Source organism: Ambystoma mexicanum, chromosome 9 (assembly GCF_040938575.1).
Source record: "Ambystoma mexicanum isolate Mex_15411 chromosome 9, UKY_AmexF1_1, whole genome shotgun sequence".
Classification (NCBI taxonomy): Eukaryota; Metazoa; Chordata; class Amphibia; order Caudata; family Ambystomatidae; genus Ambystoma; species Ambystoma mexicanum.
In genome coordinates this window covers 136,457,110-136,601,288 of record NC_090931.1, presented here as the reverse complement: position 1 = coordinate 136,601,288, position 144,179 = coordinate 136,457,110, and the positions used below count along the sequence as shown (strand labels likewise).

At 45.3% G+C, this 144,179-nt stretch overlaps 1 protein-coding gene across 1 annotated transcript; it reads right to left on the bottom strand.

Moving 5' to 3' along the window:
• Positions 1 to 35,530: 35,530 nt before the first annotated feature.
• On the bottom strand, positions 35,531 to 114,844 carry LOC138487282 (zona pellucida-like domain-containing protein 1). The gene is made up of 14 exons (XM_069613899.1): positions 114,746 to 114,844; positions 113,125 to 113,201; positions 107,175 to 107,226; positions 107,030 to 107,106; positions 106,803 to 106,882; positions 105,239 to 105,430; positions 103,140 to 103,366; positions 101,236 to 101,423; positions 96,324 to 96,396; positions 89,819 to 89,916; positions 88,674 to 88,757; positions 81,521 to 81,692; positions 70,831 to 70,945; positions 35,531 to 35,724 (listed from the first exon to the last, which is right to left on the bottom strand). Exons 1-14 carry the CDS (start codon positions 114,842 to 114,844, stop codon positions 35,531 to 35,533), a joined length of 1,728 nt encoding a protein of 575 aa, XP_069470000.1.
• Between the last annotated feature and the right edge of the window lie 29,335 nt (positions 114,845 to 144,179).

Genomic DNA, 144,179 nt, shown 5'->3' with positions numbered 1-144,179 from the left:
GAGGTGGACCAATGTGGGAGGATCACCTGAATGGGGGGTCTTCAGGGAGTGGGAGTGAGGCAACCAATGGTGAGACGCTGTATTCCCCCCTTTCCTGTACCCATACCCCATCCTATTTTACAGTATTCTCCAACATCCCAATTCCACCTATCCCTTTTATACACAAACAATGGGCCGACGAAGAGGGCGGCTGAGGGTAAAACGGCTAACACTTACATATCTCATTGGACATGTTCCGCTAATCAGGTCAGGCAAAGTCAAGCACTTGACTTTAATCACCTACATCTGATACCCATTATCTCTCCCCACATGGGTAAAAGGCGGAACATAGACACACACTCTGAACAAGGTGGAATACGAGAAGGAGAAAATTCTCCAGGGTGAAGGCAAGCCCACTGGAGCAGGATGACCAATCGAGGGACTAGAGCAAAGGGTAGAGAAATCCTGAAGTTCCATGCAGGAGGTCATTGCCACTGGGAAGTCATGAAGGAGATGCAGAGAAAGCCAAATCCCAGACAAGAAGAAGCCTGCATTGTGTTTCGGGGATGAAAGAGGGAGGTGAGGCCAAGCCTGTGGTATTAACCTTGACTCATGAATCAAAGCTGCAGAAACAAGAAGGGAATGCACACAACCAGTGAGTCAGTGAAAGCCATGAATGGCAGGTTTATGTCAAGGAAAGATTGAAGCTGCAACAGTGTATCTCACAATTGAAGTTTGCACACATACTGATGAGATGCTAAAGAAGGCAAACCAGTGATGAACTTTTAAGTTGCTGATATCTGTGAAGCCAGTGATGAGTAGCGGAGGGGTCCGGCGAAAGGAAGCCTCAGTGAAATGTTTGATGTCTTGTTAATATTTCTTTGAACCTTTGTGCTTGGCGTATGGAACTACCAAGACCAAGAGACACTGGCAAATGACATAAAGGGAGAGCCGGAGTGAAAGTCGAAGTGGTCCTGCAGAGGTATGTAATAAAAGCCTGCACATCCGAAAGTCTTCAACGTCATTGAAAGGTCTGAGCCCAACTGAGGGAAACCTGGAATATAAAATAAGTTAGGGGAAGGGAATCCCTAGAATGTGAATAAAGCTTGGGGAAGGGATCCCCTGCAAGTGCTGTGATTGGGAGGTCTGAGCCCGGCTAAGGGGGATCTACATTGAAGCAGATACTTTTTGGTTGAAAGGTTATAGCCCAACTGTGGGAGACCTATGTGAACTATTGATGCCTTGAAAGGTCTGAGCCCGACAAAGGGAGAATTATTTGAGCTTTTGTTGAACTGCGAAAGAACTTGTGGAAAGCTAGACTAAGCGACTGTAATGTGGAAGGCCAAGCGGGCCTCGACCCACATTTTGAACTGCCTTTTTTTGTTAACCTGAGCCCAACATGGGGAGGAGAGCTGACTAAGTCACCTTGATCCTTTACAGTACAACACTGATTTTCCTTTGCATACATATTCACCTTTACACACTTTTTGCATAAGATATAGGGCAGACATTAGGTTTTGTTAGTATAGGGCATTTTAATTTGACAAAGACTGACTAGGACTGTGCTTTCTTTATTATTTGATGGTAGAGCCTTCTCCCATCATAGCTATAGGGCAAAGTTTGAGTTTTTCCAAACCCCAAGAAATTAATAAAGGTTTTGAAACTTGTAACTCTTGTGTCAGTGCCATACTTGTGATTGTTAAGACGTGGTCTCCCGAGTGGACTATACCTCCGTCCCCAAGCACGAGTCAGAGAAGATAAAACAACTCCCTCACCAGTTAGTGGGGCCACAGTTGGACTGGAACTGCAGCACCAGATCCCCAAGTAGCTGGAAAGGAAAGGCCACTGTTAGGACACCAACAATCTACAGAAGCACTAACATTATAGAAACAGAGATTGTAACCTACCTAATGGGGCACCAGCTGTAGATCAAAGGAGGCAAAGGAAAAATCCAGGAGGTGGAAAACCTTTCCTCAGGAGGTGAGAGCGCAGATTAAGGAAATGTTCACAGTCAATGTTCCAATGGCAAGTTCCAGGGAAGCAATCCAAAAGGGAAAACCAGAATCCAAAGTACCTTCTATGTCCAGAACGAAGTCCAGGTCAGCAGAGCACAAGGAAAATCAAAAATAGCAGTCCAGGAGAAAATACCAGGGTCAAAAACCAGGAGAAAAATCACAGGGCAGCCAAATCTAGAGGAAAATCCAAGAGACAAATCCAGAAAAACAAAGCCAAGGTCAAGAGTAACAAAAATCAGGAATCAAGGAAGAAGAAACCAAAACACCACTCACAGGAACGCTAAGAAGCAATAAGGAAAGTTTGGCTGGGTCTTTCAGGGGCTGTTTCTTGGTTGTATAATCGCGTGACTGGTGCAAGTCATGTGAGTGGGAGGATGGCGTACTTGCCGAGTGTCCAGGAGGCACCATGGCACCCTCCAATCATGCTGCACCGAACGCTATGCAGGTTCAACCCCAGACAGATGGCAGGTAAGCCCAAAACACTGAGGAAGCTGAGCGGGAGACCCGGGGTGCCCCGGCGACCCCAGTGGGCAAAGCAGAGAGAAGGCAGGATGGCCCTGGAACCGGCGTGGAAGAGTGAGCCGAGGAGGAGCCTGAACCTTGGTCCGCGGTGATGCTAAGTGCATGACAGTGATACCATGCCTCCCTTACAGAGTCCTGAGACTTGATAAGATTTGAATCAATTTGTTACAGACAAACCTCATACGCTACTCACTAGAGCTCAAAGTGGGGGCAATGTCATCAGTCCAAGCTTTCTGAAAAAATACTATGATCCACAAATTATGACATGGCTGCCACCTGCCTTAGGCTTTCATACATGTGACACATGTAACTTTTGCAAATATGCACTGAGCATTATTAGGCGCTATGTTACATACAATGGCCGTAACAACGCTATACAAGGATTTATCAACTTTAGATCCAAATATGTTGTTGACTGCATTGTGTGTGCCTGTCAGACGTTGCATATAGGCAGTATCAAATGGGAACTGAGGGTACAAATATAAGAACATTTATACGCAATAAGGACCCAAAATGGTCTGAACACATTAGCGAACCATTGGAATCTAGAACATAGGGGTAATGATGCCAGCTTTATCAGATTCTTTGGCATCAATCAGTTCAAACCCAATATTAGATGTGACAATAAACTGCAGGCCAGGAGGCAAAAAGAAGCCAGATTAATTTTCGAATTGAAGGCCACCAGAGATGGTTTAAACATGGATCATGAACTCCACGTGTTTATTAACCCTTGACGTGCCTGTTAGTGGCTGAGGCTACTTGCCACTATAAACACTGTTACCCGAGGCGTGGGAATTCACAATGCAGCACAGCAGGTCAGAATACATCATTGTTGATCCACATGCCATTGGCTAACATACCAAGCTCCCCCAGGATCAGAGACACAATCACAGTAAGAGCATACCATTAATAATAGGCACACTCGCAATGCAACCAGTACGTGCACCTTAATTATTGCTTGGGCAGCTGCTCATGTTACACAGTGAATCTGCCTAGTGCACATGTTTTTAACCATGTGAGCGTGCATGGCTAGGTGCATACCAGGAAGAAAGATTCATCGCGGTACATGGGCCACAGTGCCCATGTGTCCCAGTTATCTGGCTGACAAGCTTATCAGTCCACCCCAAAAAAGAATGTTTGGCAATGATTTGTTAACATAACCATGCTATGTTATGCTCATGATTGCAACAATGACTGTGACATTCACAGCCCTAAAGAATAGTGTCTGCTCAAAACATGTGCACTGGGCACACATGCTTTATGACGTTAATAAGGCTTAATACATGCCACCTATGTCCATACTAGACTCACATGTCTTATAAATCCAATAAGGTTCACACTTCTTTCTTAGGCAAAGTAAGATTGCATGGTTGTAAGGTACAACTCACTGGCACCAGCATTCAATAATCCTGGAGCTTCAGGGGTCTAACCTCTCTCCCTGGCTTTTCAACCACTAACTGGCACCTCTTGGCCACCTCAGCGCTACTTTCTGCTCCAATTTTCAGTGTTATGCGGATTACACCGAGCTCTCTTTCAGGCTCCCCTCAGCCACCTCTGCTCCTTCTCTCATACCAGAGGGTCTGGCCGCAATTCAGGAATGGTGTGCCGGCAATGACCTCTGACTTAATGCCAGTAATACTGAGATCCTCCTCAGTGGGACACCTGCTCCCTCCTTTCCTCTCTCTTTCTGGATGCCCACTTTGGGCCCTCTTCCTTCTCCTTCCTGTGAAGCTAACAACCTTCGTATCATCTTCGACTCCACAGACCGTAAGGCCCTTTGGGTAGCGTGTCATGTAGTGGATGGGAAGCAGAGTAACTCTTACACCAACTCAGGAAGATGGCAAAGGTTTTCTGTTTTAATATCAATTGTCTAAAACAGGGAGTTACAATGGACATCAACGGACGTAGCACAAGCTCTCGGTGCATCATACAAAAAATCTGTTTTATAGTAAAAATTGTCATACGTGATGTCATACTACGTGGCAAATAAGAGAAACCTACGAGGGGTTTTGATACATTCAAGGGGAATATCTAAGTATACTTTCTATAAGGGGTCGGGTTGTGATTGGTTCTCTACTGTCAGGTGGACAGCTTGTGCCCTCCTGTAGTGCAAGTCATCCTCATCATTATTAAATACACTGTATATAATTGGCTCTCAAACTATAAGGCCCTTCGTTATATGGCCCTCTACAATTGGTTGGCACACTTGTGCCAGGCTGGAACATTCGGCTCACTAGCAGCACGCAAGCTCATACCCCAGGTGCCAGGAGGTGGACTTGACTGTACCTCCCCACCCAATTAGCTCAATGTCTCTCATCACCCATGCCTTCTGTCATGAAGATTGTCTTTGAACTTGACCTTACATAGTATACTTGACTCTGGGAATATAAGGGAGTGCGGGCATGCACTATCGCTTGCTCTAGAACTCCTCCCCCAACTCTATTTCCATACTTGGCTCACGTGACAAGAGACCACAATTGAAATCATTTTGCGGCATTTAATTGTCTTAAATGAATACAATACATATACAGGCACAGATACATTCACACTGCGCATGTGTCCGAAATTTTAAATGCGAGGTCGCAAAATAATTTATTGCGTTCCAAGTCAACCTGACACGTGTTTCGAGCCAATGCTCTTCTTCTGAGGCTGAATTAAAACATCACATGTGATTGACAATAACATATATAAGTGTACATGAAACACCAGCAACACAAACCCGTGTTTGGGGGTATATATGATATGGCATATATCTTGACTGTATAAGCGCTTGGGTCTCTAGTCTTTTCTGATACAGTTATGATGAAATGAATACAACTTGGCAATCATGGTGTTCTTTCTCTGTACGTTGCAGCGTAACAAGGGATGATTCAGCATCTCAAGTCCACCGCCTTCATGAATAGATAACGAGTCTTGGCTGCTACAGCCTTGACACCAGGCCAGACAGCCCTTCCAGACTCATCCATGATCTCAGTTAATTCTTTGCTGCAACACAGCTCTTCTCTTCATGGGTTTAAACTTACTAAAGTTATGACACTGATGTCCAGTTTCTATACAATGGTGGCTTCGCTGCAGACTATTCACTACTCATAGCCAGCTTCTAAGATTACTTCATCTACTTGCGTTGCTGCATCTATACAATTATTAAACGGCTTGCATTTTCTGCAGCGCTCTTCACACGTGCAATCTTTTTTTCGGATATGAATGTTTACTTGATTCTTTATCTCGTCATCAGTTATTACAAGGGCCATACAATTCTTCAGCCAGTCTTCTCTATGCATCACACTTCACTTCTTGTGATGTCACCAGCTCCTTTTCTTGCTCTTTTTCACATTCCTTTGGGGACTTCCTCCATTAGATTGTCATCTCTTCGGGAGTACATTTGATAGGGTTTTCTTAATGGGTACAATCTCAGGCCTCCAACATACAGGTGTGAGGGGCAGGACTTCCTGCAGAGGCATTTGGCTGCTCCTCTACACTCCCCCCTCTGGTCGAGCCATTGATCACACCTTCACCGGTCTCCACATCTTAATACTTCCTCTCGGAGAAATGCTTCTTTGGAGTCTAACTCTTCATTACTACCTTCAGGGACCCGGCTGACTTGTCATGTTCATCCACACTCCAGGTCATGTAACTGCACTGTCCATTTGGAATCCAATAGACACATCGTCCTATGTACTTCTTGTGATTATTTGGGTACAAATACTTTGTTCCCTCAGGTGCTATGATGCTGGCCTCTTCGTATTTTCGGATATCTTATTCTGTCAATTCCTTGGGTCCAAACCCTGATTCGACATCGATCATGATCTTCATTCCTTCAGATTTCTTTGCAGTCTTCTTACACTGGGTAATTATTATCCTGATCACACAAAATCCAAACATCATCATCACTAATACTGCTCCAAGAAACTTGAAAATGTTTCCCATCCATTGTGGAATCCATGAGAATATAGATGCGAACCAACTGTCAATTGCAATTTCCTCTGTCTCATCTTCCATTTTGGTGTGCATATTTGTCAACAGCGTTATGACCTCTTTCAAGGTTCCATTCTCGTCATTGTGAGAAGGCATGAATGTGCAACATGATGGCCCAAGTTTGGCGCAAATCCCTCATTCCATCACAGTGATCATGTCAAGGACATATCTGTTCTGCATGGTCATCAATCGTATGGCCCTTAGCTCTTCCTTGATAGCATTGAATTCCTTTATGGTGGTGTTGATTATCTGCAGAGGCTCCATCTGGTAATCTGCAACCTTTTGGCATTAGCCATCGTCTGACTCTCAGGCATGAAGAAAGTAGTGAACATTGAAGCAGTCTTACTAAACAACCTGTGCTCATACGGAATGGCCTCATATGTGTCTTTTGATTTTGCTGAGAAGTAATTCTCCCTTTTGGTTCGATTGAGAAATTCAAGTGATCTATCCACCTTCAGAAATTCTCCAATGTTCAAGTCACTCTGAGGAATCACTAATGCTGGAACATGAATGAGCACCAAGGAACACATTCCTTCCCAATTCTTTGTCAGCTTCATTTTGGCCCAAGGCCCACAAGCCCAATATCGATCCATCAGGGCTGCTGTCTATGCTCCCATTCGGGTAACGTCAACCGTAGTTCTGCAGCCTATGTTATCTCCCACATGCTCCCTTCCTTCTCTTTGGAAACACAATGTCACATTCGCCAATGGAACCACAATCATTGGACCGGATTCATCTTCTACCCATGTCAGCAGTTTGGCATACTTGGCCCAAGACTTCAAACACCCATCGTTTACTCTCTGGACCTCTTGCACATATTCTGGCCTCAGTAGATGAGCTGCACAGGACATCAGTCCTCCTTCCCATCCCTTCTTGGATTTCACTTGTCCATAGACTAAGAGTTGAGTTTGTTCCCAACATCCAGGCGATCCAGATATTTCTGTTATATCAGGGCATTCCATACTATTCATGTGTTTCATAACTACATCTTCCTGTCCACTTGTAGGAGACACAAACATCTTGCTCTCCCATCCAGGTTGTCTTTTCCATCTGTGAAGTCTTAATATAATCATCCTGGAATGGAAACAACCATTTTGATCTCCACTGCAGAGTGGCCCAACTTCCCTGAAATTGTCCTCTGGTGATGTGTGCTGCAAGATGAAGCAGCTATCTGGCATCGTGTTCTGGAACCTCTCTTGAGATGAAAGTTTGTACTGTATTCATGGCAAAGGGTATGAGAGCACAGACGTAATAACTCTCCTTGGAAGTTCTCTCTCCCACCTTTCTCATGTGCTGATACCACATGTTATTACCCACGTGCACTACATTGTCTGGATATGTATTTATCCCCTCACTATCTTCCTCTGCATTTCTCCTATATCTCCCATATGCAAAGTTTGTATACTGCCCACAAAGTGAGTCAAAAGCAGTTTTCATAGTGGGGAGAACCATAGGGGCCTTTGTCTCAGCATAAGTATCAGTATAATAGAGAGTGTGAAAGAGGAGGAATAGAAAGACAAAAAGAGTAATCGTACAGGCATACACTATGCACAAGACCATCAATATCCACCTATCACACCAATCCTGGTGCTGGTTGCACACATTCATTCTCAAGAATCGTGCCAACTTCTATCTTTCTCATTTTTAATACACTTTACCAAATTATTTTACTCCTGTAGTTGCAGTATCTGCTCAATGATTGCAATCAGCAGCCTTCAAATCACAGGGCCATTTTTAGGATCCTGTAGAAATGTGTGAATAACAACGTTTCTTCTGACAAGAGCAGGATAAGCTTAAAGGATGCATACAAAAACAGCAAGCACAGGCCTATGTACATCACTGTCTGTGAGAACCATGTTTTGGACGAAACAGATATTCAGTGAGAAATTAATCTGGATATTGAGCTTGTTTCCAATTTCCAATCAAGAACTGACGTTTAGGCATAACTTTGATACGTCAATGTAATTCTAAAGTAAATTTTTCAAGAGTCCTAAGACTCTCACCAAGGGTTCGCACTCCAGCTATAATATCTATAAGGTGTGTCCTTCTGAGTCTTGGTCCAAATTCAAAATCTGCATCAGAAGCTGGTTGTCTTATCATCCTTCTTCTTTGCCATTGATCGAGTCTGCACACACTGAATTTCTTCTTCTTGCCTTGTTTCTGGATCAGCATCGGTGGAAGGGTAGGTGTCGCCTTTATATATGTTCACATCACTTAAATGAATCTAAACTCGCCTGCCTTGCACTTTTACTGCTAAGGGGCTTATATCTTCAATGCAAAAGGAGCCATGGAAACCTGGCTCAAGCCACTTTCTGGTGACATTCTTAATTAGGATAGAATAAACAACAAACAACTTGGGTGCCGATAAACGTTTGAGTGATCCGGTTGCTGAATTGTCTTCATCTGTGTTCTGAGACTGACCCCTCTCATGCCTGAGTTGATCTGAAATGAGAGAGATGCTAGTGGTCATACATGTCAAATATTCTTTTAATTAATCACCTAACATTTGGCTACGGTCTGGGTAGCACTTCTACTTCTAGATGGAGTTGTAAACAGCATTCTCATCCACCTCCTTGTCACTAGTTTATGGGGGGTGAGGTGATGGTCTGAGCGAAGCTGATTCCAAAGGGCATATAAAGCTAATGGTAGGCAATATAGCCATCCCTTTTTTAATTTGATTTTGGCAATCCTTTCTTTAAGGAGGCTGTTGAGTCTCTCTCATATTCTGTTTCGTGCGGGTGGTAAGCAGAAGAAAATGTGTGCTTAATATTCAGTAAAAGTCCTACCTGCTCAAATACCTCACTTACAAAATGTGTCCCATTATCGGAACTCAGCACTTCACACACACCCCTTCTTGGAAAGACTTCACACACTAAAGACTTTGCTGTGCAAGTGGCATCAGGGTGTGTACACAGACCTACCTTGGTCCACTTAGAGAAGGGACACACCACCACTATCAGATACCTATATCCATTACATACCTGCAGCATATCAACATAGTCAATATTTAAATGCTGAAATGGACCATTCGGCGGTCAAGGTATTATGCCCCTAATTGTTCTCAGTGTATGCCCAGCAGTAAACTTTTGACACACAATGCAATTTAGTATAAATAGTGCAACGTGCTCCAATAAATTCAGAATAGACCAGTCTTCTGCAATTGTTTCAGCAAGACTCTCCCTTGTTATATGCACAGGGTAATGCAGCTGCTCAAGCGCAATCTTTCATAATGCTACTGGGATCACCTGCTTTACAGTGCTATCCTGCACCATAATGCTTCTGTGGGGGATAAAAAAACACCCCCTGCATTTCCATAATTCCTGCTCTTCCTGTGATGCACTTCCTTGAATCTCCATTAGTTGGGTCATCAGTAATTTATTAAACCCTTCTTGCATCATCATAGCTGTGACAACTTTCTCTTTAATGCTCCGAGTATCGAAACTCAAAATATCTGGAGAATATGCAACCCTCTTGGCTTATACATCGGCAGCTTCATTTCCGCAAGAAATAAAATCTGTTTGCTTCCTATGAGCTGCGCACTTAACGACCGCTATGGCTACTGGCAGTTGTAGTGCCTCAATGAGCCTGTCCAATAAGGATGTGTGCTGCACTGGAATGCCATCTGCACAGAGGTAGCCCCTCCTCTTCCAATGTTCTAGCCCTGCATGTACGGTTGACGTCACATAGGCGGAGTCACTGTACACCATCACTTCCTGCCCTTCGTGTTTCTCAAGCGCAACAATAAGTGCTACCAATTATGCTGCTTGTGCTCAAAAGTGAGGCAGTAGCCTGGCAAATGCTACAACTTCAAATTCTCCATTTAATCTATGCCTCACTACAGCTGCACCCGAATGCCTTTCCCCACTAGTCTGATCAATTTTCGAACAACCATCAATAAAGAGAATTTCCCCTACTGACAAAGCATTTCTGTTACTCGGGCTATATCATCATAAAATTCAACAATATGTGCACAGTCATGCACATGATCACTGTCAGCTATTGGCTCAGCTACAAACGTGGCAGGATTCACTATTTTGCATCTGACAATTTTGATTGATGGGTTCGAAATTATTACTTCATAGGCAGAAGCTGTTACGCTCACCTGGTATCCACGGGGGCGCCACAAAATACTGGATGGAGGTCTAAGCGCTATCCCGGACCCCTCTCTGCTTGGTTATGTGCCAGACATTGGGTAGCGCCTATAACAGGAGAATGGAGGGTTAAGATACTGGTTCTGTGATGGGTGGACTCCCACCTCCCTCTGGTCCAAATACCCTCCCTTGGGGTTATTGCTCACCTTAGGTTTTCGTGCGTTGAACTCTCCATCCTGCGTCTCTGTGCAAGGGCGCGTGTTTGGTGAGGGCGTTCCATGGACCTAGTTGCTTCACTTGTCCGTGTGCCCTTATGTTGGGTCCAGACCAGCTGTAACTCTGACTCAGCTTGCTGTCTTCCAGGTGAGTTATAATGTATTTTCTGTCTTTATTCTGTCTCTTTCTTTCCCTCCATTTTCTTGTCTTCTCAGTGTCTTGCTCCACTACGCTGTTCCCTAACAATGTCTCTTTTTGTTTTCACAGCGATGGTTGCAATCTTAGAGTTGCTGCGCCAATGGCGCAGACCACAGTGAGTTATTGATGCGCGGAGCGCTGCGCTGTTTATTGGAGTTAATTTCTAACATGTGTTCTCTTCTCTTCTTGGTACAGGTTGCGGTGATGTTCTGGAGTGATGAGCGATCGAAGCGCTGCTTGCCCAGGTAAGTGCTTTGTTAATGCTGACCTTGTTCCTTCTCCCTTGCAGGTTGCGGTGAAACCCGGAGATGGGCGAGGCAAGCGAAGCGCAGGATGGATTGAAGGCCGATTACTTCACAGGTAAGTGTTCTTGCTTGCTAATGCTCTTCTTGTTCTTCCAGGTTATTAGTGGAATCTGGATGTAGGGCTTCAGGATTGGGCCGCCGGAGAAGCAGATGAGCAGGTGCTGGACACTGTGAGCGTTACGCTGCAGGAGTGCAGAATAACGCGAAGCATGTTCTGCTGTTTGGGTGTGGTTTAAATAGCCCCGGTAAAGTAGTTCGAGGCCAAGTAGTTCCAGGCCCAGCCACACTCAAAACACTAGACCGCATGGCTTGGTTCTAAAGAACTGAGCTGTGTAATAGGCCTCATTGTTGGATTAAGGTCCAAAACTGGTATTGCTTTATTCCTGACGATGAGCCTGGCGCCAAAGGCGCCAGTACTGACTCCATGTATGTTTCTGATGGAGTTTTAAGGCTCTTGGGGCCAGTGTGAAGGGCTTTAGCCCTACTGCTGCCAGGGGGCTGGTATACCTGAGGGGGTCAGGGGCATGTATCGTGACAGAAGCTCTCTGGGATGTCAATGTACCTTTGGGCTTCTCTAAAATGGAAAACACAGAATGTTCCACGAAGAGAGTCATAGAGCAGTCCATAACAATACTTGTAGACCTCTCAATTGCGAATGCGGTGGCTGCCAATGACTGTTCTCAAGGACAGTGTGCTTTGATAATTGGGTCTAAAATCCCACTGTAATATGCTAAAGGCTTGTACCGCAATGTAGTCCTTGTTTGAGTACTGCTGTCATAACTGTCCAATTTGTCTGTGAAAATAAATAAAACTGCTCAGAATAATTGGGAATTCCTAAAACTGGGGCTGTAGAAATTGCTTTTTTTAATTCCTCAAACCATTCCTCCATCTCTTCAGTCCACTCTATTTTCACTTTATCCACCTGTGCTTTCTTTAAAGCTTGCAAAATGGGTCTCATACATGAACTGTAATCAAACCACCAGACTCTAACATAGTTGCAGAGCCGCAGAAACTGCTGCATTTGTCTCACTGTAACTGGCTTTGAGGTTTTCATAATCGCCTCAGCTCTTTGAGGTGTCACCTTTTTTCCTTCATGTGAAATCAACTGCCCTATGTATAACACCTCTTCTTGACAGAACTGTAACTTCTCTTTGTCTACCTTGTATGCTTTGTCTTCTAGGAAAGTTCTGTTGAATAGAATCTTCTCTGCACTCATCTTCGGCCATGCTACAAATTAAAATGTCACCTACGTACTGTATCACTGCACTCTTAAGATCAATATTGCCTAAGTCCATCTGTAAGACTCTATTAAAGATTGATGGAGACTCAAAGTACCCCTGGTGCAAACGAGTATGTTTCAGTCGAGTTTGGTGAAACGTAAAGGAAGTCAAGTCATGCGAATATGTGTGCAAACGGGATTGAGAAAAATGCATTCTTCAAATCTATCACCATGAAATATCGAGCTTCTTCTGGGATACTGCATAGTATTGTCGTCGGATTATAAACTAAAGGAAATTCTGCCTCTACAATCTGGTTAATTGGTCTCATATCTTGTATAAATCTACATGACCCTCCTTTCGATTATTTTATAGTATACACTGCGGTATTGCACGATGATTCCGATGCCACCAGAATACCTTGTTTCATCAGTGCTGGAATGGTCATAAATAGACTCTCATAAGCCTCTCAACACATGGGGTACTGACTTGCTCAAGGTAAAATTGCTCCTGGCTTCAGTTTTATTTTGACTTCCCCTATTACCTTTAACAACCCTATGTCATAATGTAGTCCATAGGACGCTGGGCACCTTCTCCAAGTCTTCCTGAAAAAATTCTGGATGCTGCAGCATTATTGCCATTCGCTGTGGGACTTCCCTCTTCTCTATTCTTATCCATTATGTGATGCACAAAAGAACACCACTTCATCTGTTCGGTCTTCCCTGAACATGGCATCATCAGTTATTTCAGTCAAGCTATACCTCTCTTCGAGAGCTATTACTGTCCTCCATGGTCTACCCTCATCATTGGTTCCTTCAAGCATCGCCATTTCCCTTGGTACTATGGCTGCTTCCAATTCTATAGGAATAGTCTGTCCCCCCTCTTCATCCATGGGTATTTGTAGTCTAAACAGCAACTCATCAGGTATTTTCACAATTGTTCCCACTAAACCATGTAGCCATTTCAATAGAATGCTCACCCCATATAGGAAAACCTCTGCCTCTACTGGAACGCCTCACAGAGCAACTTGCCCTGTGAACGTCAGCATCATTTCTCCCACTTTTAGATAGTGTATTCCTGGAGTGGAACACACTCTCCCTTGATCAGTAAATGAAATTGTCATGTTTACTTTTGTCATCAAATCTCTTTCCAAAATGTTAACTGGTGTCTGTCATGAATACAACAAAGGAACATACATGTCACACTCTCCTATAGAGACTGGTAATTCATCAATAAAAGGAACTTGACTCGTAGCGTCAGAGAACCCTTGAGCATTCACGGCAGTTCCAGACATTGGATATTTTCCCTCTCATATACATGAACAAGTAGCCCCAGTGTCTACTAAAAAAATGCAATGATTTGCCTCCTATCGTCACATCGACCCTTGGTTCCTCTTGGGGTTATGGTGTCACTGATAGTACTGAACACATCAAGTCACCCTGTGAGCTGACCTATTGTGGGTACAGGCTCATCCCTGTTCCAGTGAAAAGATTTCCTCCTAACACAGTGACAACTCCTATTCTGGGTGTTTGCGTTCTTCCCGTGTTTGCATACTGTTGTGTTTGCATAGGGGCTTGCTATGACTGTCCTTGTGGTGAGTTTATTTGTACTTGCTCTGGTTGCTGTACCTGCTGCACTCGCAGCGCTTGTATCTGATATACAGTATGATCTTGGGCATACCCTTTCTGCATCTGTGTGCTATATGGTGGAGGAGCAGCTGTCCCCCCCTCTTGTGAATTTACCATTCTGTACATTCACTTGGCTCCCACATACACATGCAATGTGTCCTGTCATCCCACAAGTCCAACATACAGGGGGAGCCCGCTTAACTAGTCCCCCTTGGTAAATCCTCCCTGGATATTCTGACTCCCATTCTGTGCATTCTGAAACCGACCTTGATGATTTTGGAATCCACCCCTTCCTGTATAGCCCATACCTCTGCCTCGTGGCATGAACCCATAAACACCATGGCCCATCGGTGCTTATTATTTGCTTGTGATGTACCCACTGCTTCCTGCATTCCCAGTCCTTCTCTGCTTGTCAATACTGCCCCTTCCATGGCAAACTTTGACAATTATTTCGGAACCAACTTGGCTTCCTCGATTTTCCTATTCTCATCTTTCTTCTTATTCTTCTCTTACAACAATCAACAGTGATGCACCATTTCAGTTGTATCTCAGCCAATGGTTTTGCTTCCATTCCCACTTGTTTCTTAATTTGCCTTTGTGCTGGCTGGGGCAACCCTGACATAAAAATGTGGTAAAGTAAGGCTAGGTTTTTTTCTCACGGCTCACACGTTTCAAGTTTCCATCTCTCTTGAATATCCTGAATGTAAGCAATATGGTCTTCATCTTCCTTCATTTTACGTGTCATGATTGCACCCATACCCCGATGTATTAGGATACTGTACTCTAAGAGCCCTGCACACATCTGCTCTGCAATTACTAAATGGTGTGCCATCATGTGCTGTGTTTTGTTCTGTCACACTTGAATACCCTGCTCTCCTCCAAATGTCATCCGCCCTTTCTCCAAGGGTAGCTGCCAAGAGACCCTTAATGTCCCCTATGGCCAATGTGTTTCCTCCTGTCATTTTCTCTAACTCGTATATCCATTTCTTAGCTCCTGAAGTGAAGCTTGGGAGCTTGCACCTTAGTTTATGCTTATCCATCGGCAGCCATGGGATATACTGTGATCTTGCTCCCCTTTTCCCAATAAGGGAAACTGTGTAAACCCTTAACCCATCTTAGTCTGCTCACATATGGCGGTGATACTCCCTTCTCACTGTATGATCATCCTCGGGACACTCTGGAGCATCCTATCCTTAGGTTGTTCTAAATCTGACCATCTTACTTCCTTGTCCATCTGCAGGCTTCCCACGGGGGGGGTGGGGTGATTCCTCTCTCTTCCCCAATGAAGGATTCTCTTTCCTCTTCAGACATGTCTCATCCCCAAGAAGTGTGACTATCATCCCCTTCCTCGCTTCGTGATTGGAATCCTGGGGATTGCTCCCTCCTCCATCGACTTGCATAGTTGCTACCTTCCTTCAATTCTTGGTAGGCCTTATCGATCCTATCTCGGATGCTTCCTATATCAAAGTTTTCTTCTTCCAATACTATTCTAGATGCCTCTGATGTTGCTTCCTTTATCGGAAGGAACTCTTCTGTTCTATCCCATCGTATTGCTGGGCTGGGCCCTACTGTCTCCTTATGAATAAGGCTAACATCAATATCCTGCTGTCTCCTTCTTCCTTCTAGCTCTTCATCTAATTGCCTTTGTTTTCTTGCCTCCCTTCTAATTCTGTCTTCCTCTTGTCTTTGTTCTTCTCTCCTTACTCCTGACCTCCTATCCTCCTCCTCTCTTTGCCTCTGTATTCATTTGTCCTTTATTTTCTTCCTTTTCCTTTTATCTGTTTCTTCTATTGCATATTGTCATACTTTCTTTGCTCTTCTGCCTGCTCATCCTTTTTCTCTTGCTCCTCCTTATACATCTGTTCTCATTGCTCCCTGCTCTTTCTCTTATGCTTGTTTTCCTTCAATCTCTTTTCTTGCTCCAAGCCTTTTCTATCCTGTTCATCCTTGTCTTCTCTTTGCCTAACTTCCTCGATGCTTTTCCCATCTAGCTTGAGTAATGTCTGTCCTCCCATCCATTCATTCTGCACGAACGTTGCCTTGTCAACTTTATCCTTCTCTCCCTTCCATCTCTTAATCTCTCTTTCTATTTCTGTCAATACATTTGATTGCTCACTCTTCTCTTGTTTGTCTTGTATGATCTTAAAGATCTTATCTTTTCTTTTATTCTCCTCTGGACTATTGTCACTGCTATAAGCGGGTGGTTTGTATATTGGATTACAATACCCCATCTCTGCTTTCAGTTCCTTTAAAGGATACAACCGTGCTTCTTCTGCACTAGCGCCTTTCACTGCAGGCGAGGCAAGGGGAGCTGAAGGCTCAACATTCCCCCTTACAGTCGCTAAGCATCAACTCCTCAGGTGGCGGGTCTTCCCTTTCTTCCTGGCAAATTTTTCATAGCTCTAGGATCGCTAATCTTTTCTCTAATTTCTTCCCTGTGTACGCCACGTGCAAGTATGTGGTCATGTGCTGCAGTACCACTTTTGACAGTGATTCCCCCTTGTGGCCACGGCATGAACATCTTATCTGCTGTGCCTTTTACCTACTCCGCTCTATACGGTTTGAGCTTGGGCATGTGTTTTGGCAGTGTCTTGCATAGGTGCATCAGAGAAGTATGTTCTATTGTGACAAGTCTCAATCGACTGTCAATACATACCAGACTTTATAAAATACTTTCACCACTTTTTCAATACTTTAAAAACAACAAATATAAGTGCACACCAACACTCGCCGCTCAAGCCTCTACTTTTTCACTTTGCTATGTCTACCTCTGGATTGGTACGAACCACTTCACTAGGTAGTTACTTATAGCTCCGGAATTCTTTTCTCAATGACTTCACAACGTCTTTCATTTTTCAATATATCTACTCAACAAACAACAAACACAAAGACTAGTTGACTTTACACATTTAAATAAACATTGTGATCACACGTTTTCCTTCCACTCGCCATTTCTTATACCCTGTACAGGGTTTGAGATGTCACCTTATGCAAACCTGTTTGCATGTTACATATTTCACTCTACTCCGACTGGAGTTTGAAATGTCTCCTTATGAAATGCCCTTGAGCCAGGACTCTCTAGGCGCTATCTCTATCTTCACACACTATTTCCCGTTACTCAAAATTTACTACAACTCTGTCCCCTTAATTTGCCATTCCCCTTAGTCTACTCGCCATTAGTTTGTTAATCGACTCAAGTCCTTCGGTATCGTCTCCTCCTCCAACCAACCACTTCACCTTTTGTCTGCAGAGCACCGTGGGGGTTTTCGTCAAAGGGGAACCTGCCCACCATCTTGGTTCTTCTTGCAAGATTTCTATTTGGCTGCTCTCCAAAGGAAACCCTGCGATCTTCCGGCACAATGGCGGAGGATGCCTGATCATCTGAAACTCTGGAGCTGAACTTATTTGGATCTTTAAACCATCCGACATGGCTACCACATGAACGTGAGGCCCTTTGGGTAGCCTGTCATAGATAGGAAGCAGAGAAACTCTTACATCAAGTAACGGAACCAACTCAGGAAGATGGTAAAGGTTTTCTCTTTTAATATCAATTGTCTAAAACAGGGAGTTACAACGGACATCAACGGACGTCACACAAGAGCTCGGCACATCATACAAAAAATCTGTTTTATAGTATAAATGTGCCATATGTGATGTCATACTATATGGCAAATAAGAGAAACCTACGAGGGGTTGTGATACATTCAAGGGGAACCTCTAAGAATACTTTCTGTAAGGGGTTGGGTTGTGATTGGGCCTCTACTGTCGGGTGGACAGCTTGTGCCCACCTCTAGTGCAAGTCATCTCCATCATTATTAAGTAGACAGTATATCATTGGCTCTCAAACTATAAGGCTCTACAATTGATTGGTACGCTCGTGCCAGGCTGGAACATTTGGCTCACTAGCAGCACATAAGATCATACCCCAGGTGCCAGGATTCACTGTACATCTCCACCAAATTAGCTCAACGTCTCTCATCACCCATGCCTTCTGCCATGAACATTGTCTTTGAACTTGCCCTTGCATAGTATCCCTGTCTCTGAGAATATAAGGGAGTGCAGGCACACACTATCCCTTGTTCTAGAACTCCTCGCCCAACTCTTTTTCCATCCTTGGCTCACGTGACAAAAGACCACGATCGGATCCATTTTGCTGCAGTTAATTGTCTTAAATGAATTAACCTTGGCACTCATGGTGTTCTTTCTTTGCACCTTAACAAGGGATGATTCAGCATCTCACATTCACCGCCTTCAAGAATAGATAACCAGTCTTGGCTTCTTCAGCCTTGACACCAGGCCAGACAGCGCTTCCAGACTAATCCATGATCTTGGTTAATTCTTTCCTGTGATACAGCTCTCAGCTCTTCTCTTCATGGGTTTAAACTTACTAAAGTTATGACACTGACGTCCAGTTTCTATACAGTGGTGGCTTTGCCTTTAGTCTATTCACTACTCATAGCCAGCTTCTAAGATTACTTGATCTACTTGCGTTTCTGCATCTGTACGATTATTAAATTACTTGAATTTTCTGCAGTGCTATTGAAACGTGCAATCTTCTTTTCGCATATGAACATTTACTCAATTCTTTATCTCGTCATCAGTTTCTACAAAGGTCATACGTTTTCTTCAGCCCGTCTTCTATGTGCATCACACTTCACTTCTTCTGAAGTCACCATGTCATTTTCTTGCTCTTTTTCATATTTCTTATGGGACTTCCTCCATTAGATTGTCATCTCTTCGGGATTACACTTGATCTGGTTTTCTTAATAGGTACCTTTTCTCAAAGACTCGCTGCGGAATAGTCACAACTTCTGGAGCTGAGCCTGGCACAATCTCAGGCCTCCAACATACAGGTGGGAAGGGGGTGGAACTCCCTGCAGAGGCATTAGGCTGCTCCTCTACACCACCCTCTCCCTCTCTCCTCACATCTCTAACATCTCTAAGAAGTCAAACTATCAGCCCCACCTCCTCAGAGGTATTCTTCCTTTTCTCACTTTCCCCCAGAAGCTGTTTCCAGAGCTATGGTCCTCTCTAGGTTGGACTACTGCAACAGCCTCTTTCTAAATCTGCCTGCCTCTACTCTTTGACCTTTACAACTTCTCCAGCACAGGACTACAAGACTTGTCCTTGGCCTCAGCCCAGGGATCGTATCTCTCCAGCTCTGAAATCACTTTGCTGACTCCCTGTGGCTGCAAGGATCTAGTTGAAGACCTTCTGCATAGTCCACAAGGCTCTCTGGGGCCTGGGACGGCTCTACCTCCAACTTTCTCTTCCAATACATCTTCGTTCTCGAGTTCTCTGCTCATCCACCTCCAATACTCTGAAGGTCAGATGTTTCCCCAAGCAGAGAGTTGGGGGCAGTTCTCTCTCCTCAGCTGGCTGCAATTAATAGAGTTACATGTACCTGTACTTCTCCCTTTCCCTTCCCTGCTGGCACTTCTCCCCTTCACTCTTCCCTGCACTTGCATGATCTGAATGACACAAGGCCTAGTAAAATCGTTGTTTTGTCCTCCCTTTGTTTCCCCCTCCTTGTCTTGTCGCGCCTAGAAACACTTGTGTACAGGCACGATATAAATGCCATATCATATCTTTACTGTCATGCTTTGTACAAATCCATGTTACCAACTGTATCAACTTATTGTACTAACCTCTTATACTTGCGGCAAAATGCAGATGCACAATACATCCAGGACGTTTTTAACCTCAATTTTCTCAATCATCTACATTTCGAGTGAGGCATCTGGTGAGATATTGTGCTTGTACCACGTAGTTTGTGTTAACAGGTGTGCCAGGGAGACACACCCTTGTTTGTCTCTAGTGCGACTTACGTTCTTTCTGTTTAAATTCCCGCTAGAAGCGCAGTTTACTGGGCCACTCCCAACCCTTAGCTCAACTCTATAATCAAACAGGACAACACTGTATGCGTATAGTAACCTTTGGATGCCTGTCTCGGCCAACTTTGGCGGATATGCCCTAACCTTATTTAAGGCTTCCTCAATATCCAAAATATACAATGTGAATTCATTTTGAAAACAGGAATGAACACATCAAGAAATGGTTAGCTGTACTGTTTTCCATACTACACTTTCAAATGAAAGGAAAGGAATGCAGTGAATAACTATCTGGGAAGTTGGGCAATATTATTGTAATAAATCATACTTTTATATGTTAATAGATGTGATACAATTGACCTTAGCAAAACAACGTGGCATCTTATTCAAAGAATCTGCTTTTCTGTTACAGTGGTGCAGCCTCCTTCATGTAATGCATCAACATGACATGCCAAAGTGCCACGATGTTGTACAAAAGCAGGGAGATGTGCTATAAAAGATCACCCAGCATAACATTGCACAGCCCCAGTGGTGTGAGGTTGACATGGTGAGAAGAGCTTAACAAGAGAGCCCATGGTATGGTCCAATCAGCTGCCGAACAATCAATTCTATAGATGATACAGTCTAGACATAAATGCTTCATATTGATGAGTTGAAATTATCACCTAAGCCATTAGAAAAAACATGTCCATCTATCCGAGAATATGGTTATATAAAGATAAAGATCTCTTATCCTTACTGGAGATACCTGATCAAATAAAAGCACCACCTGATCAATGTGAGATTGAATCGATTTTTTTGTGCAAAATAATTGCTTATTTGCATCAATAAACCAATGGCTAATTGGAACTTTGAAATGGATGCAAAAGTGATGCAAGAGTGATTGATAGCTTTATATCCTGTAAGGCAACAGGTAATTATAGCAAGATTTTACAGGTCATTCAATGATTTGGAGAGAATGGAATCAAAATCATCTGTGCATGTTATCCAAAATCATATGGACAAAAAGAGAGAATAAACCAAAACATGTGGAATGTTTAAGGTGTTTCATATGTGGTGATGAAGATAATTGGCCAAATGGTATACTATAATATAATACATTTCTTCCTTCATATGCTGTTTCCCCATGTTCTGAAAGGCACATCTAAATTTGAGGTACAAGACATTTTAAAGTGTGTTAAATATATTGTTTGATTTAGTATAGAGGAAAGGGTAAAAGAAAATCTCCCTTGTGAACTCGCAAGGCACCATGACTTGAGGGTGGTAAGTAGTATGTGGGTAGAAATTAAATGGGGACAAGGCCATTCCGTGCCATTAGAAATTCCTGACTGGCTAGTTGGCGGTTGTGGTGAAAAATGAGGCTATTGCTTGTTGCACTTGCATTTGCTCAGATATAGTATTTAAAGTATGATGCAGTTGTGTATCAAACCTGCTTGCAGACTTGTTTTGAATTGAAGATGCAATTGAGTATTGTCAGTGACTTGCACAGAATATGTAAAAACTAATTTATGGTAAGGATTGAGAGACAATGAAAGAAATATAGTGATGGGTGGCTATGCCTGGGAAGGAAGCAGGTGCAGTAACATTTGAAGACTAACACTCTGAGAATTCTCCTGTGTGGTATAGCAGGCGTTTGGTAGCAGCAATACTATTTTGCATATAGCAATTTATAAATGGATGGATTTTAGCATATTCAGAAAAACAGAATTATGAGCAGAAGGCAGACTTGGTGCTATGGGTAGCGCATTACAAACACTTAGCAATGTAGCAGTGGATTATGAGGACCTTTCTTCATCCCTAAAATAGGGGGTAAGGCTATAAATTATATATTAGATTTCTACATAGAAGTACCTGGTCTTGTTCACCTGGTGGAACCCTGTTGAAGTCTGCATTGCTCCTCATATGGACTTCAGGAATTTCACAGATTAAGACTGAACATAGGAAGTGAGTCCTTAAAGGTACCTTAATTAAGGTACAGCCTGTTCATGGTTGTAAATGACTAATGGTGGTGGTAGCCCCAATCTCACCCATGAAAGCGTTAAGGTTAACAGCAGATTCCTAACAGACCACAGATACTCTCAGAGGTCATTGTTACATTTTTATGTACAGTTAATATGTATTTGTTTATCAGACATAAGATAATACAGCCACTTGGGGGAGGGTAGAGTGTGAAGAGAGAGCGAGAGAGAGATGTACAATTACTGGGCAAATATCAAACGATGATGGTCTTATGGAATAATATTTGGATATGTAATTGTTGTTGTTCTGAGTACTCCATGCATGGAAGGCTGATCCAAAGAGGAGGAGTAAGGATGAAAAGGACGAAGAAGCACATCGACCAACCCAAACCTAGTTCTTCTGTGGAGTCTGCAGTAGTCATGATGAGGAAGTGCCAAGAGGTCTTGTTAGTGTGTACAGATTGAATTTCTGAATGAGGAACAGGGTCCGTCTATAATGGAAGGTACAGTAAAGGAGCTATCAGAATCCACAAATTAGATGCCAGAGCAAGGCACATGTGGTTATGTCTCCTGAGACCCATTAGAAGGGGCGCCATGAAAGTCTGAATTTTATGCAGCCAGTATAAGGGGAAAATGAATGGGTGACGTTACTCGAAACAAAAGAGATGATGGCTGGAAGGTTTGGAATTAATCCTAACCTCTGGCATGGCTTTGGGCAATCCTCCAAAGCATCAGCCGCTAGCCTGTTAAGCCATTATAAAGGGGAAAGACCATATGAAAATCAGGCTTGATCCCACTCCAAAAGGGGCAGATAAGTCCAAACTGCTTGGTCACATCCCTTCTGCACGAGACCACAAGCATACCCAAACTTGTTTCGGCCTTGTTGGGCCTCATCAGTGAGTAGTAACTTGGGTCTCAAAGCCTAGCAGACACGGGCCCCACATTTGGGCATACCCTTCCGACTCGGGGTGACATATGCAAAACTAAGAAGTGATGGCTGGAAGGTTTGGAATTATTCCTAACCTCTGGCATTGCTCTGGGCAACCCTCCAAAGCATCAGTCGCTAGCTTGCCAAGCCATTACAAAGGGGAAAGACCATATGCAAATCAGGCTTGATCCCACCCCAAAAGGTGCAGTCCTTCCCAAACTGCTTGGTCACACCTTTCTGTACAATTTGCATCACATTTTATCAAACAACTCCCCCGTTGGTGCTATTCAAACAGCCTGTCACAAAAGGAATGAATTGCCATTTGCAATTTTGGGCCACTTTTTGATTGGTGCATGAGACAATTGTATGCCTCAGTACGACCCTGGACCCATCATTCCCAAGCTTTGCCCTCTAAGAACTTTTAAATCTTTCTACCCACCGTTGTTGCTGAGTTTGATGCTCAACTCTCAATACAGTGGGCTTTTTAAGTTTAGTTTCCACTAGAAGTGGGTTCCACTAGAAGTGGGCAGTGATTTCTTCCCAGCAGTTGAACTGTGTGCAGTTCACAAATGCAGAGCTATGCTAAGTAGTGAAGATTCGATTTGTTTTCAGTTTCACTGCCAGGGTAGACGTTTGACTGTAACACATTTTCGGTGGTTTACATCTCACGCATCACTGAAACCTGAAAATGTGTAACTTTGGACCCCAAGAACTTCATCTTTGCCTCTGCTTTATCTCTGCTGAACTCCTGGCTGAAACTGATACGGAAACTGCACTGGTCACATGACTACCCTTTGTTCTTGGGGCCAGGTCCCCTCCCTGCCAGTTGCACACTCACCTGCACTGCCCCCCTGGCAACCCTTGCACTCTGGGGCTGTTCTGTATCCCACAGCCCCTACTAGCACTTGATGTCTGCACTTACCCTTGCACATGCCACCAACTGGCTGCACTTCTTATTATCGTTCCTACTTATTGTTCTAGTTATTTCTGATATCCTATGTGCTGCGCTTCCTCTCCCCCTTCCCCCTCGCACTTCTCCCCTTCCCCACCTCCCCTGCACTTGCGCAATCTTAATTTCACCTGGCCTAGTAAGATTGTTGTCTCTGCTTCCCTCTGTTCCCCCCCCTTGCTTCATTGTGCCTTGAAACACTTGTGTATGGGCGCGTTATAAATGCCATATCATATCATATGGATGTGCTGAGTATGAAATACTCAACCTCATTTGCGGACATGTAGCGGAAATAAAGTACTGGTAATCCCATTTACAAAGGTTTACTTGCATTTAGTGAGCACAAATGACTGGCAATAAAGGAAATATGCAAACTATTACAGAGTGCACACCTTAATATGTGTATTTCAAGAGAAAAATGTATTGAGAAATGTTATAAATTGTATGAATTCAAAGTGCGGGGAGAGAAATCAGTACTGGCACATGAACTGAACGATAATAGAAAATAGGATAAGATCCCAGAAGCAGCGAACTCACATCCCCTGCACACTGTCACAAGCCAAAAATTGTGCCAAACTCTTAATGAAAAGTCTCAAAAACTTGTATGCGTCTAATTATCTGATTGGTACAGAATCATTTTGTGAACATGCAACATTTCCATGAAAATTCATACACCATGTTTTTCAAAATAAGGATTTGTATTCAATAAAATGTATGTATTGTGATCCAACGTGTTTTGAGAATTCATCTCTTCATCAGGGGTCTTCACAAGTTATTATCTCTACAACAAATGATAATCTTATATAGGTGTACTTCTTAGTATTTTCACAGACAATCAACAAGTGTTACTTAATGTCAGTACACTCCACAAAAATCGCTGAATTAATAGTTATAATTCCAACTCTTGAAACATGCATTTGCCTATAAACATCTACCTTAGGATCTCCATGGTCCAAACAGCACCAATGCTATAAGAGGTTGAATTCAAGGGGTTGAATTATGCATGTGCAGGACATTCTGTCTCTGGTAACCTAAACATCATAGAGTATTTTGGTCTCCAAAAGCATGTCATTTCAATAATGAAAGGAACAAGTTGGCAAAAGCCTCACCTCTCCGTTTGCAAATAGATGCACTTGAATTCTTCTGGTGTAGAGATAGAATAGTAAGAGTCATCTCCATTCAGTTTTGTAAGTGCACAGAATGTCTTACTCCTGTAAACAGGATTTATACCAAAATACCGAAGGTGATTGTAAGAACTTCCGAGTGAAGTGAAAAATGTACCTATAAAAATGATCCATTAAAGCACTCACCATAGCTGTGATACCACGAGCTGAGTAAGGATGGCTGAACTCTGCGTGAAATGTGTCGAGAATAAGTTTAGACCCAAGGTCTGTCTGTGAAGTAAAAGTGTGTTGGTATCTTATAAATATGTGGGCTGCAATTTAGATCTTAATAATATTTCCCAACACATGCACACAGTGTTATGGTTTAACCACTCACCTCCTCAGAGGCATTCAGGGTTTGAAGATATAGTTGCATGTATTAATTACTGACTCAAGGTGGAGACTACAATCATTGTCCCCTAGAGTACCAAGATACAAGTAAACAGTGAACATGGCGGTCTTTACCTTTTAAACAGAATAAAAAATACAAAATAATCTCAGATCCTCATTCCCGCGTCTATTCGTGATAGCCCGACAAGTGGAATGGACAAAATGGCCGCTATAAGTAGTGGTGTGTAAAAATGCTGTAATGACAGCAATGACTTCATTGGGATGAACAAAACGGGGCACATTAAGTCCATCGCGGATCCCGGTCGGGCCTCAAAAATGATATGCTCCATGTATAGATATCATTATCTCTAGCTCTAGGTTTCCTTAATGTTTAAAGGTGTAAAACGATCTCTAAGCATGGATCAAGATCATCCTCTGATGATAAATCATCATAATACCATTCTGATGATTGTATTAATCAAAAGAAACAGAGGAACACAAGCTAAGACCCCCTCTATAGTTCTTGGTGGAATGTGATCATCACGCTAATGATCTGAAAAATCTTTTGTTGATGAAATATGATAATCCCATTCTACTAAAAATAGATTACTATAGTCCTTACCTGGCAAGACATCTATAACGCCAACAGGCAAGCGCCATACAGACAACCTAGACAACCTCCAACATCTGTGAACACAGATAGCAGTGACATCGCAAGTGGGGAGGGCGATAACATCATCAATACGACTAACACCACTGTCACACAAGTGGAGGTAACACCTCAGACACAAACAAGCACCAGTACCTTGATAAACACTCCAGCATCAGCTTCTTTTTTAGATGGGGGAAGACCAGAAGTGGGCAAAAGAAAGCCAAGGACAAGGAACAAGTGACAGAGTCCATAGTCATGAGCATCTCATCCAAACGCCTAATCACGACACACATGGACACACTTAATTTATGCTGAACATTTATACTGATAACAAATAGCTCTAGCTTTGAAGAAGAGATTAATCAGTTAAAACTGATTAGAACAATTGAGCTTAAAGTGTTCTTTTAGTCATTACCCAAAGTACAAGAAAGATCAACATCTTTTGACTTCTTAGAAATTAAATCAAAAAGTTCTTTCCATTCTCAAATCAATCAATCAGTGATAGATATGTTCAAGTTAAAAACCACAAGGGATCTCAAGAAGATTAACTATAGCCCACACCAACGTGGTAATATCAGTAAACACTGGTATCCGGTCATTGCATTGACAACCAAAGCACCGACAGCCAAACCATCTAAAAAAAAGCAGCTAAAATAAAAAGCATCTAATGCATTTTTTTTTAGATGGTTCAGGGTTTACTTTAATAAAAATTGTTTTTTAAGGTAAAAAAGGGGGGTTAATGGGGGACCCCCCATTAAAAAATGAAACATTAAAAAAATTCATTAGATGCTTTTTTTAGATGGTATGGCATTAGATGCTTTGGCTGTCAATGGAATGACTATAAAACCGAAAACACCAGGTACAGCTTATTAAACAACTGCCAGAGGATACTTCTTGTCATGGATACACCTTCTCAGACTCCTTCGGCCATTCATACACAAGATCAGGTATTCTCCCTAGATCACAGACATCACTCAAGTTCAGACATTCTGTTACTCAGCTGCAGCATCTAGGGTCTATTCCACAGGCTTTCCGGCAAAAGGGTATGCAAATAACATGCTGGGCAGGCCATCATCGCCTGTTTCATAAATAGCAACTCCCATGGCGATGGTACACGCGAACAATAAGAAAGCATGTTTCCATGGTAAACCCACGCATGAGAAGTCATCACTTCCTGAATCCACGATCACGTGACATGGTGTCTCGAAGTGCCTCACACCCACCAAACTGTCATGCCTTCCTGGCAACAAACTGCCGGCCCCGACTCGTGATACATGCCTTGCGCTCACGTAACCTGCTTCCCATAGCAACGCCTTAAAACAGCTTCGGGGTTAACACAGCGTTTGGCGTTTTGTATTCGGGACCATTGCTTCTCTGTTTATGTGATCTTGGATAACGTTTTCTTGGATTTTCTTTGCCTTGCCCTTACCTGCTACGTTGCCTCGTTACAAAGACTTCCTCCACTGCTCGACCTTGGACTGAACAACGGTCGTGCCTTTGGATTCTCCTTTTGTACTCAGCCTGGACTTACCTTGAATTCTGTTCTCGGAATCCACGAACTCTGTTGAATTATACTGACCAGTCTTTGCCTTGATATCTCTTCATGATCCTCAGGTGCTTCCAGTGAGTTAACAGAGTGTTTGTCCACACATTCAGGTACACTGCTTGCTTGCAGCTTTAGCCCACTGAGGGAGCGGGTTCCTTACCTTGCACATTCGGTATCACTTCCCAGTTCCTCCCGGTAAGTGACCTGCAGCTTGTGTTCTGGTAGGTGCCCTTCTTGTTGTTCTATTATCAATACACTGCTTCTAGTCCGTTCTATACCTAACCTGCCCCTTCCTTTGCAGCAGCCATTCGGAGGTCATTTTGTTCCTGTTCCTGCCTCCTGTGGCCCTAATCCTCGAACAGGGAGTTATTTGTATCTCGCTGTTGGTTGCTTAGGGACGGAGGTATTCATACTTCACGCGATCCTCGAGTCTTGACAGACTGAGAAGCCCTATATTCGCCTGGAGTATGGATCCCTCCGCCGAGGACCCACTGGCTGCTTTAGTACAAGCTATCAGAGTACTACGCTCTGATATGGCGGCTGCCACAGCAGCAATCCATCAGCGCCTTAATCTCATCCAGAGTGAGCATCACGCATTACCCATAGATCCTGTGTTTGGGGATCCCCCAGCATAACGAGGTGCTCCCCAGGTTCCCCCATCTGTCACTTCACAAGTCATTGTACCCACTCCTTTTCCTCTGGCCACACCCGAAAAGTTTCAGGGAGACCCCCGTTAATTCTGCACCTTCCTAAACCAGTGCAAGTTCCACTTCTTGTGTAGACCTCAGTAGTTTCCGGATGCTACCACCAAAGCAGCCTTTACTTTGTCTAATATGGGTGGCATTGCTGCCACTTGGGCTAATCCATTGCTCGAGAGCAACAGTCCTGTATTGTATGACTTTGATCTTCTGGTAACAGAGATGACCAAGGTCTTTGACATACGACACAAGGCGCAATCCCGGGACCTCAAATTGTTAAATCTCTCACAGGGCAAGTCTTGCCAAATTGAATACATCACTCGTTACAATCAATTGGTGGTAGAAACCGCTTGGACCAAAAATAAGAAGGCCGTGTTTTTTTTACAAAGGATTGAGTGATGCCATGAAGGACGCAGTAGCCGTCGTTCCCTCATTGCCCGTTCAATACCACGAACTCGTAGACCTAGCCGCACTGGTCGATGCCAGAAGGTCTGAACGAAAGCTGGAATCTGGTTTTGGCCCTTTCCGGTCCACCCCGGTTACTGAATCTCAAGGGGAACCCATGCAAAAAAGGGGGTTCCATAGTCCTAGTGAGAGAATGCAGGAAGTTTGCTAATGCTTGCGTCTATTGTGGCCTTAATGGACACTATGTCAAAGAATGTCCCCACAGACCAAAACTCAAGACCCGGGTTTTCCGAAGGCTCGTCCCTAGACACGGGGGCACGGACGAGCCAAGACTTGACCCCCTCACTGACCACACCCACCTATGGAGGTATGCGACCCATATCAGTACAGGCCGATTTGTATTTTACTCCTGACATAAGACACATGGTTCATCTATTTATTGACTCTGGCTCCACAGGTAACTTTATAGACAACTCCCTGGCAGCCATACTGAATTTGCCATTACAAAACAAGAGACGACCAGAGCCGGGACAAGCAGTGGATGAGACGGCCTTAATCTCGGGACCTATTAGGCAACAAACACTGTTGACTCTAGAAATGCAGGATACCCATAAGGAGATGATCTCTTTTGATTTAATGACTACACCTAAATTTGGGCTCATACTTGGGATTCCGTGGTTATGTGTCCATAATCCTGTTGTCGATTGGGCCTTTTGTCAGTCTGCATGTCTTACCCAATCTGACCTCAATAAGTCTCCATCCCAAGTTCTAGGTGCCATGGCTAGCTTACATTGACTGGTCCGTTGCCCATGGATCTTGATCCCCCTCAACATGTAGTGGGCACCATAGCTTCAGTTGTTCCCCCCGAATACCAGGACTTCCTGGAAGTTTTTGATAAGGGTTGTGCAGAGGTCCTCCCTCCACATAGGACCTCGTGATTTGACACTTCTATAGTCATGAAACCGGTACACAAAGGGAGAGCCCTGGTGATAATGGATTTTCTACTTTATCATCAGGGCTGCCTGGGACTATTACAGGATCCCAGGACATATCTGATGTTAGATCATGACCCAACAAACATCATTGAAGCCTTGATTGAAGAGTGTATCGACAAATATAATGAGTCAGAATTGATAACTCCATGGACAGAGGATTTTTTGATAAAAAGATATCTCATTATTCCAGGATTCAATGCACTCCCTGAGGAGCACAACACCTCAACCAATCCCCTGTTCTGCCAAATACTGGCAGGAACAGAGAACGTGTTCGACCCTCTGGTGATTTACTTGGACATGGCCTTACAACCATTAGTCCAACAGAGTACCACATACCTCAAGGATACTTCCCACTTCTTAAAACTGTTGAGTGAATTACACCTCACAGACCCTGACCTTATCTTCTTTTCTTTAGATGTCAGTAGCCTCTACAATTCTATCCCTCATGGTGAAGGAACTGAAGCTATGGAATGGTTTCTGCTAGAACATGAGAATGTTCAGATCCATAAGATCTTTGCTATGGAACTTATTGATCTGATACTCTACAACACATTTTTTAGATATGATGGAAAGTTCTATCTGCAGATATCAGGGACATCAATGGGTTCCTCAGTGACACCCATGTATGCGAACATATTCATGTTCCACTTTGAGAAAACTTACATCTTTGTGATTAAACCTTGGTCATCTAAAATAATGTTCTGGAAAATATATATAGATGATGTGTTCGATATTTGGAAAGGTACTAGGTCAGAAGTGACTGAGATCTTTGAATTCTTCAATGGCTTTCATAAGGATATCAAATTTACCCTGGATATAGGGGAACCGAGTAAACATTTCTTAGATGTTCTTGTCCCTTATACAGGAGGAAAATTGCTTACTAGTATACATAGGAAGCCGACAGATGGCAATAATACACTTCGCTTCAACAATTTTCACCCTAGAGACCTGAAAGACAGTCTGCCCTACAGTCAGATTTTAAGATTGAAAAGGATCATTTCCAACACAGACATCCTAAAGAGAGGTTCAAGGGCTGAGGATTTCCTACTGATATCCTTGAAAAGGCAGTTGCAAGTACAGAGATACACCGATGAGAGGATCTTCTCAAACCAGGTCCTAACAAAGAAAGCACTGGAATGATACACATCTTAAGCTTTTCAGCGCAAAGTTATCAGGTTAGCAGAGGGATCAAAAGAAACTGGAACTTCATAAGGCTAGATCCCACATTACATCACTTGTTCCCAGATCCAGCCATGATGGCATATAAAAGGGGTAGGAATTTGAGGTACTCACTGGTTAGGGCAGAAAGACCAAAACAACCTTTTCAGAGAGTGCTTCAAAAAGGAGAGGAGAGGTGAAGCGTTTGTCAACATTTTCCTTTCATTATTGACATATAGTGGTTTTGGAGACCAAAATACCAGATTATCCTATCATGATTAGGTATCTGGTCATTGCATTGAATGCCATTGCATCTAATGCCATTCCATCTAAATGTTTCCATCTAAACGATTTCCATCTAATGCATATTTTTGGGGGGTAAAGGGTTAATTTTTGTTCAGGTGCATTTTAAAGGGGGTTTGAGGGGGAGCCCCTGCCCACAAAAAAGAAATAAAAAAAATGCATTAGATGGAAATGTTTTAAATGGAAACATTTTGATGGAATGGCATTAGATGCAACGGCATTCGATGCAAAGACTGTAAACCCATTTTTAGGCTACCAAGGACAGAACATCCCACATATGCATCATTCAGCCTCTTGAATTCTACCTCTTAGAGCATTGATGCCATTGGGACCATGGAAATCCTAAGGTCAATGTTTACAGACAGATGCATGTTTCAAGAGTTGGAATTATTAATTGAGCGATTTTGTGGAGTATACCGACATTAAGTAAAGTTTGTTTATTGTACATGAAAATACTAAGATATAGACCTATATAACATTATCTTTCTTGATTATTTGTAGAAATAACAATTTGTCAGGACCCCTGATGCATTCTCGAAGCACGTTAGATCACAACAAAAATTCATTTTATTGAATACAAATCTTTATTTTGAATATATGATGTATAAATTTTGATGGAAATGCTGCATGTTCACAAAATGATTCTGTACCAGTCAGATAATTAGATTCGTAACAATTTTGGAGACTTTTCATTAAGAGTTTGGCTCATTTTTGGGCCTGTAAAAGTGTGCAGGGGATGTGAGTTCCCTACTTTTGGGAACTTATCCTATTTTCATTAAAAGAAATATGGCAAAGAAAGGCTAAATTAAAATAACATATATTTTGCTCTCACTCTCTGATTCTCCATCCACCAAAAAGAAGGTACTATTTTATATGAATGCAAAAGTCTGATGCACACTCAGAAGCTGAAAGGCTGGATTCAAATTCTTCCAGTCATGTGGATGACCTTCCTCAACACTCCTCACCCGTGAGGGGAAAACAGGAAGTGCAAGTGGTGTACTCTTTTGCCTGCCCAGATACCTGCAGTGAAAGCAATTCTTGCATCGATCATCCTTTTGAACTGCAAGTATTTTCTTAGTGATTTAGAAGAAATATGTTCACAAAGTAGGGTCAGCAGAGAAAGTGTAACTATAGTCATTTTTGGTTCAAGCCACTAGAGGAAGAAAACAAACAACTTCTTATCCCCCCACCGCCTACACCATTTATCCTGCTAATATCACATATATTTACTTAAACGCTTGCAAAGTTACATTTTGCAGAGTAAGCTGTAAGTGATTTCAATCCGGCATACACCTAAGTCAACGCCTAGCATGTAGTGCACAACTGAAATCCTTATTTATTTTTGTCTAAAAATTCTTTATTCTGAACGATATACCACTCATATCACGCCCTTCTCCTGGAACCCCCCGGTCACACTGAACCAAGAATCAGGCTGGTTTTCAAAGGTAAAGATTTATTTATGTATTTAAAATGTTATCACAATAGGTTTTAATAGTTACACCACACTCACCAATGGGGTGAGGTAACACAGAATAATCTCTTTAATACACAAGGAGTAACAGTGAGCAAACAATTCAGCACAGAAAATAATACTTGTGTGTGGTTTCAGATCGGAAAGCACTGTGGTTAAAGATTCCCTCTGCACACCCCTCAACCCCCCGAGAGGCAATGTAAAGAGATAGGAGAAGAGAGCAGGTATTCAGGAATGGCAGAATTCAAACAGAATATCATTCCCACTTTACCCCAGCAAACACAAGAGAAGCTGCCATAATGGTTTTTAAAGTTATCTGTAGAATGGACTGGGCAAAAACACCAAATATCGTCAAAATTACTGAAATTGTTATAAATTCTTATGGGAGCCGCTTTGGATAGTTGCACACAAACACAAGCAATGATTTAATACCAAGAAACAATTTAAAATCTTAAAATTCAAGTCGGAAGCAATTAAAAGCTGTTTTACACGTGTAAGAATTTTCCAAAACGAAAATTTGCGGCAAACATTTCACTGCGCGATATTCACGATAACGGGAGAAACGTGCTGATTTGGAATGCGGTTTTAGGTGCGATTTAAAGCTATGGCTATTAGCTACGATGTTGAAATTTTGTTTCTAGCACAAAAACTGAGGGAGTTATGGATGTTTTAGTAGAGGTCGTTTTTTTGAGATAGGCGCAAGAATGGAAAACGGGAATGCACTTTAAAAATGACGAAAGGGTTTCTTACATTAGCGATGACTATGAACAAAACGAATACCACACAATAACACAGCCACTTGATCATGATGACTGCCTGCGGAGGAAATGCGCCTTCTTCAGATGAGAAAAGATCACTGCAAAGATAGTTTTAACAGTACTAGTATAGGAGGAAGATGGGATGGTTTGTATAGAGAATTCAGACAATTCAAAAATACTCCTAGCAACACAGGTTCTGAATATAAGCTAGGACGGGTTTAAGATAGGGATAGACTATGCAAAGTACATTTGCCAGTGACACAATTCTTTCTATAGATACTCACTGGATATGTTTTTAATGGAACCGTCAGGCTTCTGGTCAGTCAAGATTCTGGTCAGTGAATTGGATCTGGTTTATGACAGACGGCTGGGCTCATCAACTGGGCAGCGTCAGCAAGGCGCTCTGGTCACGGCACAGGACTGGACTGGATCTGCAATGCACTCTGGTCACAGCACGGCACAGACTGGACTGGATCTGTCTTTCTTGGTTCTGATGATAATTATTTTCACCAGGCAAGCAGTACAATGCAGCCCGGCTGTATTATGATGTTTCCCCTTTGGTTTGTGGGGTTCTGTTCTAGAATTTTGAGGCCTAGCTGAAAATGGTTCAGCTATGCAATGGGTTTCTGCTTTGCCAAGCTTCAGGAGTCTAGAGCAAGGAAGATGTAGAGTTCAGCAGCAGGGTGCTCCGTCAGCATCGGGATAGTGAGTGAATCTGTCTGCCTTTTTGAGTGGTGAGTTGTGTCTATTTATGCTATAAACAGGCATCATAAAGGGGGTGTGTGGGCTGGTTTATCCTAAGCTTGCCCCTTTTGACAGGTGATTGAGTCAGAGTGTACTCTCTGCCTTGATAGGAGGAGAGAAACAGAGTGTCACCTTTATGGTGTGATTTTATGAGGCTGAGAATCCACCCCTAGAACTCTGGAACGCAAAATCTACTTTTGGCACAATACATATTTACACATGTGCAACCTTTATAATAATCACATATACAGATTACGTATTTTAAATAGCAGCTACTCATCAAGTTTCATAATTCTAGCAGAAATACATTTTGTGTAAAATCACATTTCTTGCCGTTTCTTTCCAGAACATGTCACACAATTTTGCCACATCTTGAAACGTTCAGCCAAAATTTACATTTACAGATCTGTTACTTTTATATTTTTCACAATTTTAACTGACAAGTTATAAGTCTTTTAGAAAATTGTTCTTGTTAATGTTCAGCCACAGATGGTTGTTTGGGTCCGCCTCTTTTTGTCTCCCTGCAGTTTAGGAGCAGTCTCCTCCCTGCTTGCTCTTGGCAGAGGCCATTTACGACTGTCCTCACACCTCGCATTTCCTTAGTTACAGCTGCTCATTGTTCCTCATGCCTCTGTAGACCAGGTTCTTTCCCTACCCCATAATTAACGCTTCTGTGTGATTTCCTGCTGGGGGAAAGACCTTCCTTCTGTGAGAAAACCTGTTATTCCAGTTTGGTAGCTTCAGCCAAGCTTATTTTAATTGTTACTCTGTTGAATTTTTCCTTAGCTTAAAAAAAACTTGGTGTATCAAATCACAGCTAGAATACTCATTGAAGATTTCAAACCATGGGATCAAAACAATTACAACATGGGTTACAATCAGCAAACATTTCATTTCAGTTTATACATGTTAAAGTTTAATCAGGCAGGCTCCTGACAGCTGTCATTTAGGTGGCCGACAGTACTGCACCCAGAGATTTTTGACAGATCCACAGACAGGCCACTTTTGCTGTGGAAATCCCTTTATTCTCTCAGCTTTTCAGGACTTTGGAAGTTCACAATGATTTCTTAAACTAAGTGAATTTTAGCATCCAGCAAGAATTTTGGATGTTTGAGGATGTTCTGTACCAGCATTCTGAAGTTTCAGCCACAAAGAAAAGGGGATTTAAAGCCAGATTCTGGGTTTCATTTAGCAAAGCGCTGCTTTTTTCTTCTGTACTCCATTTTCACTTGTTGTGGAGCCCAGTGACACATTTCAGGAGTGAGAGCTCTGTTCCACCACTGACAACGTGCATGGCAGATTGGGCAGCCATCTTTTTGTGCATTGCAAAGCGCGATTTTCAGAGGTTTTGCGCGCACAAGGGTTTTGCGGCCATTGTGCTGTTTTCTGGCACCATCAAAACACAGTGATGCAGCATAGCAGAGCAAAAGTGGGTCAAAACATCCCACAGAGCCCTCCCTCCCGACTTGAGTTTGACCTCCCGATCAGGGGGAAGTCAGGAAATTGGGATGTTCTTTCTTTCTCCGGTCCAGGTGGAAAAGTAGTCTGCTTCTCCCATCAGTGCTGGATCGGCATGCTCTCCTCGCCGGTTGTGGATGGGAGTATCGAGCGATACTCCAGGCTCCTTGGGTCTTTCCTTCTGGTCCCCGAGTGGTCCTCCTTGGTAATTAGAACTTCTTGGTTCCAATGCTATGAGACAGAACAGAGCATGGTTATGGAGTTTTCCCCATTACTAATCGTGTAGTGGGGCAGATGCATACATTGAATACAATTTACAATATTCCCTGCCTGTATTTACTAATGGTTTTAACAGGTGGATTCTTCTAGGTTGCCAGAATTTGCCCCTCTGGGTTTCCGGTTGATCCTCTATTTGCCGCAAATTATGCCTGGGATGGCAACTCTTTAGCTGGTTTATGTGGACCCACTTATCTTCCCCTTCTGCCAAACTGCCCTTGGGGATGCAGATTCTGTAGGTGACTGGTGAGATTCTGTCTGCAATTTCAAAAGGACCCCAACAAGTTGGGAGGAATTTGCTCTGTTTGGCTTGGTTCCTTTGGAAATTGTACAAGTAGACCCGGTCTCCTACTTGGTATTATTTTTTTAGTTGTCTTAAGGTCATAGTGGGTCTTCATACTGTCTGCAGATATCTCTAGATTCCGCTGAGCATAGGCAAAAGCATGTTAAAGGTGTTTTCTCAGATTCTCAACATACTCATGAGATGTGGAGGCATTTATCAAGGTCTGCTCTTGGGTTCTGTAGAGCAGATGCTGGGGTAGTACCATCCTTCGTCCAGTCAACAGTTCAAATGGAGACATTTTTGTTGCAGAAGAAGAGGTAGATCGGATGGCCATCAGGACAAGAGGTAATCAAATGTCCCAATAGTCTTGTTGTATCTCTCAACAACACCACTAGAGACAGCCGTTAGGCAATGTGTAGTTTCCTTTTGACCCCAAGTATCTCCCACATCTTTGTCATCACTTCGCTAGTGAAGTGACTACCTCGGTCTGACTCAATCTTTTGGGGCAGTCCAAAATGTGAGAAGATGTGATTGATCATCAGGTAGCTGCTGTTTCTGCCTTGCAATTTGGGGCCGGGAGACATTCCCCCCATTTAGTGAACAAGCATGTTACAGTCAACGTGTGCGTGTTTCCCCTAGAGGAGCGAATCACCAGCCCGATAAAATCGACTTGTATATCTGACGAAGGCAGTGTCATCCCCCTCTTTGAAGGGGAGCACGGTGTGTGAGAGATGTTGGCTGAAATTGTGCACACACAAGACACACCTTCAAGTATTGGTCGAGGTCTTGCCCCATGTGTGGCCAGTATGCAACCTCTCGCAAGATTTCTAATGTCGTATGAAACCCCCGATGACCGGCTGTGGCCGCATCATGGACGTGACTTAGCGTCAGGCTTCGGAATGAGGTGGGAACCACCCATTAGTCATGGCCAGCTATGGATCTCCTCACCAACAAACCGTCTTGGATTCGGAACATTTTTGGAAATTTCATCAACACTCTGAGGTCCTCTTTCCCAATTTAATCGGTATCCATCAGGGGAAAGTTCTCAGGGTCCTCAATGTGTTGATAAAACTTACCAATTATTGGATCCCCTTTTTGAGCTGTAATCAAATCAGCATCTTGGGTCTCCGTACTCCATTGTGCAGTGGAGAGTTCATTGTGAACATTTGTCTGGGACCTAGTGATAGCAGTGACCTGGATTTCCCCCAACAGGGACTCAATCGCAGGTAGATCCCCTTGGATGGCTCCAGTTTTGGCCAACTGATCAGCTAGATCATTTCCAGTTTTGTCTGGTTCCTCTACTTTAGAATGACCCTTGATCTTTTTCCCATAGATGGTCAACCCATTCGAGGTGGCCAGATCATCAATATTTTGTATTAATTTTCCATGTTTTAATGGTTTATTATTAGCACATAGCATGCCTCTGGTTTTCCAGTTAACCAGGTGCTCCACAAACCCGTTCCGTACATAATCTGAGTCTGTGATTATTTTTTTTTTGTAAAGTATTTTATTGGTTTTTTCAAGAAAGTGAGAAACGTTACAAACTTACAAGTGTGGTAATAAAGAAGCGATACAACAAAAAAAAAAGTAACGTGAGAACAACCAAAACAACAGCAGTCTACATGTAGCGTTAATTATGAGATGTTTGGTGGCAAGTAAAAATTATAGTTCCGATGTTACAGGAAGCGAGGGGAACAGATTCGGGTAATTCCATCTCTGTATCAGTATGAAAAATCGGGTGTTGTAGGACGCTACAGTCCCTCAGGGAGGCTTATAGTCTGCCTTGAAACGCATGTCACTCAGGAGGGCTTTCCAGGAGTCCAGGGTTCCACTTGTGGCTTCTCCGCTGGTTGTGATCCCGTCTTGCCAGGCCCTGGTTTCGGCAGTCGTCCATCTCGCCAGCTCGCTCAGCCACCGAGCATGGCTGGGGCTCGCTGGAGTCTTCCAGGCCATCGCTATTGTTCTCTTGACCAAAATGCATGAGATGTCCATTAGTTTCACCAAATGTTTAAATTTGCCCGGTCTAGGATATATACCTAGTAGGCACTCTCCGGGCGTCCAGTCGTATCTTACCATGCCAGCTTCTGCGCAGGATTGTTTGGCTTTGAACCAGAGTGATTTCACTTTGATGCAGGACCAGAACATGTGGATCATGTCTGCCTTGTCATTTCCGCACCATGGGCACGTCGGGGGTATTTTCGGGTTGAATGAGGCAATCCTGTGGGGAGTCATATATGTCCGGTAAAGGACATTCAGCTGTATTTGTCCGAATCTGGAATTCCGGGACACTTTCTTGGGGTAGATCAGTGCTCTCTCCCATTCCTTGTCAGTAAGTGGTGATTCAAGATCTGCCTCCCATTTCGCCTTCAGTGCCTGACCTTTGGGGTTAGGCTTGTCTATGAGTCTGTTGTAAAGTCTGGAAACTGGTCTCCACCCATCTGAGAGGTCGTGCATTTCCTGTAGCAGTGGGTCTGGGGTGGGCTCTTCCGGCCAACTGTTCCACTGCTTCTTTGCAATCTGTTTGATCCTGTGGTACCAGAGGAACTGGCCCTTGGATAGTCCTTCAATGTTCTGTAACGACTCGAAGTCCCTGAATTCCCCATCAGTGAACATGTCTCCCCATGTATATATGCCTGCTTCCTCCCATCTCCTGGGAGTGGGAAGTTCCGCCTCCGACTTGCACACATCCACCATTATGGGGTTATCCGGGGAGTACGGATGTTTCATTTGCCTTATGTGACAGGCCCTGGCCCATATCTGCCTGCCCAGCTTGACAATCAGCGGAGTTTCGGGAGGTAGCCGAGGGGGAAACCATAGAGTTTCTTTGGGGATTAAGTTTGTGGAAGATTGCCTGAGTAGTTCCAGCTCGGCCGATGCGTCATCAGACAGCCACTTCGTAATGTGACTGAGCTGGGCCGCCAAGTAGTAAAGGTGAAGGTCTGGGAGTTTTATTCCGCCTTCCTTATGTGGGAGAGACAGCGTGGCCAGTGTGAGCTTGTGTCTGCGCGGACCCCACAAGAAGTCCTTGATGATGGCCTCTAGTGTCTTGAAGAAAGGCGGGCGAACGTAGTGGCAAATAGTGGCAAAGAAGTACAGGAATCGAGGAAGGATTATCATTTTGGCAATCGCCGCTCTACCCACCATTGACAGTGGTAGTTTGGACCAAAATTTGATTGAACGCCGAAGGCCGGTGACTGCTGCTATAGTGTTATGTTCGTGTGTGAGTAGCGGGGTGTGACCCACATTGATTCCCAGGTACCGGAACTTGTCAGGTTGCCACTGTATTCCGATAGGCGGGAGGTCGTCTATTGCAATGCCTCTCAGGCTAGCTAGGGGGAATGCAGTTGATTTGTGTCTGCTGAATCGTATCCCTGAGTACTTTGCATAATTGTCGAGAACTTCTAGCGTTGTGGGTGCGTTGATCTCAGGGTTCCTCAAGTAGAGAAGTACATCATCCGCGTATAATGAAATTATGTTGTAAACGTTGCCCACCTTAATGCCCGCATCAAAAAACTGTTGGCGAAAGTATATGGCTATTGGTTCTAGGCCCAATATATACAGCATGGGCGAGAGAGGGCACCCCTGTCTCGTGCCCCTTTGTATTGCCCAGGATCCCGAGACAATTCTGCCTGTTTTAACCCTTGCCATTGGCGAATTATAAAGTACCTGGATCCATCTGATGAAGCCCGCACCAAAGCCGAAGCCCCTCAAAACCTCCACAAGCCACTCCCAATAGATAGAGTCGAAGGCCTTGATGGCATCAAGTGACAGTATCGCCAGGTCCTCCTCTCGGTCGTGGGTTTCGGCCATGATGTGTTGTAGTCTCCTGAGGTTGGCCGTGGTGTTGCGTCCTGGGACGAATCCATTTTGATCTTCGTGAATTATGGATCCTACCACTCTAGCGAGTCTATTGGCTAATATAGAAGTGAGGATCTTGCTGTCGTAATTCAGCATGGCCAAGGGTCGATAAGAATCACAATCGGTGGGTGACTTGTGCGGCTTGAGCATTGGAATAATTATGGTCTCTTTCATGGTGTTGGGCAGGATGCCATTTGTGTAGGCTTCTTGATAAACTTCATGGAGGATGGGGGTGAGAATGGGTTCGTAGGTCTTGTAGAATTCGGGCGGGAGACCATCACTGCCGGGGGCTTTGCCATTAGCGAGCGATCTGATGGCCGCTGTCACATCTTCGGAAGTGATTTCCGAGTCCAGTTCCTCCCTCTGCTCGCTGGAGATTTGAGGGAGGCCTATCTCCTCCAATGTTTCGATTAATTCTGCGGCGGGCACCTGGGACTCGTGGGCATACAATTTGGAGTAGAACTTAGCAAAAGTCTCGTTGATCTCCATCTGCGTCTTGTGTGTTACTCCTTTTTCGTCCTTTATCTCCGTTGGCAGGTGTTTAGGGTGTTCCCGCTTGCAGAGCCAGGCAGCAATCTGCCGGGTTTGTCAGACTCGCTGTGGGATCTGGCGGTATGTGTTGCGAAGTCAAATTTCTCCAGTCTGACCCATGATTCCTGACATTTTATACGGGCTGTTTTAAGAATCTTCTCGGACTCTGAGGAAATGTCAGGGGCGGACTCTAGTCTTGCGATCTCTAATTCCTGGGCCTCAAGAGAGGACTGTAGTTGTCTGCGGGTTCCGCCCGCTCTTGAAATGATTTCTCCCCTGGTAACCACCTTCATGGCCTCCCACAGTGTGGACCAGGTAGCCACCGATCCCTTATTGATTTCTACATATTCCTCTAGCTTCTCAGCAAGGTCCTCTCTGAACTCCGGATCATCCAACGCTGCCGCAGGCATCCTCCACATGGGAATTGGAGGTTTGGGTCCACGCAGCTGTCAATGCATGGCGAGCGGGGAGTGGTCGGAGATCGATCTCCCCAAATATTCAGTGGATGTGGCCAGTGGAGATTGTTCCTTATCAACAAACAAGTAGTCGATCCTTGTGTAGACGCCATGTGGAGCTGAGTAGTGCGAGTAAATTCTGGCCTCTGGATGTTGCACTCTCCAGATGTCTACCAGGTTGAGCTGGTCGAGTGTTTCCGTCAAGGAGGAGGATGCGGGATTGCTTGGCTGAGGAGGAGGGCGCGATCTGTCCTTGCTTAAGTCCATGACGCAGTTGAAGTCTCCCCCCCACACGAAGGTCCTGCCTCGGTGTTGTGCCAGTCTAGCACTCAACGTGCTTAAGTATGACGGGATTCCATGCTGCGGAAAGTATGTGTTAATGAAGCACACTGGGGTTTGTTCTATGGTGCCCCACATTGATGTATATCTCCCTTCCTTGTCAGAATCCCAGCCTTCTAGCTGGAAAGGCACATTCGGGTTCACCCATATCAGTACGCCTCTCGCATATTTGGAGTAGGGAGACCCCCTCGTGGTCCCATCCCATCGATCTGTTAACTTAGACATGGAGTCCGCTGTAAGGTGGGTCTCTTGTAATAGCGCAATCGAGACCTTCTTCCTCCTGAGGTAGGACTGTACGCGGTTCCTTCTGAGGTATGAAGCCATTCCCCTCACGTTCCATGTCATCACAACGAGTTGCGACGCCATCGGATCGGTGTTCTGAATTCGTCTTGGAGTTCTGGCCCGCTGGCCCGGTGGCACAACGAACCACAGGTGGCGTTCTGCGGGCGGGGGGCCCCTGGTTCATGAAGTCTTGTGTCGTAACTTGCCACCATCTTGTACTTTACCCACATTGATGATTCGTAGACTGCAAAACCAAGTAAACTAATAACATAACATAAACTGGTGCGCCCAGCAACTACAACACTGTCGCGGTGCTCAGGCGCTCTCGAGCCGTCTGAACCCATCCGGGAATCGGGCGTGAGCTGGGTCGGGCGGTGAACTGGCCCAATTGGATTTTCTGCTGGGGGTAGGGTTGGTGCGAGGCGGCAGGGCCGTGCGAGGGCCGTTTCCGTAAGTTAAACTGTTGTTTGGATTACCTGCTGGGGTCCGGTTACTGGTGGTGCGAGGAGACTCGGGACTTAATCCTCATTCCGAGGAGGATCCTTGCCATCGGCTAGGTTATTATCTTCTAGCCACATATTGGCCGCCTCCGGGTTTTCGAGAAATATCGCTCGCCCATTATAAACAACTCTCAGGCGCGCGGGGTACAACAGCCTGTATTTAATGTCCAGTTGGCGGAGCTTCGCCTTGATCGGGACGAATGAGTTCCTTTCCCTCTGCACTTTCTGGGTGTAGTCGGGGTAAATAGTAATTTTTGAGTCCCCCCTTTCAATGGGACCTGCTTCCCTGGAGTGCCGTAGGATGGTTTCTCTATCTTGAAAATTCAATATTTTGGCTATTATTGGCCGTGGATGCGAGCCGGGGGGAGGACGTCTCTGGAGGGATCTATGTGCCCTTTCGACCGCAAAGCCTTGGGTTAGTTTTCCGGCCCCGATCTCTTGTAGCAGAAGGGTTTCGACATAGGATGTGGTGTTTAGGCCCTCTGTTCCCTCCGGGATACCCAGGATCCTGATGTTCCCCCGTCTGGCCCGTCCTTCGGCTTCCTCCGCCCTTTCCTCCAGGAAGGCGACCCTCCTCTTTAGATCGGAGACTTCGGATTACAGGGTTGTGGTGGCCCCGGACAGCTCCGTCGTGGAATTCTCGACGGTCGTTACCCTCTCCGTCAAGTTGCGGGCATCTTGGCGGATGAGTTGTATGTCTATTTTGAACTCATCAATCTTGGAGTCAATGTGGGTTCTCAGTGAGGCAATGGCATCCAATATCTGAGAGCGATTGTCGTTGACCTCCCCTTCGTTCGGATGAGTGTTTTCGGAGAGGCTAGGTCTGGGCTGGGTGGAGGTCTTCGCCTTGGTCGAGACAAAGGAGTCCATGGTGGCGGCCCTGCTCTTGTTCTTGGTGGCCATCTTGAAGCCGCTGGACGCAGGGGCAAGTGCGTGCCCCGGGGCAGCCGAGTCGGGGAGCCAAGTGCAGGCGGCCCAAGGGTGCGGTGGTGGTCAGGGGCCCACCAAAGGGTATTATGTAGGCTCACGCACCTTGAGTTTCAGGGCCCCCGAGTGCTTCGGCTGGAATCAGGTCGTTCGGGTGATGGCCGTGGGGCGGGGTGCTGCTTCTCAGAGGTGGCGAGTTTCTCTTTATGTGATGCCATCCACGTGGTTCTAGTTGTAGTCCGCGTTGCATAAATTGGGCCAGCCCAGGGGTAACGGAGTCAGGGGCCTGGGGGCCTGTGCCGATTCCGAACCAGTGTCAGACAGGGGTCGCCCCCCCCGGCCATGTAGCCGATCCGCAAAGCGCTCTGTCAGGGGACGCTGGTTCAGGGGCTGCGTGAAGCTGTGCCAGGCGCCATCTTGGATCAATGCGCGGCGGAGGGGAGGGTGGGATCCGGAGCCCACTCTTCCTCACGGGGGCTCCGAAGATTCCAGCACTCGAGTAATTCTTAATGGGGAGCACTTCCCCCGCCGATGCGTGCTTTTCCGCTGGCTGCAACCACTCTTGTACCGGAGAAAAAGGATCAGGAAGCGGCGTCTCGGCCGGAGCCCGGCAGATCAGCTTCTAGTCTGTGATTATGACCAGTTCGTGGAGTTGGTGTTGGACAGCAGTGAGGATAGCTTGATGCACAGCCATAAGCTCTTCCACTTTACTACTTCAGGGACTGATTTTGTACCCAGCGGAGGGTTCTGGGGCATCATTCACCCATGCATGCCCTACACCGGCCACAAGTTCCTTTTCCCCGTTGTTGTCAACATGGTAGGAGCACCCATCCACAATGGGCATTCCCTCACACTAGTCTTCTTCATAGACTTTGTGTGGGAAATTAAGGTATGCCTCCATGTTGTCCTTGGTTTTAAGACATTGGTCCTCGAGTTTTCTCTGGCACAATCATGCAAGTCAGCCAGAACTTGCGCGAGGGGACTCTTCTTGTTTTGGCCATATCTGACCTCCACAGGAAAGCCTTGCATTGACAGAATCCAGGAAGTAATTTGGGAATTACTCACATTTCCAGCCCGGATTCTGCCACTTTGAAGATATTGCAGAGGCTGGTGTGGAGTCTCCACTATGATGTGTCCCCCCCCCCTGGATAAACGGGCGGTAATTCTTACAATCGTTCATTTCTTCCTCTACAGAGGATAAAGTCTTACTCGCATGGGAGATTACTTTATTGACCTTGTCATGCTTTTGAAATAATACTGCAGTCAAGCATATATTTGAGAACCCTGTCTTCAAGAAGAACTCCTTGTGTTTGACAGGGTAATCTAGGAAAGGTGCTAGTAAGAGGCTTCTTTTGAGTTGTCTTACTGCCTCGGCTTGTTCTGGACCCCACTCCCACTTGATCCCTCCTTCAAAAGATGGATCAGGGGTCTTGTGATCCCTGCGTAATCCTCAATGAACTTTCTGCTGTAATTAGTTAGTCCAAGGAGGCTCCTTAGTTCCCGCAGAGTTGTGGGGTATTTTATTTTCTGGAGGGGTTCTACTTTCTTTTCCTGGGGACAGAGACCCTGAGGACTTATCTCATGCCCCAAGAAATTGACACGGTTTCTGCACCCCTGTGCCTTTTGGAAAGAGAGTTTTGCTCTGGCAGCCCTCAACTGTGTCAGGACATAACAGATCTCTGCTATGTGTTCCTCCACAGTTGAGCTTTTGACTAGAACAACATCTACATAGGCCAGGTTACCCCTTTCACCCAAGTCAGGCATGTCAGGCTTGTAGAAAGATGTTAAATTCATTGCCATAGCTGATGTATCCGACGGAAGTCCCGGCCCACGTGTATTGCTGCCCCCCCGAAGAAAAAGGCCAGCTGTATTGGTCCTCCCTACTGACAGGTACAGTCCAGTACCTATTGGTCAGGTCAATGGCAGTGAATACCTTCAACCCCTGGATCTGGGCCAGCCCTTGGTCAATGTAGGGAAGAGGCCATTGGGAAGTATGGACAAGTTTGTTGAGCTCCCGCAGGCCAGCACAGAGGCTCCACTGGCTGTTTGGTTTCAAAATCAGGATGAATTACCCCAGAGTACTCAAGGTTCTTAATTATTTCAGTGAGGGACTCCATTGATGCAAGAGGCAAGCGATATTGCTTCACAAACACTGGAGTCATGCCAGGGTCCGTGGGAATTGTTGTTGTGTGGATGTCGGTGCGACCACAGCCATATGAGTCCACCGCAAAGAGATCTTGAAAATCTAAGAAAACTTGTTTCAATATTTGCTTTTGCTCCAGAGTCTCACAGGCATCAGCTAAGTTGACTCTATCTTCAACCATCTGCCTGAAGCCTGGAAAGATTTCTGGTTTGGCTATCTCAGCGGCCTCGTCCAGCTGGGTGGAGAAGTCCCTGGTAAAGTGCTGATTTGGACTAATGGCTTCACGTGGGGAAGGCAGTCCTTGTGGACTTGAAAGATCACCTCATCCCTCCTGACGTCACAGGTCACATCTTCCTTACCATAAGTGCAGGAAGAGTACACCAGGAAATTCCCCCCATGCCAGGTGAAGATCCTGTCTGGTGTTGTGTCATCGTCGCTATCACTGTCAAAACAGTCGTTGGGGATTGGTCCTAACAGTTCATTACCTAAATCCATGGAAAAATGTCGGTCATCAACCGCCATTCCGATAATGGTGCCTGCGCCCAGAGTGATACTCTTTAGGTCGCTGTTATCCACCTCTGTTGGAATGGTGTCGTCTTCTATGTTGACTAGTGGTGTTGGGTTTACCCCCAACCCTTGCTGTTGGAAATGAGCATTAAGATGAACATAGGCGTCAGGATTTTTCAGTTTCTGTCTTCTTTTACTTTTTACTTCCAGTGAGAATTGTCGGGTCCGTTGTGGGATGGTGACTTCCGCTCCAATCTGAATTTCAACTGCATATGGCAGCAGTTGAACTGACCGAAATGCTTTCTCTGGGTCATCAAAGTCCATGGGTTTACGCGCTAACCGGGACCAAACTTTGAAGTTTATTAGGTCCAAACTAATGGCAAAGCGATTGAGAATGTCACTGCCTAAATAAAATGCAGCAGGGACATCTCGCACGACCCAACCATTATGGACTATGCTCTTGTTGCCTATGGAAATGTTGAGCATACACCTGCTAGGCAGGAGATGTTTGGAATTGGGTGTTTCCAGGTCCATTTCCCATTTGTCTAACAGTTTAAATGTGGGAATGGCTGGATCTTTTGGGAGTTTGCGGAACATGGCCTCGCTGATGAAGCTCTTACCGTTGTTCACACACACTCGGGCACGAACAGAGTCCTTCCCCTCATTTAACTGAATAGTGATGAACAACTGCTCTCCAATTTTCTGAATATCAGCCAAGCTTTGAGCTGATTTCTCATCTTTTTGGACTATAGGAGTGGGATTTTCTGATTGTGAATTTGTATGGAATTTCAGAGTGTTTCCTTCCAGTTTGGAATGCCACCTTAAACTGGAAGGAAGGTTGATTTTCAGAAATAGAGAGGACTCCCCATCACCAGTTTGTTGGCCTACTGCAATTACTGTCACTTCTGGAATTTGGTTATTCTGGAAGTGGAACTTAATTTGGTCAGGTTTTTGTTCAACCATGTGGCATGTGACATTTAAACTGACATGGTTGACACTCTGTTCCAATTTTATTGGTCGGTTAGACTGGGTCCATAGGACCTTGTTTACACAATCTATGAGGGGAGACAATCTACGCAGGGTGTCATTCCCTATTAAACAAGGTGTGCCCTCTGGAGTCACAACTATGACCAGGTGCTTCACCTTGTGTCACCCAATTTTAATGTCTAAATCTGCAGTCCCCTCGACAGGAATTTCCTTCCCATCGAAGTTCTGAAGTTTTCCAGGAAGAGTGGTGAGAGGAATTTGGTATTTCTCCCCCCTTCCTGAATTCAGCTGATCAAAGGCCCTTTTTGACAGAAGGGTAGCTTGGGATCCAGTGTCCACTAGTGCCAAAATTGTACATTGCCCCTGTATTTGGACAGGGGCATAAAATCTTCCCTCCTTTTCCTCAAGGGGGCAAAGATAATGCACATTTTTGGCCAACTGGTGGGTTCATTTCCTTGCTTTGGATACCGACAGAGAGGTGATTTGGGCAGGATTTTGTTTGGGGTCTTGGGAACCTGTAAGAAAATGGTGACAGCTAGATATGGGGGATGTTCTGGACTCCCCTGGTTCTGATTCTGGGCTGACCCCCCCCTTTTTGGAGGCTGTCACCAGAATGGGTTTGAACAAGGGGATTTTCGTGCTGGTCATTCTGGGGTTTGATGATGGGCGTTTTTAACTTGGTCCCCAAATCTACCCAGTCTGGATTTGGATCCTTTGGGACCCATTTTTCTTTGGGAGGAGTTCCCCCATCCCTGGAGGAGAAGATCCTTTTCCCAGAATCCTCTGAGGACCCTTCTACTTCAAACTGGAAGATTTGCACCTCCTCCACAAAATGGGCCTTTTTAGGCTCTTTATTTCTCCTCCCCACCCTCTGCTCCTTGGGTTGCAGACTTTCGGGGTCAGAAGATTTTGGTTCCATTTCATGGGATTCCAGGGGCTTTCCAGAAGTGGCGATGGAAGCTTCCTCTAAGGCTTTCCATCCCCCTTCCCCCTGTGCCTCCTCCCTGGGAACTGGTGGGTTGTCGGGGTTCTTCCCCCATCATTGTTCTGGAGCACCAGACCCTGGATTTGAGAGGGTCTGGGCTGCTATGCTCATCTGAGGGGTCTGTTGAGCCCTCAGCATGCGACCCAGATCCTGTGCCATGTTCTGGACCTAGTGCTCTAGTTGCGACACCTGCTGTGGCTGGTACGGGGTCCTCTGGTCTACCCTGGGTTGATCCCGGGATTGGTAACTATGCCTTCTTGCATAATACCCCTGGTTAGGATAGTTTGGGTACCCCTCCAACCTTGGCCTCCCCTCTCCCGGATTGGGCTGTCTGGGCTCAGGAAAGTGGGGAAAGAAAGAAGGGTTGTTTTGGGGGGTGTAGTTTGGCGGGTACCGGGTGAAGAAATTTGGTCTGGCATTTGGAGGATTACTGCCCTCCTGGGGAAAGTGAGGAGGGAAGATTCCTGGGTTTCCAGCTGGGCTGGGGGAGTCCACACATAGCCCAGGATTGGTATTTTGCCCTTGTAGCATGGGCTGATGCAGTCAGGGGAATTAGGGGGCCCATTTGTGGGGTTGCAACCCTGGCCCCCTGTTTTAGATTGGCCCAAGGGCCTTCTGGGTGTCATGAACCGCCATTCGCGTCCCTTCTGGACTTCATGGTCCCTGACCCATAGGGGACTGAACTCAGTAGTACTCCCAACATGGCCTCTGAACGCGGAACGCTGTTTGCCAGTCTCTGCGTTGTACGATCTATGTTCTACAAAGCAGACACACCCCCGCGGCTCTGCGTGTCTCAACGCTACCGCTTGCAGTAGTCGGACGTGTGTTGCCGGAGCTCGTTCAGCACTTACTTTTGATTCCTGGTTCCCGGTCCCCTGAATTCCTCTTTTTTCTTCCTTCCCCTTATCCTCACCTTTGCATATCCTGGATTTCAATCGCATTCTGGTCTCCGAGTGCGAACCTCATTATTTCCTGGTCTTCGTCCTCGACATCTGAGCGGATCCTGGAGCTGGGTCACGAACCACACACTGGAATCCGAGGACCCATGCACGGGGTTATATAAATCCCAAACAGTGCGAAAGAAGACATCTCTGAAGATCACGAGCAAACAATACAGACAGGTGAGAAGGGGGGAGACTTGTGACAGATTGAGATGCCAACAAATTGATACAGTTACAGAAATGGAGGCCGCAGTTCAAGACCTCATGCGAGGCATGCAGGAGTTAACAACAGAAGTCCAAAATCTTAAAGCCGAAAATGCTGCATTGAAACAGCTGGTCTTGTCACGTGACACTGCAACCAAGGAAAGCGTGTTGTTGGGAGGAGTAGTGGATAAATATGATGGCTCTTCAAAGACCCTTCGTGCCTTCCTCGATTCATGTTTAGTGCACTTCACCTTTAAGACCTACTACTTCTCCACTCCCAGGGCAAAGGTGGGCTTTATGATCTCACATCTCACTGGGAATGCCTTGACCTGGGCAACTCCCTTAGTTAATTCAGGCGACGCCCTCCTGGATGACTATGATGGCTTCGTGGAGGCGCTAAAGACCATGTTTGATCGCCCAGAGCAGGTTTACAGTGCTCAAGAACGTTTACTGGACTTTCAACAAGGATCCCAGGATATGCTTACCTATGTGACCCGCTTTAAACAACTTGCCAAGGAAGCGCACTGGTTTCCTGAGGCCTGTTTCACCCTCTTTCGAAGAGGATTGAATGAAGAGATAAAGGACGAGCTAGCCAGGGTAGCTCGCCCAAGTTCCTTCCAGGCTCTCATGGATCTTTCCTTGCAAATCGACTTTCGTATCCAGAAAAGATAGATGGAAAAGAAGAAAATTAAACCACCCTTCCAAAAGGCCTCTACAGACCATCCTTCTAGAACTGAGCCTGCAGCTTCTCCGACCACAGATCCAGAACCCATGCAACTTGGGGCCTTCCACGGACCCATAACCCCGCAAGAAAGGATGCAACGGATTCACACTGGTCTGTGCATATATTGTGCCTCTGATAAACATCTTGTGAGAGAGTGTCCTATTGCCCCTCCACGGCGTTCGGGAAATGCCAGCTCCCGATCCTAGATGGAGCACAGTTTCAGGAGAGATATGTTTGCTCCACATCTATTCCATCCTTGAACTCTCCTGGACAGAACAACCTTGTGATTCTGCAGGTCTTTCTATCGCATTCCAAGAAAGAATCTTACCCCATTCTGGCATTAGTGGATTGCGGGGCCATGGGGATATTCATAGATCATGATTGGGTCACAACCCATAACATTCCATATAAAACTCTAGACATCATGCAACCTGTAGAGGCTATTGATGGAAGACCCTTCTCTTCAGGACCCATAACCCTTCAAACCAAAGAGATCCTGCTTTCTATAAACCACCATCAAGAGAGAACCAAATTTGACATCATAAGATCTGCCATTACCCAATGGTTCTGGGCATGCCCTGGTTACAGAAGCATAACCCCTACATCAACTGGGCAGCAGGATCCTTGTTTCTTGGTTCAAAACATTGTATGTCCCACTGTTTATCCCTAGACTCCTCGTCAGGATCCTCTGAAGGCTTGCAAGCGAACCAGCAAGGTCCACTCACTGTCTCTAATATCATCCAGATTCCCTGGGCCTACCAGGCTTATACAGATGTATTTTCGACCGCCATAGTTCAAGCTCTTCCCCCTCACAGACCTGAAGACTGCGCCATCGATACTGAACCCTCAGCGGTGATTCCTCTTGGGAGGATGTTCATTCTATCAGAACCTGAGAAATGAGCCCTCTGAGAATACTTGGATACTAATTTGGAAAATGGTACCATACGACCATCCAAGTCCCCGGCGGGAGCTTTGTTGTTTTTCATTCCCAAGAAAGATACCAAGGAGCTTAGGCCCTGTCTAGATTACCGTGCCCTTAATCAGTGCACTCTCAAGGACTGCTACCCGTTGCCCCTCATCTCGGATATCTTGGAAGCAGTAAGAGGAGCTGTAGTGTTCACAAAATTAGATCTCAGAGGTGCCTACCATCTCATCCGTATAAAAGAAGGCGACTAATGGAAAACAGCCTTTAGAACACCCTTTGGTCATTTTGACTACTTGGTTATGCCCTTCGGACTTGCCAATGCCCCAGCGGTCTTCCAACGTTTTATGGACCGGGTGTTCTCCGATATGCTGTTCCTCTTCGTCATTGTATATCTGGACGACATACTGATATACTCTAAGGACCATCTGAAGCATGAAGAACATGTTAAGGCAGTTTTACAAAGTCTATGTGAACATAAGCTCCTGGCTAAACCCGAGAAATGCCTTTTCCATGTGTCTACTTTTCACTATCTTGGATTAGTTCTTAGCCCAAAAGGTATTGGAATGGACCCCTCGAAAGTAGATTCCATTCTATCCTGGCCTGTTCCAACTACTGTAAAACAAATTCAATCCTTCCTGGGGCTTGCTAACTTCTACCGGAAATGTATACCCTCTTTCTTGGAGATTGTACATCCGATCATTACATTGTTAAAAAAAGATACTCCCTTTCACTGCCAGCAGCCCAAGATGAGGCATTTCAAAGGTTAAAGTCGGAGTTCACACAAGCCCCCATCTTAGCCCCACCTGACATTGATCGACCCTTTCTTGTGGAAACTGATGCCTCCAACTACGCCATCGGGGCAGTCCTGAAACAGGAGTTTGATGACAAGCTAGAACACCCCATCGCCTTTCTTTCTCGCACCTTGACTCCTAGCGAAACCCACTATTCTGTTTTAGAAAAAGAATTGCTAGCCATCGTCAAGCCTTCACAGATTGGTGTCATCTACTCCTGGGAGCGAAACACCCTGTTCAGGTCTGCACGGACCATCGGAATTTTCAAGCCCTACAATCCCTGGAATGTATGAACAGTTGTCAAGCCCGTTCGGCCTTCTTTTTTGCTCAATACCAGTTTCAAATCCATCATGTTCCTGGAACACACAACATAATAGCCGATGCCTTATCCCGACATCCTGACTATGAAATCCTTGAAGATCGATCCTTCCCAAAGATGTTTCCCCCACAGAATATTTGTTGCCCAAGCAATCAACCTCCTGGAGGATATTCGGATTCAAACTCAGTCCTCTGAAACCTGGAAGGAGTTTAATGGTAATAATCGATGGAATCTCTAAATGAAGGCCGGATATTTATTCAAGGACAATTGCCTGGTCATTCCCACTCAGAGACTACGACAAAAGATGACAAGCCTTTGTCATGATACCCTTCATTCAGGACACCGTGGCATCACCAGCACCCTCCGTCTAATAGAAAGACAGTTTTGGTGGCCAAAGATGAAGGATGATGTCCAGCATTATATCCAAACATGTGCAGTCTGCAATCAAAACAAGCATGATAACAAGAAACCGGCAGGTCTCCTGCTCCAACCAGCGCTGCCAACAAGACCTTGGGAATTCATCGCCACAGACTATCATGGAACTACCGCCTTCCAGGGGCCACACAACTATCATGGTTACCATTGATTTGTTCATTCACATGGCTCATTTTACATCTTTATATAAATTGCCATCTTCATCTGAACTTGCTGGAATCTTCCTGGAACACATATTCCGACTCCACGCGCTACCCTTCAAGATCATTTCTGACAGAGGACCCCAGTACATATCCCAGTTCTGGAAACAATTATGTTGTATACTGGGAATCCAACGTGCCTTATCCTCAGGTTATCACCCACAGAACAATGTAGCTACTGAATGCGTAAACCAATATCTTCGCTGTTTCGCCACCAAGGTCCAGGACGATTGGTCACTCTTAATACCTGTGGCTGAATTTGCCTACAACAATTCGGATCACTCGGCTATCATAACCAGTCCCTTCTTCTGTAGTCAAGGATTCCACCCTTCGGTTCTACCATCCATTCTCCCACATCCTACCCCAGTTCCCACGGTTGACTCCTGGATTGAAACCCTTATCAACGTACACAAAGAAGCAAAAGAACACCTAGAAAAGGCCCTAAGAGACGTTAAACATCATGCTGACTCCAAATGAAGACCAGGACCTTCATACTCAATAGGTGATAAGGTCTGGTTGTATTTGAAACTTCTACCTAGACACCTACGACCAAATAAATTGGCTCCCAGGTATTACAGCACTTTTTCCATAAAAGAAGTCATTAACCCAGTGGCCTTTCGACTCAGACTACCAGAATCTTGGAAAAGGATCCACCCGGTCTTTCACACTTCTCTGTTGAAACCATACGTTCAGTCCTCTCGAACTGCTCCAAGATCTACGCCTGTGATTGTCAATGATCCGCTAGAATATGAGGTTTCCAGAATATGTGACTCCAGGTACAGACGTGGTCAGCTACAGTATCTGGTCGAGTGGAAAGGGTACCCTCCCAGTGAACGCAACTGGGAACCCGTCTCAAACATGAATGCCCCCAGACTGCTCCGAAGATACCACCTTATACATCCGGGTAAACCCAGAGGAGCTGGGTTTCAGAGGAGGCATGCTGTCATGAACCGCCATTCGCGTCCCTCTGGACTTCGTGGTCCCTGACCCATAGGGGACTGAACTCAGTAGTACTCCCAACATGGCCACTGAACGCTGTTTGCCAGTCTCTGCGTTGTACACTCTACGTTCTACAAAGCAGACACGCCCCGCGGCTCTGCGCGCCTCAATGCTACCGCTTGCAGTAGTCGGACATGTGTTGCCGGAGCTCGTTCAGTGCTTATTTTTGATTCCTGGTTCCCGGTCCCCTGAATTCCTCTTCTTTCTTCCTTCCCCTTATCCTCACCTTTGCATATCCTGGATTTCCATCGCATTCGGGTCTCCGAGTGCGAACCTCATTATTTCCTGGTCTTCGTCCTCGACATCTGAGCGTATCCTGGAGATGGGTCACGAACCACACGCTGGAATCCGAGGACCCACGCACGGGGTTATATAAATCCCGAACAGTTCAAAAGAAGGCATCTCCGAAGATCACGAGCAAACAATACAGACAGGTGAGAAGGGGGGAGACTTGTGACACTGGGTTTGGGGTTGGTTGGATTCTGCGCGGGAAGGTTTTTAGGCCCCCCACCTCCAGATCTAAAATGGAGGCAACCTTCACCTCCGCCACCTTAGCGGCAGCAGGGGTGTTGGTTGGTTTGGGGCTTTTGCTAATATTTTTACTTTCCAACGGCTTCTGTACTTCATAGATGTGCATTGCTTGTTCAATGACCCAGTCTAGTGATCTTTTCTCTTGAAAGTCCCTCACTAGCTGGGTCATTATGTATTTAGGGAGAGCATGAAAGAAGATGTTCACAAATTCCTTACTGTCAGTGCGCACCCTTCTAGTGGTCTGAGCAAAGGCGACTTTCAATTCCTGAACAAATTCTTGTGGGGCCTGGTCTTCCCCACATTGCAGGTTGTAGGCTGCCTTGCGGGCCTCTTGAGGGTTCCTATGAATAGAAAATGTTTCAAGATGGCCGCCCTATAGGTGGATCATCTGGAATGGTTCTGATCCTCCAGTCCCGCAAAGAAGCTGGAGTACTCAGTGGAAAATGTCCACTTTACGTACTGAATACAGCTTTGGCTGTCCTTCAGGTGGAAAGTCTCCATCATCTGCTCAAATAACTCAAGGTGCTCCCAAACCGAATATTTGGCATTTATGTGGTAGGGCGTGATGACGCTCCTAATAGCTTTTATTTGCTTTAGGGGATCCTTGAGTAAAGCCCTCTTAACTTTGTTAGCCTTTTTAGTTCTGGTCGCCCTGGTCCACTCATCTTCTGACTAAGAGGCACAGCTACAAAACCATTATATTAAAAAAAGACAGTCACAAGGGGGCCCGGATGAGGTGGCTGTCTGATCTTCTAGACTCTCTCGGATTCTGCGGGCTAGGGAATGGCTGGCAGAATGTGGGGGCCTAGTCTCTTGGGACCTGTGGCACCCAGAAGTCTCTTCTGACTCTTCCTTGCTCCCAGGATTGGTTGAGTACCCCCCCCCCACTGTCCTATCTGGGAAGAGGTTTTTAGTATGCTCTTGGTGGGCCTAGTCTCATGGAATTCCCCACCAAATTTTACCACCTGATCTCTTGGTAGGTTATATTTCTGAGGATACAGTTCTCTGATTCTCCACTCGCTGGAGTCTCCCTGATCAGAGAAGATGGCCCTAGCACTTGGGAACCTGTACATAGACGTCTGCCCATCCACTTCTGAGAGGCGCTACCTATTAGCCCCATATTTCCCATTGGGTTGAAGTCTACCATCCCCATGGCCCTTGGTTCATGTGAGCCAGTGGACATGGGGTTGGCAGAGTCCATGGAATTGAAGGGATTAGTCTCTGAACGAGAACAGGGTTCCCAAGGTTATGCTCAGGGGTATCCCTCTCCCATCTGACCTCATCTCTTTCAGCCCCTACTCCCTGATGGCATGCAAGAATCTGACCCCTTTGTTCTTCTATTAAGGCCTTACTGGTCTCTATTAATTGCTCCTGCATGGCTATCTGTCTATGGAGCCTGTCATTTTTTTTTCGCAGAGAGCCTCATTGTCTCTCTGTGCTTCCTGTCTGCATTGGGAGTATTGGGCCAACTTTTTCTGCAGGAGACTCACCTCCTGAGTTTGGTCCTTACTGGCCTGATTATTCTTTGCCAGACCATCTTCCACCCTCCTGGTATGCTCTAACAGCTTTTCATAGTCCATTTTGAGTTCACCCAGTCCCTGCAGGGCCAGGTGATTTTCTTATAACTTGGTTTCTAAATGGCTGACTTCCTGGCCTAAGGCGTCCCTTTCCTGAGTTAGAGTGCCCCTTTGTGCAGCCAGGTCGTCCCTCTGTTTTTTGAATGCACCAGCTTTCTGGTGCTCGTCATCAAACTCTGTTTGTGATTCTAGGTCTTTGATAATCAATTTATTTTTTTCTTCTTTTAAGGATTCTAGGCGGTTTTGCAGGGTGACTATCTGCTCTGCACATACTCTATTATAGTTCAATTGCTGTTCCAGCAGCTTTTGTTGGCTCGTTTTAAGAGTCCAACCCTTCTTGACACTCTTTTGGCAGTGTCTGTATCTCGGCATCTTGCTCTGCATTTTTTTGCAGTAAGAGCGTTCTTGCAGTTTGGCGGCATACTGCCTAGCCTCTGTTCCAGCTTCTTGGCTACTCTGGAGCCTTTGCTCTGCAGAGTCCAGATTAGTCTGGATTTTCTCTAGGGATGGTACTTGCCTCTTTGCCAGATCTAGGTTTACAGCATATTTTTCCTGTATTTCTCCAATGTGAAGGTACAGGTACGCCGCTATTTTGGCAATTTTACATTGCTCTTCTTTTACTTTTGGGGCCATATACAGTTCACTAAGTGCCTGGTGTAATGGAGCCTGGTCCTGTCATGTATCTAATTCTGTGGCAGTGACTTGTTGTTTGATTTCCTGCAGCCAGACTTTCTCATCCTGCTCAACCCCTTCACCCTTGACAAACAATTTGTGCAGTTTGTGTTCCCTTGCAATATTGATTTCCACTAGGGTCGCCATTCCGGAAATATTAATTTCCTTCTGACGTATATCAGGGTTACTTTACTTTTGCAAAACAGGCCTAACTCCTTTGAGTATTTCCATTGAAGTGTAGCACATTGTGGTAGCCCAACAAGGTGTATGTACCCCGTCAGTTAGCACACTGTATTAGACTGTCAAACGTGGTATGTCTAATTCAGGATCTTGTGACGATCCCCCAGGCTGTAAGTGATTTCAATCCGGCATACACCTAAATCAACGCCTAGCATGTAGTGCACAACTGAAATCCTTATTTATTTTTGTCTAAAAGTTCTTTATTCTGAACGACATATCACTCATATCACGCCCTTCTCCTGGAACCCCCCGGGTCACACAGAACCAGGAATCAGGCTGGTTTGCAAAGGTAAAGATTTATTTATGTATTTAAAATGTTATCACAATTTGTTTTAATAGTTACACCACACTCACCAATGGCGTGAGGTAGCACAGAATAATCTCTTTAATACACAAGGAGTAACAGCGAGCAAACAATTCAGCACAGAAAATAATACTTGTGTGTGGTTTCAGATCGGATAGGACTGTGGTTAAATGTTCCCTCTGCACACCCCTCAACCCCCTGATAAGCAATGTAAAGAGATAGGAGGAGAGAGCAGGTATTCAGGAATGGCAGAATGCAAACAGAATATCAATCCCACTTTCCCCCAGCAAACACAAGAGAAAACGGAATTGACTGTCAAGCTGTCAGAATGGCTTTTAAAGTTACCTTTAGAATGGACTGGGCAAAAACACCAAATATGGTCAAAATTGCTGAAATTGTTATACATTGTTATGGGAGCCGCTTTGGATAGTTGCACACAAACACAACCAATGATTTCATACCAAGAAACAATTTAAAATCTTAAAATTCAAGTCGGAAGCAATTGAAAGCTGTTTTACACGTGTAAGAATTTTCCAAAACTAAAATTTGCAGCAGCAAACTTTTCACTGTGTGATATTAACAGGAGAACCGTGTTGATTTGGGATGCGGATTTAGGTGCGATTTAAAGCTATGGATATTAGCTACAAGCAGACGCAAGTTATGGACGTTTTACCAGAGGTTGTATTTTTAAGATAGGCGCAAGAATGGAAAACGGGAATGCACTTTAAAAATGACTAAAGGGTTTCTTACACTAGAAGTGACTATGAACAAAAAGAATACCACACAGGAACACAGCCACTTGATCAGGATGACTGCCTGCGGAGGAAACTCGCCTTCTTCAGATGAGAAAAGATCAGTGCAAAGATAGTTTTAACAGTACTAGTATAGGAGGAAGATGGGATGGTTTGGATAGAGAGTTCAGACAATTCAAAAATACTCCTAACAACACAGGTTCTGAATATAAGATAGGATGGGTTTAAGATAAGGATAGACTATGCAAAGTACATATGCCAGTGACACAATTCTTTCCATAGATACTCACTGGATATGTTTTTAATGGAACCGTCAGGATTCTGGTCAGTCAAGATTCTGGATTCGGCAATTGGATCTGGTTTATGACAGGTTGCTGGGCTCATCGGACTGGGCAGCATCAGCAAGGTGCTCTGGTCACGGCACGGCATGGCACAGGACTGGACTGGATCTGCAATGCACTCTGGTCACAGCACGGCACAGGAACCCTTCTTGGTTCTGACGATAATTATTTTCGGCAGCAAGCAGTACAGTGCAGCCCGGCTGTATTATGATGTTTCCCCTTTGGTTTGTGGGGTTCTGTTCTAGAATTTTGAGGCCTAGCTGAAAATGGTTCAGCTATGCAATGGGTTTCTGCTTTGCCAAGTTTTTGGAGTCCGGAGCAAGGAAGATGTAGAGTTCAGCAGCAGGGTGCTCCGCCAGCATTGGGATAGTGAGTGAATCTGTCTGTCTTTTTGAGTGGTGAGCTGTGTCTATTTATATTATGAACAGGCATCATAAAAGGGGTGTGTGGGCTGGTTTTTCCTAAACTTGCCCCTTTTGACAGGTGATTGGGTCAGAGTCTACTCTCTGCCTTGATAGGAGGAGAGAAACAGAGTGTCACCTTTATGGTGTCATTTTATGAGGCTGAGAATCCACCCCTAGCCCCTGGAACACAAAATCTACTTTTGGCACAATACATATTTACACATGTGCAACCTTTATAACAATCACATATACAGATTACATATTTTACATAGCAGCTACTCCTCAAAACCCCGTAGCTGTGGGATCTTGTCTCCGCTTTTCACCAAATTTTTTTCCTTTTCACTAGGAACACAATGTTCAATTTTTAAGCAAATTTCTACAAGTGTGCGCATTTACCATGGGCATAAGTGTATAAAGTTTCATAATTCTAGTGGAAATACATTTTGCGTAAAACCACATTTCTTGCCATTTCTTTCCAGAACATGTCACACGATTTTGCCGCCTCTTGAAATGTGCAGCCAAAATTTACATTCACAGATCTGTTACTTTTATATTTTTCACAATTTTAACTGGCAAGTTATAAGTCTTTAAGTAAATTGTTCTTTGTTAATGTTCAGCCACAGATGGTTGTTTGTGTCCGCCTCTTTTTGTCTCCCTGCGGTTCACGAGCAGCCTCCTCCCTGCTTGCTCTTGACATGGCAGAGGCCATTTACGACTGTCCTCACAACTCGCATTTCCTTAGTTGCAGCTTGTCATTGTTCCTCATGTCTCTGTAGACCAGGTTCTTTCCCAACCCCATAATTAACGCTTCTGTGTGATTTCCTGCTGGGGGAAAGACCTTCCTTCTATGATAAAACCTGTTATTCCAGTTTGGTAGCTTCAGCCAAGCCTATTTTAATTGTTACTCTGTTGAATGTTTCCTTAGCTTAAAACAAACTTGTATCAAATCACAGCTAGAATACTCATTCAAGATTTCAAACCATGGGATCAAAATAATTACCATAGGGTTTACTATCAATAAGAGGCCTCTTAGATTGCAAACATTTGATTTCAGTTTATACATGTTAATGTTTAATCAGGCAGGCTCCTGACAGCTGTCATTCAGGTGGCCCAGGGTACTGCACCCAGAGATTTTTGACAGATCCACAGACATGCCACTTTTGCTGTGGAAATCCCTTTATGCTCCCAGCTTTTCAGGACTTAAGTTCACAATGATTTCTTAAACTAAGTGAATTGTAGCATCCAGCAAGAATTTTGGATGTTTGAGGGTGTTCTGTACCAGCATTCTGAAGTTTCAGCCACAAAGAAAAAGGGATTTAAAGCCAGATTCTGGGTTTCATTTAGCAAAGCGCTGCTTTTTCCTTCTGTACTCCATTTTCACTTGTTTTGGAGCCCAGTGACACATTTCAGGAGTGAGAGCTCTGTTCCACCACTGACAACGTGCGTGGCAGATTGGGCAGTCATCTTTTTGTGCATTGCAAAACGCGATTTTCAGACGTTTTGGCCCGTACAAGGGTTTCGCGGCCATTTTGCTGTTTTCCGGTACCATCATAACACAGTGATGCAGCATAGCAGAGCAATAGTGGGTCAAAACATCCCACAAAACGTCTCATTTCAAACTTCCCATTGTGAAGTTTGCAATGTTTTGCACTTATCTTCCCATGCCTTGGACTACCACTGGTATTTAATAATAATATAGATAAAAGAGGAAGACATTTATGTCCTTCTAAAAATCTCATATTTCTGCCGGGTATTCTAGAATACTTGTATATTGATTCTACATGATAAAATTTTATGGAGGAGATAAGAACACACAATGGGTTATTATACCACTAAATGTTCATATCCTTTACCTACTATCAACACTATCAACATTGTGTAGCTCTCTATTAGAAAGTTTATTTTATTTTATTTATTGGACATTCATATGGCACCTATACCCAAGTGTTTCCAGGCGCCACAAGACAAGATTGGGAGGAGAGGGGGATGGGGTAACATGGTAATCACAAAAGTAGAACAACAAAAAAGATACTTATATAGGCCTTGTGACAATCCTACCGTGTAAGTGCATGACAAGGGGTGAGTGTGGGGCAAGAGCGTAGAGGGAGAAGTGCAGGAGTGGTTCTTCAGGACAGAATGTTATTAAATGACTGTGTTCATGCGCAAACCTTTTAATCTCTGATTTTGTAAGCGGGTACTGCAGAATAGAATATACACAAAACATAAGCCTCTCTTTTAGTAGGTTTCCATCTTTTAATTGTAAGGGCTGTGATGAATCCTGGAAAGTCCTCACAAAGTCCCAACCTAAAGTCTCCTCTTAGGTGGCCAGGGAAAGGCAGACGCTTCCTGATCCTGGCCCTGGGGGTGGTATTAGCTGGGAGGGCCACCTTGGAGGGTAAGGGCCACAGGGGAAAAGGAGGACTCAATCAGGTGAGATGCAGTATTTGTCTTCTTTAAAGAAGGAAGTATCAGGGATACCGGAATATGTGATAGCTTGCTGTCAGAAAAAGCTTCTATTGTCCCAAGATAACTATTTCAATGAGGGTGAAAAGCATCATAACCAGTTATGTAGAAAGAGTAAGAAAACTGCTTGTAAAATCACTGATATTCATAAGGATGAAAGCTTCTATGATCCCCAGGGGAATATTAAAAATGAGTCTTCAAAAATTACCAAATTGAACTCTGAAAACCATAATTCCCCAGTAAAATTAAAAACTTCATTAAATCCGTTTAATACTCCTTTAGGAAAAGAAATGAATGTGGTGTTGATCCTTTAATTAGAAAAACTGATTTTTGCATTGTGGACTCCAAGTCCTAGAATTCCCAAAGTACTGGGACAAATAAGAGGACCGCAGAGGTACGAGTATGCATGTTACAGCATATTAGGGATTATGACCCATACCTGAGGGGGACTGGGAGGCATAAAAGTGCCCCTCAGGCACAGGCCATAGAGAAGAGTAGCAGCAGCAGTTGGAGTAGTCGTTGTCTCTCAACGTTGCAGGAGAAGCAGAGGAAGAATCTGGAGGGAAACGGATACCCCAGGACCACTGTCATATGTCAAGCAGTTGCCGGCCCTGTGGGGGTCTTGTCCTCTTTAAATCTTCATTGCAGAGGTCGAGTAGCGGGAAGCATGGCAATCGGAAGCTTTCCCCCTGCAGACCTGAATTGCAGAGGTTGCGTGGGGGGCAGCGTAAACCTTGGAAGCTTTCCATGAAGGGGGGCAGGCTGCGGTGTTAGGCGCATACCTGTGAGCCCCTGGAACAGAGGAAGCTCTTTTTCTGAATGGCTTGGGCCACAGGGCACCAAAGAAAGCAGGTTGCCAGGTTGCGCTAAGAAGTAGAAGACCTGGAGGCAGCAGAGTGAGCGGACACGCACACCAGACCCGGTGAGTTCACTGTTGAGTTGAGACCCCTGAGCACGTTGTAATCGCCCACTGACGAAGCTGGGGAGTTCTAAGCAGAGAACTTTTATAAAGAAAGTGAAATGGACAATTAACCCTTATTTGGAATACCAGACTAATGTGAAACTGACTAAAAATTCATGTGATAACCAAGCTAGTATGAAAAGGAGGTGGTGGCAGGCTAAGAACTTGACCAACAGACCAAAGGGGTGTTGGTGTGATTGTATGGGCAAAAATAAAGGCCAATCACAAGAAAAGGCAATTACCCAAGAAAACATTTCAAACAAATATTGCCAAAGCCAAAAGAGAATAATACCAAGGCAAAAAAAGAAGAAAAAAATAAAACATTGCCAAAGTCAAGAGAGAGCAATAAAGAATTCAAGTGTTTGTAAAGCATACTGCCCATATGCAAAAGAAGGTCCTAAGAGCAACTGAATGTACTGCAATGATGTGCGCTGAGCTTGTGCTACAGCGATGAACGCATGCTAGAGAGACAATAATGCAAGCATATAAACTGGGCAATTATTTAACAATACATTGATAATACAGCAATTCCGCAGAAATGGAAAAATTAAAGTAGTAGGTTACAGATATTTAGAGCACAGCCTTACGTTCCTTTGGAATGCCAGCTGCCTAGGACCCGGTCGGTTTATGAACTGGCCTCACTCCCTTTCAGGCACTGGACTGGCCTCTCGCTCTCTTTAGGGTACTGATCCCCAAGTGAGACGTGGCAACTGAAATGGCCGCTAGGGGCTATCAAGAAACCAGGGTGTCATCACATGCTTGGTGCATAACCCACTGGAGAGTTCCCTCCTTTGCCCATGTGAGTTCCCACTTTTATCAGGTGTGCCTGTCACTCAACACGACGTAAACTTCCAGAACCTTCCTTCGGTGCAAAACATGCTTAGGATGAAATAGTACTGGTAAATACCTGCCTGCGATCCTCTTTCCCCCCCTCCCATCTCAGAGCCCAGCTGTGGTTGGGAAGCGTTTTGCTGAATGTGCCTTATCAGTGCTCGGGTCAACATGTGCTTTGAGCTTGCGATACATGCATTGCGATTAACCCCCAGTGAGCAAGTCCTGCATGGCCTGCATTCTGCACTTAGGAGGTCAGTACGAGTACGGCGGTAGGGGGTTGACGGCACCGGTAATGATGCCGGTGCCGTTAACCCCCTACTGCCGCATTCCGAGGTCCCTTAGTGGGTCCCACTAGGGCCGGCTGGTTTTACCAGCCACCCTTAGTGGGACCCATTAAGGGACCATGGAGCTAATAACGGGCCTGCTATTTGCAGGCCCGTTATTAGCTCCTTCCCCATTCCCATTGAGCCCTGTGAGGGCTCAATGGGAATGGTCGAAATGGGGACTTACTGGGTCTGCATAGGTCGGAATGTCCCGGTAAGTTTCCATTCCGACACCATGGACCCGGACACGGGTTTGGCGGCAGCCATGGTGCTATTTGCACCATGGCTACCTCCAAACTCGTAATGACCCCCTTAGTGTCTAAGCCCTACACTGATAGCTTGCAAGCACTCAATACATGCCTCTATTAACTATTAACCCCATCCTGCCGTAGCAAACTATGCAGTTTTGCACAGTGTAGTTAGCTCTGCAGGTTTTGCACATGCGCATCATTATATTACACTGACTAAAACCCACATTGCCAAAGCCAAAGAAGAGTGAGTGTGAAATAGAATCATTGTCAGCAATTGGTTGATATTGAAGTATGGAACAAGAGTGCAGGAGGGCTGTTCTTCTGATAAGAGGTAGTCAGGAGAAGCAGAGCATAACCTGCATTGTGTATGGCAATCATAAGAGTCTAAGAAACTGCACCGATGTGTTTCTTGTTTCCCATAGAAGAAATACTTAAACTGAAGTTGCAAAGTAAAAGACATTTCTGAATTGATGCAAGCTAATCATTACCATAGAAGTACTTATAGTTAGTAGTTTTATTCTGTCCTGGCAGGAGAGTAAACCAGGGCAGATGACTTTGTAGCTGTAGGCCTGGCAGGTGAGTGGACCAGGTGGGAGTCACTGAAGTACAGCAGTGTGGTTAGAAATCTTGAAGAAGAAGTTGAAGAGCCGCTGAAGTGTTTTTGTAAACTGTTAAAGAATCATCCTGACAAAGCAGCGTTGCAAGTGTCGTGAACTGCTGCAGGAGTCTCACATATTGCTGAAACAAGTATTGGGAACTGTTGCAGAATAATCCTGACCAAGATCATTGTGTTGATCCTAATGACATATTCTTGGTTGATGGGAAGACGTTGCTGTTGAACAATTCTGAACCATTCTGAACCATTGGAACGTTTGCTGTCGAGTTGGAATCAAAAGATCTGCACTGGAGCTTTGTTACAAGACAGCATCTCCTTATCGTTTTGGAACTGTTGAGCAGAGTCCTGCTTGAATCTGGGGAAGGGGAATTCACCCAGATTTTAAGGATTGACAGTTATCGTGATGCGAACGTAACTGTTATATTTGTTGCTTTTGGAACTGCCATATATATTACCTTGCTGAGTTGTTGTATATACACGTGTGAGGGACAGAAACCTTTCGTTAGAGCGCTTCCTTTGGTTTATTTTGATAGGCAGGGAAACCCTTATCAGGGAAGGGATAGTGAGGTGTTTATCCAACCTTTTGAGTTAATAAAATGGAATCTTTTGAATAACCTTCACAAAGTTGTAAGCCACATATTTCTGACCCATTACAGTGCACCTCTGCTTTATATGATTGGCAAAGAAAGGATTTACAATTCATGTGACTGAAACATTCGCCTTTTACTTTTAGTATCATGTTTTTGCAATAAATGCTTTATTGAAAAATACTTAAGATATATTTAGATTTGAAAGGCAAAGTAATATTTGAGAGGTTAATGTGTTAGACTGCACAAGTTGTTTTTCTGTTATATGTCATAAACTTCCAACCAAGCAATCTTAAAAAGAAACAATGTGCTTTCTTTTAACAGACACCTGCCTTGCAGACAATCAGCAGCAGTCTGGCTGCCAAAATATCTCTCTCTCTCCATCTCTCTCCCTCTCTCCCTCCCCTTCTCCCCCTCTCCCCCTCCATCCCTTCCTCCCCCCTTCCTCCCTCCCTCTATCCCTCCCTCCCTCTATCCCTCCCTTCCTCCCTCTCTCTCTCTCTCCCTTTCCCTTCCTCCCTTCTCTATTTCTGGCAACTATTATACTATCAGAGGCAGAAGGCTTGTTTCATGGCCCTTTTCTAGGCCACCATAATATTAAGGGAGAATGTTAAAGAAATGTAGGCATGGTAAATAATGGTATTTTAAAACTTGTTTTTCCCAAAAGGTTAACTGAAGCTCTGCCTGACAGTTCTGAATAAAATAACAAGACTGACATTCATTCGTTTCTGGATGAATGAAGTCTCTCCCAGCAAGATGGATTTTGTTAGCATAATAAGCTCAGTGATACTTCAAAGTGCAGCACAGGCTGTTGAGTGTCAGTCGTGTCTAGGCTGTGCCCTGCCTCTTCTGAAATACCTCTGCCTAGGGCGTAATTCCACGCGAATATGCAAAATAACGGCAACATGTGTGATCTAGGTCTGCTAAGTAGCTGCAGTGTGATAAGGCAGTAAATAAGACTCAACGCCTGACTTTCAAAATATAACATTACAAATGCGGACCTCTTAATATTCATTTTTATGAGCTCCCTCAAATTATTTGTCTTTGCTCTCTTCTGGCAAGTCCGCAATTCACAAAAGCCACCTTCTGTTGAGCGATTTCCCATAATGATATGGTGAGAAGGATATTTCGAGTAACAAAATAATATGCATTTTGAACATGAAGACGTAATAAGGGCAATCATTGGCATGTATTTTATTTATTAGTTTTTATAACACACCTAACACGTACTGGAGCTCGGTTTCTAAGCATGTATCCGGGAATCAAACATCCATTGCTCTGCATGGTCTTGCTTCCAAGACCAGCACGTTGCCCCTGTGCTATCCCCCGTTCTGTCTGTGCTGTCCTTGCGCCATCAGGTGGCGATGGCTGGTATAGCCTGTTAATCAGAATTGGATGCTTTGACATCTGAAGTAGATAGGCGTTTGCCAGCCAGGCTGATATGCGTTTATCTTACTATGTTCGACTCAGCACAAGTACATACACATTTGATTTGAATAAATATAGTAATTAAATAATTACAAATATAGAATTTACATCTATTTTCAAGATAGCTCATTTTATCACTTTAAGAACTAACGCATTGACATAGGTCTACTGATCTGATTTCTAACATGTGATTCTCATGATTGCAGGATTACTTCCACGCTTCTTGGCAAATCCATGGGTTCCATTGTAGGCCGAGTTGCCTCTAGGCCTTGCATTTAGCTTGGGCTGCGCGCAGGAGACATATTTTATATGAGGCCACACAGGCAATAACGAGCCCAGCCCCAAGGATGACAGCAACGACTACGCCAATGATGAGTCCAGTCAGGGTACCTTCCAACTGCTTGACGTCTGAGTGGGCTGCGGAAAGAGAAGAGGGGTTAGGGATGGGCAAACATGGCGGCCTCTCCGAATCAGTCCGTCACCGTTCCGAATAGGCAGTGAGGAGACTCACAAGGATGGACATGTGGAGAGCAATAAACATCGAGAGAGGAAAAGCAATGGTCGCATAGAAAGACAAACAGAGGGATAGGAAGCTACACAAAGAGAAAATGAAGATAGAGATGCAGTGCATAGACATATGGCCACAGAAATAAATAGCCAGACAGCTCGATAGGAGAACAGATGTATGGATTCATTGACTGATGAAAATATATAGATAGGTGAATAATAATAATGTATGTTTGATATAGCACTTCATGCCGTATTCCTCCCACTTCTAAGCACTGCAGTAAAATGTGTTATCATTCCCCATGTGAATGGTAATGAATTGATCTTCCTCAGGAGGATCAAGTGCTGACTCAGCATGGCTGCAGCATTCAAATTTAAGAAGCGAAAGCTGTCTCGTTTTAAAGGCAATCGCTTAAATCATGAGCTATTCACTGGATAATTGCATATGATCAATTATCTTTTGATCAATTGGAATAAAGTGTATTCCTGGAAATGTTCTGTTAAGTACTGTCTTTATTCCTTCTTTCATTATATATGCGGTTCCCTTTCTCAGGCCTCAACCCTTTCCTGTATTCTTACTCTTCCTTCACGGTCCTCCTTGGTTTTTCTTCCATGGCATCCCTTTCACCATGTAGTCCAGGTGCTAATATGCTAACCCAAACCTTAGCCATAGCCAGACTCTCATCCCTAAACACCCCCCTTCCCTAGTAACAGTATTGCTAACCTTAGCCATAGGCCCCCTGCTCTTCCCTTGAACTTTTAGCAATAATCCTTCATCTTGTCATTGGAAATTCATTGTTAAAAATGTGTCATGTTGGGTTTTTTCAAACTCTCCATACACACGTTCTCATAATCGCTGACTACAAGACACTCAGAAGGCACTGAAGAGACTGCGTAAATATGTCATCTGTTAATAAAAATGCAAGATGGCCTCTTTCGCACGGATTAACATGAACACTTCGGATATAATGATCGTCTGCGATTTCGCACCATAAATGTGCTCAATAACTGAATAGATGTTGGTAAACTTCCTGAAACTGGACTCACAAAAAACTGAGACACCAATCTCTCAGTCCAGCACAGATGAAGTTAGACTCAGGAAACCTGTGACACACATCCCTCAGCACAGGGCAGGTTAAGCTACGCTCTGGAAAACATGATTGAGCTATGAATCCCTTAGTCAAGGGCAGTTGAACATAAACTCAGGAACAACTGAGATATTCATTGTTCAGTCCAGAAACCAGGAAGCTAGAGCAGGAACAATTGAAATGTGAATACCTCAGTTCAGGACAGATGCAGCTAGACTCAGGGAAAAACTGAGATGCAAACCCCTCACGCAGGACAGATGAAGCTGGACTCAGGGGAAAATTAAGCTTCAAATTCCTCAGTCCAGGACAGATTGGCTAAACCCAGGAAACAATAACATCCAATCCAGGACAGAGGAAGCTGGAATATGGAAAAATGAAGCTTCTATTTCCTAAGTGCAGGAAAGATTGGCTAAACCCAAGAACATTGACATACTTATCCCTCAGTCCAAGAAATATAAAGATAGAATCATAAAATGCAAATACCTAAGTCCAGGACAGATGAAGTAACACTGAGGAAAAAACGGTGGCACAAATCCCTTGGTGCAGGACAGATGAAGCTAGAATAAGGAAAAGGGAAGTTTCCAATTTCCTAGTCCACGACATATTAACTAAACTCAGGATAATTGAGATACTAATTCCTCAGTACAAGCAGGTTGAAGCTACACTCAAGAGAAACTGAGATGTAAATCCCTCATTACAGGACACATGACACTAGAATTAAGAACAATGAAGCCTCTAATTGCTCAGTCCAGGACAGATTAGCTAAACTCAGGAACATGTAGATTATAATTCCCCAGTCCAGGACAGATGAAGCTAGCCTCGGGAAAACACTAAGATGCAAATCCCTCAGTCCAGGACAGATGGGCTAGCCTCAGGAAAACTGAAATGTAAATACCTCAGTCCAGGACAGATGTATCTAGACTCAGGAACAACTAACATAGCAAACGTTCAGTCCAGGACAGATGAAGATAGAATCAGGAAAACACTAAGATGCAAATCCCTCAGTCCAGGACAGATGAAGCTAGCCTCAGGAAAACACTAAGATGCAAATCCCTCAGTCCAGGGCAGATGAAGCTAGCCTCAGGAAAACACTAAGATGCAAATCCCTCAGTCCAGGACAGATGGGCTAGCCTCAGGAAAACACTAAAATGCAAATCCCTCAGTCCAGGACAGATGGGCTAGCCTCAGGAAAACACTAAGATGCAAATCCCTCAGTCCAGGACAGATGGGCTAGCCTCAGGAAAACACTAACATGCAAATCCCTCAGTCCAGGACAGATGTATCTAGACTCAGGAACAACTAAAATAGCAAACTTTCAGTCCAGGACAGATGAAGACAGACTCAAGAAAGACTGAGATGCAAATCCCTCAGTCCAGCACAGATGAAGATAGAATCAGGAAAAACTGTGATATAAATCCTGAGTTAAGGACAGATGAAGCTAGAATCAGGAAAAATTAAGCTTCTAATTCCTCAGTGCAGGACAGATTAGCTAAACCCAGAGAAATTGACATACTTAATCCTCAGTCCAAGAAAGATGAAGCCACGCAAAGGAAACCATTCAGATACTAATCCCTCTGTCCAGGACAGATGAACATAGACACAGGAAAAGATGACACACTGTTCCCTCAGCCCAAGACCGATGGAAAAGGTGAGACGCTGATCTCTCCCTCCAGTACAGATGAAGGTAGACTCAGGAAAAAGGTATACGAATCAGTCCAGGGCAGATGACGCTATACTTGGGGAATACTGGGATGCCAATCCCTCAATCCAAGACATATTCCTGGAATTCTTCATTTTGGCCATAAATGTAAGACCTTGATCTTCAGACTCTGTAGTTCTTCTCATATCTTACCCAAATGTTTGCCTGCATAAGAGGGCTTTTATTTACGAATTTGCAAGGAAATGCTCAATTCTGCACCGTCATTCTGCTAGAATCTATACCAATGCTGTTTAAATGTTTTCTTTCTTCCTGTGAGTTATGTACATATGGGGGCATGAAACATGAAGACACTTGCCTGCTCTGTCTTCTGACATTTGAGATCCTGCTTGATCATTTGAAAATATGTTAAATGTGCACTTATTTCAAAACTCCTGCCTGATGTGGCGCAGCCCTGAAAAAAAGAACACTTTTGCTAGTCCAGTGTGATACGGATTGTACGTATTTCAAAATTCCATTATTTGTTTACCTCTCTTAATATTTCATGAAAAGGAGAGGTTCCAAAGACGATAGTTCATGTATTTTAATTATTTTAAAACTACATTCTAAATGTTTCCTACTGCCGATTCCTCGCTTATATCCAGAACAACTTACTACATTTTAGAATGTGTAACCCAATGAGAGTAAAGCTAATTCTGACACCTTTCAGACATCCTACCAACCTGTCACACATTTAAACAATCTACAGACATACACACATGTGAAAATGAATAAGTGTACTCACAGTTGTCTGGCCGAATGGAGACTTGACTGGATGTTGCCTCTAAACATAAACAGCAAACAGGTTGGCGCATAGTTAGCACAATTTAGAGATCATTATTATGTCTGCAATATACAGAGAGATGGCAAAAGATATACAGTGCTGTAGCCTAAGGTATAATACTGCTGGGTCCAGCCAACAGTATATTAAATTCTAAAAAATGCAGATTGTTGCATATAATGAAAGAGTATTATTGTATGGATTATTTAATGTATTTGTTTTTATGGCATTCTATTGCTCCCAAACAATCGTGAACATTATTGATGTATAAATCTAATAAAAAATAACTTCCTGTTTAAATGGCTCACAAATCAATAACATCTAATTTATACATTTGAAAATGACATCTAGCAATTAAAAATAATGTGGAATTGGAATTTTCTTCCTATACATTCTTTTGTCCCAGCCTTGAAGAGCCCAGTTTTTGAAAAGCCAATGAAGGGTTTTAGCCAAACTTCCATATTTTTAAGTGACAATGGGCCTCGTTACGGGTCTGGCGGTAACCCTGCCGGTGATACCGGTGGGTTGCCGCCAGACCGGTAAAAAATTACCAGCACCTGACTTCCCGGTGCCACTGGGCTATTCCAAGTCTGGTGGCCGGTAAGTCAGGCGCCTGTAATTTTTTTAGTTCCCATTCCCATGCAGTCCCATTGAACTCCATAGGAACGGAGACGTGGGAGCACCGGCACCGTTAACAACAGTGGTGGTGCTCCTGTGAGAACTCTGCGAGCGGGTGCCATCCCGCCTGGCAGGTCTGACCCCTCATGCATAATCTGAACACATAACAGTTTATTTGACTCTTGGTCCATACATAGTCAATTTAACTACAACCTAGGCGTTGCCTCTTCGCAGAAATGTCCATCTCCTTGCGCACAATCGCTGCCTCCACCTCTGCAATATCTCACCCATCCTCCAGTATATGGTGGCACCATTGCATTGGTATTTTTTTAACACCCAATCTATAGTGGTGCGATATCATGACCCACAGGAGTTCCGATCCCAGCTCTCAACAAATCTTACGTCCCCCAGTAAACCTTTTTGAAGATCTCCCCTTTTACGTTTCAACCCAAAAATTACTATGATTAGAGTTTAGATATTCTGTTGACTCCCACTAAAATATTTCAGGGTCAAAATTAGACTTCTGTTTTTATGTAGTATCTTAGCTCCAGTCTGCTGTAACCCTCGACTCGCAGGTAGATAAAACCACATCATTTGAGAGAAAGACATTCTTCCATGCACTCTGCATATCTTATTTAAAAAAACACACAATGGTTACCTATCGACAGATGTTTAATGTGGTCCACTATAATACATGATTCATACACTGCCATAAACGCAGCATTTTGGAATAGAGATTAATAAAATATTACCAGTATCCTTTATGGAAAGGGGTCCAGAAGAAACCATTACTGGGTCTGTCGTCCCCTGGGCTGAGGTAGAACTTGCTCTCTTCTTCCTTAAAGAAGGTGCACCATTGTTGCATGCCTACATAGAACAAACACCCATCCTTATTTATTTAATTTGTTGACATCTGTTAAGCGCCTCGAACCCGGGAGCATCTGGGTGCTCGTTACATGGAAAACATAGTTACAGCAGGTTACAGGCAAGGAGGTGCAATAGGTACATTGATTACATTGAGTGCATTAGTTAATTACATTGATTACATTGAATGAGTTGGTTACAGGTAATGTTTACAAGAAATAGTGAAGTAACTGGTGCATACATTTTGTCTACAGTGATATATCTAGCTTAGGTTAAGTTAGATTTGGCGGTCTTGTGAGAACAGCCTTGTTTTAAGGCCTTTGCGAAAGGACCAGAAGGAGTCGTCAGACCATAAGGCTAGGTGGAGAGTATTACATAGTTTGGGAGCAAGCACCAGGGAGCTGCTTCCCCCTGCTTTCTGATGCCTGTTTCTGGGGATGACAAGTGAGTAAGAAAAGGCATCTCTTGTAGGTCTGGTTGACTGGGTATTAGTCATTTTCCTGGACAAGTAGTTAGGTGCAGTGTTAGAGATACATTTGTGGGTCAGTGCTAGTGTTTTGAACATGATGCTTTCTCGGACTAGGAGCCAGTGTAAGTTACCTCTGGCTGAAGAGATGTTGTCTTTTTTGGAGATGTTTAGAGCTGCTCTTACGGTGTTATTTTGGATAATCTGCATTTTATTTTTTTATATTGCGGGTATTGGTGCCTGCAAAGAGGGAGTAGCAGTAATCAATCCTGGATAGGATGAGGGCTGTGGCGAAGGTAATGCAACTGTCAATAGACAGGAAGGATCTGCAGGCATTGATTAGTTTTACAGTGTATGCTGCTGCTGCTGAAGCAATAGAGTTAACCTGTCTGGTTAAAGATAGAGTGGAATCGAGATATACTCTCAGTGTTTTTACCTCTTTTGCGATTGTAATGGTGTTATCGTCGATGTTAAAGGTTTTTTAGGAGTTGTTGAGTTTCTTTAGCTGTGATTGTGTTCCAATGAGGAGTAGTTTGGTTTTTTTGTCATTGAGGCATAGGCCATGTTGTGCTATCCAGGCATGGATGGTATGGTAAAGTTTGCTGAGTGTGTTGGAGTTGGTGTTGTAGTTTCCAGAGATCGGTAGGAGGATTTGGGTGTTGTCAATGTAATTTGTGTATGTGACGCCCAGGGCATCAAGAAGTTCAAAGAGGGGTTTGGTGAAAATGTTATACAAGGTCTGTGAGACAGTCTGCAGGTGACTGGTGAGGGTGGGGCTGCCAATGAGGTGGAGAACACTCTCGCAGTGCACTTGGAAAGGAAGAACTCGACTTTGGACGAGAAGTAGGCAGCTGAGGAGAGGTATTGGCAAAAAATCTTATGATCGACCAGATCAAAGGATCCTGAGAGGTCAAGGAGGAGGAGGATGGCTATGTTGCCGTTGTCTCTGATCTCATCCATTTGGATTTTTAGGTCCAGGAGGGCGGATTCCATTCCGTGGCCGGGGCAGAAGCATGATTGGCGAATGCCAAGGAGTTTGTAGGTTTCAAGATGGTTTTGAATTTGCAGATAAGCTGCTCTGTCAAGCATTTTGAGGAGGAAGAGTACGGTTATGATGGGACGAAAGTTGGTGGTTATGTTGGTGTCAAGTGTGGGCTTCTTAAGGAGGGGAACACCCAGGTATCTTTTAGATTCTCTGGGACTTTGCCAGTGGAGAAGGAGGTGTTAATTAGTGACATAATGAAGGGGCAAGCTCTTCGGCGCAATCCTTTATGAGGGTGGCGGGACAGATGTCTCCTTGGACTTTTGATGGTTGCAATCCTATGATGATCTTAGTGGTTTTGGTAGTTGTGATCAGGGTGAATTTGAGCCAGGGGGTGGAGGGCGAGGTGGGGGGGATGTTGGTGAGGGGACTGGATAGGTGTTGGGAGTTTTTTATTTTTGCTGGTGATTTTGTCTTGGAGTGCGTTTTGGATGTGCTCTATTGTACCAGAGTTAGCTTCTTCTATTCTCCTGTTGTAAGTGGAGCTTTTGGTTTGCAAAATGGCTTTTTTGTATTTCTTGGAAAGGCCTGTAAAGTGCTGTTTATTCTCGTCGGAGGGTTTTATTATCCAGATATTCTCTGCTGCTTTTTTAGAGGAGCGTAGGGTTTTGAGGTTCGGGGCATACCAAGAGTTGAGTTGAGGTGGATACTTAGTTTGGGCTTGCGTACCTTCAGAGGCCCTACTTTGTTAATGGCTTTGAGCAGGGTTTGGTTATAAAGGTCGACCATGGAGGTTGGGTCTGTGTTTGTGTGTGTGTGTGCTGTTAGTGGGAGAAGTAGGGGGAGAATGTTGGTCGTCGATATGTTCTGTGAGTTTCTCAAGAGGGAGGCCGGAGCTGGTTGTGTTGGGACATCCGAGCGGGCTGTCTCAGTGACATTGAAGGTAATGACATTGTGGTCTGACCAGAGCGAGGAGTGTTGGTTAGAATGGTGGTGTTGCGGTTAGAGACTTACTATCCAATCTAAGGTGCGGCCTTTATCATGGGTGGGTCTTGAAATCAGATAAGTGAAGCCTAGGGATTCAATGGTGTTGGCTAGTGCAAGAGCATGGGAGTCAGATGGGTCATTGAAACCTAGGTTCAGGACCCGTGAGCTGACCACCCCCTTGCTCAGGGCCCAGCTCCTCAACTGCCAGTGCACATGGTGCCAGTATGGTCTGGCTCACCCACACCCTCCTGTCAAATTTCATTGGCTGCTGTTAGTATACAGACTGTGCTGTTTGCCCAGAGAACAATGCCAACAGGACCTCACCTCTGGCAATTGATCTGCCACCCATTATGAAGGAGTCAAAGGAGGCCCAGTGAAAAACCTATGCACCCTTCGGTTGTATGGATGTCAGGGTTTTGGGATCCTGGCACTCAGGCTGCAGGATCCAGGACTCAGGGACGGGTGTTAGACTGACATATCCCCTTGCTTCTGCATCTCTATTAGGCTGTGGCTGGTGTGAGTCCACAGTTGCGGTGTCCAGCGGAACAGGTAAGTAAAAAACATGTGTTTGGTTGCACACACACATGCATGTGTGTGTGTCATGCATGCAAGGGTTGTGTGTGTTGATGTGTGCACATATGTGTAAATAGGTGTGTGTATGTAGGCCAGTATGTGTGTGTGTAATGGGTGTGCAGATCAAGGGAGATGGGCAGATGATTGCACCAGGGAAGATTTGAAGGGAAAAGAGTGTTGTCAAAGTGCCCGTAGAGGTTCCTAAAACACATGTTACAAGATTATGCTGGCATATTTTGCAATAGCTAGCATGACAATATCTTCTTACATTAGCAGTGCTGGAATCATTGGGAAAAGCCCTCATGAGTGTTTACTTGTGGTGATAGTTCAGGCATGACTGGGCAAATGCCAATGGGAGTGTGTTCCTGCTGTTCCAGTATTGGCTCTATTTGAGAAAGCTCTCATGAACGTGTACTTACAGTGGCAGTACTGCCATTTTTAAGCAAGGCAAACACAGGTATGTTCCACATTGCCAGTGCTGGCCTTAATGGGTAAAGCCATCATGAGTGTTCACTTACAGTGACAGTACTGGCATTATTAGGCAAAGCCCAACACAGGTGTGTTCTTACTGTGGCTGTACTGCCCTTTTTTGGACACCTCCATTGTGTGTGTACTTATATTATCAGTCATCAGGAGTGCGTACTTTTGTACTATTAGCACTGGCATTATTGGGCAAAGTCGGATTCACAGTTCAGAGGTACCGCCCTGGCTGAGCGACCTCGATTCTTTAACTTCTGGACATTTTGAAAACTAATAGTGCTCCCCTGCGCACAGTCAGGGCAGCACACCACTGTGTGGGGATTACCCGTCCCCCCACCTCAAATACCACTTCCAGAGCGAGCTGATTGGGCCTAGTGGCCCATTGAAGAAAAGTAATGTGCATCGCTGCACAGAAGCCCTTCGAATCCAGTTCCAACGTCGGATTCACAGTGAGTGGCTCCTACCGGCTGAGCGACCTTGATATAATAGCGCTCCCCTGCGCACAGCGAGAGCGGCACACCACTTCCTGGTATTTCCCCATCCCCGCCTCAGATCCCACCTCCAGAGAAAGTTCATTGGGCCTACTGACCCATTGCAGAACTCCACTCAGGGCAACCCACTGCCTGTGCAGCCCCCCCTCTGGCTAAGAGCGTTTCTATACTAGTGGACTCATGTAACCTAATAATAAGTTGAAGTAGGCCGGGTGGAATTCCCACATCTACCCAATTTTCCCCAAAGCAGTTCTCTATTAACCATGTTGAATGCTGTGGCGACATTGATAGTCTTATGTCTCCCATCCGGTACCAGTTCTTGCCAAGTTTTTCAAATTAACCCATTTAATTCTGTTCTGTGCATCCTTCTCAAGCTCGTTTTCCACTGCCTCAATCTTCCGGTACTTTTCACTCAATCCTCAACATGTATTAAAAGTAACACAGCAAAACTGTTACTTTCCGCATCCAATAAATATATTGGGTGGTGGTTTCTCGGGTCAGATCTAAGAGCTTTTTTATACATTGGTATTATGTACCTGGTCCTCCTAGTAGTGGGATACAATTCTTTATCTTGAATATCCTTAAATAAGAATGATAAAATAAATGCCCAACATCCCGGATTCTCCTTAAAAAGTTTGTTGGAAAGATTATTAGGTCTGGGAGCTTTCGAATTGCTGGCATATTTGATCATTTCTAATATTGTCAATGATGAGCAATCCATTTTATTCTGTGCCACTTCTTCTCTATTCATACTATTAACAGAATATTCCTCAGCACTTTCTCTACAGTAGAGGGACTTAAAATGATCCAGCCAATCATTTTCCAACACTGCATTTATCTGAACAGCGTTTTTAAATGACGAAAAAGAGTTTACTAATGACCAGAAGTGGCCCATCTTCCTTTGGCTAATAAAATCTAAGATAAATTGTGAATCTAGGCACTGTAACCTACTTCTTTGACCTCTAACCCAATTTTTATAATTCAATAAAATGTAAGCAATCTTTTTTTTCAAACTCCAAGTGATTAAAGGTATTTATTAACTTTACAGCTCTTCTCTTTTCTAGTTTTTTTTTGGCAATCACTTCATCATACCTGTGAGTTTAAATTTTCCCTTTCCAAAGTCGGATGAGAATCGAGCTTGAGGAATCACCAAATTAGAAGTTACGGTTTCATTTAAGCCATATAACGAAAGCAATCCAATTTTGAAGTGTAGCTCTGAGTTATTCATGACATTACAAATGTTAGCATTAAACGTATGAATAGCTTTCTTATTCCATACCACTCTGTCCCCCCCTGAATTGACAGCCAGTCTCTCTACATATCTATCACAGGAGAATAAAGTCATGAAACTCATAGCACAGTGATCACTCCATAATGTATCTATTACATCTAACTGCTGACATATTCCAAACAAATATTTGGCCATGAAAATGTAGTCTAATGTCGATTTTAAAACTCCTCTAAACCATGTATATGTTTTCTCTTAGTCACTCTGGGTAGACCCATTCACTTTCATCAAATCGTGGACCTTCATGAAGTTGAGCCATCTCTGTCCATTTTTCAAGTTCAACTTTACATTAGCATTCATCACCCCGCCTTTTCTCACTTTGACCGGGCCACAAGTACAATTCAAATCCCCACAATAACGACCCATATTCCAAATACTTTTCTGTTTAACTATAATGACACTCAATTTCGATAACAATTTGTCCAAGGAACTGACCTTCTCATGCCAGTAGATATTTATAAGCAGTAACCATCTACATTCCCCTGGGTTTTCCAGTCTAAATTCGATCGCCAAGACTCCTTTAATGGAGGCAAACATTTTTGCAATTTTTATCCCACAATCTGGTTTATTAAGGATATCAGGCCTCCCTTGGGTCTTCCTACTAAACCCTTCATTGCTGCTTGAAAGAAAACGGCATAGCTTTCAATACACGGTGCGCCGATTAGCCAGTGTTCTTGTAGGCACAGAATTTGGTGATTTCTTAGAAAATAAATCAATTCTTTGTTTTTAAATAGAGAACTATGACCTCTTGAATTCCAAGATATTATTCTAAGTACATTATTTACCTTTATAGATGAGACTTCTTCACCCCATCATACCTTTCGTTGTTAATTACTCGGGAACAACCAAGACCAGCCACATCTTTCCATTCTTCAAAATCTCCATTCTTTCAGAAATTCACTCTTTGCTTGTTCCCCACCCCAATCTCCGAGATACAATGACTTCATTGCCCCTTGAACAAGTTACCGGCACCCTTTCCAGATGGGCTTACTTCAAGTATGCCAGAAGGCCTGACCTGCCGGAAGTTCAGGCCCCTACCACAGATTTTACACTGAAGCACCGGCACGTTACTTACGGTGTAGTTCCCATCCCCCTATGAGAATGGACACTTACCGTACCGGCACCACCTATGATATCCTGGTAGCACCGGGATGTCAGGTGGGGGTAACGGTAATACAGGGTTGCCATTAATTTCGTAATGAGGCCCAAAGTGCATAACACACAGGGATTTCCATGAATTTTGACAAAAGAAAATAACAATTTACCAGCCGACCAGAACACTCAGATCCAGCAATGACATGTGCCTGGAACCTAAACTATACACAAGGAAAAAACTCGTCAGATCAGCATTCTCTTGCCTAGCTGCAGAAATGTGGAACTCCCTCCCGAGAGAAATACGAAACATGAAGGACCATCTAAAATTCAGAAAACTCCTAAAAACCTGGCTATTCAACTCAGAACTGGACGAAAACTAATGAGCAACACACACACCCATCGGAATGAACACACAAATGGCAAGACGGAGGATGAGACCGAACTGCGACAAGGTGCAGGGAGGTGGAAAGACATCAGAGTGGGAGGGAGACCCGGAGGAGGGCCCTACCAGAGGCTAGGGAGAGAGATGGGTGCGTCCTAGTTTGAACCAAAGCAAAGGGCATTAGAGTTGAAGGGTAAAGTGTAGTGACCGAACAGATAAACCACAGGTCCCAGGGAGCTCAAGGGCACAGGGCAGAGGCCCCGCCCCTCAAGGGACCTACGGAGGCTATTGGTGCTGCACACCAGAATATGCCAGGGGACTAAGTGGTGTAGACATCCATTAGTCTGAACATGGGGGGGGTGGAGGAGGCATCGCCACTAAAAAGCCCTGCAGGCAAGCCACAATCCTGCACAGAATACAAGTGGTAGGCCCTCTAGCACTCCACAATGCATGGCGCTGGCAGGGACACATGCCACAGGTGGCCAAAGTAGAGGGGGTACAATGGAGCGGCACCACTACCCAACCTTCTAAAAACCCGTGCACCTCTCAAACTCTAAACAAAACACAACCATTTATATATAGCACAACAAATCGCATGCACTTCACTACACCGCAACAATGAAATCAAACTACATATAGCTTCGCACAACAGCACATGACAACTACCGACCGGAAAATCACACCTACACTCAGCGAATGGTGTAAACTGAATTGAATCTGCCAACAGCACATCACAGCTCTCTTGCTCTTTCGCCCTCTGAGTCCTACTAACTTATCCTATCCTATTGCTTTTCTGATTCCCCCGAGCGCCAGGGGACCACTCAGGTGGTGATAGTGCAGTATAAATATCCTTTAACTTAGAAAACCGAACACAAGTGTGCTCTTACAGTGGCCGTTCTGGCCTTATTGTACAAAGCCACTGTGAGTGTGTACTTAGTAGTCCTGGAATTATTGGGCAAAACCAAGTTGTGTTTTCTACAGTAACCACACTGGCCTTAATGGACAAAGCCATCATGAAAGTCTACCTAGAGAAGCAGTACTCAAATTATTGATCCAAGCAAACAAAAGTGTGCTCTTACAGTGGTACTGCTGTCATATAGTTACATAGCCAGCACAGAAATATCTTCTTGTAGTAGTAATATTGGCATTATTGGCAAAGCCAACACAAGTGCCCTAACACTAGTGATATTGGCAATATTGGGCACAAACAACATGAGGGAGTACTTACAGTGGTAACTGCTGGCGTATATTGTGCGCATCAGAAGTCTTCAAATGCATAAAAAAATGATCATGTGTACTGTTGGTCATTTAAATTGGCTTAATAGAATTGAGGGATTCTTTTGACAAAGTTTTTTAGGACTCCCCTAACCCAATCCAATGGAATATCTGCAACTTGAAGTAGGGCTTGTTTCATTAAGAAGCCATGGCCCTGAAGAGGCGAGGAAGCTATTTATAAAGGCTGGCCTGGTGCTGCAATGTCCTTTGCTAGCACTGATGTGGTCTTCTTATTGAAATCAATTGCCTGTAAAGAGAGCACACTTCAGGCAATTGAACAACAAATTGTTTGAGATCCTCAAGGGGTGGCCTGAATCTGATGTGGTGAAGAAAGCCTTCGTGAGAAGACTCGATAGATGAGACTGGGTATGTAATTACTATCATTTGGCCAAGCTACATAGTTATGCTCCCGTGGCCACTGTTGTACGTGTTTATAGGAAACCTCAGCCATACATCCTATTGTGCCCGACCCAGCAGTGCGTAGGCTGCGTCTTTTAATGTGCACAAACCAGCTGCCTTTGCGAGCCTCACATGGGACTAGATGGAACTTGTGCCGTGAGTCAAGGTTTTGTAGAGTGTAAATTGCCGGAAATTAAAGAGACGGTGAAACACATGTTCACTGAATGCCAGATATTGGGCTCCCGGTATGTGGTAACTCTGGGAAATTTGGTGCACGATCTTGATTCCATCAAGACTCATGATTTTTAGAACTACTGCCTAAATACGAACTCATTAGCTGCGCACCTTGTACCTTATCGTATCTGGGTGAATGTGAAACAGCTCTATTTTTAGGACAGTTTTGGAAGCTTGAGTCAGGAGTCATCCTATGTACATGGAATTTTAAGTATTGTATAGCGGGATACTGTGTGGAATGTTAAGTTGTATGGTAGGATATTGTGTGTTTTAAAGTTACAGTCATTTTAGGGATAATTTTTAAACATGTATGCATGATATTGTCGGAGTCGAAGGTTAACAGCATGAAATGTATTGAGGTTTGCTGAAGATGTGTGTATGTTTATATGTTTTTTTGATTATGTGTAAAGTTTGAATTCTTCAAACTATTCACATTAAATACATATATGTAACAAGTTGGTCAGTTGACATCTATTGGATTTTTTCATGTATTATCCCACACAATTGATTGCGCATTATGTGGCTTTTACCCAATTTTTCACAGAAAATGCACTGTAGAATGCTTCTTTTCAATTTTTTTTTTTAAAAGTGCACCTCGATCAAATCCCACCCCACCACTCCAAATCTCTTTTATTTGGTTTGTGATCCATCACTAGGCTTTGTCACTTGTGAGCATTCCTTGGAAATATGTATGCCCCCTTCATTGAATTAATTTGCCAGCCACCACCGGAGCCAACATGCGTAGAGTGCAGACCCTTTTCGCCACCCAACATTGATTCCGTTTTCCAATGCAGAAGCATATGTCGGGAAGACACCTGCAACATAGATAAGCATTCCTCCGCCTGCATGGAATGGAACGCCGTATTGTGATAAGCAGTTAGCATGCAGAAAAATATTAAGGCAAATGTTTCCACTGGTAGGCTATTTCAGGAGCAACGCACTAGCCTTGGAAACAAAAGTACGCTGAGCAGCACGGGTTCGATACTCGGTTCCATGCTTAAAGAATGGAGTCTGGCATGAAGTGCGATATAAGAGGCTAAATGATTTATTTTTTCTGCAAATAATGCCCTGTATGTCATATTACTTGGAAGCCATATTTGTATTTCCTTTGAAAACGTCAAGATGGCCGACAACACACCAAAATCATTATTCCTCTGGATATTTGTATGGCCATGGGAGAGATGTTTCTGTGGACAACTCATATGTATCTATTTGTACCAATACCACTACAGCTTCACACGTTCTAAAATAATAACGCCAGCTTTCAGAATAGCACAAGCCAGTCTGGTTTTCATAATGATCGCAATTATGCATATAACCTCCAGTGAAATTGATCTTATGTGTATTTCTCTTATCCTCATTTATCGTGGATATCCTGAAGACCTGTCTGGATTGTCCTATCGGGCAGATTGAAAAAGCATCCTACACAGCAATATTTTAAAACATTGTATATACTGTTCACTGATTTGTGAAAGCAAAACACCCGACCACACAAGATCACATTTGAAAAAGCACACATGAACTATTTAGAGAAGTTACCAGGAATAACTAGGACATACTAAGAATAAAAAGTTACTCTGATTTTCCTTTCACCATGGAGAGAGCTGTTTGATCAACGTAGAGGTTACTTTGAGAAACTCCTTCCAAAAATTGGAGATGGTTATCTGTTTCATAAAGAAGTTACCACAGATAACTCTGGTTCATGCCTGAGCTAATCAGAAAGCCCCCTCGAGGTTTAAGTCAAGGATAAACTAGAGTAGCTCCTTTGTGAATGGGGACCGGGCGAGGGCTGCAGCCCTTGGGCCTCCTGTCTCCGTCATCCATGAAGGCTCACTATTGCTGCATCTCTGCCCTTCAACGCAAAGCCCAATAGTTGCTATAAGAGGCAAGTCAATGGACGCCATTGTTTTGTCTTGTGAAACACACCTGCAGGTACTGGAGGCATTGGTCGGGCTGGCAGAGTCTGGTTACGCAGTGCAGGTAAGACGTGGAGCTCTTCTGTCCGCTATGTGCTACAAATCGGAAGGCTTCGAAGCTAAACTGGGCCAATATTCCAACGCCGTTTTTGATAATATTGGTTTTGTTTTGCTGATCACATCTGAAAAAAAAGGACAGCTTAGGTGACCACAAGTATTAACTTTTGCCGGAGATAAACAACTATAGACATCAGAATTTATTTTAAACCATGGAGGGATCTACATGAAAATAACAGGTTTTTTGTTTTTTTTCATTTTTAAATGCGGGGAGACCCCACTCCCCCCTCACGTCCTCCTAACTTATTGTAATCCCCAGCCCCACCCCCTTTCCATTTATTGTAAAAAAGGTGCTAAAATCCCACATTTTTTCAACCTTTAAAATTTGCTGTTTTGAGCCTCGCTATTTTGGTTTTTGTTTTTTTCAGGCGATACCCATCGGAGAAAAACACAGATGCAAATTACTGTTTTAATGATAAATATACTATAACTTGAAAACATTTTTTTAAAGAAAAGACATTTAATAACATGTTCAGTGTTTGGCTAATTCAGTGCTGCAGGGACTCATTGAATGGGTATATTATTTGATAGGCTCCTGTAGAGGGGGCGGAGGTTTGGGGGTTTCATGATAATTGCTCTCCATACAAAAAGTATAACATACTTTTCTATGCACTTTTTTAAGTCCTCCTGAATCAGATCCAGAGTTTTATGTTCACGAGGAAAGAGGATTTGACTATCTAGAGAATATTAATGGACTAGCTCCAATTATACAATGTGTGAAATACCAGAGGGTGTTTCACTGCCTAGAACCCGGGGATCCCTTTTTCAGGTGGTTAGGGCACGGCCATCGCCTCTGAATCCAGACCCTGTGGGATGATCACCTGGGTGAGGGGTGCTTGGGGAGTGGGAGGGAGATACCAAATGGCAAGACGCAGTATTGCCTTTTTCCAATACCCCACTCCAAGCCTATTTCATGGGATATTCCAACTTCCCAACTCCCCCACCTTTTTCTACACAAACACGGAAGAGGAGATATAAGGCTGAAGGTATTACCACCCATGGAATGCACTGGACATGTCCCTCTAACGAGATCAAGCAGGGTCAGGCACTTGACTTTAATCACGCACACTTAATACCTATTAACTCTTCCCACATGGTTAAAAGGTGGAACACTGAGACACACTTGAACAAGGTAGGGCACGAGAAGGAACAGTTCCTCCAGGAGGTTGGCGAAGGAGAGCAACAAACCGAGGGGCTGAACCGAAGGGGTAGGAAGCCAAAGACCCCGACAGCAAGAGATTGTTATTTCTGAAAGGCTGTGTGGATTGCACATGACAGCCCAGCTAGAAGGGAGAAAGAGTTTTCCGAGTGCTACAAGGTTACAAGCCCCCCTCTCGGGTGAACAGCAGAGTTGGGGAGGCACAGAAGTGGCAGTGGTAACAACCTTGACTCATATATCAAAGGCGCGAAAGACGGAAAGCATCTTAACACAACCGTGATACCTGAGGGTCTTGGGCGGGTAACAAATAAAATAAATAAACCAGTGAGTTGAGGGAAGCAAAGAAAGCCCGGTCTTTGTTTAATTGGAATGCATTTGCATGAAGGTTACGCGAGCACCAATAAGCTGCAAAAGAAAGTGAATCCATTGTTAAGAACTGTGAATACGAAAAACAAAGTAGCAGAGTGGTCCGGCGAAGTGAGATTGCCTAATCGAAAGTCTGTGTGAAATCTATTAGAGCTGCAAAGGCAGTGAGAGAAAAAAAGTAATCATAAAACTGCATGAAAGAAAAGTTTGAAAGACTTGATCTAGGAGCAATTGATGTGAAAGCAAGTCATCTTTAGCAAGTACATTTTCCAAGAGACATTGGAACTGAAGGAACATATGTAAAGTGGAAGTAAGGAAAGAAAGGAGGGTTGAAGTGCTCATGTGGAGGTGAGAGCAAAAATCCTCCCAGTTTCGAAAGTCTTCGACGGCTGAAAGGCAAAGAGGGTCTGAGCTCTGCTCAGGGAGACCCATATGAGAAGTGAAAGTTAAAGCCAAAGAGGGTCCGAGCCCGGCTGAGGGAGACCCATGTGAGAAGTGAAAGTTAAAGGTTTGAGCCTGATTGAGGGGAACCTATAGTTTGGAATGTGAAGTAATCTTGGGGAAGGGAACCGCACCATGAAGAAGAGGTTTGAGCCTTATTGAGGGCAACCTATAGTGAACTGCAACCAAATACTATACTTAGAAACTTGTTGTTGAAACTGTGTAGAAGCTTGTAGGGTGACCTGGACTTGGGTGATGGGAACCCGAGAGGCTAAACCTGTGAACTTGTGACTCAGACTTGAATGGCCAAGAAGGCTCTGGAGGGCAGAGCCAGCCGCCTAGCTGTGTTCGCAAGCCAAAGTGTGTTCATCCATCAAGTGTTCCATCTAACCCTGTGCTATACAACGTGGGGACGAGAATTAATACTGATTAATATTGCCCTTCTGAGATTTCATTTCACCAGTGATTTTTCCTTTTTTTTATACATATCCCTATGTCACATTAATTTGTATTAGAGGGAAGGGCAGGCATTAGGTTTTTGTTAGTATAGGCCTTTATTGTTTGACTAGGACTGACAAGGACTGTTTCTTTATTATTTGATGTTCGAGATTACTTCCATCTTAGTTGTATGGCCAGATAGGAGTTTTCCAACCCCCTTGTATCTAGCAATAAAGGTTTTGAAACGTGTAACTCTTGTGTCAGTGTCTACTTGTGATACCAATTTGGACTAAGCAAAGGATGGTTCTATCTCAAAGCCTAATTGGCAATCTGCAAAAAAGTGATATTGTCAATCACATTCACAAACCCGTATGCATAATGAGAATGTGTTTGTCAAGCGATAGTTCATGCCTGGTAATGCTAAGTCACTTTGCGTGTAAATATTTTAGAAAGCAGGCTGCGGTGTGAGCACCATGTGGAAGAAGTTGCCGCATCCGAACAAGGTGTGTGGTATTGTGGTGATCCAGAGATACAGCAGTAAGAAGAGTGGGGTGCAGGGGTGTAGCGGGGCAAGGAAAAAACTGGTAAGGGGGTAACTTGGGTCCTTCTTTTCATCTTTCTTCCTCTCTACCTGTGGTGTTCCCCAGGGGTCTAACCTCTCGCCCTGGCTTTTCAACTAATACCTGGCAACTCTCGCCCACTGCATTGCCATTTTCTGCTCAAATTTCCAGTGCTACGCTGACAATACTCAACTCATTTTCAGGCTGCCCTCTGCCACCTCCTCTCCCTCTCTCATCTCTGATTGCCTAACTGCCATTCAAGATTGGTGTGCCGCCAATGATCTTTGTCTGAATGCCAGCAAGACAGAGATCCTCCTCATCGGCACACCTTCACCATCCTTTCCCCTCACTCTCTGGCGGGCCTCCCTTGGCCCTCCTCCTACCCCCACCTGCGAGGCTAAGAACCTCAGGGTCATCTTTGACTCCACCCTTTCCTTCTTCCGCCCAAATCTCTGAGGTCTCTAAAAAGTCAAATTTCCGACTGCACCTCCTTAGAGTTACTCTGCCTTTCCTCTCCTTCCCCCAGACGCTCATGGTATCTCAAGCTCTGGTTCTCTCTAGCTTGGACTATTGTAACAGCCTCTTTCTAAATCTACCTGGCTCTACTCTCCGCCCTCTGCAACTAATCCAGAACAGGACTGCGAGACTTGTCCTTGGCCTCAAGCCCTGGGATCGTATCTCTCCAGCTCTGAAATCTCTCCACTGGCTCCCAGTGGATGCAAGGATTAAATTCAAAACACTCTGCATTGTCCACAAGGCTTTCTGGGGCCTGGGTCCAAAATACCTTCAACTATCCCTCTGCAAATACCTCCCCTCTCGAGCTCTTCGCTCCTCTCCCTCCAACTCACTCAGGGTCAGTCGTTTTTCTAAGAAACGAGCTGGGGGTAGATCTCTGTCTTCGGCTGGGGCCTCCCTCTGGAACAGCCTCCCTGCCACTCTAAAACTTGAAGAGAACCATCTCCGGTTCCGGAAGCACCTCAAGACCTGCCTCTTTTCTTCTGCCTTCGCTCCCCCTCTCCTCTGCTGATCTGTTCTCTCTTGGCACAGTGCACCTGGCCACCCTCTGTCTTTTGGGCCCAGGTACCTGCTCATCCTGCCACCCTCCCGCACTGCCTCCGGGCCACCCCTTGCACTGGGGTCTGTATCTGTAACCATACAGACCCCCCTTTTTCTTCCTGCACTTATCAGACCTACCATGTCTGCTGCCTTAAACCTAGCACTTGCAAATTGCTGGCTGCATCACCACTGTTTGTTGCCTTTATTTATTGTTATTTATCCGTTTCTCATCTGCTTCGCACTTTCCACCTCTCCCCCCTTTCATGAACTTGCGCGTTCTCAATGTCACTGGGCCTAGTAAGATCGCTGTTTTGTTCTCCCCTGTTCCCCTCCCTTGCCTTGTCGTGCTCTGAAACACTTGTGTACGAGCGCGATAGAAATAAAATATCAATCAATCAAACAAACTGCAGGGGTCTCTCCAGCACACATGATAAGGATGAGACTGAGGGGTGCATGGGAGGGCATAAGCAGTAGTTGTGGGGGTCTACCCTCATGCTTAATGAGGAAGTGTAAGGCAGGACTGGGAGTGAGCTGACTCAAAACAGAAATGACTCGAGAACACTAACGCAAGACTAGGGAAAGAGCAGGTATTAAGTTGAAACATACTGAAAGCGGCGGGTGGCATTGTGGGAGATATCCTGAGGCCAGATGTTCTGGTATGGAATTTGGGAAAGGCGGACCGTGTCATTCCACCAGAACGTGTCCTACAAGAAATAATGCTTTTCAATAATCCTTTTAGCTGGACATCAACAGCACATGACCTCCTTCTAGCATGACAGTCACTGACACACACTGCATATCAACAGAGACTGATGAACCATATCGGTCATACCCTGGGACAAAATCAACTTGCGGCCCACAGGCACAATGCTGATTACACAAATGGCAGCGGGCACATCCAGGGCATGTCCCATGCAAAGCACCTAGCACAGGTAGGACAGTGCCATCATTTACAGAGTTGGACTCTTCCTTCTCGTCTCCCAGAGCAAGGACCTCGCCCACCTTGATAACTCATGCACCCCTATCACTGCCCATCCATCAAATCTTTATTATTGGCGGTTCTCTTCTGTTCCGTGCAGCACTTCCGGCTGCTTCACCTGTTTCTTGTCCCGTCCTACCGTTGAACCTAACATTAGCGCCAAGATAACTTCGGGTCAAAGTTGCGCTCTACAAGTTCCAAATTCATTAATTCATTCATTAGGCAGCATTTTCCTAGAAAGGCAGGTTTTTGCTGGGAGATCCAGGCTTTTTTCCTGGCACCTAAACTACAGAGTGCAAAAGGTGCTTTGAGTGAACTGCTGGGTGTGGGCAGGTCAATATGGCCTCTAGCCCTCTCCTGGGTGAGTGAAGCTACTGCATGCTGGGAAACACAGGGGAGCGTGGCAGGAGAGACGGCTGATCTCAATCCCAGTTTCTGTTTATTCTTACTAGGGAGCAATGTGAAGAGTCAGTCCCTCTCCTACCCCTTTTTCTTATTGACCGGTCTTCCCGGGCAGTTGGGTCCCAGGGTATTGCACTGCACTCTGGGCTGCAGGGGCCACAGGGGTGAGAAGGAGTTGCCATCTGGGGGTCAACAGTCATGGACGGAAATTGACCTTAACAAGAAAAAGTGATGGTTGAGGAGGAATGAAGAGTGGAGGATGAGGGACTACTGAGGATCAGGAGTGATGAGGAGTAATGACGACGGAGGAGCAGTGAGGAGTGATTAATGGATCTGGAGTAGGAAGGAGCCATAGGAACGATGTGTAAGAAGTAGGAAGGTTAGTGCCCTGAAAGGTACAAAGTGTGTGACAAGCAGGGAGGCCAGGTGAGGAGGAGGAAAGAAGAGTGGGGAAAGGTACAAAGTGTGTGACAAGCAGGGAGGCCAGGTGAGGAGGAGGAATGAAGAGTGGGGACTGTTTAGTCAGGAGCAGGTTGCCTAAATTGGATGCAATTCGCATTAAAGCGGTTCTGTGTTATTTTTTTAACAGGAATTCTGCCAAAGTACTTTACTTTGCCTGAAATCTGTGGAAAATATTCACCATTAAAAAAAAGAAATATTTGGGGGGTTCCCCCACGAAACCCCCCTCCTTTATTCCATACACGAATTCCCCCACCACAGGCCCCTCCTCACTCGTTTAACCCACTAACCCCGACGACCCCATATAATTCGATTCGTTTTTTTCGGCAGAATTCTGTCGCAGTAAAGTACTTCGCCAGAATTCCTGTCTAAAAAATGACTGGATACCACCAAAACATTATAGTTTTTGTTGCTGTTCTTTGCAGTTATTCTTTCTATGGGATTTGTAATTTGCATTACTGCTTTTTGTCATCAACAACGACGACACCCGTGTGAGATATGGCGTTAGTTATCCGCTTGTTTCCATAGATATATGTGGTAGATAGATATTCAGGTAGCGCTTATTGCCACCGACGTCCCTTAGCGCTTTAAATCTTAGATGTTATGTTCACGAATAAAATCGTCATCGTTTGTATTTGTCAATTATAATTCTACTCAACAATGCTGTTACACACACAGCAAACTGTACTTAATAATTATAATTGTTTTTCTAGGACTCATGGACCGGGGATGTGAACCTGTTTTGCTGTGTTGCCTATGCGCGTTGCCTCTGAGCTATACTACCCGTGCCCATCTCAGTGGTGTTCGAGTCTCGAGATATTTGATCAAATAACGGGCATGATTGGCTGGCGAGCACACTGATCCTGCAGCTCCTTTTGTGTCTTACTTTTTCATGAGATTATAGTAGGGTGAGTGAAGTGCCTGTCTTTGAGACCTGTGTGCAGACTAGACTCAGGGGTTTGAACCCCGATAGAGCCGATTCATTGCCACCTTATCCTGAGGACGATAAATGGAGGACCACGAAAAAGGGCGATGACCATGTTTATAATTACAGTGCTTAGAAGCAAGAGGAATCTGTCTTAAAGCGCTAAAACAAATGTGTAATAACGTGGTTATTATTATTGCTAATCTTCAAAATACAGCAATGACCATGCATTCAGTTGGTTTCCTTCAATATCGAACTTACCCGGCAAAAAGGTTGTATCTGTCAGATGCTGTCGTGACCAGCGGCGAGGGGGTTGCAAAGCACTGGTCCAGCAAAACACTGAAGCTAGAAAGGACAATTGCAAATAATGAAAATCATTGTGAGAGACATAAACACGTGCTTGTTTCTAACAGCTGATAAATCAACGTTTAGCAAATACAGTCTTCAAAGTACAGTGTGCAAATAAATAGGCCCTTTTCAGTAAACAAAAGAGTTCCGCTGAGCTGCTTTGTGAGGTAATTGAGATCAAGAGTGTGTGAAAAAAAGCATTCACAGAACTGGTCTCTGGCAAAGCAGGTGATCTAATCTGGGGGGACATTGGGGGATTGACCAGCGAGGCCAGTCTATGCTGTGTCCAGACTAAGATCCAACCGATCTGGTCTTTCAGAGAAGGAGGGAAGGAAGGAAGGAAGGAAGGAAGGAAGGAAGGAAGGAAGGAAGGAAGGAAGGAAGGAAGGAAGGAAGGAAGGAAGGAAGGAAGGAAGGAAGGAAGGAAGGAAGGAAGGAAGGAAGGAAGGAAGGAAGGAAGGAAGGAAGGAAGGAAGGAAGGAAGGAAGGAAGGAAGGAAGGAAGGAAGGAAGGAAGGAAGGAAGGAAGGAAGGAAGGAAGGAAGGAAGGAAGGAAGGAAGGAAGGAAGGAAGGAAGGAAGGAAGGAAGGAAGGAAGGAAGGAAGGAAGGAAGGAAGGAAGGAAGGAAGGAAGGAAGGAAGGAAGGAAGGAAGGAAGGAAGGAAGGAAGGAAGGAAGGAAGGAAGGAAGGAAGGAAGGAAGGAAGGAAGGAAGGAAGGAAGGAAGGGTGGGTGGGTGGGTGGGTGGGTTTTTGGGTGGACGGGTGGGAGGGTGACACTTCAGGCAATGAGCATACTTGAGGCGAAACAATTGTCATGAAAGTTGGGCTAGGTGCATGGATGGAGCACGGTATCTTTCATAATTACCGGACTCACCCACCCTTTTCCAATCCCGAGGAATTGCACTCTGGCAAATCGTGCATTTCGTGAGTTCCTTATTTTGAAACGGAGGATCCTTTACCAGGACGCGGATATACTTCAGGGTGGTGCGAAAGAGTGGGAGCGCCAACATGCCCTGTCCTTTCTTCCCCTGGGCCATGCCTTGCTCTGGTGATACTCACTTTGAGGTAAGGTTAGTGGCGGCCACCTGCACATACATCTTGGTCCTCAAGGCATACGCGGTTCCGTTCAGATTCAGTGGAGTGGTGAAACTGGCGTCCTGGGGAGGAGAGAGAGTGGCAAGTTATACGGGGACGGCAGAATATCACGACAGGTCGATCAATATTGCACAATATCCATTGGAATGTATTGCTAGATGATCAAGCTTATCATTCAAGATCTTTCAAAAAAAAAAAGAAAACTAAAATTTGTTATTTATAACGCGCTTCATGCCAGACTCCAGCCTCTAAGCGCGGGCCGGGTTATTGAACCCATGACGCTGCGCGCGCGATGAGCGCGCTGACCCTGTTACACCTGAAGTATCCTCCCGGCCCCAAATCTTCTAGGGTCCTTTTTCAAATCAAATCAAGAACAGGTGCGCCAAGCAATATGTTACGGCATCACATAGAAAAGAGCCGATCACACATAAAAAATCATATAAACATATTGTGTGTTTCTTCTCGGTTCTTGTTTTAATTGTTCCTCTAGTTGTCCTACGTGTTTGGAGAGAGTGTCCTACCCCACCCCGACTTTCCTCTTCCCTTGTTTTGCCATCCCACCCCCTCACCATATATCAAACAGCCTCCACTTCCGGTGAATTGCCATGGGGTTTCCCAAGAGTCAATCTCCGATTTAGGGGTCAAGGTCGTTCAAGGCCCAGTGTCCAATGGCACCGCCCAAGACTAAAGAGGTGAGATGACCAGCCAATCACAGGTCCTGAGCCATTCTAGCACAGGTCTGGGGGTCTTCAAAAGGCCCAGCTTGCTTCCTGATGCCTGCGAAGACCCTGTGAAACCAGCTCTACTGTGACAAGACCACACAGACCAAGAAGAAAACAAACCCACGACTACATACTCAACCCGAGAAGATGGAGTAATGAGGCTCAAGCCTCGATATCCTAAAATCACCGCCGATGGATAAAAATCTATCGGCAAGAAGAAGAACAAGCGCCTGATGCCTTCGCAGGTTTTGTTAGCCTGTCAAGTTAAGAGTGGAAATGAATTGGTGGCTTTTTTGGGGTGTTTGAGAGTTTTTGGCAAATTTAGTTAGTACTGTTTATGGTGTTTTGTTGTTTCTTGCTATTTGTTTTATCCCCCGACTCATGCAGTCCCCTTCCCTAACGTTGCTGTGCATCAAGGCCCCTTTCCCCTCGTGTGAGCCTTGCGTGAACCCCTTTATTTGTTTTGTGTTTTGCACAGTAATACCTTGGGCACCATGGAAACGTTTGTGTTTTTCTCATTAATATCTTAGGCAATATGTCCTTTTATTTATAAGGAGTGGCTGTGGCAGAAGATGGAGCCTGAGGAGGGGCAGACGGAGCATGAGACGGGCAGGCAGAGCCTGAGGAGGGGCAGACAGAGCCTGAGGAGGGGCAGACGGAGCATGAGGAGGGGCAGACGGAGCATGAGACGGGCAGGCAGAGCCTGAGGAGGGGCAGACGGAGCATGAGGTAGGGCAGACGGAGCATGAGGAGTGGCAGACCGAGCATGAGGAGTGGCAGACCGAGCATGGGGGGGCAGACGGAGCATGAGGAGGGGCAGACGGAGCCTGAGGAGGGGCAGACGGAGCATGAGGAGGGGCAGACGGAGCATGAGACGGGCAGGGAGAGCCTGAGGAGGGGCAGACGGAGCATGAGAAGGGGCATACGGAGCCTGAGGAGGGGCAGATGGAGCATGAGGAGCGGCAGACCGAGCATGGGGGGGCAGACGGAGCATGAGGAGGGGCAGACGGAGCCTGAGGAGGGGCAGACGGAGCATGAGGAGGGGCAGACGGAGCATGAGAAGGGCAGGCAGAGCCTGAGGAGGGGCAGACGGAGCATGAGGAGGGGCAGACGGAGCATGAGACGGGCAGGCAGAGCCTGAGGAGGGGCAGACGGAGCATGAGGAGGGGCAGACGGAGCATGAGACGGGCAGGCAGAGCCTGAGGAGCGGCAGATGGAGCATGAGGAGGGGCAGACGGAGCATGAGGGGGGCAGACGGAGCATGAGGGGGGCAGACCGAGCATGGGGGCAGATGGAGCATGAGGGGGGCAGACGGAGCATGAGGGGGCAGACCGAGCATGGGGGCAGATGGAGCATGAGGGGGGCAGAGGGAGCATGGGGGGGCAGACCGAGCATGGGGGCAGATGGAGCATGCCCCTCATGGAGGGGCAGATGGAGCAGGAGGTGGGGCAGACGGAGCATGAGGAGTGACAGACGGAGCATGGGGGGCAGACGGAGCATGAGGAGGGGCAGACAGAGCATGAGGCGGGGCAGATGGAAACTGAGGAGGGACAGAAGGAGCATGAGGAACGGCAGACCGAGCATGGGGGGGCAGCCGGAGCATGAGGAGGGGCAGACAGAGCCTGAGGAGGGGCAGAGCATGAGGGGGCAGACGGAGCCTGAGGAGGGGCAGACGGAGCCTGAGGAGGGGCAGAAGGAGCATGAGACGAGCAGGCAGAGCCTGAGGAGGGGCAGACGGAGCATGAGGAGGGGCAGACGGAGTCTGAGATGGGGCAGATGGAGCATGAGGAGCGGCAGACCGAGCATGGGGGGGGCAGACGGAGTATGAGGAGGGGCAGACAGAGCATGAGCCGGGCAGGCAGAGCCTGAGGAGGGGCAGACGGAGCATGAGGTAGGGCAGACGGAGCATGAGGAGTGGCAGACCGAGCATGAGGAGCGGCAGACCGAGCATGGGGGGGCAGACGGAGCATGAGGAGGGGCAGACGGAGTCTGAGGAGGGGCAGACGGAGCATGAGGAGGGGCAGACGGAGCATGAGACGGGCAGGCAGAGCGTGAGGAGGGGCGGACAGAGCATGAGGAGGGGCAGACGGAGCATGAGACGGGCAGGCAGAGCCTGAGGAGGGGCAGACAGAGCCTGAGGAGGGGCAGACGGAGCATGAGACGGGCAGGCAGAGCCTGAGGAGCGGCAGATGGAGCATGAGGAGGGGCAGACGGAGCATGAGGAGGGGCAGACGGAGCATGAGGGGGGCAGACGGAGCATGAGGGGGCAGACCGAGCATGGGGGCAGATGGAGCATGAGGGGGCAGAGGGAGCATGAGGGGGGCAGACCGAGCATGGGGGCAGATGGAGCATGAGGAGGGGCAGATGGAGCAGGAGGTGGGGCAGACGGAGCGACAGACGGAGCATGGGGGGCAGACGGAGCATGAGAAGGGGCAGACAGAGCATGAGGCGGGGCAGATGGAAACTGAGGAGGGACAGAGGGAGCATGAGGAACAGCAGACCGAGCATGGGGGGGCAGCCGGAGCATGAGGAGGGGCAGACAGAGCCTGAGGAGGGGCAGAGCATGAGGGGGCAGACGGAGCCTGAGGAGGGGCAGACGGAGCCTGAGGAGGGGCAGAAGGAGCAGGAGCAAGGACAGTTAGAGTTTGAGACAGAGCATGAGGGGGGAAGCTGGAGTCCGAGGAGGAGGGGAGCAGTGTTTGAGGAAGGGAAGACACTATTTGAGTTGGGTGGAGACTGTGGATGAGAATGGGCAGAGAAGGATGAGGAGGAGAATGTGGCAGCTGCAGAGCCAATCAAGAATTGCTTGCAGGAGGTGGACAAGTTCCTTCACCTGGAAGTTGCTGATATTTTTATTGGAACATATTTGTGCAACACTGTCTTTACGTGACACAGCAGAAACAGCCAAAGCAGCAACACAACATGATTTAGTCGAAGAAAACAAATCCTTGAACCCACCACAAGGTTTCTTTTAATGGTGAATCGATGGAGCACCGAAAAGTTCAAAAGCAATGGAATTTAAACCAGATCCCAGAGGGATGGGGGGAAGCTCAGATTTGTTTTCCGAGTCTGTTCTCTAAATCTTCCAGGAAATGCAGAATGCTTGGTCTGATATCAATGTTCTCCGTTTCCTATACCTTGTGTAGTCTAAGGAAGGAAAGGATCATCAGCGTTTCCGTACAGAGGTGAGCTGGAAATAGAGTTGAAGATGGATGGGTGAGTGGGTGGATGGGTGGACGGGTGGACGAGTGAACGGATGGGTGGACAGATGGGTGGATGGGTGGATGGATTGATGGGTGGGTGGGTGGATGAGGGGGCGGGTGGACGAGTGGACAGGTGGACGGATGGATGGATGTGTGGGTGGATGAATGGGTGGACAGATGCATGAGTGGATGGGTGGATGGATGTATAGCTGGATGGGTGGATGGGTGGACGGGTGGAAGGAAGGATGACTGGACCGGTGGATGGATGTGTGGGTGGATGGATGGGTGAATGAGTGGACAGGTGGAAGGATAGATAGATAGTGGAGTGGATGGGTGGATGGATGAATGGGTGGATGGGTGGATGGCTGAACTGGAGGATGGGTGGGTGGATGGGTGGATAGTTGGGTGGGTAGTTGGGTGGATGAGTGGACAGGCGGATGGATGGATGGATGGATGGATGGATGGATGGATGGATGGATGGATGGATGGATGGATGGATGGATGGATGAATGGGTGCATGGATGGGTAGATAGGTGGATAAGTGGATGGATGGGTGGATGAATGGACGAATAGATGGTGGACGGGTGGATCGATGGATGGATGGAAGGGTGGATGGGTGGATGGATGGGTGGATGGATGAGTAGACGGAGGGACGATGAATTATAAACAGATATCAAATAGATGGCAGGCTATACCTAGTTATACAGTCATGTATTGATGAATATGATTCATAAATGGATGAACACTCATGTTTTTTTGGGGGGGGTTACATAGCACATCGCAGGGACTTTCCCCATTGGATGATTTCTAACAGACATACAGATTTCTGCCTCCGAGCCCCCCTCTGTGCCTTTTCCTTGAATGATGTGACGTTTCCACGTTGCGGCATGGTGACGGCAACGTGCAGTGAAGCTCTAGCATGTGTGCCGCTTCTGCCAGACCTCTAAATTGAGTCCTCTGAAACCAACCAGTACTTTTATTTAGAAATACTAGTGTAATGATGACTTCCTTAACGTGCCCTTTATTTGCCCTTCCACTTTTTCTAAGGATCTGGGTTATGAAGATAGGTGTAGTCCACGGTGTAGGCTATAATGCCATGTCATAAGTGCAGGCAGCAGAGATTCCCAAATGTAATTCTAACATACCCAGAAGTATGACAAGATCTGCATCACTGTGCCAACCCCTTGCAACTGCATGAGATGTTCCTCACACACCGATCCATGATTTCCCGGTTAATTTAGGGCTGGCTCATCAAGCAAGCAAAGAGTAAAATCCCAGGTCTCCAGAATATGAACAATGAATACGCGAGTGGTGCATTTACATGTAATGCATTACTGCACTGATTATTTGCATATTTGTGGGTGGTTCTTAAACCCGGGCAAGATTTCACTGCTAGTTCAACGTATACACCAGGGCCCTGCTCGACTTATTAGATGCCATGGGTGTACAGTATACGAATTATAATGATGACACCCAGGTCGTCCTTGAGCTAAGCGGAAAATACAAACTAGATCTAGCTGCCATAAACAAAATCCATGACGCAGTCCTGGCATGGATGGCAAGAAATTCACTCACCCTGAACTGCGACAAAACTGAGCTCCTGATCTTGGTATCCAGAACTGGCCCTGATGTACGCCAACTGTTGTATCGCAGGTAACATCATCAATGTGTCCAAAATAGTAAAGAGCCGAAGGGTTGTCTTTGACGCTGAACTGACTACGAGACCCCATGTCTCCTATATTCGATAATCTTGTGGCCTTATGTCCAAGCTACAAAACTCCATCCGCCCATTTCTCACCGCTAAGAACTGCGCACTACTAGACTCTACATTAATAAACTCCAGACTTGACTATTGAAACAGCCTTCTTGCTACAACGACATGCTCAAACATACAATCGGTACAGGTTGCACAGAACAGCGCATTTCGGGACATTCATGGCATGTCTAAATACACCCATGTATCCGATGCTCGGAGGACATTACATTGGCTGCCAGTACAAAACAGGATCACCCACAAGATCCTAACGCTGTCATTTAAATGCCGTACCAATGCCTGCCCAACATATCTAAAGGATCGAGTGAAGACCCCCACATCAGGGAGACAACTCAGTTCCTCTGCCTATCCCACCCTTGCAGATCCTAGATACAAGCTGGCACACTTTGGGGCAACATCATTTGATATCCAGGCTGCTCTACATTGCAACTCACATGCCAGGCTTATACGCCTGGCTACCAATCTTGTACTATTCAAGAAGCAAATTAAAGCCTACCTATTCAACCTTAACCCAGGTGGAATTCAGCATCTCCCCACCTACTCCTTCTGATCACTGACCCCTTGTTTGATGGCCGTTGACCCCCTTGTTTGTCTTTTATGTGTGCTGTGAGTCCCATGGGCATGTCGTGCGGTATAAATATTAAAATAAAATAATAAATAAATAAATAAATAAATAGTTGACAGGTTGCAGAGCCAATCCCTCGGTTAGTTATAAAGCGAAGTACCTTAGTAAGACTAGCAGATGAGTTGAAACATGATCAGATACTTACAATGAAAAGGGTCATGCTGAGGGTGCTGAGGAAACTGCCATTGTTGCTGTTCACAGCCACTGCCCCAAAAGACCTTGAAAGTAACAGAAGAACGGTCAAACTTAATGTTTATTCTGCAAAGACAAGGGTATAATCTTCAGATTCCCATTCCAACTCCTTCTCCAATGCCAGCATGGGTTAAATATGGTCACCAAAGTCACAACGTCACTTAAAAGCACCTACTATTAGGTCAAAAACACTCGTTATTGGATCACACCTGACGTGAGTGTACCCACACAGCAGTGTAGAACGCACAAGAGTAAAGTCAATAACTACTGTTATTGCCCAGATGTAAAATCAGTTAGCCTGTTAGCTGCTGGGAATCTCAAGGACAGCTTTTAAAGTTAGAGAGAAGAAAGAAACCATATAAGGTCAAAATGTCAGAGGCCAAAATCGAGAAGAACGGCTAAACCTTCATTGTACCCAAGTTTGTAGGGTTATCAGGAATGACATCACGTGCCTACTGAATTGAGCCCCTCGCCAATAGCATCACAGAAAGTCACACCACTTGATCTCTGACTCAAACGATGGGTCGATGATTGATTTTAAATCATCTTTCTGAAATAATTTGAAGATGCGGCTTGATAAAGTGGTTCACGACAGACACCATGATACAGCCACCTCTGTTTTAATCGTGCTTTATTCGGGTTATTTATACAGCGTGGGCCTGGCTCCGAAGGGCGGCCGAGCATCTTCCATAGCACCTTGAAGTTGGGTTACAGGCACTTGCAGGTTACAGATGCATGCTCTGGTGTTGGCAGAGACCAGGAAGTTCTAATGAGAAGGGGGACATAAGCACAGGAGTCCAAGGTAGATGTTCAGCTACTGCAGCTAGTAGATGCTAAAGGGGACCCCGCTTTTAACAGGCCAGCCATCAGATTCCTTAATCAGGATGGGTCGCAGGCCGCAACACGGCAGAAGAGAAGGGTACCTCCAGCTACCTCGAAATGACACCCAATGTGAATGGCCTGGCAGGCAACTGCTCATTGCTGTCACGAAATTAAGATGATTTATTTGTTTACATTCTGGTTTTCAATCCTTAATGTGAAAGAATATTCAAGGTCAAAAAACTGGTTATATGTGATCTTACCGACCACAAAAACAGAGTGGTACATAACAGAGCGGACAAAACCTAGAAAATAAATGAATTATTTTGTTGTTTTCTTTATTAAGGGGGTTCCCCCAAGCCTCTCTTTTTCCGCCCTTTTAAAGCCACCCCATCCCAACTAAGTTGTAACCCCTTACCTCACTACCCTTTATATATTTATTTAATCTTTTCTGTGTTTTTCTGTGTTATTGTCCGCTTTGTTATGTACCACTCTGTTTTGTTCGCAATAAAATGACTGGATACCGAAAAACAACACTGTGGGCCACATTATGAGTCCGGTGGTAGCCATGCCTGCCGCCGGAGTCATTTTTTTCCCATAGCCCGGCAATGGGGATCTACCAGCGCATTACAGCCCCGGCGGTCCTGGTAATTCCCTATTGCCGGGCGCCGGAAAAAATTACTCTCCATTCCCATTCGAGTCCCACTGGACTCAATGGGAATGGGGTGTACGGATGCACCGGCACCATTCATGAATGGTGCCGGTGCATCCGTCAAGGTCTGTGAGCGGGTGCCGTTCCACCCACCCGGTCTGACCTGACAGCGGAAAGGCACCCACTCGCAGACCTCGTAGTTTGCCTGTCCGTTAACAACGGTGCTAGCACCGTTGTTACCGTACCAGCAAACTTGCAATGAGGACCTGTGTCTTCCAGGTTCAGGATCCTGCCAAAGTGGATGCTATGAACGGCCGTTCGGCCCTTTGCCCGATTGCAGAATGTTTGCTTTATGATCTAATTGTCGTGGGCAGGCGGGTCTATCATGTAAAGTCTATTCCATGTACGAGGGGCCCCAGATTAGAACTTTACAAGTGCAGGCAGTTGTGTGGGGCTTTTCAGCAGTGACATCTGAATCGATAATGGGGAGGCGACCGCCTGCTAAGGAGATTGTGCTGCTACAAGCAGCAGTCACAGACATAGGGGCTGGACTAAGAAAGGAGTGCACAGGTAACGTAGCACACATCAGTAACCCAATAGCCTCCATGTGCTTTGATGACTCCTGCATCAGTGGTAAAAGTGCACCAAAAATAGTAGTGGAACTGGGACCCGGGTGGGGGACAGGATAGGCGGGAGGGGAGGAACATGCAACACATGTTTCCAGGGTTGCAGCCGTGCTGGGTGACAGTTAATTGAGGTGAAACAGATTTCAGTTTAGCTGTAACTGCTGTTGTGTGGTAAAGTGGGGAACTGTGCTTTAACTTCACAAAGAACAGTTGCCGAAGAGTGAAAATCTTTGCAAAAAGTAGTGGAACTGTTAACAGTACAAAATAAAAGTAGAGGAACTCTGCTCGCGACCGTTCCCGCTCACTTCGACCACTGTCCTTGGTGTGTATTTACTGCTTGGACAAGGAACTAGATTGAGAGTCTTTGAGAGTAAAGGCTTGTGTAATAGTGCAAGCTGTATTACAGAGCCGCCTACATAACTCAGACAGGCTCAAACAAGTGAAGGGGAGAATTGAGACATATAAGACACGATTCTCAAAGAGTCATACAAATAAAAAAATGCAAAGATGATGCCCCTTTTCACTTGCATGACTTGGAGAAATGTGCAGCCAGTCTCCAAGATGGCTTTTCTAGGGAACTGGACGTCCGCCCAAATGTTTGCCAGCCCCCTTGCATATATTAGTGTTGGGAGCTTGGTGTATAAGAGGTCACCAGCACCCAATGGGGGGCTGCAAGTGCACTTCATATAACCAGGCCATGCAGAATGCAGAGAAATGTGTTTGTCTTCTGCACATTTGAAAGCACATCCCATTTGTATGACATTTGCATGCCCATGAAAGTGGGTGTAAATATCCGGTTATATTTGCAAAGGGAGTTTAAAGGGCACCTAAATGTACACATCTATGATGCGTGCATCAGATGGCCTGTGTACATGCTACTCAACATTTTTGGGGTCAAGTGAAGGAATTGAGCATCTCAACTTGCGCCAAAAACATTTTGAGAATCGGACCCACGTCCTATAGACATTCAACACACTGCTCAATTTTCAGGGCAGTGATGGGGCGCTCCAGCCCTGAAGATAAGGGGTATATCAGTCAATTGTACTCCCTAAAAAGAGGCAGATAATCCTAAAAAATAAAAATGGGGAGAAAAATACTCCCAACAAAAATAAGAAACAGACACTTAGGACTTTTGTGCCCCTGCTTACACTCACAAAGCCCGATGGCTATGTTTAGACCAGTATTGTGCATAGTACCACAAGAAGAGACTACCATTTCTGCCTGATTAGAAGAAGTAAACATGTATCTTTTAATGTGTATGTATAACTAGGAGCAAAGACATTATTACATAAAAAATTCAATTTTCCAGTCCAACCATACTCCCATTGGGAACTAGACTTTCATTTGTACTCCCTAAAAAGTCAATTTACTACCCAACTCAAAAGAATAGAGAGTAAAATACTCCCACTTCAAAATCTCTTCTGGAGCGCTGGGTGGCTCTGCTCTGTCTGCGGTCTTCTCCATTTTCAATACTGTCTCGCGTTTTGTTGGTGGATCGTTAGTAGCTTTTTCTTTCCACCTGTCTTTCATTTCCCCCCATATGTAGAAGTACATAACATAACATTTGCTTTTGTGCTCTTTGCCATTATCCGAGTACGCCTACTACATTACTACATAAAGTTAACATTACATGAATAATAATTCCCTTTGGTACAGTATGATTTGTGGTAGGGTTTTTGATCTCCCTTTATAATAAGTTGCAGTAACAATGCATTATTTAATTATTTAGAAGTGATATGTATCAGAAAGGTGAAAGCAGTTTAGCAGTGAGTAACTAGTTATTAGTAACTTTCACATCACTACCGGCTCAGAAGCAATTGCATACATAATGAGTGATTCATCGGCCGTCGTGCAGTGTTCCAGAAGACATTGCACTTGGTGTGTCTGCTTCAAACTGCTGAAACCATCAATGCTACCAACACAGAACACATGTTTGCACTGGTTCTAATTCCCAAAAGTGAGTCACAGGATGGGCAAATGCCGCTGGGCCTGTATGTCATTCCTAACACCACACTGGAAAGCCTGGGGTTAATGTCAGAACCCGCCAGAGTGCATCCCTGCCGAGCCAATGGGAAGCACTCCCAAAGCATCACCATTGACCTGCACCTGGAGCGCCCGGTCACAAGCCAGGCATAGGCAAGTGTTCAAAGCATACTTTGGGATTTTAAGACTCTGCCCTTGTACTGCATTCCATAGAATATAAATAATCATGCACAGCATGAGCGTTTCTATCATTTCTTTTGCATTGTCTCCATTAAAACAGATGCAGAGTGTAAGAAAGGCTTTTCAGGTGACAGCCCATCTCCTTAAATAGACTCTTGTTACCCATGTGTGTGGAGGGCTTCCGTTTGTCCCCTACCAATGTTGATGCCAAGATCCAATAGCTATTTGAGCGACGGGCATGTACCCGACATTCATATATTGAAGAGGGCCAATACCTTGCACTCTCAGCCCTCCTCTCTGTCTCCACATAGCTCCCCGTTTTGAATAAGGACCTGTGTGCAGGTGCTCATCACATGCTTGGAAAACAGCATTCACGAATTTCCCCCTTAGTTCCTTCCACCATAAGTGGGGGAGACAGCATTCTCAGAGGCGTAGACAGGGTAGGGCCCGTGCGGGCACAGCCCACCCAGAATCTGTCAGTGCCCACTCAGCAGATGTTACTACATTAGCTTCAGGCCCCACTTGTTAGACAATCCTGGCTACGCCTCTGATCATTCTTCGTCTACGATTCATCGGTAGGCGTGGGCGATCAGTTTGCCACTTACGTCATGAGCGGCGAGTTCTTGAGCAGATACTGCATGGGGTACAGGCAGGAGAAGTTGAAGTACAGGTTGGTGCTGTAGCTGATCAAACTACCACCCGACAGAGATGGCGTGTCCACGAATCCAGTGAAAAGGAGGCTTTGCACTTTGGAATAGTCCATGAATTCCCCGGTGCCGGGTGCGTCGATGATCTGAAATTATATTGGAGACATCTTACTTGAACTCTATTGATGCTGGAATATTGCGAATTGGTGGAAAAAGCAGACATACTCAAAGTAATTCGATTTTACTTGTACCTTCAGTACTAAACACATATCATGTCTACGATAAACTATCCCGATACATATACAGCACTCTGTTGGATGTTTCAACAATCTTAGTTTTTGAATAGGATCATACATAATGTATTTTATTTATTTATTGTGCCTTTGTAAGGTGCTTATACATCAAGACATTTTAAAGGGGTTAAGGTCGCAGCCCCCATTGACAAGAACATCTGTGCGAAGGAGGAAGCTGCTGTTTTTTGGAGTTATCGCCAGTTTGTAAAAGGTATCATACATTCCCAGATATCAGGAAATGCTGGCCCAATGCTGCCAGATCGGTGCCCATGAGAAATATGGTGAACATTGGTACAGTCATTTAAGGGTCCTTTACCCCTGAAAAAGTGTCATGTTGGGAATCCAGTACAGTGTAAATATGTATATTTAAAAAAATATAAAATTCTATAGAAATATGTAGCAAACTCTTCCTGTAAAGCAGTATATGCCCACATTTCTACTAGCAGAAGCTGGGCAGCATTATTCCAGTATTTCAAGTTAAAGTAGAAAAAGCAATGTTGTTTTTTTGGAAAGTAAAATCTTATCTTAAATAAGATGGGTGGGGTTGGTGTGTGTTGATGTCCCTGGTGACATCCTATAACACGAAGAGCACATCAGAGGACAACAAAAGCAATCTACTCTCACTAATATAAATGTAAAGTAATGTATTATTCCTGCAATGCAATGTGCTGTATTACCGTGTAATGTACTTCACTCTACCGAATTTGCATGCAAGTTACTGTACAGTTTATCATGTAACTGCAGAGCCCACAACTGCAAACAGTTGCTTCACGATAGATACGTCTCAATCTCACTGCTCAATCCATCACTAGTGCAGGCTCCCCATAAGAGTCGCCCCGGTCTGATGACCAAATGGTGGTTCTTATGCCAACACACACTTTTTCACTGGCATAGCAAAAGACACAGCACCCCCACAACCAACACACACAAATGGCTAAAGATAATGTCACAGTACTATCGTTACTTGTGTACAGGCCTGTTATAAACGACATATTATATCATATCATATCATATCTCCCAAACAATTGGATTTTTCATACAACGTAAAGTACATTTTGTTTTATGATGTATTCTTCTTGTAATACTATGTACTGTTGCACCATATAATGTTCAGTGTATGGCCTGCCAAACTGCCACACAACCCATAGTGCCTTTGAGCAATGTCACTTAGCAGTCAGGCACTATATAAATGTCACAGAACACACAGCATTTTGTTTATTTCCATATGCCCATTCTACCATATGTTTTATATGTACATCAAACCGGCGAGAACATGAATCCAGCCTCCCCCTCACCCGCCCATGCTCCTTGCCCCACCCGCAGCACTGTGCTGTCGAGTCTGGGAAAAGGAATGAGTTAACCACCACTGACATGATATAAAGGAACTCTTAATTCTTTCCATGAATGCATGCCATAATCCGAGCTATGCAACTAGCAAACTAACAAAGCAAGCCTTCTCATGGGAATGTCTGATCCCAAGCAGGACGTTCCTACATACCTAGACATTTTGCACGAAATCTCATTTTGTCACATCATGCTGCGGTCACCTGTAGAGGTTGATCTACTTACATGGATGCGGCTGCCGCATGTCCTTTCTGGCATGTCGCTTACTGGGAGCATGTATCTGATGACCGGGGTGCTCCCGGAGGTGTCCAGAACCCCCAGGCACCTGGAATCGTTGTGTCTCCCATTGAGAGCCAAGAGCTCTGGGTCGAAATTGGCAAATGCAGCCGGGCAAGCCTGGATGGACAGGTTGATATTGGAGGGACCACAAGTCACTGCAATGTCACTGTCATCTGAGAGAGGAGATGGGAAAGAAATGTGGATTAGGGCTGGGAGGATAACTCAGGGCAAACTCGCTTGTCTTAGAACCAAGACAATGCAGAGCAGCACAGGTTTGATACCTCCGGTATAATATAAAAAAAAAAACATTATTTATTTTATTTATTTTAGGATTCCCCATACATAGAATATACTCTTTCAATGGGTTATTCATTCAGGTCGAAGCCATGTGATTTAAGCACTACATAAACACAAATTAGGGCAGTAATCAAACAAATAAAACACACATTAGGTAATGATGGTTTATAGTGATTGCATCGAATGCCTTAGCATTTTTTTTTAAAAACAACAAAAAAAAAGCATTACATGTATTTTTTCCCATTTATTTTTATGGGGGGTACCCCCCCAACCCCTGTTCTTTTACCCCTTAAAACCCATTACAATTAAAATAAAACCTTTACCTTTGAAAAAAAGGCATTCAATGTTTTTTTTTTCGATGCATTTTTTCCAATGATTTTGGCATTCAATGCTTTGTATTCGATGCAATGACTGGATACCGTTAACGACCAGGGTACAGTTAATTAATTTCAAAGTTGTGAGGCTTACACCGAATTCATATTGTCATCTTTTGTGCCACATCCCACTCCAGGCATTGAACAAGGTACTAAAGAAACTATGTGTGATTGTTTATATTTCAGATATAGAAGCCGAGCCTGGCAAACATGTTTAAATTAATCAGGGAAGCAATGCATTTTTTCAGTACAATGGAATCGAGGATATTTGACAACAAAAACTTTTTTTGCGACGTATCCCTCAGCCGCCGCCTCCTCCTTCTGCGGCCAGCCACCTGCGCGCTTGCTGCACTGCTTCCTTTTCTTGGTCGGTGGGCTCTCTCTTCAACTCTCTTGAACCTAAAAATAGGGTAGGAGAACTAAGAGTGTAGGCCATCCCTTGCATCACAGTACGAGCACGAGCACACGCTGGGATCTAGGTGTGATTGTGACAGAAGGGTGAATGAAGACATGAATGAAGACATGAAATAAAGCTTTATCAGGGTTGTCCAACTCCAGGCCTCGAGGGCAGATCCATGTTGGGTTTTCCGGATACCCCTCATTAGAATTCATGAGATACATTTGAATACAATGATTCTAAATGTATTCACATTTTTCCTCATGAATATTGATAACCCGTCAGGATCCCGGCCTTCGAGGCCGGAGTTGGACAACCCTGCTGGATCATAGTGGGCAAACCCACCCTTTTTCCACAGAATTCCACAATTCCGACCAAGAGAGACCCATAGAACTAACTGCTTATCTTAGAGGTAAAAGGCCGAAATCATACATGGAGAGAATCCCCTTTACATTGCGAGAAAATCAATTCAATAGCAAAGGAGTAAAACAACAAAGTATGCAGGCTACCTGCATCAAAATGAGTATTCCGTTTAGTACAGCACTCAAGCAAGGCAACTGTCCAGCCTAAAACCATTGTCAGCTTAATGGTTCTCTGGGAGCTGTTAAAATGTATGTATTCATTTATATAGAGCAATACAAAGGCCGGAGGCTTAGAAGCGCTAAACAAGACATACAAACAAGCAAAGAAAAACAGCAAAGGAAAAAAAACACAAATAGTCAAGAAATAGGAGCCCTCTAAAACAGGGAGATTGCAACTAAAAAAATCGACTATAAGATTAAGATTTGAGAAGTTTGTGGGCACATAATGACAAATACTAAAGAAAGATGGCAAGTTGCAAATCCCACCAAGACACAACCCTTATTCTCCTGGGCACACCAGTCATCAATCGCAATCCTTCAGGTCAGAACTTCTAACCACTCCCAGCCCAGTTCTTTGACAGAGTTAAGCCAGTACTCTGTTCCGTAGGTCCTCACTCGGGTCTTTTCCACATGGCTTGCCGATATTAGTAATGATGAAGCTCCTGGAGTCCATAACAACATCTCTAATGGTCTTCTCCTCAAGGGCCGGCATTGATGCTTTTTTTACTCGCAGACTTCTAGAAAAGGCTGGGGAAGTCCGAGATTTCACCGGTCTGTGTAGACCTGTGAGGCTTGGCTTGCATTTACCTGCAGTAGTAAGAGGTCAAATAATGGGCGCCAGCGATTGCCTGCTTACTTCATGGAGTGGAGAGACTGGCATAACCATAGGATGGGTTAAAACGTCCAGACCCTCGCCATCAAATATTTCCTGTATAGTGTATGAGCACTGATCGATTTTTTCCAGTTGACAATCAGTCTGACACAGCAGCTATCAGCTTCACCCAGATACTGTTTTCCCCAAAAGGGAATTAGAACATCTGTTTGACAAGACTTATTCAATTTAACCAGATATCATTTTTCCACACATCTGTCCAATTAGTTTACCCATGCGCAAAACTCAAAACAATTGCTAGACATGTATCATTCCTGTTGCCTTAACTCGCGACCATTGTTCATGAGACAGATGCATCTGAGGACTGTCCTCAGGGTCAGGCGGTAGCTCTATTGTAAAAGGCAACTGTAGTTCAGATACTTTCCATCGCAATGTAAAGGAGAAGCCAAGTACCTCTCGCGGAAGTTCCGCCCCTATTCTGCTTATATGTTGGCAACTGGAAATTGCGATATGCGCAAAGCCAATAATTGTGTCTTTATTGCGAAAAATCCTTGAAACAAGGTATCCATTGAGAAAACCCTATATGTATTCATAGAGAATTGACGGTCTTCTGAAGGAAATTCCAGAAGAAGACTGAAAATGAATGAAAGCGAAGACTGGTGACGTCACATAAAGCAGACGTGACACACCCAAAAGAGATGCAAATGAAGAAAGAATATAAACCTTATAGAACTTGATGACAAAGTAGTGAAGTGGGCAACATTTCGGGACCAAAATGAAGATTGTACGTGCAGAGAAGCACTGAAGAAAATTTAAAACCATTTTACAAATGTACAGACGCAGTAACACAAGTAGGTGAAGTAATCATAAGGCTGGCTATGTAGTGAATAGATTGCAGGTGATACGCCAATGTATATATCTAGGAATGTATAGAATCTGGATGTTCCACTATGCATTTCAGCAAACTTGGACCCCGTGAATGAAAGGGCTGGAAATGTTGCGCAGCTGTCACGACCACAGCCCCTGGCACTGGCATTCGGGCCCTCAGGACCACATCGCAGTATTCATGTTATTGAAAGAGAGGCCATAATCTCCAATGGCAATAGCACAACATGGATGCCTCCAAATGGTTCAGTTCTAGAACTGTACCATGCGGTCTAGCTCTTTGGGTGTGGTCAGGCCAGAATACACCTGGGATACCTACAGACTATAAAAGCCACGACCGAGCTGCAGAACACGCTTTGCAATGCTCCACACTCACAGCATGATGTTCCCCGAGGTCTGATCTTTGCATTCCGGGCCTGCACCTGTGGAAAGAAGAAGCAGAACATCATTATTTATCCTTACCTGCGAGAATCCAACGTCTGTTGTTCACTCCAGTGTCCTGCACCTCTGGCATCACGGCAGACGCTCCCTCTGGAATCAACCTGAAGGAAGGAAAGGAAACAAAAGACGACATTAGTAAGCGTTCGCATTTTGCATCTAAACCATAATTCAGAAACACGCTTAACTGAGTGGAAGTCGCGGCTGGCTTATTCTCATTGCGGCCTTCCATCAATCTGCCGCAGACTTACTCGACGGTGAATCCGGACATCATTCTCTCTCCGCTCCGCATCCTTTCGCCAGCCTCCATCCGGAACATCACGGCGACCTGTGAAGAAGAACAGGTTAGCACATCATAAAAGCGCACATAAAGCTGCGATCTGCGCAGTCACCTACCATCTCAGGCACAGCTCCAGCCTGCTCGGCGACTCTGCCATTCCTCCCGCACCTAGTGAGATAAAAGACATTAACGGGGGCAACAACAATTAAGGACAAACAATCAAAGCAAGAGACTTACCTGAAGAACTGAGTCGCATTAGGTCTGGACTCACGAGCCCATGCCAGTGAAGCAACTCGACAGCGAAGTGCCCCAACCACAACGCACCCCTGCACAGAGCTGCAGGACAGAGAGCGCACCATATGCGAATCCAAGGTGAGGAAGGCTCTACAGGGAATCTGAGGGTTCACGAGGGAGGTGGGCCTAGAGAGGAGGAGACTGTGGGCTAATCCAAACTCCTGTATTCCAGATCAGATCCTTGGCAGAGTGGGAACCCAGGGAAGAAGGATCCGGTTCGAAGGCAGTCCAACCAGATCGGGTGGCGTCCCTGTGGATACCAGGTGAGCGTTACAGAACGCGAAGCCTCAAAAATCATAATCCACCCGGACGTCCAGTATGGAAACCTCGGAAACTGAACAGTTAGCCCAGATGCTGGGGCAGATACGCGCCAAAGAGCATTCAGCCAGACAAGATACCAATGCATTGCGGAGAGAACTAATAGTGGCCAAGGAACGCACGGATGATCTAAGTAGCCAACTCCTTCAGTCGCAGGCCGGACAAGCCCCAATGCCTGGGGACATTCCATCTATACCAGCACCACCAGTTAATCCGGTACAGATCACCCTTCCTGGAGCAGTTCCTTTAGCCCCACCGGAGCGTTTCCTGAAGGGACCCTAGGAAGTACTCAACTTTTATGAATCAGTGTCGCCTACATTTCCTTTGCAGACCTGGGGCATTTCCTAATGACCAGTCACAAGTGGCCTTTGTACCGTCTTATCTGACTGGTAGCGCTGCAGATTGGTCTGTGCCTTTTGTTAGTCGGGATGACCCACTGCTACACGATTTGGGGGGTTTCCAGCAGGAGATGGAAAAGCTCTTTGCCCGCCATTCGCATGGGCAAGTTTTAGATAATTAACTCTTGTCTCTCCATCAGGGAAACCAAGACCTATTGGGCCTCATTACGACCCAGGCGGTAAGTTACCGCCTGGGTCGTACCTTTACCACCATGGCGTAAACTACGTTTACGCCATGGTGGTTGGCGGACTTACCGCCCCATTCCGAGGTTGGCGGGGCGGTAAGTCCCCAATCCCCATTTACCCTTCCCCATTCCCATTTTTGCCCCATAGGGCATAATGGGAGTGGGGAAGGCGTTAATTACGCCACCGTAAATTACGGTGGCGTAATTAACATCAAGGTCCCTTAGCGCCATGGATTTTAACACCTGCTAAAAGCAGGTGTTAAAACCTCCATGGCGCTAAGGGACCTCGGAATCAGGCGGTAAGGGTCGGCGCTGTTTACGCCGCCGTAAACCCCTTACCGCCTGAGTCGTAATGAGGCCCATTGATTTATATAGCAACCTTCAATAGGTTAGTGGTCGAAGCAGAGTGGCCGGAGGACAAAAGGACCACGTTATTCCATCGGGGCTTAAGGGGGAGCTAAAAGACGTTCTTGCCCAGGTAGTGGATCCACCCAAAGACTGTGCCGAGTTTATCAACCTGGTAGTGAAACTTGATCATAGGTTGCAAGATCGAAGAGTAGATCGAAGCAGACCAGATGTACGTCCCATGTTCATGCGCTTCAAGGACCATGTTCAGTGAGGAACAGATAGCTCCACGGAACCGATGCAACTAGGGGGGGGTCCGGCCCCCTTTAACCAAAGCTGAAGGGACAAGAGGAGAGAACAGCAGTTATGCTTATACTGCGGAAAAGCAGGTCATCTTCTCAAAGAATGTCCAGTAAAACCACCAAGAAGGTCCGTAGGAGCCATGGATAAGGAGAAAACAAGTGTGGAGTCGGAAAACTACCAGGCCTGACAAATGTAGGGGTCCATTTGTCGAGCGAAGAAACTCAACTCCAGACCTCCCATTTTGCATTGCCTGTGATCCTGATCAGCCACCAACAGCCGTCAAGAATGCATTCAGTTGAAGCATACATTGTGTTATACGTAGGCGCCGTTCCGCGCACCTCGGCCCGCAGCATTTACGACACCTGAAGGATCGGGTCTCATTCCTGGCTTCCCCGTTCTGGCAGCATTGGTGGTTACTAGGGAAACCACGTCGGACGGCTGAACGGCAGTCCCCTGATCAGCTGACTTATGCCTGCCTCAGAGGACCAACACGCGTAGGCAGCTCACGCCACCTTCCGCATAAATACTCACGTGACATGAAGCTCGGCGCCTCTAATTAGCATTTGTATTTCACTACCTTACCTTTGTGCTGAATCGAACTCTCTCCTGTTTACTTTGATCCCGGAATTGTTAACCGACCTTGTTACCGCACGTCCCTTGTCTGCCATTGGATCCACCGGCTGTTTTCCGACTCATGCTTTCTGATCTGCCTTGTTTGTTCCTTCTCGTCTATTGAATACTAATCCGCAAAGACTCCTGAACTTGTTACTCTGCCACAGTTCATTCGTCTGGCTGCGCATTCCCGTGCGCCTCTTGTGGTGCTCCACGAGTACTTCCTTGAAACTTCACTTACCCTAAGCCACTTTCCTGGTGTCAGCAAAGTATACATCCACGGTAAGAACAGTCAATCATCTGTGACTTTTGTGTTCCTCAATTTTCAGTCATGTGTGAAGGTGACCTGTTAGACTTTATCGGACTTCTGGGTTTTACCACACGTGCAAGCTGGACGCTGTGCTGTATTCCTTGCACCATCCCGACTCTAGCTGCGACCCTCGTGCCATTCGGGAAGTCATCCTCTACTAACCCTTCCTGTTTATTATTTTATACCTTCGTTGTTTTCTCTATGGACATTTCTCATCAACAAGGGGGGTAAGGCTTCTCCATAGTCTACTATTAGTCTACCCATTTCAACAAAACTTCAATTGTGTCAACCTTTTCTTCTTTTCCTTCTTTAAGATCTCTCCCATACAACTAGCTGCCAATCCTTTCCAGGTACTTCCTTACTTCCTAGACCTCTTATAGTTCTGGTACATATTCTGGTTCAACCTGTATTTTTTTGTTTCTTGCAGCTTGGTGTGGCGGCGTGGTTTTCCCCGCTCTTTTGGGTAATACACCAACCTGCCTGTTCTATTTTGTACAGTCAAGGGGGTCTATTATCATAAAGAGCTGCCTCAAGTGAGGTAGTCTGGTCTGAGGGGTCCTTTTGGGCTAATCTCAGCAGTGACAGAAGTTTTCCGGTCCATTGGGTACTCCGTCTTCTCAACGCGCCGGCCAGTCCATCTGGTGGTGAGTTACACATTGACAGCGCAGCTGTGGGAAATTACATGGACCAGGATCTTGCAGCAACGATGGGGCTTCCACTCTGCCCTAAGTCAAACACAGAGACTGTAACCACTGTAGACGGTACCGAAATTGCCTCCGGCCCAGTATCTGAATGTACCACTGATTTAACCCTCTTGTGTCAGGATGGTCACCGGGAATCAATCGCTTTTGATCTCATCAAGGCACCCCAGTTCCGGTTGATCTTAGGAATGCCATGGCCAGTCACACACAATCCACAAATCAACTAGCACACAAGGGAATTGAGCTTTCCGAAAATTGTACAGGCACTTGCTATTACAATGGAAGGAAACCAACGAACACAGACATGACTGTCCAGGAAGGGGCGGCAAGTACCTTATGTGTGGTTGATACCCTACCAAGCCAATATCAGGACTTTCAAGACGTGTTTCAAAATGAACAGGCTAATACCTTGCCTCCCCACAGACCCTACGATTGCCAGATCGACCTGATACCCAGTGCACAAATCGAATCTATGCGCTTACAGAACCGGAGAATCAACATCTGAAGTTCTACCTCGAACAATATCAGGCCAACGGTTTCATCCGCCCCTCGAAGTCACCTGCAGCGTCTCCCCTGTTCTTGGTACCCAAGAAGGAAGGTGATTTGAGGACCTGTATTGACTATCGTGCACTGAATCAAGTCACTATTAAAAACCGCTACGACTTACCCCTTATCCCGGAATTGCGAGACCAAGTCAAAGAAGCCCAAATCTACACGAAACTGGACCTTAGAGGGGCATATCATCTTGTTCGAATTAAAAAGGGGGACAAGTGGAAGACCGCGTTTCGTACCAAATACGGTTTATATGAATACCAAGTGATGCCTTTTGGCCTTTGCAATGCACCCGCCGCATTTCAGTATTTCATGAACGATGTCTTAAGAGAACTGATTGACGTCTGTGCCCTCGTCTATATAGACAATATCCTAGTATATTCGGCCTCCGAACAGGACTATCTCAAACATGTTTGTTCCGTTCTTACCAAACTTCGCCAACATCACCTTTTTGCCAAACTCGAAAAATGTTCATTTCACGTTACACAGGTAGAGTTCCTTGGGTTTATCCTCACTCCAAAGGGAATTCGAATGGACGTGCACAAAGTTGATGCCATTCTAATTTGGCCAGCTCCAAATTCATTCAAAGGAGTCCAGAGCATGTTGGGATTTGCAAACTTTTACCACTGATTCATCCCCGGATTCTCCCAAATAGTTCACCCAATCACATCATTATTGGGAATGTGCAACAAGAAATTCCAGTGGACAGAGGAAGCTGAAAAGGCTTTTCAGGAACTCAAGGCAAGATTCACTTCCGATCCAATTCTGCGACACCCCCGTCCAGATCTTCCGTATGTGGTAGAGACGGATGCCTCCAGTATGGCTATGGGCGCAGTTCTGTCGCAAAGGGACCCACACACCAGCCAGTTGCACCTGGTAGCCTTCTGGTCGCGTAAGTTTTCACCACCTGAACTCAATTATGCCATCACAGACAAAGAGCTTCTGGCCATTAAATCAGCCTTCAAGGTCTGGCGACATTATCTACTAGGGGCTAGGCACACAATCACCATGATAACAGGCCATCGAAATCTACAATACCTAAAGAGTGCAAAGGCTCAATCCTCATGACAACTACGGTGGGCCCTCTTATTTGCAGAGTATGACTATGTAATCACGTTTCGACCTGGGGTCAAGAATGGCAAAGCCGATGCCCTTTCCTGCATGGGTATAGATGATCAGGTATACACGACCCCTGAACCTGTGGCCATCATCCCGGGCAACACACTCTTAGGCATTACAACCACCATGACTCAAGATGAATTGTTACTAGAAGTTCGACGTGCAATGACTCCCGAATCATTACGGGAGTGGAATCACAGGGAGCACACCACAGTGTTAAAGACCAACTACCATACTTCAGGAACCGTCTATTTCTGCCCAAGAAAGAGCTTCAGGAACGAGTCATCTCGGCATATCATGGCTCCCTCATGGAATGCCACCCTGGAATCACCAAAACTCTGGCCAAGGTAAAACGTAGCTACTAGTGGCCAACGTGACGCAAGGACATCATTCAGTTCATCCTCTCTTGCAGTATTTGTGCACAGAATAAGTCATCAAAAAAGAAACCTGCTGGGCACCTTAGACCATTGGACATTCCACCGGCTCCATGGCATACCTTATCTCTTGACTTTATCACCGACCTACCTTCTAGTCAAAGATACAATACCATCCTGGTGGTCGTAGACTTGTTCTCTAAAATGGGCCACTTCTTGCCGTTTAAAGGCCTTCCAAATGCATCCAGCCTAGCAAAAACATTCCTGGAACACATCGTGCGACTCCATGGGTTCCCATCAGTACTGATTTCAGATCGAGGTACCCAATTTGTATCCAACTTTTGGAGAAAATGTTGTTCAATGGCCCAAATCGACGTTAGGCTCTTCACTAGCCACCATCCCCAAATGGATGGCCAAACGGAAAGAACGAACCAAATACTTGAACAGTACCTGCGCTGTATGCTCCACCAAGTGCAAGGGAATTGGAAAGACGTATTGTGGGTTGCCGAATACGCCTATAATAATTCCCAACACAGCAGTACCGGACAGACTTACTTGACGGTGAATCCGGACATCTTTCTCTCACCGCTCCGCATCCTTTCACCAGCCTCCATCCGGAACATCACGGCGACCTGTGAAGAACACGTTAGCACATCATAAAAGCGCACATAGCGCGGCGCTCTGCGCAGTCACCTACAATCACAGGCACCACTCCAGCCTGCTCAGTGACTCTGCCATTCCTCCCGCACTTAGGGAGATAAAAGACATTAACAGGGGCAATAACAATTAAGGACAAACAAGCAAAGCAAAAGACTTAACTGAAGAACTGAGTCGCAGCAGGTCTGGACTCACGGGCCCGCGCCACTGAAGCAACTCGGCGGCGAAGCGCCCCAACCACAATGCACCCCTGCACAGAGCTGCAGGACGGAGAGCGCACCATATCCGAATCCAATGTGAGGAAGTCTCTACAGGGAATCTGAGGGTTCACGAGGGAGGTGGGCCCAGAGAGGAGGAGACTGTGGGCTAATCCAAACTCCTGTATTCCAGATCAGATCCTTGGCAGAGTGGGAACCCAGGGAAGAACAATCCGGGTCGAAGGCAGTCCAACCAGATCGGGTGGTGTCCCTGTGGATACCAGGTGAGCGTTACAGCAGCAGAATAAGAATAGCTGACAGCGGAGGAAGATTCGAGAAAGGCTTGTCTGGCTCAGTGTCAAGAGTTGGGACTGCCAAGAGTCTTGCCATGCACTCGGGAAGATACAATAATGTGAGAAACAAGCTAGGCTCCTGTTTGGGGTGTAGTGAAAATCACTGAGGGTGCCAAGATTTCTTCATTTAATAGTATTAGATACAATGAAGGAGCTAAGCTAAAAAATGTGGTCTCCAGTCACATGGTCAGATGAATATAGACTTTGGGCGAGCTACACCGAGACCAGAAGATAAAGCCACGCCACACATCCTTTTATTCTTAGGCACAGTGAGTCTCTGCAAGGCCGAGTTGAAAGAGCTAATTGAATGGCAGACCGCAGGAGTGATGATAGATGTTGGGCTAATTGGGTCGGAAGGCATGGCCAGGCCAACCCCCAGGCACCTCGGGTACCAGCTTGCATGCTGCTAGCAAGTGGAAAATTACAGTAGGGTACAAGCGTGCCAACCAATTGTATAAGGAGCCCTATAGTTTGAGAAGCCAATAGTATGTTGTGTATTAGTCTGACACGGAAGATGACTTGCACTTGGGATGGGCTTAGTTGCCCACCTGATATTAGAGACCCGATCACATCCCTGTATCCCATAGAAAGTATGTGTAGATGTTCCCCATAGACCAACCACAACCCCTCATGGGTTTTCTTATTTGCCACATAGTTTGATATCACATATGATGAATTTATGCTATAAAAGTAATGTATTTTACTAAATGCATTGCAATCGTGCTGTGCAACGTCCGCTGATGCCCATTGTACTCCCTGTTTTAAAGACTTGTTATTAAAACAGCTTTGACTTTTGCCAACTTCCTGAGTCGGTCTGATTATTGATGTATGAGTAAGATCTGTATCATCATCCATCTCAGATACTGTTACTTCATCTTAAAGGACCCGTTCCTCGGGTTCAGCAATAAAGGGATATGCTGCAGTAGGGGAAGATGCCATTAGGTTATTTGTATTTATTGAAGAATTTACATGATTACCAAACCCTGTACTTGCTGAGTTGTTCATCTGATAATCAAACTCTTTGCTTCCATTATGTAGATCACTAGCATCACAAATATTAACAGACATATCGATTCCCCCAACACTTAATCCCTGTCTCTTGCATAAACTGAACACTAGAACCTCAGAGATATGGTCTCTAGTAGCAACTGGAGAGATAGCCACATGGATGGCAGCTGTGACTTCAAGGCTATGCTTTACAGGACTCAAAGCGGGTTTATTGCTTGTCAGGGAGGACAGATCCTTTCTTTCGCACAACGTTTTTCCTCATTACAGCATGATACGATAGGCGCGGCATGGAATATTAAAAGCTCAGGATTTGAAATAAGCGACACTCCGTTACTCGCAAAGGGTAATACCTGGAGCACACCATTTCTTCCAACCTCATATGGTGGCTTTCTGCATCACAAGCCCCACAGGACCAAAGACATGCAGTACTACTACCCCCATGCGCACCGAACACAGCGTAACACAGCTCAGCACCGAAGAACAAAGGAACCAGGACACTGCAACTTCAGCCGTTAGAGCTGACTCTACATCAGGCAGCGTGAGGGCAGAGTAGAGGCTAGAATCCAAAGACCAGAGAAAGAACGTCAAGCCGCACTGAAACCAAAGTTACAGCCACTTCCGATGCTCATTCAACCCCCGTCATAAAATCTTTGTACTGATGTCACTAAAGAGGGATGTTCTTAACAGAGAAAATGCTAGTTGTGGGTACACACCTACAGCAGGAAAATACACCCTGAACTCTCATTCAGACTGTGTGCCAAGGCAAAAGTGAAAAGCTGCTCCATTTGTTAATCAGTGTATCCACAACTCCTTCAGTCATTCTTACTGTGCCAAACTACCAAATATTCCCCATGGGCATGGCTGATACATGCTTCACATGGGTAATACAGTGGCTGGATAGTAGCAGCTATCGCAGCCATGTTTTTGCTGTACTTATAGTTGTAAAAGCATACAGATGTGCAATGGAGCTTATAGTATATTAGAACCTGGTTACCCGGCGAAGGACAATCAGAATGTACTATGTGTAGTCCCTTTGGCCCATTCCATGGTGGACATTTTGTTTCTTTTCTTTTTTTCTTTCTATCTTTTTAATGGCTGCCATGAAAAGAGAGAAGCGACTATGTGTAGTCCCTTCTCCCCGATCCATGGCAGCCATTATTTTTGTTTTCGTACACGCTGTTTCTCACATATAGAAAAAATACTATAAGTACCCCAGTACAATATCTGGGGTAATAATAGCAATAGAACCCTCAGACGGGGCATTACTGATCGGGTAATGCCTCCGAGGGTACGTTAAAGCCATTGTCCCTGGTGGCATTACCCAACCGGTAATGGCCCCCTGCTCGGATTCTATTGCTTGAAAAGGTTATGCATATAAACAAATATGCCCGTGGGCATTACGTAAAGCTGGCATACAATTTGATTGACGCCTCTTAAAACTTGGTGAATATTAAGTAAAACTTTAGTTCTCCCACATAGAATAATAAAAGCACATATGGCCCTGTATTAGGATATACAATACGTCCCTACGAGATGCACATATAGGGCCCGATTCATGGAATTATCTGAATGGAAAATCAGGACTTTGCGCACTGAACTACGTGCGAAATGCCATTCATCGATCCATGGAATCGACTCTGCTGCACTTTTTTGTACTTGCCCAGGCTCGGCACGTCACTGTGAGAGGCCGAGTGCCTTGCGCAAGACACCATGCAGAATGAGGGACGTGCTTGCGCAGATGGCATGGTAGGTGGCGGAACTCTGAAAATGAGGAAGAGCAAGGCAAAATGTGTGCGTTACGAGGGATGTCCTCTAGGCAGTCCATCGCACGCCCACTGTTGTGTGGAACAAAATGTATTCATGAATCCAAGCATGCAAGCTCTCGGTGGAGAAATGGTCACGCAAAGCCCTCATACTATCTGTCACTTGAAGGTAGGCGTGCAGACCTTTGCGCATAGGATTCACCGTGCAGAGGTAAGATCGGGTGTCCGATTTAGGGGTGCATGTACGCAGCCGTGGATCTGATCTGACTCAGGGGTGTGCGTATGCATTGTAGCGAGATGCAGGAATGGTTTTCGGGGGTTTGCATGCAGATTTTCCAAGTTTTACCTGAGTTCCGATAAATAGTACGCAAGCTACACAGTTACGGAGGACCCCACGCAGCGCCTACGAGATGTAGGCCTGCATGCGGGGGACTGTACACACTCTTTGAAGGGTGCATGTTTTGACACCAGTGGGAGCATGCAGAGGTAGCTGTTCTGGCTGTTTTTGCCTTGCATGGGGGCATGTTGGGGCGTTCTGGTTGCGACTTGCGTATACGGGTTGTGGAGGAGGTCTGTACCCCCCTCTTATGGTAGACAGATAAATATTGCTGTTAGGGCCAATATTTCACTCTCCTGACCAACATTGTAGAAATCAGGATTATTGTCTGTTTAGGTAAGTTAAGCTGCCCTTCTTCAAACTAAAAATACATTAGAAATAGGGGTCACTGTGCACACTTATTTAGGGAAGCATAGGATATAAAAAGTATGCTTACATTTAGTACAAACATACGTAACATAAGACATTAGGCCACAATGTGTTTAAATATGAAGAAGGTTATTCACATTCAGTAGCCATTCATCATTTTAAAATGGACTCCACAGTTGCCTCGCAAATAAATAAAGGCTTTAAGTCAGATGGGAGTTTAAAAGTATTTAGCAAACACAGGGAAAGTGATGTGTGCAGAAATTCAAGGTTGACTGAGATCAGCTGAAAAAAAGGTGCAGACAATTCAGTATTTAAATAGCAAGAATATGTGCTTTTCATTGGTGTGGTTCATGAAACAGAATTGGCTTATATTCAGAAAAAATAAGGTAGAGAGCCAGACATTCTATGTCCTGAACATCATGCGCTAAACAAATCTAAAATAAATGTGTCATCTCAGAAACTTGTTTGTTCAGTGTAAGAATTGCAACATATTTCATGGTCAAGTGAAATTTGGGAAAATTGCATAAGGAGTCATGTGTTTCGGAAGTTTTTAAAATTGCTTGTCATCCAGGAAATAGCAAGTCATCCTAAACAGGAAGTGTTTTTTGTCCAATGGGACATCAATGATAGTTTGACATTTCAGTAAAATGACCAATTAAAATGTGTTCAAATTCAAGGTCCAGATTTGCATAAAAATATTATGCAATACCGTATTTGCTATAAAAAGTATGTTTAAAATGAGCAGGCTGGGGTTCTTGCATTTTTGACTGACCCACTGTGGCTGATGTGATGGAGTCCAGCTGACTGAGAATACACCTTGCTGTGTGTACAGATCCTGTTTCTGATGAGGCTTTTTCGAAGTATGACTGGGCTGGGGGGGTCTGGCACAGGATAATTTGCACAGACAATTTCATGAAGACACAGAGCATGCATTATTTATTCTGCAAACAGGCTAACACAGTGGCGTTCTTGGCGCATGGCCTATGTGGGATAAATGTGCACTTTTCCAAGAATCGGACACATAGTATAAAATTATGCCATGAATAAAGTAAAGAGATAACCCCATATTTTGGACACACCTGCTCCATCATAATGTGATAAGATTTTCTGGTCAGGAAAGGGACCAGGCCTTCATTTCTAGTAGGGGGCACTGTAGACAAGCAGCCTGATGCATATCTTCCCCCCTCATCTGCAATCTGTACCAGATTTCACACCCTCTACCTGTTACAGCAGTTGCGTTCACTTCCATCACTCAAAGAACGCTGGGGGGCAGCCTCTCTCTCCCGGTTTTGACCAATTGCATATCCGAGCCCCAGAGGCTTAGTGGTGACTGGACTACAGTGCTTGGGATGCCTATTTTATTTTCTTATTTATTTTAATGTTTATAGTGCAAACCTCGCTAGATTGGGCATAGCGTTTTTGAACAGCAGGGCATTACTTTTTGTTACGATTAGTCATCTTGGAGTCAGAAACATTTTAGAATATTTTCTGATGAAATTATATTAATTGTTTTACAGAAAGCCAGAATGGAGATGTATAAATATATAGCCAAAGTGATGGGAGAGAGAAACATCTATTGTAAATATGCACGATACTTGCAAACTGTAGATATTATGAAGTAACAAATAGGAGATACATGATTTCATGTGTGGCTAATCTATACAATCCGACTGGCAAAATGCTATGTAGCGAGCTAAAGAGAAGAGAGGCAGGTGCAGAGAGAGGAGAGGCAGGTGCAGAGAGAGGAGAGGCAGGTGCAGAGAGAAGAGAGACAGTTGCAGAAAGAAGAGGGGCAGGTGCAGAGAGAGGAGAGGCAGGTGCAGAGAGAAGAGAGACAGTTGCAGAAAGAAGAGGGGCAGGTGCAGATAGAAGAGAGGAAGAAATATAGAGAAGAGAACCAGGTGTATGATAGGATATGATGGATCATTTATAACGAGCTTAATACCCAGAGGTTTCTAAGCGCGGACCCGAGGATCGACCCTGCGTTGCTCTGTGTCATCTTGATTCCAAGGTGAGCATGTTGCAGCTGAGCTATCATCCCGAGAGAAGAGGGACAGATGCAGAGAGAAAAGAGACAGGTGAAGAGAGAAAAGAAGCAGCTGCACAGGGAAGAGAGGCAGGTGCAGAGGGACGAGAAGAAGGTGCATAGAGAGGAGAGGCAGGTGCAGAGAGAAGAAAAGAAGGTGCATGGAGAAGAGAGGCAGGTGCAGAGAGAAGAGAAGCAGGTGTAGAAGGAAGAGAGGAAGAAGCATAGAGAAGAGAATCAGGTGTAGAGAGAAGAGGGACAGATGCAGAGATGAGAGGAGAGAAGCACGTGCAGAGAGGAGATAGGCCGGCCTAGAGCAAAGAGAGGAAGACGCATAGAGAAGAGAGGCAGATACAGAGAGGAGAGAGGCAGGTGCAGATAGAAGAGAAGCAGTTGTAGAGAGAAGAGAGGAAGATACATAGAGAAGAGGGGCTGGTGCAGAGAGAACAGAATCCGGTGTAGAGAGCAGATGGGCAGGTCCAGAGAAAATAGAGACAGTTGCAGAGAGAAGAGAAGCAGCTGCAGAGAGAAGCGAAGCGGGTGCAGAGAGAAGAGGGCTAGGTGCAGAGAGAGGAGAGGCAGTTGCAGAGAGAAGCAGGTGCAGAGAGAATAGAGGCAGGTGCAGAGAGAGGAGAGGAAGAAGCATAGAGAATAGAATCGGGTGTAGAGAGAAGGACAGATGCAGAGAGATGAGAGACAGTTGAAGAGAAGCAGATGCAGAGAGAAGAGAGGAAGGAGCAAAGGGAAGACAAAAAGGTGCAGAGAGAAGAGAGGCAGGTGCAGAGAGGAGAGAAGCAGGTGCAGAGAGAAAATATGCTGGCGTAGAGGGAAGAGAGGAAGATGCAAAGAGAAGAGAGGCAGGTGCAGAGAGAAGAGAAGCAGGTGTAGAGAGAAGAGAGGAAGAAGCATAGAGGAGAGAATCAGGTGTAGAGAGAAGAGGGACAGATGAAGAGAGATGAGGGATGGTGGAAGAGAGAAGAGAAGCAGGTTCAGAGAGAAGAGAGGCAGGTGCAGAGAGAAGAGAAGCACGTGCAGAGAGAAGACAAACAGGTGCAGAGAGAAGAGAGGCAGGTGCAGAGAGAAGAGAGGCAGGTGCAGAGAGAAGAGAAGCAGGTGCAGAGAGAAGAGAGGCAGGTGCAGAGAGAAGAGAAGCAGGTGTAGAGAAGATAGGCAGGCGAAGAGACAAAAGAGGCAGGTGAAGAGAGGAAGGTGCATAGAGAATAGAGGCAGGTGCAGAGAGAAGAGAGGCAGGTTTAGCGAGAAGAGAGGAAGATGCAGAGAGAAGATATGCAGGTGCAGAGAAAAGAGAGGCAGGCGAAGAGACAATAGAGGCAAGCGAAGAAAGGAAGATGCATACAGGAGAGAGGGAGGCATAGCCAATAACAGGCAGCAAATGTCGCTTTACATATGAAAGAAGATGGCATTTAAGGTGGGAGGGATGTTGGAAAACCAAACACAATGAGATAAGTGGCCATTCTTTTGAACTTAATGGTCTTTCTGGTTATATTTGCTAGTTCTTGCCTGGTAATCTGTTGTAATCTTCTGAGCAGTTATATGTGGCTCCATCACTCCTTCCCACAGATTGAACAAGCAGCAGAAAGAAAACCACAAGCATCTTATGAGATTGACGTCTGCAAAGAGAAGACACAAATCTTATACTAGCGCAAGGTTGAAGGTTGTAACATGTTCTGCCTCCTACACAGAAGAAGTGAAGGTCCTGGCTGTTTTAAGGTAATCTTCTTCAAATTCATTAGCATTGTCCAGCCATGTTTTCACCTCCCCACTATTAGACTCCATTTGTCACTATCCAGGTTTTCCTTATATCCATGGAATTCGAGATGTCTGATAAAATGTTCAGATGATTTTAAACAGAAGTGTGATCCTCTAAATTGTGCAAAAATGGGATGGGTAATCAATGATTTTAATCCTCAAAACAATTTACAGAAAATAAAGGATACATGATGTAGGTAGGCACCCTGTGGCTCTCCAGATGTTGGCCCTGGAACTTGCATCAGCCCCATCCAGAATAACCAATAGTGAGAGGTGAGGGAGGGGGTCTAGGCCAAAACTCCCAGAGAGCCTCAGGTTGCCTTTGCCGGCAGTAGGTCATGATGGCATATGCACATTTCTGGTGAGGAATTACATTGCAGGTTACATGATATGACGTATAAAAGGTTTTAGTGTGTATCCATTCTGTAATGCATGCATTCTGGGTTGATTTTCATATTGCCTCACATTTAAATATTTTGGAAAGCAGAGAAGCATTAGTGCAATGGTCAATGTAACGTGTAGTAAGTACAGTGGTCCGCTCCGTGTCCAGTCCTCTAAGGACCAAGCCACACCAGGTTTTCTGGATAACCACCATGTAGTTCACAGCATTTCTTCTAGATATCCTGAAAACATGGAGCTGGATTTCGCTCTTGAGATCATGAGTTGGAGAATACTTCACTATGAACATGAAGTAACATAGATAAACTCCATTGCTCACCAATTATCCCCTAACCAAATAAGGGTTGAACTCCTTAAATACCCTGCTGAACTCATTTTCTCCCACTAGACACCCACCCTAATTATTATAAATGCTCTAGAAACACATGCAATGGATCAGTGTGACTCAGACTCCTCACCAATGCCCTGAATCAAACTGTTTGGGCCTCATTCTCAGTTTGGTGGTATTACAAAGGTAAGCCCGCTAAACATGTTCCACTTTACCACACATGGTAAACTTGTAATAATGGCAAAGGCCCTCGTGATTCAGAGTCATGCAGACCGTTAGTTCTATGTTCATTCATCCCCAGTTTTCTTTTCGTCTAAAGGTTTTTGCTGAAAAAATACATCGATTTATTTTATTTTTTTATTTGCGGGTACCCCAACTCCTCCTCCCCAACTATTTATACCCTATCCCCCTCCCTACTCCTTATATGCCCTTACCCCCCCCCCCGCATATTTTTCAATACATTTTTTAGCAAAAAGATGGATGAACGTGGTACCATGCAGACCATTCAGTTATTTCCCATTTTGGAGCCCCATTGGACTCAATTGAGGAATGCCGCATTACTGCAGGCGGAAGAACCGCGTGCGGTAGTGCTTTACACCACACAATTTCCACCGTACAAAAGCTGGAGGTTTTTGAACATTTCTTGTATGAAATTTGGAAGCATGCTAAACCATCCTGTGTTCCAAGACGCTTCACCACTGGCTCCCGAATCGCAAAAGGGTCCTTTCTGTGATGTCCTTTAAAATGTTGCCAATTAAGGAGAGTCAAACAGAGGGTTACAGTATTTTTGTGTCAATGCACGGCTTTACGCTGAGAGAATACTTACTGCATACCGCTCAACTTATCTGCATTTGGCAGGTGTGACACACCGTGGACTCACTTAACCCTCACAGCCATCCATTTACCAGCCACAGCATTCAATGGGCTCCAACCCCCTCCTCCCCTCAAATAAAAAATATCTAATTCACTCAACCTGGTCCTCCCTAAGGTTCAGAGGTATGCTAAATGTATGTGTTATCAAGTTGGCCAAAGCGTTTATGAAGACATTTGTAATATAAATACATCATACAATTTAATAAAAGGCCAGATGTATGTTTGTCTGATGCAGTCATGCGCAGTAGAGACTGCCCGTTTTGCCTGTTGTCATCGCTAGAGCGAGCTGTTGCCTTAGAAATACAACCCAATGTACCACATAGCGTGTTGACACTCTGAGAATCTCACTCCTCACACACTTTGGCCCGTGTACACAGGCTTTCACCCTAGTACATAAATAAAGAAATAAAGAAATAAAGAAAGAAATAAAGCAAGCTGAAACCATTCCTATGGTCTATTAATCTGTCAAATCAAAGCAATTGAGCAATGCCACTCTTGTCATGCCTGGATCAGAAAGCAGCCGTCATGGGGCAGATTGCGTATCGTTTAAAGGTGTCTATTTTCCTCCCATTCATAAGTGGTGCTCAGTTTCCCCTTTTTGGGTATAAGGCAGGGGTCTGCCTCCTCTGGCTCTCCAGATGTTTTGGACTATAATTCCCATCAGCCCTAGCTAACCTAGTCAATGTTGAGGGGTCATGGGAGTTGTAGTCCAACCCAATGCTCTCCAGGTGTTTTGAAGACCTATGATGCAAATTAAGCTGCAGACATAGCCTGGTAACTAAACATCTGCAGGTCGGTGATGTGTATCACGTACCCAGCCTTTCATTATTTTGGTAAAATGATTATCAATGGCTTAGGTGACACCAACGCATTTTAGAGCCTGGTGAGACCATTTGCTTTGTTGTTTGTGCTACATTAATGTTCAATCTTATTATATCTTTGAGTGTGCTGTCTGATTTTGATAATACTAAAACGCTTTTGTTGCTATGCTTTCACAGGTCCCCCAATAGGTGTGGAGGATAGCTCAGGGGCAACGCCTTTGTCTTGGAAGCAACACAACCCAGTGCAACACAGGCTCGAACTCTGATCCAGCGATTAGAAACAACTCGTTGGTATTAATTGCGTTAGAAATGAACAATTATGTGTGGGAAATATCAATTTAATAATAAACTATTTATTTGACATCGCAGGAAATACTTAAAGCTTTTGGGTGTGGCAGTGCAGTTAATGTCATTTTTCTGGTGTTTTAAATAGAAGCACTATCCTTATGAATTGACTTTCAGAATTCGTGGCAAACGATATTACATATTAATGTCATTATTACCCACAATGTGGTACTCAATTTATCAACCTTGGGGGAGTTGGGAGGGGTAAAGGGCCGGGTCACTCTGACTGCGTGATCAAAGCCAGGACGCATGTCATTGTCCTGTTCTCAAGTCAAGCGCATAACACTTGAGCTATCCTTCCTGCTAAAAGCGTTAAACTTAATAGCACTACATGTGTATGATTGTGTGACATAGTTTATATGTTTCAATGGTGTGTTGTAAGGAGGGCACTTGGGTGTTTGTCTACAGGAGTCAATGGTGTGTTGTAGGGAGGGCACTTGGGGTGTTTGTCTACAGGAGTCAATGGTGTGTTGTAGGGAGGGCACTTGGGTGTTTGTCTACAGGAGTCAATGGTCTGTTGTAAGGAGGGCACTTGGGTGTTTGTCTACAGGAGTCAATGGTGTGTTGTAGGGAGGGCACTTGGGTGTTTGTCTACAGGAGTCAATGGTGTGTTGTAAGGAGGGCACTTGGGTGTTTGTCTACAGGAGTCAATGGTGTGTTGTAGGGAGGGCACTTGGGTGTTTGTCTACAGGAGTCAATGGTGTGTTGTAGGGAGGGCACCTGGGGTGTTTGTCGACAGGAGTCAATGGTGTGTTGTAGGGAGGGCACTTGGGTGTTTGTCTACAGGAGTCAATGGTGTGTTGTAGGGAGGGCACTTGGGGTCTTTGTCTACAGGAGTCAATGGTGTGTTGTAGGGAGGGCACCTGGGGTGTTTGTCTACAGGAGTCAATGGTGTGTTGTAGGGAGGGCACTTGGGTGTTTGTCTACAGGAGTCAATGGTGTGTTGTAGGGAGGGCACTGGGGTGTTTGTCTACAGGAGTCAATGGTGTGTTGTAGGGAGGGCACTTGGGTGTTTGTCTACAGGAGTCAATGGTGTGTTGTAAGGAGGGCACTTGGGTGTTTGTCTACAGGAGTCAATGGTGTGTTGTAGGGAGGGCACTTGGGTGTTTGTCTACAGGAGTCAATGGTGTGTTGTAAGGAGGGCACTTGGGTGTTTGTCTACAGGAGTCAATGGTGTGTTGTAGGGAGGGCACCTGGGGTGTTTGTCGACAGGAGTCAATGGTGTGTTGTAGGGAGGGCACTTGGGTGTTTGTCTACAGGAGTCAATGGTGTGTTGTAAGGGGGGCACTTGGGTGTTTGCCTACAGGAGTCAATGGTGTGTTGTAGGGAGGGCACTTGGGTGTTTGTCTACAGGAGTCAATGGTGTGTTGTAGGGAGGGCACTTGGGTGTTTGTCTACAGGAGTCAATGGTGTATTGTAAGGAGAGCACTTGGGTGTTTGTCTACAGGAGTCAATGGTGTGTTGTAAGGAGGGCACTTGGGGTATTTGTCTACAGGAGTCAATGGTGTGTTGTAAGGAGGGCACTTGGGTGTTTGTCTACAGGAGTCAATGGTGTGTTGTAAGGAGGGCACTTGGGTGTTTGTCTACAGGAGTCAATGGTGTGTTGTAGGGAAGGCGCTTGGGGTGTTTGTCTACAGGAGTCAATGGTGTGTTGTAGGGAGGGCACTTTGGGTGTTTGTCTACAGGAGTCAATGGTGTGTTGTAGGGAGGGCACTTGGGGTGTTTGTCGACAGGAGGGAGCCCGTCTGGTTTCTTACTGACAATGTCTGTCCTGAGAGTGGTGATAGGGTGAGTGTTGCGGGGAGGGGTGAGGGGATATGTGTGATAAGGGGATGAGGGAGGTGCAGAGCTTGGATTGTGTTATTCTCCCCAGGGGACCTGGGTACTAGCAGGAGATCGTCTGCGGTATAACAGTGATTAGCTGATGCGTGTAGTGTTATGTAAGGGGGAAAGTAGAAGGGGTTGCAGACTTCTGAGGGGTGTGTCCAGTCAAGAACCCAAATGGTTCACAGAACAATCAATCAAGGAGCCTTGTATGTAAGCCTGCAATTGAACGCTGGGTTATATATGCGAGGCAGCAATCAAGGAGCCTTGTATGTAAGCCTGCAATTGAACGCTGGGTTATATATGCGAGGCAACAATCAAGGAGCCTTGTATGTAAGCCTGCAATTTAACTCTGAGTTGTATATGCGAGGCAGCAATCATGGAGCCTTGTATGTAAGCCTGCAATTTAACTCTGAGTTATGTATGCGAGGCAGCAATCAAGGAGCCTTGTATGTAAGCCCGCAATTGAACTCTGTTTTATATATGCGAGGCAGCAATCGAGGAGCCTTGTATGTAAGCCAACAATTGAACGCTGAGTTACATATGTCAGGAAGCAATCAAGGAGCCTTGTATGGAAGCCCGCAATTTAACTCTTTTATATATGCGAGGCAGCAATCAAGGAGCCTTGTATGTAAGCCAAAAATTGAACGCTGAGTTACATATGCCAGGCAGCAATCAAGGAGCCTTGTATGTAAACCCGCAATTGAACTCTTTGTTGTATATGGGATGCGGCAATGAAGAAGTTGCATGTAGAATGCAACAGTCAGAGAGCATTATGTAGAATGCAACAGAGAGCATTATGCAGAATGCAATATTCAAGGAGAATTGCTTAGGATGCATCAGCCAAGGAACACAATGCAGGATGCACCAATCAAACAGCAGCACGTAGAATCACACAGTGAAGGAGAAATAGGTCGGAGGCAACACCCATGGAGCAATGTGTACGATGTAGCAGTCACTCTATGGAGCAGAATATGAGAAATACCACTGAGTCATATTTGTGATGCCACAATCACTTCATGGGGTAGTGTGTGAGATGCAGGGTTCACTCTATGGAGCTGTATGTACGGTGCAGCAATCCTTCTATAGAATAGTATGTAAGGTGCCGCAATCACTCTATGGAATAGTATGGAAGGTGCAGAAATCACTCTATGGAATGGTATGTAAGGTGCAGCAATCCCTCTATAGAGTCGTATATATGACACATGAATCGCTATGCAGCAATATCTAAGAGGCAATGATCACTCTATGGAATAGCAAGTGCCACAATCAAACTATGGAGCAGTGTATGAGGTGAAACAATCACACCATGGAGCATTTGGTAAGAATCAGGAATCACTCTACGGTGCAGTATCTAAGAAGAAACAATCACTCTTTGGAGCAGTATGTGATGTTCAGCAATCCCTCTATGGAGCAGTATGTGATGTTCAGCAATCCCTCTATGGAGCAGTATGTGATGTTCAGCAATCCCTCTATGGAGCAGTATGTGATGTTCAGCAATCCCTCTATGGAGCAGTATGCAAGAAGCAACAATCAGCCTATGGCGCAGCATGAAAGATGCAGCATTCACTCTGTGGAACAGTATGGAAGATGCAGCAATCTCTTTATGAAGAAGTATGTAAGACACAGCAAAGACTGTATATAGCAGCATGTATGATGCAGCAATCACTCTATGGAGTTTTATGTAACCTGTACCAATCACTCTGTGAAACATTATCTAAGATGCAGCAATCACTCTATGGAGTAGCATGTGTGCAGCAACACTCACTCTATAGAACACTATCACAATAAAGTTGAAGGCGCTGGTATACTCAAGCACTCCTCAGGGCTTCGTCCCTACCCCCCCTTACATCAGCTGCCTCTTTTTACTCTTTTGAATACCACGTCTCCTCATTCTCTAAATCTCTTTCTCTCTCCTTTCTTATTCTCTACCATCCTTCTAATCCTCTACTCAGTTTTTTGAAGACCTTCACTATCTCCTATTAGTACTCTTGCCTAACCCCCTCTCCCTTTATACTTTTTGGTGTCTTTAATCTTCATTGGTCCTCTAATTACTCCTCCTATCCTCTGTGTTCGCTCCTCGACTCCTAGTATTTCTCCCAAATTTCCATCCCTCCTACTCATACCTTCAGATCCTCTCTTGACCTGGGCCTCATCACGAGTTGTGCGGTAATGCCAGTGGCATTACCACCGGCGGTATTAGCCCTACTGCCAAACCCCACGGCGCTATTACCGCCGGATCATGGGTTTCGCGGTAATGGAATTCCCCATTCCCCACTGAGCCCATTCGGGAATGCCCCATTCCCCATTGGGCTCAATGGGGAATTTTCGCACTCTTACCGCCGGTGGATTTCCCGCCGGCGGCAATTGCGTGAATTTTCAGCGCATTTCCCTCCAGCTCAGAGCTGGGGAGAAATCCTCCAAAGCCCTGATTTGGCGGACCCTTTACTCCGGCGGTAATAGCGCGACCGCCGGAATTAAGGGTTAACGCCAAACTCGTGATGAGGCCCCTAATATTTTCACTGTTCTCACCTAATAACGGACCGAGGACGCATCAACGCCACAAGAATTTGACTAACAGGGCCTATGAGGAGCCCAGCTGTCGCCCACAGGACTGACCGTGAATATCAATTTAGGACCCCATATGGGGCAAGAAATCACCACTACTAGCCTTGATAAAGACCCACAAGGTCGAAACACGTGTCGGCTGACCTTCACTGGGACCATGAGGCCACACTACAAACAATATGATGATTAAAAACGTGCACTTGTCACCAAACGCAAAACGGAGTAGAACATCTACTTTCTGAAAAAGTTAACAAATTGCAAGGTACCCAGGATAACCAATGATCACTCACCTAATAATCTGGTTTCCGCCTACCCTCTATGTCTATCTGACCACGTTTTGCACTCGTTCTCCCCTGACCTTCCTTCTACTCTCGCCCCTTACTCATCTCCCTCTCACGGTGTGATCTGTGCTCTTTCAGTCCCTCATCCTTTCATCCCGCACTCAGCTCTTTCTCCCAGTCATTGACGCCTTTTCTACTTAATAGCCGGATCAGGCTGCTACTATTTCCCGTGCTAATCTCGTACCCAAACTCCATATCCTGCTTTGCCCTGCTCCCCTTCATGTCGACCCTCGCAATCCCACCCATCACCTTCAATTCTCACTTTGTAGTTCCTCTTTGAAAGGCCAAATGGCACTGGGAAAAGTCCCACTCCACTCCTCTTCTGATATTAACATCATTTCCTCGCTGCCTTATGACTCTTCTACTCAACGCCAAAAAAAGCTATTTCACATCTTTGACTACCAGTGTCTCCCATCATGCCCACTGTCTTTTCCAACTTTTTTCTTGCATTCTTTCACCCAAGCCCCGCTTTGCCATTCTCTCCGTCATCGACTCAGTTTGCTAACTACTTCTTTTCAAAGGTCTCTACCTTTTGTTCTTCATTTACTAGCGTTACCTCTCCTCCACCCCAACCTTCATCCTACACACCATCTTCTACCAGCCCCACTGTCTCCTCCTATCCACTTTCTGACTCGGATACTGATACTTAGTTCGGACCCAACCTACTGCCTCACCACTTGATCCTCTTCCTTCTTCCCTGATTCCTCCTGTCTGCCCTCATCCACTCAAACCCTATCTCACCGGCTTCTTCAATCTCTCTATTTCAGCACTTGTACCCTCATCTTCCAAGCATGCCATTGTGATTCCAATCTTGAGAAAAACCTTTCTTAGACCCCACTTCATGTGTTAATTATCACCCTATTTGTTTTCTTCCTTCCCAAATTACTGGAAAGACGTCTATTCCCAAGATTACTCTTATCTAAATCTCTACTCTTGACTGAGGCCCCTCCAATCTGGTTTCATCCAACCCATTCCACTGAAACTGCTCCCCTGTAAGTCTCCAACGTTCTCCACTCTGTCTGACCCGACATACACCCCTCTCTTCACATGCTTCTTGACTTATTCTCAGCATTTGATGCAGTTGATCACCCCACTCTTCTCTCATCCCGTTCTTCCGGCTCTGTGCTTATTGGTTTAGATCGTATTTCCTGGGCTGGCCACACTTCATCTCCCCGGTCCCTCCAATATGCTGTTCCTCGGGGTTCAGTACTGCGTCCACTTTTCTTCTCTCTTTACACCATTTCACGCTGAACACTTGCGTCTTCCTTCAGTCTCTCTGATTCGCAGATCCATTTCATTTTCTGCACTCTCTGAAACCCTTCATTCGAATGTCTCCAGCGGTCTCCCTGCTGTACAAAACTGGGTGCCTTCCCCTTTCCTTCATCTAAATCCCACTAAACCCGAGCTTCTTTTCCTTCCAGCATCCTCAATTTCCCCCTCCACCTATGCCTCTGACTTATCTTTCCAACCTACACTCTCTCTGGCCCTCATTATAAATATAGCGATCTGGAAATAAGGGTGCCACGAGCAATATACTGGTACCCTTTCCAGACCGTCATACTACAACAATGCTGGTAGAAGCCACGGATCCCTCAGCAGGCCTGACCTGCTACGTTTTCAGGCCACTACCGGAACGGTTATCACAGCACTCCCTCTTCTTGTTCACGCCGCCACCTCTCTTCATGTCTTTTGCGCGTGCTTAAAAAAACCACCCACTTTCCAATCTACCTAATGTTTGATCTCCTTTGCTTCTGTCTTTGTTTGTTGGTTTTACCATTGCTGTTTTGTTGTACCCTTTATATTAATCGCTGTGCAGAGCTTTGGAGAAAGGGCTCTTGAAATTTCAAATACAACTAAATGTTGTACAGAAATCCTGCTATAGAGCAGTCTGTAAGATGCAGCATTCACTCGATATAGTACTGTATGTAAGATGCATAGATCACTCTATGGAGCAGTATGCATGAAGCAGCAATCACTCTATGGAACTGTATCTAAGATGCATCAATTACTCTATGAAACTGTATGTTAGATAATGCAAGCAGTCACTTTATGGGGCAGTATGTATGAAGCAGCAATCACTCTATGGAGCAGTATGCAAGATGCTTCAATCGCTTTATGGAACAGAATGGAAGATGAAGCAATTCCCTTTACGGGGTAGAATGTATGAAGCAGCAATCACTCTGTGGAGGAGAATGTGTGAAGCAGCAATCACTCTGTGGAGGAGAACGTATGAAGCGGCAATCACTCTGAGGAGAAGTATGTGTGAAGCAGCAATCACTATGTAGAGGAGAATGTATGAAGCAGCAATCACTCTGAGGAGAAGTATGTGTGAAGCAGCAATCACTATGTAGAGGAGAATGTATGAAGCAGCAATCACTCTGTGGAGGAGAATGTATGAAGCAGCAATCACTCTGTGGAGGAGAATGTATGAAGCAGCAATCACTCTATGGAGGAGAATGTGTGAAGCAGCAATCACTCTCTGGAGGAGAATGTATGAAGCAGCAATCACTCTGTGCAGGGGAATATATCAGTAATCACTCTATGGAGGAGAATGTATGAAGCAGCAATCACTCTGTGCAGGGGAATATATCAGTAATCACTCTATGGAGGAGAATGTATGAAGCGGCAATCACTCTGTGCAGGGGAATATATCAGTAATCACTCTATGGAGGAGAATGTATGAAGCGGCAATCACTCTGAGGAGAAGTATGTAAGATGCAGCATTCACTCTATGGAGCCTGCAAGTTGCATATGGAGTATGCAAGATGCATCAATCGCTCTATGGAACAGTATGTACGATTAAGCAATTCCCTTTACGGGGCAGAATGTATGAAGCAGCAATCACTCTGTGGAGGAGAACGTATGAAGCAGCAATCACTCTGTGGAGGAGAACGTATGAAGCAGCAATCACTCTGTGGAGGAGAACGTATGAAGCAGCAATCACTCTGTGGAGAAGTATGTATGATGCAGAAATCACTATGAAGCAGCATGTGGGATACAACAATCACTCTATGGAGCAGTAGTTAAGATGCAACAATCACTCTATGGAGCAGTAGTTAAGATGCAACAATCACTCTATGAAGTAGCATGTAAGATGCAGCAAACAATATTTCAATGCTATGTGAGGTGCAACAATCACTCTACAAAGTAGTATGTAAGGTGCAGAAATCGCTCTATGAAGTAGCATGAAAGATGAAGCAATCACTCTGTGGAGCAGTACGTACGCCGCAGCATTCATTCAATGAATCATTGTGTAGGATGCAGGAATCACTCTATGGAGCAGCATCTAGGAGGCATCAATCACTCTATGGAGCAGTATGCAAGATGCATCAATCATTCAATGGTCCATTATGCGGGCTGCAGGAATCGCTTTATAGGTCAGTATCTAGGATGCATCAATCATTCAATGGTCCATTATATAGGCTGCAGGAATCGCTTTATAGGTCAGTATCTAGGATGCATCAATCATTCAATGGTCCATTATATAGGCTGCAGGAATCGCTTTATAGGTCAGTATCTAGGATGCATCAATCATTCAATGGTCCATTATGTGGGCTGCAGGAATCGCTTTATAGGTCAGTATCTAGGATGCATCAATCATTCAATGGTCCATTATGTGGGCTGCAGGAATCGCTTTATAGGTCAGTATCTAGGATGCATCAATCATTCAATGGTCCATTATGTGGGCTGCAGGAATCGCTTTATAGGTCAGTATCTAGGGTGCATCAATCATTCAATGGTCCATTATATAGGCTGCAGGAATCGCTTTATAGGTCAGTATCTAGGATGCATCAATCATTCAATGGTCCATTATATAGGCTGCAGGAATCGCTTTATAGATCAGTATCTAGGATGCACCAATCACACGTTTGAGCAGTAGTTTAGATGCACCAATCACCCTATGAAGTACTGTGTGTGGTGCAACAATCACCCATGTGCTGCGATGATTAAGGGGAACGAATGCAGATGCGTGATTGATCTTTTTGTAACTAAAAATGAGTGTGACTCTTTTCTCGTCTAATGATGTCTTAAACTTGCACCCTGGGGCAGTACACCCTAATGCTTTGAGGCGTCTCAGCCCCAGCCCGCACCAGCCTGCCTCTTCACGGTGGTGGGCACGTGGAAGTTCAGAATAAATGGGGCGCAGTGTTCCCTGAATGATCTATTCTATTCGCCTCCTATAGGCGGAGCAGCGTTACCTTGACGGGTCCGTGGAGCAGCTGGGCGGTCTCTGTTGCGGGGATTGCGCTGGGCTGCGCTTTCCACCATTTATAGCGTGCGCCTTAAGGAAGCGACTCTGTGAATGGAAACCGATAGCCCACAGCGGGGCTCCGAGGTGGTGTGGATGTCTCTAGGCATCTCACTTTTACGCTGTTATTTGGGAAGCTGGCGTGCACGTACCAAGGGGTCGTGTTCCTGCCAAATACAGTCTCTTCATTATAATATTCACCCCAGCCCGGGAATGCCTTAAGAATGTCCCCCAGTGGGGAATTCTTGAAGACAAAATATTATTTCTCATCATGTTAACACTAAGTTCTGTGCCGTGGTCCGCGCCTAAATCACTACGATAAGCGCCAAATGGCAGCCAATCCCCTAAAGGCATGTGTCAGCATGGTATCCACTATGTTAGCCAGAGACTAAGTGAAGAGACTGTCTAATTAAAGAGAACAGATTTATCATTATTTTATCATAGATCCAATTAAGTTATGATCGTTCTTCCTCACATTATCTCCCAATCCTTTTTTATGATCAGCATGGCTTTAAGTGAGCCGGGGCTAGCTAGGACAGAGCAGACTCCAAAAGCTTCTCCTAAACTGGGGCTCTCGTTAGTCCGCCACTAGCCCTGGTCAATAACAAAGCTGACCTGAAGTCTCCAGTGCCTGCACAGCGCTTCAGAGAATAACATACAAAAGTCCTGGCTTTGTTATTTGTTGACAGAGGAGTGACAGAAAGGCAGATGATCTCCTCGCAGCGTGTGAAAAGGCTGCCTGGCAGGGGTCAGCATCACATTAACAGAAGAGAAGGAGAGGCATCAATGGGCAGTGCACCTTTCCGTGCACTTTTCAGAAGACCTGTCCTAGCACATTTGAGTATGAGGGGCGGTTGCAGCAGCGTTGGGGTGCCATCAATTCGGGCTCATGCCATGTGTTTCGATGTGAAAGCGACTGAGTCTTATCCGTTTTTTTTTCTGAAACTGCATTTTATGCTGCTTTATGGTGTTTGGGAGCATTGAGGTGTACATTGACAGACAGTGGTGTTGCTGGGGGGCTGCGGGGACTATAGCCCCGGGTCTTTTGGCTGTAGCCCCTGATAGAAGCTCAGGTGCTACAATTAAAATGCTACCTAGCCCTGAGTCCTGCCAGTCCCCGCATTAGCTTAGCCCCCGATCTTTTCCAGACCTAGCAACACCCCTGTACATTGAAAAGAAGCTGCGGGAAGCACTGTTTTTATTCAATCATATCCCGAAAGCACAAACGATGGATTTATTTTGATGCCTATTTAAAAGGCTTTGTGTCTTGAAATAATTCATTCTGCCGCCAGAAGGTGCTTGCTCACAGAAAGGACAAACTATGAAAACAAGCGCAGGCCTGCACATGCCCAACACGTGTAGTGCTGCGAGGCGGTCACTCAGTGAAAGGAGACAAGTCTTACCTGGGCCAAGCTCGCCAGTGCCTGACAAACTGCAAAGCACCTGCACATTTTCTTCTGAGTGTAATTCAAAATCAAGAAGCATATCTTATGAATGAGAAGGACAACATGGGGTGAAAGAAAGCAATGTCTACATGAAAGGCCATTTACAGATGAATTGTCACTAAATAAAATATTTCCAAATGAAACCACCGCTTGGTTGCAAAGTGCACTCTTTTTAAGTGCTTTTCCCCCCTTTACCTTTGTGGTCGAATCTCTGATACAATAAATAAATGGGTCACTGCAATCATCTGAGTGTGAGACATAGGAAATTACTCCCAATATTTCCTGCCTGGGTAATATATTATTTGGGTTGGGGAAGCTGGCCCTTGCCCAAGCCATTGTCCTCCTTTTGGACCAAACTCGCATTCTATAAACCACGCCCTACACTTTTTAGGACATGCCCCTTGTTACAGCATGCCACGCCCCCTCGATTTCTCACGCCATCTAACGCACTGCTGTTAACTGAATATTAGGGATCAATAGGTCAATGCGGGTCATCCCCTTTGAGAGACTTTTTCTGTGGCCAGCGCCCTAGTTTTTTCGAGGCCCCGCCATTGTGACCCTATCAGTGGCCCCCATTTGATTAGTCGACTTCGGGGTGCATGGAGTCTGTCCAATGCACTTAGAACACATTTTGTTAGGTAGCAGTTTGGTATTTGTAATGTTTCACACTTATACTTTGCGGTGGGGGTGCATAGCAATGTTCCCTGTACGGTGCGCGGCTGTGCGGCCCCGCACCTTTGATTCTGAAGCCGTACGTATCCTTTTGTTTATGAGAGGCTTCATCCAATCACATCACGGACCTCTGCGGCACACCATGATTTCAATATGCTTTTAATATGATTGGCTGTAGTGGCACTTGGCTGCACGTGTTCCACACTGCTACAGCCAATGAAACACTGTGGCTCCCACTCAGACATCCCGACCTTGTGCGTAAGGCGTGGCACGTGGTTGGAGCTCTCCGTGGTGTTGCTGTGTGATCGCTCGGGCTCCAGCCCAGGCACAGCCTTTTTACGGGCCCACTGGTGGTGGCCATGGGCAGGCCTTTCTACACTCAGCGGCAGCGTGAAAGTGGTACTGTGTGCCATTATAGCAGCGGTCAAACAAGTGTCTGGTCCTGGGATGGTTGACTTGGGAGTCGGACTGGTAGTCTCCTTCTATTGATGGCCTCAGGCGCAATATAATTAGTGCATGCAAAAAGGAGAATGAAGCCCTAAAATTCAGAATTCATTGCAAGAAGTGCGTAGGGGTGTGTACGCCAGAAGTGTTTCTGCCTTCTCCCCGTGTTCCTGTACCTTGTATTCCTCTTGTAAACTGGTATTTTGTCTCTATGGATAATTCCCTTCGACTCAAGCTCCGTGTTCTGGGGTCCGAGGTCTTACATAAGGCGGCGATCATCTTGGGTCCATGCTCTGGCATGATAGTGGCCGCCGGCCAGGCTGCCTGCTGTTCCAGCTGCCAATGACGCTCTGCCTACACTCACTCATTTTGCATGGGGCGTGGCTGCGTGCGTACACTGTGTGATGCCTGCTCTGCTTTGGGCTCAGCGATCCACCCTGATGGTGCACTCCTTGATGAATTACTCAGAGTGCTCTTACCTCAGGGAGTGCACAGGGGGTTTTGGGAGCTGAGAAGTAGGTGAGCGCAGCCGGCGCTGTGTAACATGCAGTGCGGGTGTGTGGATCCAACTGTGAATTGGGGAGGGGTTTGCCCTATCTATCACAACAGTATCCGTTGTTGGCTGCTGCAAGAGCCACAGACCCAGAGAAACCCATGATGGTTTGTGGGTACTTTGAGCAAGCCTCTCCATTATGTCCGCCAAGGATCATTAAAACAATGCATTCATGGTATGTTCTCCTCAGAACATGTCAGTGTCTGGTCGCAAAGTGTTTTTACCTCATTGTCCCGCCCAGATACACCTGTATCTCCCTCTGCCACACATCAGTGCCCGTGTGAGTGGCCCAGCATGTTTCAGCACCAGTATGTGGGTGTGCCCTGCGCTGGCCCTGATCACGTCAAAAATCAGTGTGTCTTTGTCTTCTTAACTGTAATTGAGCTTCAGTGCCACACTGCTTGTGCCCCTCTTCCCTTTTGTACATGCCAGTCAGCATCAGAATGTGGGTGTCTAAAATCTTCATAACATGCCACTATGCATGTGTGTCAACATGTTTCTGCTGCCGGTCCACTCCGCAGTCCACACCAGTGTGTGCCTGCACTGCAGCATCTCTGTGGCTGCACATTTATTTATTTATTAATTTGTCATTTATATAGCGCACAAAACCCAGAGGCATCTAGGCGCTTTTAACTTCAGAATTCGGTTACAGAATGTGCTTGTAGCAACAGGTTACAGTCATTACATGACAGGCATGCATAGGGCATAATTGTTGCAGAAAATACGTACTACATCAGGCATGCATACATGGGACATAATTGATGCAGAAAATACATACTGGGAGAGCCTCACCTCATGGTGCGGGGAACTACATCAGGCATGCATACATGGTACATAATTGATGCAGAAAATACATACTGGGAGAGCCTCACCTCATGTTGCAGGGAACTACATGAGGCATGCATACATGGGACATAATTGGTGCAGACAATACATACTGGGAAAGCCTCGCCTCATGTTATGAGAAGTTACATCAGGCATGCATAGGAAAAAAGTAAGGGTGAAAAATGTGCAGACTGGCAGAGAAACACCTCATGATATGAGGGCTGCAGCGGTCATGCGGTCAATATTGGGGTAGCGTTTGTGCAGGTGTGCAGGCGGGCTGAAGCACACCTCATGTTGGAGGGGCTGCAGTGGTCATGTGGTAATTATCTGGTAGAGTAGGTAAAAGTGTACAGACAGGCAGAGACACGCCTCATAATATGGGGGCTACAGCAGTCAGGCGGATAATATTAGGGTCGCGTGAATGCAGACAAACAGCAGCACACCTCATGTTGCATGGGCTGCAAAGGTAATGCAGAGTGGGTACGGGTATACAGACAGTCAGAAGAGCACTTCAAGTTACGAGGGCTGTGGGGGTCATGTATGCAGCAGCAAAGAGAAAAGGCAATACAACAATAATCGGCTTAAACATCACTAGTATTTTCCACTTTAGCAGAGAGAAGTGTGCACTAAGGACGCTTGAAGACGCAGAGTAAAGGCTTCATATATGATCAGGATATCAGTGGTGGGATGGGTCATACGCAAGGCCGGGATGCACAAGTTAAAGAGGTGCATTTAATTCGAGGTCAGAGGGCATTGTTAGGCAACCGTTTCGTGGCACGCGAGAGCATAGAGGCAGATGGTGGTGAAGCCTGTATGGTAGGAGCATAAAAACAAGGAGACCGGGTGTCGGCACTGAAGCCAGAGTCTGCAGTGGTAGAGAGCAGCGAGCTTGGTGGGTACGAGAGGGTAGCAATGTTGCTAGTCTTTATGAGTGTTCCGGCAAAGTTTAAGAAGAAGGAGATGTTGTGGGGATCATCGCAGTTACAGGCATCATCACGCACGGAGGCAGGTAAGGTGCGGGTATGGTCCAAGTGTGGGAGAAGTGGAGTATGGTGTGTTAAGTTGCACACAGGAGTGTGGCACAAGACACATTGGCAAGGTAAGTGAATGACATCCGGAGTTGGCTAGAGGTTCATGAAGTGGGGGGAGTCTCTTGGCCCAACAGTCACACGCTGGATAGCGGTGGTGGGATGCCATGGACAAGACAGGGGCCTTTAATTCCAGGCCTCAGCATGTGTTGTAGTGATAAGCCAATCAGGCGTCTCGATGCTGCCGGTTGTCTCTCCCTCTCCAGGCATTGCGGGTAGCCCGGACTGGTGCGAAAAGGTGGCAGCCATCTTCAGAGAGGTCACAATGTCTGTTGTAGGTAGATAGAACAGCAGACTTTGCCCCACAGTGTTAGGGAGCACATCCTTCCTGCACTGCAGCCAGCCTGAAAAGACAGGGGCCTTAAACTCGGGCTTTTAATTCCGGGCCCTGCTTCGCCTCACGGCTCAGCCTGGTCTCATTATTCGTTGTAGTGATAAGCCAATCAGGCGGCTCCATGCTGCCGGGTGTCTCTCCCTCTCCAGGCATTGCGGGTAGCCGGGATGGTGCGAAAAGGTGGCAGGCATTTTCAGAGAGTTTGCGATGTCTGTTGTAGGTAGATGGAACAGCAGACTTTGCCCCACGATGTTAGGGGGCAATTATTCAGCGTGTGTAATTAATATCAGTTTGCGTTTTCCCCCAGCATGCAGTGCACCTCTACCCAACAAACATGCCGGTGAGTGAGCATCAGCCTGGGGCTCACACTTTAGTAGATGCCAACACCGGGGAGTGAGTCCCTCTCTGCCTGCAAACGCGGGTCTCACTGTATATGCCCTCGTGCAGCACATGTCAGTGGTGTATGTGCCCACAGGCAATCACACAAGCTGGTAGCTCAGTGTGCTAGGGCCCGTCTCGGGCTGGTGCCTCAGTGGTACTATATCCTGTACTTCCACCACAGCTCACAGACTTAGCCGGTTCCTCCACAGCTTGTTCCAATGTCTGTCTATGGGACAGGTGGTTCCCGCCATACTGCAGTGCGACCTTCAACTAATCTTGCAAAGTAAGGAGGGGGTGTGTGTGTGTGTGTGTGTGTGGACTGTAAACTCTGGATGTCATAGCACAGGGGCTGATGTGACTGTCTGTTTCAAACCTTTGAAAGGGTGTTTCGTGATATGGGTTACATATTTCTGAAAAAACTCTATGAACTGCTGATAAAGGTTTTCAAACACAAAGGAGCCGGTTGACCGCTTTTGTTTGAGTTAGACCATTGTTTGATGGCTCCATTCCGTACTCCATCAATTGCACCGTGGTATATGGTGGCATGGAATGCAAATTCTTTCGAGTGTAGCATGCAAGTTATCTATCTAGAGCTGCTGAAGAGCCTTTTACATGTATTGTACATGTTATACCTCATAAGCATATTGTCTATTTAGACGTCAAAAATTTCTGTGTAGCACTTCATTACAAAAATGTTGGTGAGAGCGCATTCCATAAGCTATCTGATACTTATAAAGGCCATAACTGGTCTGTACTGGAGTTATGTCTTCCATTAAAAAACTTCCAGTAACAGTGGTAGGCTGAGGCTGTGCTTAAATCTAGTTTGGTCTAAATGGGCGCTTCTCTGACTTTATCTAGTAGTAGCGAAATTAGCGGGTCAGGGTAGGGAACGATTGTTCACTGTGATCCTAGTCGCTCACCGCTGTATAATCGATGTACAAGTATGGAGCTCCCCTGACTTCTTGGGCACAAAAAAAGAGGCAATGATGAAATGGGGGAATATGGAATGTCGAATGAACCCGTTAGCGACCAGGCAGGGCCGGTTTTAAACCAGATTGCACCCCAGGCAGGAAGCATCATTGGCGCCCCCCCCGAAACCCAACCCCTCAAAATGACAACCAGAAAAATGTGTTACAAATGTTGTAAATAGGACCAGTGTCCCTACACTTATTAAAACTGTCCTATTGTAATGGTGTACACGTAATCACTTATAAGCACTCACATTTTTGCAGTTGATTTCATGGTGACATTACGTTATTGGCCCAGGATCACACACTTACGCTAAACAGTGAAGCAGGGAGTTTAACCCATTCTGCAATTCAGGCATGGCAAACTTCTTCCACGCTTTACTTGGAACAAGTTTAAGTTTTGATTGTCAAGGCCTACAAAAATACTGTCCTATAGAGTTTACTTGCAAAATACAAAAAGTGCATAGTAAAGCATCTTGACAACATGTAAATCCTAATAGCAGCATGTTGAGCCAAAAAAGTATCTGTGTACCTTTATTTTCCACGTCCTAAATGGACAACTATAAGATGCACAATATCTATTTACCCACTTTATTTTCAGCGTTTGAAGACACAGAATAAAAGAAATTGTGTAATAAACTCACTTAGTTTTGGAGATTCATCACAAACCTCCAGTGTTCTGTTATGCATGGTTTTAAGAACATGCAACTAAGGACATCATAGCAAACTTCTCTTTTTAGCATAGGAAGCTATTAGACATTATGCGTGTGAAGAAATATTTCAAAGGGTACTTTATTTTGGTGCACGCTTTAACTGTCACAGATTTGCAAGGTGACTCTTGGTCTGATGACAAAAGAAACATGTTGTCGAGTTCATTACGGCTCTGGCTCCAGAGGGATGTAGCCTGTGCCACGGCAGCAAAAATTGGATTTTTCTGAAGATTTTACTAAATGGTATGTTTTATCATTTGGCTAGACTGGCATTTTAATGCCGCTGGTCCAGCTGTTTTTGTATTGTGGCATGAAATTTTATTCTGGGCCTATTATCGGCACACGGACAAGAACGCTGTGGAGTACACCTAAAAATCCCGCACAGGGTGCTGGGAGACCTCGGGCCAGCATGGCTTCCAGGTCCTGTTGAGCTGATGAATCAAACAACACTGGTTGCAGGTGGTGGCAAACGGAGGTACATAGGCAACAAAATACAAGTGTAGAAGTGCAAATCATGCCCGAGAGGCGGCTGTGGATAAAAAACGGTCTAATTGGTAAGAATTGGATGTTGCAGGCTCCTCGCCATGAACCTTGGCTCGGATAGGAATGCCAGCTCCTCCCTACAGGCACATAACACCATTTCTTAGTCCTTTAAAGTGAATTCTCACTCACTAGTGGAGTGTGCAAATTGTGGTCTGCATATGTGGTCTTCCCTTTGCTCACTTCCCTTTTGCTCCCATCTACACCTGGTGCTCACAGACCATTGTGTCGTATTAGACAAGCAACCAAGTTAACATTGGTACACCGTCCTGTATCAGTTATGCTCAATTTCTTCATATCAATGTAGCTATAAACCCATTTGACCTCTTCAGTGCTGGCAATTGTATTTTACTGACAGCTACTAGTATATAGATTGCCCTCTACTAAACTGCCAAAAACAAACATTCCAGTGTAAACCAGTTTGGACATGCAACTGGTGATAGCTTCTAAAGCTTAGTCGTTTTTTATTGACTCAGTGCGTGTTGGCAGGACATTACTGGAGTTCCCAAAAGCACAATCAAAACTGGATTTTCCAGCTAATCACCTCACTGGGCTATTCTCTACAGCCCCAAAACCTTAATGGGGATTAAAATGCTCAACCTTGGGAATCAGAAAATGTGACTGGAGTTCTACATGGCTGTCCTATAAGAAATATATCTACTCGGTTCCGAGTCGCCTCAGCCAATTGAAGGTCTCTCTGGTTTCAGTGGTTCCGAGTAACAATCTGATAAGCATTTGCATGTAGTTCAGTCACCCATGCATGACTAAATAGTTCGATCTATTTTTACTAGAGACATATGAGTCAACTAAGAGGAAAGTTGCCTAGTTCCGAGTCACACTTGATAGATGAAGCTTCACTCTGGTTTATGAGGAGACTCGGAAGCAAGGCGGACAATTTCCCTAAATGGCTAGTGAGCAATGTATTAAAATTGTATATGGTTTGAAGTAAGGAATTGTTGCAGCCTTATAATAAATTGCTTTGTGAAACAGAGCTTTTGGAAGGGGAAAGCATTTAATTGGAGCCTCTTTCCATGAAAGCGCCGACAGAGGCATGCTGTTGGCATGAAGCTGTGACAGAAGCAATGTTTTGGGCAGCTTGCAGTCATTGACGGGTTGTGCCCATGCAGCTACTTTGTTGGAGGCAGATTTTGTGGTCTTCTGTGAAGCAGCACTGGTCCGTGTTTACGTTTGTATTGGGCAGAGTGCCGCGGGTCAGCTGAATGTAGTTTCAAGGGTCAAACCCTTTGCAAAACCCTCTCAATATAGCATGCTTTCATTCCTTCCAGCTTTTAAAAGTGGATCCTGCAAGCCAGTATTTCCCTACGGGTACAATGTGTTTTCAACTTGCATGAACAGGCTTGCCATTTTCGACGTGGCTGAAGCAATGGTTTATCTTGTTCATGGCCCAGAACTTGCCCAGTAGGTCAATGCTCAGACCGAAGCTGTTGCTGACATTAGCAAGCATGACTCTACTGTACATGACTTCCAGACAGCATAGGGTGCTTTGCAAATGCGCACTGACCACCAGGGGAGCCGATTTATGAAATTCCCGGGGGTGCCCTAATATAGGAAGTGACATCACCAGCGGTTATATGACCGCATTTGCACGTTGTCGCCAACTTGTTGCGAGGGGGGTTGGGGGCTGAACACGGGAAACATTGCCTAGCATGTACTGCATATAATAAAGTCAAGTAAGAAGGAGGTTTAAACCATCCACTTGCATTCCACTAGGCCATCACCTCCCCTACTCCACCCCTCTATAATCATCCAGGTTGTAGTAGCCCTCAAAAGGCAGAGCAACACAACTAGGATGGGAGAACGAGATGCCATCCCATCCTGTGAGTGTGTCAAACCTCAGAGCAAAGACTATGCGTGTGCCTCCTACCTTGGAGCACAATCTCACTAATTTGGTGCAAATCTTGCAAGTGGGTGCATGGGAATCCCATGCGTGTGCGTGGGCTGCAGACCCCGGATCACATGCTCACTTCTTCAGTGTGAAACTCTGGCCAAGGCTCTTTGGGCAAGCATTCAGGATGGGTCTCACACCTTTAAACAGTGTGATATATTGAGTGGGCACCTCACTCCTTGGAGCAAAGTATACCCTTTGCTTGTAATCTCACAACTGAATGTACAGTTTCACTCTTGGTCATCTCAGTGACCCCATGTATATTAATGGAGACAGTCTCCCATCTGGGAAGACAATTATATTTCTGTTAAAACACTCTGAATTCTCACTCCAGTTTTCTCGATCTATAGATTCATACCATATTAATTCATTGTGTGTGCAGGTGTGATAACTTGTGTCTGAGAGAGCTCATTGTTTCATTAAGGAGAGATAAAGGGGTAACAACCCCCTGTATGTGGGATCAGGCTCATTTTGCCCCATGAATAAGTGAGAAGGTTTTAAGACCCTGCTGATTCTGCTATCCTACAGGCTCGAGCCTTCTATCCCTTGCCCCATCACGGCTTCCAACATTCTGAGTGGCAGCTTATGTACAGCAGGCAGCTCGGGACATGCCTGTTGCCAATTGAATGTAGCCAGATCTACTGTTTAGACACTGGGAGAGTGCCATGAACCCACATTGGTGGTGAAGAAGCACTCAACATACAGAACACAATGGTATAGTGTTGCAGTCCTGCTGAGAAATGACAATTTGGTCTGTTTAAATGTAAAGTAGAGTGGCTGAGAAGTACACGCACTGTGCCATTAAAAATAAAGCAGCTGTGGTGGGTGAAAGAGCTGCTTCGGTGGCATCAAGAGTATGCAATTCCATGCGGGGTAGTGTTGGTCATTTCCTATTGAAGTATAGCATCCCTATTGAGAAGTGCCATTAAAAGTGAAGCTGTCCAGTAGGCTGGACCAGTGCTGCCCCATAAAAGGTGTAGAATCCTCTGTGAGAAGTGGCAGAACTGTCCCAACGGTGAGAAGTGTAGTATTTTCACATTAACTATGCTTAAGCACTTTGGGTTATTGAATAGTGCTGCTACATTCTGAGTAATTCCATCCCTTTAAATATATTAGCTCTTGTATACCACGACAGTGTTGAGTTATTCTTATGATGATGAAGATGATATCAGACTTGCTCAATAGTTCTGGTTCTCTATCATTAAATGTACTTCAGATCTTCAGAGTCTCGGGAGGATAGCTCAGGGGCAACGTGCTCGCCTTGGAAGCAAGATGACATGGAGCACAGGTTCGATCCCTCGGTCTGCACAACACAGGTACGATCCCTCGGTCTGCGCTTCGAAACCTCTGGCTATTATGTGCATAATAAATAACCAATTAAAATTTAAATAAATAAAACTGCAGAGAAGTGCTGGGGCCTTTTCAATAAGAGTGTAGCAGCTCAACTGGGAAGTGCTGATTTTGTTCCATCAAAAGTATAGCAGCCCCACTAAGATGAACTAGCATTGCCTCAACA

Bases quoted from the DNA above. Each gene is read 5' to 3' on its own strand.
- LOC138487282 (XM_069613899.1), bottom strand. From the start codon at position 114,844: ATGTCTGTTAATATTTGTGATGCTAGTGATCTACATAATGGAAGCAAA. The intron at 103,367-105,238 runs GTGAGGACCTAC...CTCCTCTCTCAG, and splicing joins GCCATGTGGAAAAGACCCGA to ATGACAGTGACATTGCAGTG. The intron at 35,725-70,830 runs GTAATATTTTAT...TCTGTCTCATAG, and splicing joins CCTTTCCATAAAGGATACTG to CATTGGAACCAAGAAGTTCT.